The 125,088-nt window shown below is 49.2% G+C and overlaps 1 long non-coding RNA gene across 2 annotated transcripts; it reads left to right on the top strand.

Moving 5' to 3' along the window:
* The first annotated feature begins 3,865 nt into the window (after positions 1–3,865).
* On the top strand, positions 3,866–69,251 carry LOC131274567 (uncharacterized). Of its 2 annotated transcripts, none has more exons than XR_009181821.2 (2): positions 3,866–4,548; positions 68,010–69,251. It is a non-coding gene; the product is annotated as an uncharacterized lncRNA (long non-coding RNA). The 2 variants fall into 2 exon arrangements; XR_009181822.1 differs by lacking the exon at positions 3,866–4,548 and adding an exon at positions 30,233–30,771.
* The last annotated feature ends 55,837 nt before the right edge of the window (positions 69,252–125,088 follow it).

The following is a 125,088-nucleotide window of genomic DNA, read 5'->3' as shown; positions in this document are numbered from 1 at the left end:
CCTTGCCTGCCACCATCCACCGAGAATTGTGAAATTTATATCGACAGTCATCAGCTGCTATAATGTCCATCAGTAAAATATATTTGGCTTTTTTATCCAGCCCAGAACATCTTACTTTAAATGGGGGAAACATCCTCCTACAATCAGAGAAAAAAATGGAAAGAAAAAAAAAACCTCACTTAGAATTTTGGGTTCGATTTCCTATCCTAAACTATTTCAACCAAGTTTAAAATTTTTTTCTGTCGCAACTGATTATTCAGCTTATATTTTTCTGAGTAGGACCACGAGACACAAAAGTGTTTTCTTCTGCAAGAGAAGTCGTAGGTTCAATTTCTCGAAGCTTAAATGTCCCAAGATTCAAAACAAATGAATTGTGGCTTTGCATTTCTATTTCTCTACATTCTCTAGTCACTTATTTTAAAAATTATTTTCTCTATCTGACTTCACAGCTTTCCCCTCTTATATTATAAAAATTCTTTAAGCCCCGCAACTTTTGTGTGTCTGCTTCCAAACAGTTTGAAGTAGGATTTAGTGAAGTGGGGGGGGGGGGGGTCAGTCAAAGCTAGAATTCTCTACCACCCATTGATGAGAAAATGTTAAACTTATCAAGGAAATAAAATGCCAAGCGGTACCCCTCCCTGCTGCGGCAAAGTATTCCCGCTGCTAGCGAAATGAAACTGGACTTACAGTTGAATTCTCAGAACAAATTGTACAGATTGGGGTTTACTCCGGGGCCTAATAACCGATTTGCCCAGGGTCCTAACCATATCCCCTACTCCTCAGGCCAGTGCAAAATGACAAGATTTGGTGCTACCAAATTGCGTGTTTATTTCACAAAAGTGTTGGCATTCTGTACTCTCGACTTCAAAGGAAATGCTTTGCTGTAAAACAGACTAAATGTCTCCTAGGTTTGAGGCAGACTTCACGCCAAACTTTGGTCTCATTTAGCTTGTAAGGAGACAAGAAAGCTGAAGAGGGGTTTTTATTTTTGTCTTTTAAACATTGTGTCTTTATATAGGCTTCGATGCCATAGTTTTAAAAAAAAATCAGCATTTTAAAATGACTTGCCAAAGAGGGTTCTCTATTCCCGGCAGGTTTCAGGCAGGCAAGTGGAAACAGCATGTAAAATATGGCTTGTAATAATTCACACGTACAAAAGCAGTGTGTGTTCTCACTGCCTTCTTAGGACTGTAAACACAATCTAAATATTCAGAATTGCCTGCTGCACTCACCCTCCACTACGGACACGTGAAGCCATGTGGGCAAACAAACCAAAATGCCCTTGGATTTCTGTCTGTCCGTGGCAGTTGCCAGCTCAGGCCCCCCTCAGAGCCAGAGGAGAGGCTGAAGGGTGGAAGGATCGGGTCAGGCCTCCCACTGCCACACAAAAAGAAAAGGGCTGGGAGGTTTTCTCCGAGGAACAAAATAGAAAGAAAGAAACGCACGGCATCACAAAGAAATGAGGATGTTTCAGGAAGGCTTGAGCAGAGAACTTCCTACAAGAGGGTGGCTTTCCTTCTCCCTGTGCAGTCTGTGCTCCTCTGAACAATTCTCTGCAGTAGGGAACACAGGGTGCAGACGGCGGGCTGCAGGCGCCCAGGTAAGCTGGAAGTTCCTGCACTGGGGCCAGGACCCGGGACTCAATGTACACATGTCTAGGGGGATGAAGTTTTCATCCAAGCCGAAATAACTGGCAACCCGACTGTTCTCCGGAGGAAAGAAAAGAAACAAGGGGTAGGGGGGTGGGGGGAATCACCCATAGCTTCGGGGAGGGGTCCCACAGCCGCTGGCTTACCTTCCCGACTTGGTGATCACCATCTCCGTGCCCCGCTTGTGGAATTGATCCCAAAGCTCCTTCGCCTCGAGGTGGACCTTGGGGTCGTCCTCCACCTCTTCTTCGGGCTCCATGTCTTCAGAGGCCTCAGATGCGCCTGGGGCCCCAGGGACGAGAAAGGGATGCCGGTCTCGGCGGCCCCCACCAATTGATCCATGATCGGCTTGGCCAGCGCGCCGGGCAGCGAGAGCGCCGCCGCGCCGTTGGGAGGCAGCGTCAGCGCGGGGAAGAAGGGCGGCTGGTGGCCCAGCACCGCGCTCATGGCGAAGTCCGGCGCCCGGTGAGGTAGGAACGGATGGTAGGCCATGCTTGTCCCAGGAATGACCGGATCTCTCATGGAGAGGCTCATCCACTCCAGGCGGGGCGCAGGGCTCTAGCCGGGGGCAAGTCCGCAGCGGCCGGGGGCTTGCTTTCTTTTTCTTCTTTGATTATGTATTTTTAACAGCAGCACATAGTTGGGGGGGGGGGGGGGAGAGAAAAAAGCAAGAAAAACAAGAAGCAAAAAACAAGAGGAAATCACAACTAAAAGACCTGGGGGGGGGGGCGTCTTTCGGGAGGAGGAAAGCCGCTTGAAAAGAGGGCAAGGCTAGCAATCAGGAGACATGGTCGCGGGGGTGACTGTTCTTGTGCCCTGCAGTTTCAAAAAGCCGCTCCTGGAAGTCAGTTTCGGAAGCGACAAGAGCTAGCAGGGTCTCGCCTGGCGCCCGAGCCCCGCCGCTGAGCTCGAAACAGGCACCCCAAGCCCTTCGGCCCAGGAATCTCTCCCGGGAGCCCAGTCGCTTTGTTGCAAATGCGCGCAGCTCTCCTAGAAGACTTTTCCCCTTCGCCGCTGCTTCTCCTTCTCCCCCACCCCCTGTCTGTCCTCCTCGCCCTCTGAAGGCGGCTGCAGTTGTGCTAGACCCGGCTTGAATAGGGACTGCGAGAGGGGGAAAAAGCCTCTCCTTAAAAAAATAATAATAGACAAAAAAGCCCCTGGTTTCAGACCGCTGCCATCAGCGCTATCAAACTTGAACTGCAAACTAGCTTCCGTCCGCCCTCCTCCTTCCTCTGCCGGAGCCTCCGGAGGGTGTGTCGGTTTCAATCCGAATCTTGCTGAGCTCTTCTCCCCATGCCTCTCTTCCTTGTCCTAAAACGGGAGCGCACTCGCTTCCTAAAACTGCGTCCAGACGCGCAGGGGCAGGGAGGATTTAGGGGAGAAAAAATGGAAAGGAGGGAGAGCGAGCGAGAGAAGGAGCCGGAGAGGGAGCGCGAGGAGAGGGAGGGCGCGAGGGAGGGCGCGAGAGCCAGCGAGCGAGAGCTCCGCGCCACCCTCCTCCGCCTCGAGAATTCCCCGGGCGTCTGCTCGGCGGCTCTAGAAGGTCGGGCTGTGCTGTGGGCCGCGGGGAGCCGGGGGCCTCTTGATTGGCTCTTTGACGCTTTCGGACCAATTGTGTGGCTGCATAGGCGTGGTTTTCACAGGTCGAGTGCTGGGGGATAGAGCCGAGTTATAAAAAGAAGGTGTCGGAAACTGTAACGTCGCTCCGCCGCGCCGGTACTACTGCCCGTTCCGTGAATATGTCAACATGATCAGAGCGAGGGCGGGGGGCCACTGGGGAGCGCGCGCACCGAGTCGCCTCTAGGTGGCTTATCGGAGAGATCGCCGCGGCCCCAGAGCTCGCTAGCTCGCGCTCAGCCCCCGCATGAGCCGCCCCCAAGTCTCCAGCCTCGCCTGGAGGGAGGAGGCAGGGCCGGGGAGGAGGGAGGGAGGCCGCGAGCGAGTGAACCGGGCGGCGCAGGCGGAGAGAGCGCCCCGGCGCCGGGCAGGGGCGCTCGCCTCCCGCGCGCTCGCCTCGCCCGCCGCCGCGGCCGCTGCTCTCCACCGCTCTTCCTCCCCCAGCCCCCCGGGCGGGCGGCGGAGCCTCCCGCGAGCTTGCCCTTGGGCCGCGCGGCGCAACAAAAGCCGGCGGCCGCGGAGAGGCGAGCGCCAAGGCTCCAGGCTGGCGCGCGCTCGGGCCCCACGTGGAGTCAGGCTCCGCCCGGCCGCCGAGCCGGGGCTCCCGAGCTCGGCGCCGGGGTCCCCGGCATCTGGGCTCGCCGGCACACGGACACGCGGATGCCGGAGCTCTCGGCCCGCGCCGTTGGCGTGGGGACGCAGTGCCGTGCCCCTCCCGCAGCCGTGTGCGGAGACCCAAATACCCCCCCTCGCCTCTGTACGCGAACACACGCCAGCAGCCGAGTACCGGCCCACCCGCCGAAAAACACGTACACACCGCCCAGTATACGGCCTACGCGACCGTCCCCGGCCGCGCTCCCTCCCGGAGGCGGACTCGGGATTTTTTGGGAGACACCTTTACTGGCCCTTTAGCTCTCTTCTGCCATTTGGATGCGGGCTCCGGGACGCCACCTGGATTTGTGGGTGGGCGTCGAGGGGAGAGTGGAGGAGCTGTGGGACCAAGTGAGCGCAGGCGAGGGCCGAGGTTCTGGGCCTGTTCCCGCCAAGTCGCTGCCCCACACCTCGGCGGCCGGCTGGGGGCCCGAGCTGCCCCTAGGGGGTGGGCGAGCTGGTTGGGGGAGGTGCGCCCGCCTCGGATCTTCTCCAGGCATCGCACTTATCTCTCGGTGCCTCTGTTCTCTCTTCACCCGGGGATTTATCTCGCCCGAAGTCGGGGGCGAATTTGTAAAACAAACCGTGAAACACCCCCACCCCAGAAGCGGGGTGACCGGTTCCAGTTCAGGTAGGATGGGGGCCTCAGCGAGGGCAGAGGGGCGGTGGGGGGGGGGGGGGCGGCAGGGAACCCATCTTACTGATCAGATCTGTCGCCGCATTGCTAATTGTGTGGCTGCAGCTTCTTGCCCGGGCCGGAAGATTTCCCCCCAGCCCACACGGTTCTCACTTTGGGGGACAGTGAGTTGGGCGGTCCTGGCTTGGATGGGAGGAAGGAGCGAGGACAGTGGCCTTTTACCCTTTCCGGGCTGAGAGCTCTCTCGATTAGGGGGGAACGAAGGGCGGATTTCAGGGCCTAGGAATTAAGAAACCCTAAGGCTTCGGCAGTGTGTCTTGAGCAAGGCATGCTTCTCTCTTACATTTTGCCTGTGTACCCCCAAACGTTCTGCTCCGGGACTCCAAAGTGGGGCCAAGTGGAGGGCAAAAATGCAATTCCCTTGTACGCTAACCGCGCCGAGATAGGGGCGGAACTTGTGAGGCGACAAGCTTTTCCAGCCTTGCATTTTTGACGCACATGGTTAAGAGCGCTTGGCGCCAGGCCTGAGAAGTCCCCGAGGTCACCAGAGGGAAGAGCCGTGGGGCGCACTGGGTCTGGCCCGCCATCTCGCTCTCCTGCCTCTCCTTTTCGTTCTCTCTCCCCCCTGACGTCCTCTCTGCCGGTGGTTAAGAAGACAGAGAAAAGATCGCGGCGCTGGGGCCGCTTGGTGGAGACCAAGCCACCACGCCGCCGCCTTCCACGTCCCCTGTCTGGCCGGGTGCGGAGGCCAGGCTTTCCGCCGCCCCACAGCGACCCGGGGGTCACCGCAGGGTTTCACGAGACTCTGGAGGCCCACAGCACCCCCCGCCCCCCGCCTCGCCCCCTCCCGGGCCTGGGGCGGCGCCGCTGAGACCCCGGGAGCCGCTCCGGCGCTGCGCGGGCTGGCCTCGCCTGCGCTCGCCGCTCTGGGCCTCGCCGCTCCCAGCGGAAGGAAAGTGATTCCCCAGCCGCAGCGCGGCTGACCCCTCCTCACCCACTCGGAGCTCCCGGCGTCCAGAGGCCGGGGAGAGAGCCCTGTCCACCCCGGTTTTCGCCCTCGGGCCTTCGTTCCGCTTGCAGCTTGCAGATTTTACGTGTCCGGATCGCGACTCGCCTCTGGCGGGGGGAACGATCGGGAATGCGGCCCTGCACGCTGCCCCCCTCCCTCCATGGCCTGTCTCTGCCCAGAGCTCTAACTTAACCCCGGGGTCGCCCCAGGTCGCCCCCCCCCCCGTCACCCCCCACCCCCACTCTGGCGCGCCAGAGAGGAGGGCAGAGGAAAGTTTGCGGGGTTCTGAATCGAAAATGTCGACATCGTGCTAATGGTCTGCAAACTTCCGCCAATTATGAATGACCTCCCAGACTCGGCCCCAGGAGGCTCGTATTAGGCAGGGAGGCCGCGGTAATCTGGGATCAAAAGGGGCAAGGTGCGAACTCCTCTTTGTCTCTGCGTGGCCGCCGCGCCCCCCTCCCGGTGGGTGATAAACCCACTCTGGCGCCGGCCGTGCGCTGGGTGATTAATTTGCGAACAACCAAAAGGGGCCTGGTGGCCACCGCTTTCGGGTTAAACATTGGCCAGCGCGCTGCGAAGCCCTGTGCCAGGCCTGGCAGCCGCGAGAACCGCAGCTCCGCCGCGAGCTGGGCGCGGGGCTCTTCTTCTCTTTGCAGATCCTCCACCTTCTCTCCCCTCACGGCCCCCACCAAAGACTCAGGGGGGACGTTGGCTGTGTCTGCCCCCAAAGCGCGGGAGAAGGGGGCCAAATTCTGGATCGGGGCGCACCACGTGGAAATTCTGGTGTCCCTCAAATACTCTCCAGCTTCTGCAGAAAAAGAGTTTTCACTTAATTCTAGGCCTGCAGCATATATTCTAAATATATTTCATAATTTTAAAAAACTTCTCCAGATCAGCAACCTGGGCTGTGTTTAAGGGGAAAGAGTGGTGTGTGCCTGCGGGTCATAGCGTGGGGAAGGGGCAGAGGAGTGTCAGAAAAAAATTTCTACCTGCAAAAAAAAAAAAAATTAAATTAAACAAAAACAAAACCAAAGCCATCTCCTCAAGCCCGGATGAGAGAAGGTATCTTTCCAGAGAGACGCCCAGCCGCCTCTGCTACCATCCCACTATTCTCTTCGGCACAGCCTGCTTCAAACTATAAAGGGGACAAACCGACCCCTTTGTGACCGAATGGTGTTTATCTGAAGTTTACAGAAGGGGGGGTGGGGGGGGCAGGACGGTGGGGAGGCGGGGTCGTTTACTTTGGCAAGTTTGCTGTAAATATTCTCTTCAGCGTGTGTGAGGTCTGCAGAAGGGGCTATTACACGCTTATTCCCTCTTAAACTTTCACCCCCGCTCGCCGCCGAGCTTTTTTCGGGCAGAGGTGTCGCTAATTTGGGAACTCGGTTGACACAAGGGCATCCGTGTTTCTCCCGGGGCCTGGGGCCTCTTTAAGAAGTTTCCTACCGGGGTCGGTCAGTATATAAACTTTTACTGGGGAGGAGCTTTCTAGCAGCCGGGCAGTTAAGAAATGGCTGGCTGGGGTCACCGCCATCTGATCCTCTGAGAGCCACTCTCTGGCTATTGAGCGGCTTTGCAGCTAGGAGCCACCTTCAGTCTCCCATCCTCCTGCTCAGTTTCCCCGACTGGGGATTTGGCTTTCTCAAACGCTGAGGGCAGATGGTAGGGGAGCGGCTCCCTCTGGAGTTGCCTGCCTTACTTTTCAGGGTTCCTCTGGCAGAACGCTACCCCCACCCCAGGAACACGCGGGGCTGCGACAAACCCCGACTCCTACGCGTGGTAGGGGACTCCTGCACTGACCTGGGAGGCTGACTTCTTCTCCTGGACACTACCACTCCCCTCCCCGCCCCCAAGAAAAAAAAAGAAGAAAAGCTCGCTGTAAGAGCCGCTTCCTCTCAGGTCAGAAGTCTACTGGCCGGTCCCCCTTGGGGAGAGCGCTGGCTCTCCTCCGTCCACGGCAGGCACAAGCCTCTCGGTTGGACGGGTCAGGGCACCCACCTTTTGTTTCTTTTTCTATTTCTCCTTTTCCCGCCTCCCTTCCTGTCCCTCTCAGGATCCTGTGACTGTGGCTCTACGATCTTTCTTACCGTTTTCTTCTCCTTCCTCTTTCCTCCCATCTCTCCTTTTCTTAGTTCCTATTTCTCCTTGGCCATCCCTGTTTTACCTCCCAGTTTTTAATGTCTTATGTTCTCCTTTTTTGTTTTATTTACCTGCGTCTCTATTCCTTCTCACACCTCTTCTTCCCAATTTTCTCTGCCTTTCTTGATCTTCTCTGAATCCCCTCCTATCTTTCTGACCTGGTGCCTCTGCATTTCCCCCTTTCTCCCTCTTTCCTCTTTTCCAGGAAACCATGACAGGCTGGAGATCCTTCTCCCTGGGGCTCAAGCAAACACCTTCCCCTCACTTCCTTGGCCGGGAAGATCAAGTGTCCTGAGAGATACAAGAGGGCTGGGCCCATTTGTCTAGACTTAGCACCCACAAAGACACCCTGTCCCCAGAGTTGGCTCCCATCCCTCCTCCCAAAACTCAACTCTCTCTCACCCTCCCAAGGCAGGAGCCCAGGGTGAGGGGCTGCAAGTCAGACCCTAAAGCCCCAGTTCCTAGCTCCAGCAGCCCTGGGTTTTCCTGTAACACACGTTTCCCTGTCCTCTGACAGCCCTCTAAATTATTGATCAGGGCAATTCAGTGCAAGAGTCTGAAGCGTGCGTGAGAGAGAGAGAAGATTGTTAAAGTTGTCCAGCTTGGGGGAGCAGTATTTTTAGTACAGAGGCTCACTTTGGCGCCAGCTGGTTTATGCTGTTCCTGGAGCATCATCCGTTATACACTTAATCCTTGCTTAGCATACCTCCTTTTAATGTAAATATGTTTTTGGCAGAGGTGAAATGAAAAGATTTCCCCCTCTGCATTATTCTTATTAGCACTTACCTTTCATCAAAGCTGATCACCCTGCAAAATGGCAAATTTGTACACAGCCAATGATTTAGGTAAGTTGGAAGGGAAACGGAAGGAAGAATGAAGTGTGTGTGTGCGCGCGCCGTTTATACATCTGCTAAAGTTTTTTCCTTCTCTCTCAGGAAAAGGAACTAATTGTGGTTTCCAAATTTCAAGCCAATCTACATCTTCAATGGTCCCTTTGTGTGTGTGTTTTACCCGATTACTTGAGAGAGAGAGAAAGGCAATGGGCACCCCCTTAGTCCAGCAGAAATGAATTCACAGGGAAAGGGTCGGGAATTTTTCTTCTCGTCTTATCTGACCTAGAATCAGCAAGATACAGGCCAGAGCTGACTTTTGCCCCAGGCATTTTTGACCACCCAACCAATACCTTTCTTTCTTCAACATCCTCTTTCCTGATTTTCAGTTGAGACAGGTAAGGGTGGAAATGGTTCCTCAGCAACTGGTGTCAGGAATTTGGCTTGGGGGGGGTGGTGCAGAGAGGACAAAATGCTTAAAAAGGACGGAGGAGAAACATAGTCTATACACTCTCCAATCTCCAACTGCAAATTGAGGGTGACGTTTGGACAGGAGACCTTACATCCATGGTTTTCTGCTTTTTTATTCTCTCCATTATTATTGTTGTTGTTAAAAGTCAGGGGTGTGGGGCAGTGGACCCCGTGTGTGTGTGTGTGGGGGCAGGATAGACAGGACAGAAAGGTCTGGAAAGGAGAGGGCATGGCAAATTAGTGGCTGCTACTGTCAGGAAGGCTGACAGGCCAAAGAAAGATCAGATCCTCCAAATCTGCTGAACTAAGTGTCCCCTCCTAGCCACGGACACGTTTTCTCAATTTGAGCCCGATATCCATTACTATTTTCCGTACTGGGTTTCAATTAAAGAGGGTGAGAACGGAGAGTGGAGGCAGGAGATAAATGAAAGGGAGCAGTGGGCACAGGGGTTCCGCCCGTGCTTGTCTTCTCCCTGGCTTCCCTTTCCTCTTTGTAGTCTCTGTTCCCTGTTGTCATCCAGCTGGCCTGTGTTCTCAAAGGTGATTTTTTCATGCTTCTCAGATCCAGTTAAGGCAGGAGAGAGGGAAGGAGGCGACACTTTTGTGATCTTCTGATACTCCACGAAACCCCCCAGGAGATGTAGTTGTCCCTGGAATGACCAAGGCAACAGGGAGGGATTTGCCTTCCCTCTGTGGGCACAGGGAGCATGTGAAGGGTTCTAGGTTTTACTGTCGCACTGGAAACTGATAAAAATCCAGCCTCCCTTGCACACCCTGCTGGAAAATGCACCCCCGTCTCTGCAGCTTGGCTCTTGTGATTCCAGGACAGGAGAGTTGGGGCCGATTTCCCGTGCTTCTCTCGGACTGCCTGGCAGGCGTGGGGAATGGGACACTTGCTGCCAAGTGCTGGAGGCAGGTCCGGGATTTAGGATCCTGCCACTTAGCCACTGCCCTGCAGCCACGCACTCACTGGTCAAACTCGCTTCTCACACATTTGGAACCAAGCACCAGTTCCTCCACCCCCTCGGCCTTCTGTGATCACTGACCCTGCATCAGGGCCGCCTGTATAACTGGGCAGAGGGGTGGCTGCACCTCTGTGTCAATCTTAATTATCTGACAATCTGGATCACCTCCTTGCTCGCCCACCCCCCCCCCATGTCAGTAGAAGACACTAGAGTCCTCAAGAATGAATGTGTCTTTAAGTGACCTCCTCCCCAACTGGCTCATCCCTCCTCCAAATAATGCACAACAAAACCTGTATATTTGTAAAGCCCCAAATCTTGCAAAATACCCAGTTGCGGGGGGTGGGGGGGTGGGGCGGGGGACCTGGAACAATTGTTTCCTCTCTGAATCTGAGCTAGGGGCTTGGCTCCCAAGATCCCCGAAGTCCTTAAAAATACCCAGCTTGAGGTTTGAATACAGGAGAGCTAGGAAAGTTTTCCTTCTCTTTTCTTTCCTTTTTTAAAATTTTAATTTCTGTTTTAGAGGACTGAGAGAGAGGGAGGCAAAGAGACGCAGGTAGGTAGAAAGAAAGAGAATTGCTGGGAACTGGGGAAGCACCTTTTCTAGGCTCTGCTTTTGCTGATGCTCAGGCCCCCATTCATTTCATCTCCAGGCTTTCCCAGATCTGGGGGCCTGCCCTCGCAGTGCCCTTTCTGCTCTTCCCTAGGGAAGGAAAACTTGGGGCTCCAGAAGGAGCGGCAGCCAGGGCGCCCCGGAAGGCCCACTCCGCCGGGACGTCGCCTACCCTCCCTCCCCCTTACCCGGGTTCCAAATACGGAAGCTGGACGTGCCTTGGTGTGGGTCCAGGCCTCGCTCAGCGCCGGGCGGGACAAGGGCGCCTGCAGCCTCGGGTTACACTCGCCCCCGGGGGGAGGGGGGGAAGGGGCGGACGGTGCTCGGAGTTGGCCCCAAGCGACGCAGCGGCCCTGGCGGGGAGGAAACGAGCCTCAGGCCCGCCGGCCTGGCCCAGCCATGGGTGGCGACGAGATCCGGAAAGCCCGGGGCCCCGGGCTCTGCGGGCACCGACTCGCTGCGCTAGTTACCTGCCTTCTCTTCCCGCCACCGGCACGCGGCGGGCTTCGCCGGTGGGAACCGAGAAAGCGTGACCGACCCAGACCACTGAGCTCGGGTCGTTTTTTTCCTCTGAAACTTAACCCGAGATCGAAACTGGCTTCTTGGGCCCAGCAAGTCAGTCTGCAGCCCCTCATCTGTCCCCCAGAACGTCGGACTTGGCCTTTTGGCAGCATGGATTCGTGCCACCGCCCCCACTCCCCATCCTCTACGGTTGCAGGAGACAAATTGGGAGTGGATGGTGAAGACCTTGGGGTGGGGTAGAAATTACCAAAAATGAAAGAGAAATACAGCCCTTCTCTGTCTCCCCAGGTGATGGGAAAGTGACTGTAAGGAGGTGGCCTGCGGGGAGGGAATCAGAGGCGCCGGGAAGCGAGCTGAGCCAGGGGGAAATCTTCCTGGGAGCAGCAAGGAGGGTGGGGTGGGGGAACGGCCTCTGCTCCACCTCACCTTCCTGGCTGGGGTGCGTTTCTAGTGCTTTCTTAGCAGCGAAATCTACAAACAGCTCAGCTCGCTGCTGTCGTTTGAGGGGCTCGGGAGCTGCCTCCGGCTTGCAGTTGAGAACGCCCCCTTTCTACCCAGACCCAGAAGCCAAACGTGCAGGGGCTTGGGGGTGAGGAAGGGGTACGCTGCCTCCCACTTCTGACTCGAAGGGTTTATTTGCTTTTGGAATGGCTCCTTTTGTCTTCAGACGGGAAAATATTATTTCCCCACATGTCTGAGGTCTGGCATTCTGGTACCTCGAGCATGGCTTGGGGAGGGGGGGTTTGGCTCCTCTAATTACTTCTGGGTTGGGTGGGGGTGGGGCTGGGGATTCTCTCTTTTCAGCCCGGCCCTGCTGGGGTGCCGGGCACATTATTATTAAACCCAGACGCTCGGTCCAGGGGTTGGGGCCATGCGGAAAAGATTTACAATTAACCCAATTGGGGCTGAGTACAGCCATCCAAAGTTTGCAGGTGTAAATAATGCTTCGTGTTTTTTTTTTCTCTCCTTCCTAGCAACTTCATTTCATCACCATCCCCCTTTCCTATGGCTGTAGTCCTTTTGAGAAAAGGAAGGAGGAGGAAAGCGGGTGCAGCAGAGTTAGGAGGTTTCTATTAGACACGTTAAAATACGATGTTGCCTTCACCTTTAGGCTGGTGTATTAATGTGCATACAACTGCGGCAGCTTCTCTGTTTCATTTCTCTGTCAAGAATCCAAGAATTGTTGGAGTCAGTGAAAGACCTTTTTACTGTGGCTTATGATTTGGTGGGGAGGGGGGAAGAGTGGGACAGATTTCTATATAACAGGGATATTGGAATAGAATTATTATAAATTGTAGAGATCGGGTGAGGGAGGGATATGGAACAAAGGAAACTCCCCTTAGTTGGGATGGCAGGAGATTGTCCTAGCCTGAAACTTGAGGAGAGGTGGGCCTGGCTTTCTGGGGAAAGCAGAGCCACGGCCCTCTCTACAACTTCAATTTAGATCTTCCTAAGGTGTGATGAGCTTGCCCAGTCATGTATGGGTGCAACTTTGAGCCTATATTCCATTGCGTTATTTCAGTGCAAGAGAGTTTGCATGTATATTTCTAAAATGTTTTATGTGGTATAAGTGAGTATATATGGGCATTTCAAGTAGGTCAAAATACGAAATTAAATCTCAGACAAAAAATGCAATGCAATCACACCCGATGGGCAGACTCCCATTTGATCAATATAGACAGAGTGAAATTTGTTTTACAGCTACACAGTTACTCCATTTTTTTTCCCTCTGAGCAATAAAGTCTGTCTGTTACAAATTACCAGGGAATTGGAGAATATGCCCCCCCCCAACTGTTGTTCGGTGTTTTGAATCTCACAGTAACCCTCTCAATAATATATGTAATATGTGTGTACACAGGCACTTTTCCAAAAATTAGCGATAACATTCCGGGTGTATGAAGAGTGGCAGTTTTCTTCCTCTGCCTTTAGGATTCCGTGCAGCGCCAAGGAGGCCCATCACCGTGGGGACCGATACCCACCGAGAGCCCGGGTGGAAGCTTTCCAGCCTTCCTGGAAGCTTCTCGCACCTTCTCAGTGTGCGCGAGCTGGGGGTCGAGGCGCCTGGCTCCAACCAGGAGAAGGGCATAGGTGTCGTAGAAGGAAAGCAAGTTCCAGCCGGGGCTGAAACTCCCGAGCCGCCGCAGCGAAGCGTCCGGGCGGCGGTGGCTTAAGAACGTTCTCTCCTTTTCTTTTTTTGTCCTCCTTGCTTTATTCCCTGTCGAGGGCGCATGTAAATAAGGGGGGAGGGGGAATTGAACGCTCACTGACCCCGAATCGGTTTTAAGCTTTGCGGGGAGTACGTGGGAAGGCGTCGCAGCCGGAGGTGCCCTCGTTTCGGGGGTGGAGTGGGGGAAGAAGGGCCACCTTTCCGCTGGAAACCTCAGCGCCTGGCTTCGGCAGGGGCTCGCGGGGAAGGTACCCTGGTCGTGTCGCCGCTGGATGGCGCTCGGGGGAGCCGTGGCGGGCGGACTGTCATCTCCCGCGCGCCCCGGCGGCAGGGCCGGAGCGGATCTCGGCCGCTGCGCGCGGCGGGGCGAGGCCTCGGTGTTTGAACCTTCGCGGGGGCAGTTCCAGATGCACGAGGAGGTCGAAGCCGGTCCGGGAGGCTGGGACCGGAGAGGGAAAAGGGGGGCGCGCAGGTCTGGGTTCATCCAGAGTTAGCTCAATCTGGAAGTTGGCCCAGGAAGATCTGAGCGAGAACCCGGATGCGGAGGAAGCGAGTTCTCGGGGAGAACCGAGTCCTCCTTTCTTAGGTGCCAACTGCACGGCAAAGTGGTGTGTGCGCGCGCGTGTGTGTGTGTTGCGGAGGCGTGGGAGGGGAGTGAGCTGGCCAGCAGCGCCGCCAGCTAGGCGTGGAGATGCGCAAGGGTGTGCGCTTAGCGGAATCTCAGGGACTCCCGCCCCGATTTGCAGAGACCGGTTCGGTGCCTGCCCTACCCGACCACCCGGTGGAGATCCGAGTGACTGGCCTTCCCCGGAGGGCGACTCTGAATTGTCCCTGGAATTGGGAACCCCGGGGCCGGGGTACACTCCAATCCCACGGCCATCGTCCTTTAGGGACAGGGCACTGCGAATTGCCAGACCACCCATGGCCGCCCAGGGAAAGGGCCTCTTGCGTCTGGGACCTCAGATAAGCTGATCCGCAGCGGGAAGAGGAGCTGCGCGCTGCAATATCGCGAGGAAAGAATTCACCCAACACTTATTGAGCGCTTGCTACATACCAGGCAATACTAGACTTTACCATCTTGTCAAAAGCTACTTACAAACTTGGGGGAGAAAAAGGACAACCATAACCAAACGAAGTCAACAGGCTGGTGGTATGTGGGTGTGCCCGCGCTCTTAGATCTCCATCCATTTTGTAAGCTCTGACAAGGGCGGGACTCATTCTATCCCCAACTCCACCACAGTGCTTGGTAATGGGGGGGGGGGCGGTGCTCAGTAAATAATGGTTCAATATAGAAATGCACATCAACGAAGAAAGGGAGAGAAAGAGACTAAAAGGGACATGCTCCCTGCGTTTGATAAATAAACGACCATTCCCAAAGTACATTGAACACATACACACTCCAGTGTCAAACTTTGCTGCTCCCCCAAAACGGATTCTGATCTGTAAAATGAGACAGCGAAAATTAGACCCCCGTTCTAAAATGGTCATGGGAAGAGAAGTTTGGTATAATGGATAGAAACATCCATTAGGTCATTCCACAAATATTTATCGAGAGGCTTCTATGTGCCAGGTGCTTTGCTAAGCGCTGGCGACACGAGGACCAACGCGAGCGGGATCGCTGCCAGCTGCAGGCTAATTTTGTTCACTTTTTGTAAAAAACGTGACTTCTAACTCGCCATCTGAGTTGGTATAAATTGTTCCCATTTTAAAGATGAGGAAACTCGAGGCCCAGGAAGGATGCAATGGGGAGCGCTTAAGGTCAAGGTCTCAGCGCAAGAACTCGACCCGGCCCCAGCTTTCCGGGGCGCGGGAGAGAGGTGGGGGCGGGCTGGTTTCCCCGCCCGGGGCCCTGGAAACCCCGAAGGCGCTGCTGACCCAGGCAAGGTCACCGAGGGCGCCCGGCGGAGGCGAGAGCCGATTCTTGCGCTAAAGATGCCGCCAGCTCTGCTCGCCCGGGCTCGGCTCTTGGGGCCGCGAAGGAGGCTCTAACCTCTCTCGCCACTTTCGTCCACGCAGCACACCTCACCTAGCCTAGGGATGGGCAGCCTGCAGGACATATAGGTGGGAGCTCTCGCCCCAGTGCCTAGCCAAGAAGAAACAGCAAAGAGGCCTCCAACCGCCGCCCTCGCCCCCCGCCCCCAGGGGTTTACGTTCCTGTGCAGACCCCTCCCCCCCGGTAGGACCCCAGTGTCCAGCACAGTCTCCGGCGCATACCACGTGTGCATCAAATGCTTGTTGATTGACTGAACAGACTAATTCTTATTTGCTTTTTGTTTAAAAAAAAAAAATAGAACACAATTTAAAAAATGAAACGATCGAATAACGGGGAGTGGGGTGAGAAGCTCGTTTTCCCGACGCGGCGCGTGAGAGCGGCACCCGCTTTCTTCTAAACCCTGGGCTGGGGTCGTCCCGCGTGTCCTCCCGCAGCGGCTGGGCCACTTCCCACCAGCTTTGCAAAGACGGCCGTGCTGTCCTTCCGTCTATATTTCTGTCCTCGACTTTGTTCGGGTGATCGATGAAGGAGACCAGCCGGCCTACCGGGAGGTCAATGCAATCGATGCGGACCTCGCCAACCGCCCCGAACCCGAGAAATCGCCCACCTCGGCTTCAGGCGCTGGGTTCCACCCAACAAGTTTGGGGCTTTAGGCTTTCTCGTTCCTCGCGGCCCTTATCGAACTGGAGGCGGGGTGGGGTGGGAGGGGGGCCGAGCTTCCAGGTACCCCAGGCCGGGGAGCGCCCCCATCCCCACCCGGCCCTCGGCGCGCCAGCCTTCCGCGGGACCGACCCACTCTTCCAAGCCCGCGGGTGATTTCGTTCTTGCCCGCCCGGGCTTTTAGGATCAGGCAGCCCAGCACCGTGCGGTGGGTCCGCCCTCCTTAGACTGGGACTTCTCATCTACGAAATGGGTTTGTTAGGAAGTGAGGTTTAGGCGAGAGCCTTGTGAAATAATCACGAGGATGATACTGGCCAAAGAACTTTTCCATACGCCAGCGCATTAAATGCAAGAACCCGGGGAGGCAGGCTCCTTCTCAGGGATCTCTGCTCTCCGGATGAGAAAACTGCATCACCCAGAGAAGGATAAAGACTGGCCCCAGGCCTCACGGTTATGGGTTTGTCCAACTTCTACAGGCAGGGCACCGGGGGCCGGGCACACACGGGGGGCGCGCGGAAGCGAGCTGGTCCATTTCTTTACCCTTTAGGGGGAGCAATTCCATTCACCTTTCCTAGGCAGGTCTGGAAACCAACTTGGTGCTTCGGTCCCTTCCGGAACCAAATACAACGGGGGCGGGGGCAGGGTAGGGACTGCGTTGGACGGAGACTGACAAATCCTGCTCAAACTCTGGAAATCCAAAATCTTCAAGGCTATTTTTTTTTTCTTTGCATAAAGGAAGGAGGGGGGAAGTGTGTGTGTGTAGAATCAATATGGCCCAGACAGCCCTTTACGGAGGGGCTCCAGGCGGGCGCCTCGGCCTCTTGGCTGCCTCTCCGCCTCCCCTGGCGGATTAATTGGGCCCTGAAAGAAGGGGCGACGTGGCTTCCAGTTAATTAGTCAAGAAATGAATCAAGCTCCAGCGGCCTGGTAATGGCCCCTGGAGTGCGGGTTTCGTGCTGGCCAAATTCGTCAGTGGCGCGCTCCCCCGAGGACTAGCGCGGCGCCGCGGGAAAGCAGCCGGTTTGTCCCGCCGGTGCAATGCCCGGCGTCCTGCGCTCCGTGCCCGCGTCCTGCGCCGGGAGCCTGCAGGCTCTAGCTTTCGTTGCCTATTTCCCTTTCTCTGTCTCTCTCCACTCGCTTCTCCCTTCCCTCTCGGGTGCCGCCGTTCCCCAGTTCTGTGCCACTCTCCGAACTTTGGCACCGCTGCCTACCTGCCCGCGCCCCCTTCACCTCCTGCTGCGACCCTTTACAAATCCTTAGCTGCAAACGTCGCTGTCCCTACACCTCCAGCCTCGGTCAGGAAAGATCTGGGGCTGGGTGGTTTGCGGAGAACACTGGGAAGGTCTGGAGTCCTGCTTGGGGAGGCAGGGTGGAAAGTGCTGGCTTTGAGCCTGGCGACCCTCTGGTCTCCTTGGCCTCAGGCACCCCAGGATACTGAGGAGAACCTTCTGAGCTAAGGAGGTGCCATGAAAGCGCTTGGACACCGGTGACCTGTGTCCCCACGCCATAGGGATTTGGAGGTAAGGCGGCAAACTTTTAACACATGAGCGATTAATGGGCGCCTGCTGTGTTGCCCACCTTAGCCTTTTATCCCTCCTCAAGCACCTCCTTCAGGAATTCGACCTCAACTCAGGCACGGAAGATCCGGGAGTTTTCATCCAAAGCAGCTTTGTTAGCCAAGGAAGGTCTAGGCACACATCGCAGCAACTTATTTCAAGGTCACATGCTGGCTGCTCTCCGGAGCATTAAAGGGACGGGATTGGAAGCCCAGGGAAGTGGACAGCTATTCCATCGTCACGGAGCAAAGGGAGGCGAGGCCGAGGATTCCATCTTCCAGCTGTCCATTGGGTGCTCACTGGCCCCTGGGTCTCAGAGGGCCGCTGGACCAGGGGTCCTCCAACGCTTGGCCCGGAGTGGAGTGTTTAAGCCGGAAGAGGATTCTGGGCATCTCTGTCTCCTCTAGGAATCTCTCTGCTGTCTCTCTATCTCTGCTCCTGTTTGAGTCTCGTTCTCTCTCCCTCCCACCCCTCCTACAGTCTCTCTCTCCCCGCATGCCCACGGAATCTGGATGGGAAACTGAGGTCAGAAGCAACTCCCCTCGTCCTCCAATTATCCGGGTAGCTGTCCCACGGCTCGTGGCTTGAGGCCTCGTAGACATCCATCTGCCCACCGCCAGGATCCCTGCTGTATAAGCAAATCCAACCCAATGCCATGGCCACCCTGCTCTGCCACCGCCTGCCCCTCCCCCGGCCACGTCTATGCAGTCCAAGTAGAGACTCCAGCTGGTGATTCGGAGAATGCAGGCATTCCAAGCTGCAGCCCGAAACCGCGCTTTTTCTCTCTTTCTTTGCGGGCTTGACGGACTTTGGCTTAGTTCAAGGACTGGGGGTGCTTGCGCCGCCCTTGGCTGGGTTCCCGCCGCTCACAGAAGGCCCGGGACTGTAGTTTCCGCTTGCCACCTCCGAGCTTCCTGCACGCGCTTAGAGCCAACTGCTTTAGGCCTCAGTTTCCCGGCTCCTTTCTCGGGCAGAACGGTCGGAGAGGAGGCACGAGGAAAGGATTGGCTGGTGGTGGGACCGCAGTTGGTGTGTGTGGAGAGGGGGTGGGTGGAGGCAAGACCGGAACCAGGTTGCCTTCCTTCCAAAGCCACCTGCTTCTCAGCTCAGCCCTCTCAACACACTTTTACCACCTCCACCTGCAGATGAGGGGACGAAACACTGGCGATGTCACTTTCCACACTCGGAATGGGTTCCATCAACCTCCAGGGCCCCAGTCCTCCCTAAGAGGGACCCCCAGCCTGTTGGGGCTTCAGCTGGCAGTGCGAGTGTGCCTGGCTGCGTGTGCAGGTGATGACAGGTCTGGGCCTATCCAGCAGGTGCACACTCGTGTGTGGACAGGGCTGGCCAGGGGCTGCCCAGGGCCCTGTCCTTGTGTGATTGCCTGCCCCATTGTGATTGCTGTTGTACTGGTACATTTGCACATTTTCTACTGAACATTTGGAATTTAGGAGAGAGCCCTGGAGCCTTGGATGAGTCCATTAATCCCTTTAAGCCTCAGTTGCTTCCTCTGAAAAAAAGAAAATGGGGCTAAGAGAACATGCCACACAGGACCGCCTCCAAGAACAAACGAGGCTGTCTGTGCATATTGCTCACTTCTGGCACATAATAAGTGCTCATGAAGTGTTAGCTGTTTGGTCAAGTTAACTTTCCTGTGCCTTAGTTTCTTCACTTTTAAAATGGGATTAGGTAAATACATAGTCTTAGAAAACTGCCTCACAAATATTAAGCCCTTTCTCTGCTGCGATCACTCTCTTGCCCACTTCTGCTTCCAGTTCTGCCTGAAACTCCATTCCCTGCCCTTTTTCCAAGTTGATCCTGCAGTGAAATTTCTCGGCAAGCCTCCTACTCAAGGCCTAGGGCAACTGGGGCCCTCTGTCCCCAATCCCAGGATGTCACAACTGCAAGAGATCCTAGAGACAATATGCTCCCTTCCTGCAACTGCACTGGAGCTGGGATCCCAGCTGGGCTGGGACACCAGGAGTCCCGACTTTGAATCCAATGTCTTTCTACCATTCCCACTCTGAGGTTGCTGAAGAAAAAGTCCTGTGGAGAATAAAGGAATGCTGCGGAGTGCCTGGACACTCCCCTGGCTGAAGCCGCAGTGGTGATGGACCCTGCAAAAGAGGAGGCTGCACGTGGCCGGGCCAGAAGGGAGATCTGGCTCCCATAGCTCCCACGGCCTCCTGGTTCTCTGTCCATCTCTATGCGACTAATATCCCCGTTCTCAGGCCCAGCTGCAGCTGCCCAACTCCTAGTCAGCAGCAGGAGCCCCGACATCCCCATTCCCAGTCCTCTGGGACCCACCCTCAGGGCAAGAGCTGATTGCTCCTTCCCAGAGAGCGGGGGAAGGTAAGGAAGGTGAGTGGAAGGGAGAGATGCAGAGAGAAGGAAGAATGGACAGAGAGAGCAATATGGCACCTGGGGAGAAGAGAGGGAAAAGAAAAGCAGAGGAATAAAGACAGACCCTGAAAGATGGACAGGCACACTTACATATCCAGAGAAACTGGGAGAGGCGTGGAGGGAAGAATGGGTGAATTAGAGAGAGAGAGAGAATGACGGAGGGGGATGGACACAGCCACAGAGAGATACGGTCTAGGTGGGGTGGGTACTGATGGAGGGTGAGGGGACAAAGACACAAGCAGAGAACGAGGACCAGAGGCAGGGAAGAGACAGGGATGTAGACAGACAGAGGCAAGAGACCGAGAGAGAAAAAACTAGAGGCAGAAAAACAAACAAAACCAGACAGAAGAGGGGAGAAGCAGAAATGAGGAAGGCGCTTGGAAAGGGGATGGCCCGAAGGACACAAAAGGAAGCTGGGGCTGTGGACCGCCCCGCCAGACCTGGAGCATCCCAGCTGCGCTCCAGGGGCCGCCCACCTCATGTATTACTTAACATGCGTATAAAATGATCTAGCACAATATAAATGCCTCCATTAAATCATGATTGAGCTGCTCAGACCGACCAATTCCCGAAGTAGCCTCCAGCCCTCAGGGAATATGGTTTTCAAAACCATATAAAGCATCGGATACCAGCAATTTAGGAGATAAGTTATCATTCATTAGGGGTTTCCAGGGGCCCCCCTACAAGGCCTGGGGGTGGCGGGGAGAGCGTGGCTGAGGGCTTGCAGCTCGGTGGGAAAAAGACGCTGCACTTCTCCCTTTGCCAGTGGTGGCACAGTAGAGGCGCCCACCTCCCCGGGCTCGGTGTGCCCACCTCCCCTGGCTAGGCCGTTCGGACCCACAGGGGAAGCCCGGCTGTAGGGTCGGGGCAGCCAAGAGGAGCGAAGAGAATGCCCCCGGGGGCCTCAGGGCTCCCAGAGTGCACTTGGCCAGATGGAGTGGGGCTGCACAACTTCCTAGGAGCTCCTTGTGGAGGGTGAGGGGGCGGGGATGATGGCGAGTGTCCCTAGGAGTGGGGGAGCCAGGGGGAGAGGGAAGGGGAGGACTGGACACTAAGGCGAAGTCCCCCCTCCCAACTCATCACTCCACCTCTTTCAAATAGATCACAGTCATCCTCCCTCCTGCCCGCCCCCCAGGCTGCTGAGAAAGGTATTTTAAAAGGGACATTTTAATGGTAGCAAATAAAAGGATTTTCTTTTTCTTTCCTTTTTTTTTTGGTTGCAAAGGCTGGTGTTTGCTTTGCTTTAACAAACAGCTGATAGAGTTTGCTTTACAAGAGCACTAAAAAAAATTGTCCCCACAGGGCAGGCCGTGAGTTCCTCGGCTGTGAGCATGCCCGGCTGGGTGAACGTGTGTGCTTAGGCCTCCTGAGCCGGCTTGTGGTAATAAATGGGCCCTGCTTCAGGTGCAGAAAGCCGGGCGGGGGAGCGAGGAGGAATGCCTGGACAGATTTACACCTGTCCCTGCAGCTGCCATTGACAACACTTACAGCCTCCAGAAATGACCCTTGGTGCCGACTTGTCTGGAAGCCATCAGGGTGAGTTTTGAAGCAGGAATCCTCAAGTGGACCAGAGGGCGCGCTTGGCCCCCCGCCCCGCCTAACCCCCCCCCCCCACCCCTGCTGTCCTCCAGCGCTGTCCAGAGAAGCTTCTGGTGCCCACCCCCCTCTGCCCCCACATGCGGCCCTCTCCATTTCCTTGGTCGGGGCCACCGCTGTCTATGAGGATTGTGCCGGATGGTTGTCTGCTGCCCCCTGCCCCCCAGCCCCGGCCCCAGGAGTCTGTGGGATTCTTACCTCCACCCTCCAGCCAGTTCCTGCCCCCTGCCACCAGCCCCACCCCGTCCCGCTGGCCGGGCAGTTGAGTGACTGATAATATCCAGACGCCTCTGGAATCTCGCTTCCAGTCCTCCCGGCCTGGCTGCCTGGTCTGCAGAAGTGGGCGGGGGGTGGGGGCAGGCGTCCTGCCCTGAAACTTGTTGCCACCTCTCAGAGGCTGCTGAAAGCCCCACTCAGCTGGACCCTCAAGACTGGGGACCCTGGAGCCAGGGCACTCAAAAGGGATGTTTGACACCCATGCCGGGAACTTTGAGTCCCTGACTTTCTACCCCGGGTCCCATGGAAGTCTAGGAGGGTGGACAGGGGGCTAGGTCGCAGGCTGCCGGTTGCCAGAGGAGCAGTGAGCAGAGACCGCACACCCGGCCTGGGAAGGAGCAGGCCCTGGGCCTCGACCGCCTTCCTCGTAAAATGGGGGTGGGGGGGACGTTGATGTATCAGGTCCCACAGATACGACATTCATGTCTTATATTTTGGTGTCACCTTCACCGTTAGTTCCATAAGGTGTATTTAAAAAAAAAAAGATTTATTTATTCCCCCCTTGTGGCTTGTTCCTTTTGCTGTCTCTTCTCTGTGTCCATTCGCTGCACGCTCTTTTGGTATCTGCTTGTCTCTCCGAGGCGCATGGGTGATCAGCTCTCCACGGCGCATGGGTCAGCTTTGCCTTCACAAGGAGGCCCTGGGACACGGACCCAGAGCCTCCCATATGGTAGACGGGAGCCCACCTGATTGAGCCACAGCCGCTTCCTGTAATAACCAATGCACTTTTTTTTTGCCTTTATTTTTTTAATCTCACATTAAAAAAATATGAGGTCCCCCATATACCTCCACCCCCCTCACCCCACTCCTCCCCCCATGACAACAACCTCCTCCTCATCATGACATATTCATTGCACTTGGTGAATACATCTCTGAGCGCCGCTGCACCTCATGGTCAATGGTCCACACCACAGCCCACACTCTCCCACAGTCTACCCACCAACACACTTTTTAAAGACACTTAATTTGTTGAAAACGAAAACTTTATAGCTACTGTAAATCGAACACTTGTCTCACTTTCCGGAAATAAAAGGAACCTGTAAAACGATAAACTATGAAAACAAAGAAAAGTTGTATGGCCTGGAGCTGAGATCCGCTTTCTCTTTCCTAATAACGAAGGTCAGCAACTGTTAGAAAGGGATTGAAGACAAGTTAGCACTAAACTGACACTGAAGAAGAAAGGATTTTCTTTGTCTGATTTAATGCCACATTCACCTCCCACACTTATACCCCATCTGCTATTTGGGGGAACACAGGCCATGTGTTTTCCTGGAACCCTTTCAGCAAGAATGCAGTAACGTTACAGATTGGGTGTTCAGAATTAGGCTTTCTATTTATTTATTTATTTATTTATTTTTGTCTTTATTTTTTCAATATTACATTAAAAAAATATGAGGTCCGCATATACTCCCCAACCCCCTCGTCCCACTCCTCCCCCCATAACAACAATCTCCTCCATCATCATGAGACATTCACCGCACCTGGAGAATACATCTCTGAGCACTGCTGCACCTCATGGTCAATTGTCCACACCATAGCCCACACTCTCCCACATTCCACCCAGTAGGCCATGGGAGGACATACAGTGTCCTGTAACTGTCCCTGCAGCACCACCCAGGACAACTCCCAAGTCCCGAAAATGCCCCCACATCTCATCTCTTCCTCCCGCTCCCTACCCCCAGCAGCCACCATGGCCACTTTCTCCACACCAATGTCACGTTTTCTTCGATTACTAATCACAATAGTTCATGAATAGATTATCAGTAAGTCCACTCTCATCCATATTCTATTCCTCCATCCTGTGTACCTTAGAATGGTTGTGTCCACTCCATATCTACATCAAGAGGGGCTTAGATTCCACATGGATGTTGGATGGCAAGAATTAAGCTTTCTAGATACTGCTACTGTCTTAGTCGCAGAACCCTGGCTCGAGCCTTCTGCTGCGTTCTCCAGTCACCCCGGCAGAGCTTCATCATCTCTCTGTACCATGGACCGTGGCACCTGTGTCCGTGGAAACAGATATATGGCCCATGGGCCACAGCAGTCTGGTGGGGTCCATGGAAAGATACCTCCTCAGAATAATCTTTTTAAAAGACATAGGATTATATTTTTAAATAAAAGTAACATTAAGAATATTAAAGAAACCCACATTTGAAGTCTAGTAACATATAGGCTTTTTCACTAATGCATTAAATAAGTCTTGCGGTGGCTCGAATTATTGTAATTTTGAAGTTGCGATGGACGTAAACAGTATTTCAGGATCTGTTACACCAATAATGTGAAAGGAAAATACCTGTGATTTCTATGGGTGACAAAGTCACAGCTACTGCTAGTCCTGCTGTGGTTTGCTGCCTACAACCACAATGGAAGGAAATGCTAATTTCACTATGAATTTAGTGAACATAAAAGATAGGATTTTTTTTTCCATCCAAGTTCACAGACCCCTGAATTCTACCCATAGATCACAAATCCCCTGTTAGAAGGGTCTGTTAGAAGATACCAAGGTCGAAACCCCTGAATAGTGGAGGGGTTGACTTGGTCTCTAGCTTCCCGTAGGGACACAGAAAGATTCTCATGGGAAACAGGCGCCGCTTTAGAGGCTGGTGCAATCTGCTGATATACTACTGAGTCAGGTCAGATGGGTTTCACGGAAGAGGGAAACCATTCACTAAGCAACACTTCAAGGCCTATTTCCCAAGGGGTCCAGGGGGGAATGAGGCCTGGCTCCAGCCTGTCTTGGGTCAGAGAGGACTGGGGAGTGAGATTTCTTCTGAAAATGTTCATCCCTCCCACGCCAGCACGCCCACACTCCACCTCTGGGTAGCTTTGACAGATCCCCATCTCCCATCTCCCCACCCCTAAACATTTTGGCAGTTCCTTTACCCCAAAGGATGTGTGGACAAGATCACCTTAGCACTGGGTAATCCCTTCACAAAGATTAAGTCAGGGGCTGGCCTGTGATCTGCCCTCTTAGAACATGTAGTAAAAAAATCTGCTCCCGGAAGGGAAGTTGCAAAAGGCCCCAGAACAGCAGCACTCACTTTCCCTGGTGAAATGCAGCTCAAAGAACTGGGAGCTCCTGGGAAAGGTGTTTGAAGGCGGTTTAAGGAACAGCTAAAAATAAGAAGGCTGGAAACCATCAGAATACCCACAGGTAAATTGGGCAAAGCTTAAAGTTGAAAGTGGGTAACCTCAGTGGATTCTGGGGCTCCAGCAAAAGGAGAATAAAATCATTTACGGACTAGCTGCTTTGTGCAAGATCTATGCCATGTTCTTTGCTTGTGTTATCTAAAACACTGATAACCAGCTCCAGGACTCATTCATTCTTTCCCTCATTCATTCAAGAAATATTGATCGACTGCCTGCTGGTTCACCCATGATACTGAAAAGAATCAAATGCACAAAATCCCTGTCCTTAAGGAGCTTGCATTCTAGTGGGGGAGAGAAATATGAGGAACAAATTAAGCAGGTAAAATATATGTCTGATGGTGATGAGTGATATGGAAAAAAAAAGTAGGAATGGGAGAAAGGGGATATGGGATGGTGTGGTGGGGTCACTGAAAAGGTGACATTTCAGCCAAGACCTGAGAGAGGTGGGAGCTGATGATGTTGTCTGGGGAAGCTTGGAGAAGGCAGGTGCAAGAGACCTGGCTTTTACTGAATGCCTGCTATACGTTGAACTCAAGGTATACTCTCGCTATCCTCTGCCTTAATTATTCCAGCAATCTTAAAAGGTAGTTATTATTTTCTCCCTTATTTAATCATTGGGGAAGGTGAGGCCCAGAGAGGTTAAGTGACTTGCCCAAGTTCATCTGGAATAGTCTAAGGCAGAACTACAATTCAAACTTGGGACTCAATCTCTCTCTCTTCCACACCAGGCTGCCTCTGACACACCCCTGGGAAGAGAGAAGAAGGGAAGAGAGAGAAGGGTAATGGAGGAATGGCAGAAGAGGAAAGAGTAAAACTCCCCCTTACAAGCCATTAACTCCAACTTACAGCTAGAGAAAGTGAGTCCCAGAAAGGAAAAGTAATTGTCCACGGTTGCAAAGAAAAATAAATCCTCATAGCTAGGTGTCTTAGCTCAGGGCTCGCCCTTTGACCTTGAAGTTTTCTTGTCTTGACACCATATGACAAGCTACTTTGGTTCTCTGGGCCTCAGTCTCCTTATCTAGAAAATGGGACTAAATTATATCAAATCTCCTACAATTGCTGAAGAACAAGAAAGATAAGATCACTTATGAGAAACACTTATTCCAATGTGTGACAAAGAAAAGATGTCTAATAGATGTCTCCAGCCAACTTTTCCTTGGGAGCATTTGGCCCAGAATAGGAATTGAAGTATCTGGTGAATTTTGGGGTCTAGGCCAATGGTATAAAATATTAAAAAAAAAAAAAAAAAGAAAGATGTTAAACATAAAAAAGTCGAGAGAATGGTAGAATGAACTCCCATTTAACCATCACCTAGCTTCAACAATGATCAACTTAAGGCCAATCTTATTTCTTCTGCACCCCCAATGGATTGTTTTAATGCAAATCCAGATACCATATCATTACATCTGTAAATACTTCTGCATGTAGCTCTAAAAGAATAATTAAAAAAATAACCATAATACTGTTACCATGCACGCACCAAAAGATGACTGCATAATATTTTGAAATATCCAGTTAATAGGCAAACTTCCCCAATTGTCTCAAATATTATAATTATTTTATTATAGTTGATTTTTTCCTGTCAGAATGCAGACAAGGCTATTTGATTATTATGTCTCTTATATCCAACTCTTTATTTTTTTCCTCCTTGAAAAATGTGTAAATCGAAAGGAGAAATTTTAGGTTGTTGATATGTTACTAGAATAAAAATTTTTTTAAATGTCCAAGGAACTTTACAACATGGTGAACCCTAAGTTATACCATCAACTAAAGTTAATAGTGTACTTATAAAAGTGTGTTTTCATCAATTGTAATAAATGTACTACACCAATGCAAGATGGTAATAATAGGGCGGTAGGTGGGAACCTTGTTATTTTATGCTTGTTTTTTTTGATAAACCCATAACTTCTCTAATAAAAAAATTGTAAATCAAAGAAATGACATCATTCTGGATCTTGCCATTTGTATCACCATAGTGTCATTTATTATGTTTTTCTGTCCCCAGTATTTCCTGTAAACTAGTGGCTAGAAATAGGTGCTTGGTCAGATTCAGATTTGATTCTTTTGGTGCATCAGCTTTAGTGTGTCCTTCCGTCAGGAGGCTCACAGTATCGATTTCTATTCATTTTGTTTTGTTAGCAGCCACTGATAATGATTCTCTAGATGGATCCATTATTTCATTAGGAGTTGGCAAAATGGTGATATTTTACTTCTTTCATCCCTTCCTTTATTAGGTGGAATACTCTTTAATTTCTTGAGCTGACACTGCATCATTACAAACTAAGGTTTGAGTCGTCCCTGTCCAATATTGATATATTTGTGAATTTCTAAATTATTTACCTATTCTGTTGAATTACTACATGGCAGACATTAAAATGCATTAAAAATGGAAATTTTAGGGGAGTGGATGTGGCTCAAGCAGTTGAGTGTCTGCTTCCTACATGGGAGGTCCCAGTTTCATTTCCCAGTGCCTCCCCAAAACAAAAAAGAAACAGCAGGCACACAAATGAAAAAGCCAACTCAGGAGAGTCGATGTGGCTTAGTGGTTGAACACCAGTTTCCCACATACAAGGTCCCGGGTTCAATCCCTGGCCTTGGTACCTACAGAAAAAAAAAAGTGACATTTAAAAAGAAATATGCAGAGAAGTTATTTTTGTGTTCGGTGCCCAGTCTGTGCACAGTTCAGGAGTATGCCATCCCACTCGGGAGGCAACGTGCTCACAATCTCATTGGTGTCTCCATACATCTAAGGACTAGTCAGGACTCCCCTTGCAAACTCAATGAAACAGGAGACTTTTTGCGATTCTGTGCAAAAGTGTTCATCTGATTCCCACTATCCATTGGTTCTCGGAGAATGAAAGCATGGCTCTTCTGCAAAAGTTGGGCTGGTCTGGGGGTCCTATGTGTGCAAACTGGAAGCTGCATTAGGGAAGGGTGTGCTTCTTTTCTTTTCTTTTTCTCTTCAATTTGAAAATCTTAACTCTCTCAGAGCAAACGGGAGGCAGGTCGATCACTCAGCCGAGAGACTTTAAACAAACCACATTGCCCGCAGGTCTGCTTTGCAAAGGAGGGGATTTACTCTTCACCCCTAAGCCTGATGAGTGTTAACAGCAGAATTAAGGCTGGGGAATCTGGCAGGGGCTCTCCGAGGCTGCCTTGCTGCAGGGGAGGTGTGTCTGTGCCTCTGCTCAAAGGCATTAATCACTTGTTTATAGAGGGGGAAGAAAAAAGAAATACACAACACAAGGAAGAAAAGGTGGGCTCTTCAGTTTTGGGTTTCCTCCAAGGTGAAGTCCCCAAGTCCCCACTGGGGACGCTCGGCTTGCTTTTGTCCTAGGTTCCAGAACAATGTGGGTGGGGGGCCAAATAAAGTATTCATGCCAAAGATTGTATTTTTTTTAAAGGATTATATTTATTAGGAATTTATTTACATGGAATGTCTTTAAATGGTCACATTTAATGCTACAGTTAAGGTACTTCCCTCATTAAAAAGCGAGATTACGGGAGACAAAATGGTCACTCCAGAGGGAAATGGTGGCACATGGCAGCTCTGGGTGAACTTCAGCGTCTGGCCAGGTATTAGTCAGACACAAGCCATTTCTGCTTCGCCTCTATCAATAATAAATGCAGTGCCCCATCCGCTGGACCTCAAGACTTTTGCCTACACTGCAAGCAGATCTTGCTAGATGGACAAAAACTGCCAGGCTGAGCAAGTGTACTGAAAACACTGACATCTTGAAACCCTCAGCAATTTGGCCATGTGTTTAACAGCTTCGAGGTTCCAAGGGAAGCCTTCGTGTTCTTGTCTGGCAAGGAGAGCCACTTTATTGGGCCCATGACAGGGGACAGGACTTAAAATGAGCCTTCTATGATCCCTCCTGGTCAGTCAGCCTGATACCCTGCTGTCTCAAATCCATTTGCAACGGCTGTAAAAGGCTGTCAGCCCATGTGGGTAGTAAATCTTCCCCTTTCATTCATAAAGGCTGACAAGGGAGAAGCGGCTTGATTTTTCACCCCAGGCTTGCAAACTTGCAGTCCCGCGGTGCTGGCCTTTTGTTTCTTTATGTTCCACAATGCATGTTCCATTTTTTTCCACGTTTCTCCCCCATGGTGCAAACTTGAGTCCGATGTGTGGTTTTGTGACGATGGAAGAAAAAAGGTCAAATCGCCCAGCCCCTCTCTTCCTATGTCTTTGTGAAAAATGGTGAGATTTTTGCCGGCAAACAGGTTTTTCTGGCTGGTACCCGTAAGACGGATGTTTCCCTCGACTGAGGGAAGGTAGGGACGGGCAGCAATGTTTGCAAAGGAGGCTCAGTGATATTTGATGGACCCTGGGACCCAGAAAAAAAGGACCTATTTCGGAACCTGCCCTCTTAGGTTTAGTCACTTCTCCAAGGAGTCAAACGGTCCTAGAAAAATAGAGAATCAGCTGGGCTTATTAACTCGAGTGCTGTGATCAGGTGAGACAGGCAAACTGTCAGATAAGCTCGCTGTGGGTTTTCAGTGAAAATAACTTCCTGCAGACGCATCTATTCCAGTGCCTGGTACCTTGTCATCAGATGGGCCTGACGCTTCCTGCTCTCTCTCCGGAGGCCCTTGGATAAAATCCTTGGCCAACTGTAGAGTGCAGAATGTTTGGAAGCTACTGTTGTTATTACGGTAATTGGGGCAACAGAGGAGAAGCCTCTTGGGAGTGAAATTGAATGGACGTTTGCGAAAGATGCCGAAATCTTGCTGGAGAAGTGTGACTCTTCTGGAACTTGTGAGGTGAAGCCATATAATTGCCATCACTCCAGGAAGGATGTACAGTTACACTGTTCTTCACACGTGCGAAGATAAACCCTAGGGTGCCATATTCTCAGAGGAAGGACGGGGGGGGGGTGTAAATGTGGAGACACAAACACACACATTCACACCCATTCAAACATCTGTGGAGCGGAACGCTATAGGGCGTTTGGAATTTCTACACATCGTGCCCTTCTCCAGTCTGCACCAGTGCGGCCGGAGGATCATTTCAGAACCCACAGCTAACCATTCCTCACCACCACATTTATGTCTCTTCAGTAGCTCTCTGGTGACCTCAGGGGAAAGACCAAAATGTTAAAAGAGGCCTGCAAGGCCCCTGCAGGGTCTAGCCCGGCTCTCCTCCTGCTCAATTTGTCCCAGGTTGTTTTTGTCTGCTCTCACCTGCTAGGAGATTGAATTATCGACCCCAAGATGTCATGTCTTCATATCCATGTCCTTGGCCTTTTTATCTGGCAGCCCTTCTCACTGAAGGCTGAGGAACCTGCCTGACCTTTGACGTTGGTCATAGTCACGTGACCTGCGCCGGCCAATCCAACGTGGGCAGGAGCGAGGCCTGTTTTTCCATGGTGGCGCCAGGGACGAGGGTGGAAAGGAGACTCCCAGGCCGGCGCGTGGCATCCGTGTCTGGGTAGGAGCGGGGACGGACTGAGTCGGGCAGCCAAGGCTGTCGCAGGGGTGCCCAGGCCTCAGTGTTTTCCGGGGCTGTCATAGATACGCCGTCAGAGCCTCTGGCCTCCGGGGAAGTGAAGAGAGAGCCGCCCGCTGCGCAGTCCCGGGGCCAAGGCGGAAGAAATCTTGGAGACCAGTCAACAGGGGCTGGAGGATGAGTTGAGAGAAAAGAACTCTCAGAGGCTAGAAACTTGGCTTTGGGGCCCCAGGATCATGCCCACCTGGGGATCAAGTGGGACCCCACCTTGCTACCTGCGGCCGGGCCTTGCTACCTGGGTGCCGCGCAGGCCAGGTTTCAGCACCGCAGACGAGCAGCCCCGGGGCACCCAGAGCCAGCAGAGAGGACACCATGTGCTCGTTCCAGCAGGAGAACGATGGCAGCATCCTTGCTGGTAAATACTTTCTCATTTCTGTCCAAAAGGGCAATAAAAAGTTTTCATCGAAGTGTTAAAAAAAAAAAAGTAGGCAGAAAAGACAGCTGGCCGGTTCTGACCCCTGCCCATAAGAGGCGTCGTGTGTTTCTACTCTCTTAAGCCTCAACTTCTGCCAAGAGAAGCGCTTTCCCGATGTGGCCATTGTCCCTCCAACCTGGGTCCCAGAGTCAGCGCAGGGGGGACGGCACCGGGGGTAGGCGCTGACCCTGTCGGCCGCAGCTGCAGGCAGGACAGCCTTGCTGAGCCCAGCCAAGATCAGCCTGGAGACACACGAGACGTTTCTTAAGGGAGGCCACCGAGGTTTTGGGGTTGTTTTGCAGCAATAGCTGCACAATAGCGGACTCTGGAAGGATCCCCTGATCTTCTCCCATCACTCGGTCTTGCCATGCTTCCCCTGCCAGGGGACCCAGGATGGTTCCTGGGTGATCTTTGCCTCCTTATCACCTGGGTAACACCTGTTCATCTTTCAGATTGCAGTTCACAGCTTGAGAAGCATTCCCTGACCCCTCAGATTAGGTCTGAGCTCTCTATGATAAACCCTTTCAGCACCATGCCTCTCCTTGATGGCACTTCGCTGAGTTCTACCTTTGTGTGACCATTCAGTTGTTGTCTGCCTTCCTCTTTAAAGCACTACGAGGGCAGGAACCCTCTGTTTGGTTCATACCTGTATCCCTAGCATAGCACCTTGTCAGGCGCATTTCTGCTGGATGAATGGATGACTGAATAAGCGATTGAAGGGGCAGAGCACAATTTATCCAAGGTAGAAATATTACTAGTCAGAGCACATGGAGCTCAAGTCGTTGAGTATCTGTTCCTTATGTAGGAGGTCCAGGGTTTGGTCCCCGGTACCTCCTAAAAACCAACAAACAAAAAATACAACAACAAAAAACCCAACTCTCATTGGGGACCTGACCGTGGTGTAGAAGGAGCAACTGAAGACATGAAACAACACTGGTACCCAGGAGCATATCCAAGGGTGAATGGGTCCAGGTCCAAGAGGACGTAGTGTAAAGAAGAAAAGGTTGGGTTGTTGCATTCTTCATTCATTCATCAGGTATTTGTTGAGAGATGCCCATGTGCCAGGCCCCCCGAGTCGGCCACAGGTTCCTGGGGCAGGCTTCTAGAGTGAGCAGTCCTTGGGCTGAGCCTTGAAGATTCTGGAGTCAGAACATGGAAAGGCCTGCAGCTGTGGCTAAGCTAAGTGCTGTGTCTTGGGGGAGGGAATGATGAACTCTGTCTGGGGAGATGCAGGAAGACTTCTCCAGGGCTGAGGCTTTCGAGCTGGGTCTTACGGGTAAGTTAAGTTCAGCAGTTGGTGATGCAGGGGAAGTAACCAAGACAGGGACTAGCAGACACCATGATGGGGAGGGGCATGCCAATGTCTAAGGAGGGCCAATCGCTTGGTGGGGTGAACCTGGGAGGGTGAGTGTGTAAGATGCGTGGTTGGCAATCGGATTTGCAAATGAGGATTACTATTTTTTTTTTTTAAGATTTTATTTTTATTTATTTCTCTCCCCTTCCCTGACCCCCTGCCCCAGTTGTCTGTTCTCTGTGTCCATTTGCTGCGTGCTGTTCTTTTTGTCCGCTTCTGTTGTTGTCAGTAGCATGGGAATCTGAGTTTCTTGTTGTTGCATCATCTTGCTGCGTCAGCTCTCCGTGTGCGTGGCACCATCCTTGGGCAGGCTGCACTTTCTTTTGCGCTGGGTGGCTCTCCTTATGGGGTGCACTCCTTGCCCGTGGGGCTCCCCTATGTGGGGGACACCCCTGTGTGGCACGGCACTCCTTGTGTGCATCAGCACTGCGCATGGGCCAGCTCCACACGGGTCAAGGAGGCCCGGGGTTTGAACTGCGGACTTCCCATGTGGGAGACGGACGCCCTATCCACTGGGCCAAGTCTGCTTCCCATGGATTACTATTTATTGAGCAGGTACTGTGTTAAGCCCTTGAGATCCATTAACTTATTTCACCCTCATAGGCACCCAAGGAGGTTGGTACTGTTGGCACCCCATTTTACAGATCAGGAAACTGAAGCACAGAGAGGGTGAATAACTTACCCAAGGTCACAGAGTGGGGGAGGGACAGGGTCAGGATTTGAACTCAGCCCGCCTCACTCCAGTCTGCCATCACCTTCCTGGGGAGGCAGTGCTACCAGGGGCTTTGGGAGTGCTGGGCTTAGCTGTCAGGGTCAGGATATTGTCCTCAAGCCAGAGCAAATCACGGGTGGTTTTTTCCACAGTGGAGCGATGTGGCCAGTGGCGGAACTCGCAGGAGCTGAGTCTTTGACAGTAGCTTGGGGCATGTATTGGCTACGTTGAAGCAAAAGAAACGAGTTCTGGGAGTGATGAGTCAACCGAGTTGGAGGTGAATTTAACCAGCAGCCAAGGCTCTATTGAGAAGTTCTCAGAAGCAGGAGTGGAGAGATTGGCAGCTTGTGGGAGAAAACAAGAGGGGGAGAGAGATGCGCAGGAAAAGATAAGGAGGATCTAAGTAAATATTTTGATGGCGGGTTGGCGGGGGAGCCCAGTGATTTTTTTTTTTTTTTTTAATGCCCAGACCTCTGTGCAGGAGCTAATGGGGAAATACCTAACCCCGGGTTATGGAGTATGGGTGGGGAAAAAGTCAGATGGAAGAGATAGAGGTATCAAAAGGAAAGGCTAATGGAATGAAGCAGGAGACATTAAAAGGCAATAAATCTGGCAGCCTGGATGGTATTTACCCAGGAATTCTGCAGAGGATGGTTAACTCTTAGAACCCTGCCCACCTGGGGCTGGGGCAGAGGCTGAGTCCGGAGGGGTCCCCCTTCAGCCTTCCCTCACGGGTTTGGACCCCTTCTGAGAGTCAGTCCTGAGGGAGGTAGATTTCCAAGCTGGGAGGAGCCCAGGAAGTCTTTGGAGGCAGAAGGGAGCCCCGAATTGTGGGAGGTGGGGCTGGCAGAGGGGTTCCATCACCTCACTCACAGAGGAACATTCCTTGGAAGAGTTAATCAGCCCCTGGGGCGGGGAGAACCACAGGATATAATTTATTTACCTACTCCCTGACAGAATCCTTCCCAGAAGACTGTGGATGATAATTCTCTGTAATTATATTTCGAGTGAGGTTCTGATGACTCTTAGACGCGTGAGCTCAGCAGTGCTTCCAGCACACCTGAGAGAAAGGCCAGCCCTGCCTGCCACGTGGGGGAAACTGAGTCCCCTTCCATGGGAGAAGCACGCGAGGTTGGAAGGACTAGCGCCCGAATCTCAAACACTGAAAGGGAGGAGAGAAAGAGATTGGGTGTCGGGGCCTGGGTTCAATTCTCCTTCCACCTGTGCTCTCCGTGTGATCTGAGCAAAGTCACTCAACTCCTCTGGACCCCAGGTTCCTGATCTACAAAGGAAGAGAGTGGGGTGCAGTGGACTTGAAGGCTCTTGACTCAAGAGGCTTTCCATTTGGACATTTTACCTCCCGCTGAGTTACAGAGAAAGCCCCAGTTTGTTGAGTGACAACGAGTACAGATTTAGGTGAGATTCTAGATTGAACGTTGCTACCTTGTCCGTAGAAGACATTGTGGCGGACGCTTTGTGACTTTCAAAGGTGGGTCAGGCCAGGCTCAGGCTCTCCAGTGAACCAGAGGCAGCCAGGAGTGTGGCTAAGCCAGGATATCTGCCTGTGGCATACAGCAGTTTACCTGGGGGGAGAGCAGGGGAAGGAAAGTGATGAGTGTGGTAAATTTTAAAGATGGCTGTAAGAATTCCTCCCATGCTGCTTTGCGCCATGACTTTGCCTCTCTTCGTGTCGAGGGGCAGTCTCTTGGGGAGTATTAGAGGTGTGAGAGTTTTATTTTTGGAGCAGGGCTTGCAAATTGACTGTGGTGGTGAACGCCGAACTCTGGTTATACTGAGAGCCATTGACTGTATACTTTGAATGCATTGTATGGTGTGTGAATAAAACTATAAAACTGTTCATAAAAAGGGGTGGGGGAGCAGGCTCTTGAACCTGGGCTGGTCTTGTGCCTTGCTTTGACCAATAGGATGCAGCAAAGTGTCATTGTGTGACTTCAGGGGCTGGGCCTTCCAGGCCCTGCAGCTCCTGTTCCCACACTCGCAGGCCCAGGTGCTGTGCAAAGAAGCTCAAGTGACTGAGCTGGCCCGGGAGAGACAGGCCCCTGCCTTCAGGGCCCCTGCCTGCAGCATCCCTGCCAAGTCCCCAGGCGTTGGGGCGTGATTGCATCTTAGACCTGCTAGCTCCAGCCACCCTAGCCAAAACATGGTTATTGTAAGGCATTAAATTTGGGGTGGTTTGTCTCAGAGCAATCAATAACTGATACAATGGATAATTAAGATTTTTTTCTGGATTTGGGAATCTTGCTTTTTCTCTTTTTTTGGCACAAATACTGATGTCTTCTGCTCCTGATCTGGTTGGCTGGAGATTCTTATATATAAGCTCTGCCCTTTCGCCTGTGCGAGTTTCAACTTGCCTCAAGGAACGACATACCAGCTGTGAAAGTTCTTTGTGAACCATGAAGCAATCCTAAGGCGCTGATATGCCACTTGTTACAGTTTTTTCTTGTCTCCTTCCTTGTCGGGTTAAAGACAGGAATCTGGGGAAAGGAAAAAGGAAGTTAGAGAAGGAAAGAATAAGAGAGAAGAGAAGGGGAATACGAATTTACTGAGCATCCCCTCTCCATATACTATGTCGTCCATTCAACAATCCTATAGGTAGAAAGTATTCCCATTTTACAGGTGAGCAAATTGAGGCTCAGGAGGTAAGGAGCATGCATGAGGTCTTATGGCCAGGAAGTAGTAGAGCTGTTTCCAGACAGGTGCAAGGGTAGATACCCTGACCTGACCTATTGCTCCATCCTCCCTCCTTTCTTCTGCCAATGCCTCCCAATGGCTGAACCCAACCAGAAGCCAGAAGGCACGGGGCTGGTGATGTGGTCTGCAGGGGTCGATTCCCCGGGCACAGAGCAGGGCAGAGAAGGATGGAGAATGGATTCCTGTGCATCGGAGGGGGAGAGGGGTGGATTGGGCAGCAGAGACTTGTTCTGTGAGCTGGCTCTTACCTTCTTTGAGCCCCCAATTGGGAACATGTCCAGTGACCTTGACTCTGTTTTCTGCAAAGAAAGGGGACTCTTGAGTATGTTTCAGTAGGTGCACTGAGAATTTCCTGGAACCACAGGCGGGCTCACCAAGCCCTGTGCAAAACACTCTCTCCACCTGTCAGCGCCTGATAGGCTCAAGTGGGTTGCTGTGGCACTTGGAGAAGAATTTGGAGCGTGTGTCTCCCAGCCCCTCTCCAGCCCCTTATTCTCCTGAGTCTTGTTTTGAAGGTAGTGTTTATTGACTTAATCAATTAGTGTTTCTTATTTACTGGCTGTGTGACCTCAGGGATGTAATGTAACCTCTCTGGGTCTCTGTTTTCTCATCTGTAAAATGGAGGATTATAATGAGAATTAAATGAAAATATCTATATGTAGCATTTAGAACAGTGCCAGAGACCTATTAAGCACAAAAAATAACTGATAGTTCTTTTTCTTTTCCTTCATCACCTCCTCCCCTTCCTTCTCCTCCTCCTTCTGACATGGAGGACCTTGTATATCTTTCTGTCACAGAAGACAGACCTTGTGTATCAGAGAAAGAACAAGAAAGACATGGGGACCCTCCCATCAACCTGGAGACTCTCAAAATACAAAAATAATGGAATTTATAATTCACTGAATACTTTTTACGTGCCAGGCACTGCGATAGGCTTGTGGTACATTAGGTTTCTAGTTTCTGACCTTCAAGACAGCCTTGGACAATTGGTATTTTCATTCCCTCAGTGCTGATCAGGAAGTTGAGGCTCAAAGGTTTAGTTTGCTCAAGGCCACCCACCTCGTAGGGCTGAGAAGACGATGGTGGGGCCAGCCAAGATGGAAGCACAAGTCTCCATGAGCCCAGGCACTTTTTCTTTTTGCGGTAGCAAACCTTTACTGACCACTGACAATGTGCTAGATGGAAAGATACAAAAGGCAAGGGTGTTTGGGAGCCTGCTCTTAAGAATCTGAACGTTCCTGGGACAAGACAGTCGTTAGCACCCAGCCTTTTCCCGAAATTCCATGTGGCTAAGGTGAGTCTAGCTGGGTGGCAGAGGAACTAGGCAAGTGAAATCACAAACTGGGGAAATTTGGAGTGGGAGCTTGAACGAATCCCAGCTGGGAGTGCAGGAGAAAAGGGGTGGTCATTTCAATTACTCCTTAGACTCCAGACCTTCTTTTTAGAATCGTTCATTTTAAAAAATGTACGGAATTTTTCCAAAAGTGGCAATTTCATGGGAAGTCCGGCGTGGGGCTCTTTGGGGAAGACATGTCCATTGTGCGTTCTGGTTGTTGCAGTATCGTGGTTACATGCATTGTTCTATCTAGGTGAACACCAGAGCCAAGTTTGCAAGGAAAACAGCATGCAGAAATAAAGAAACACCAGCTAGGCTCTCCCAAGTCTCAGGTGGGGTTTCTCTGGCTGTCGCACGTGCTGTGTTTCCGGGCTGCTTATCTGGATCCTTGTCCTTCACATTCACACCCACAGGTGGTCTACAGCAGGCATCCAGCCTGTGTTTCTTGCCAAACATGAGTTCACTTTCTTACTTCCTTCCCCTCCTCTACCCCAGACAATCCTTTTATTAGGAAAATATGTCTGCTTTCCACAGACGATCTCATTATGCGAAGAGCAGGCAAGCCTCCTGGTACAGCAGTGTCTACAAGGTCCTAAGCGCATGTACAAACACACACACATGGACACATACACAAATCACTTCATCCTTGGGACATCTCTATAAAGGGAGTATCACAACCTCTGTGTTGCAGATGGGAAAAATAAGGCACTGAGAGGTTACATATCTTCCCTAAAGTCATACGTGCTAGTAAGGGTCAAAGCTGGACTTTTTTTTTTTTTTAACAACATTATACTTTTATCTAATATTATGCAGAAAACATTGTTGAATTTCCAGGAATTTTATACAATCTTTAAGTAGTCATATGAACATTTTACCCATACAGCTTCAACAGGTTAGAAAATTCCTTTTAATTTTATAACAGTTTCTAAACACTTCATTCAACTTATAACATATCAAATGAACTTAATTATGTTATTATTTTACTTTTCACTTTTACACCTTTACCATGATTACATTAATTAACAGGTGTTTTATTTTAGCAGTACAGGAAAAATTATTTTCTCCATTATTTTATGAAAACCTAAGCTTTCCAAAGGAATCAAGATTATTTTCTCCCTACCACCACTTTAATATGCAGATTGAGGTGGCCTCTGACAGGTTTTCCTGTTATGAAGTTACTTTTTGTTATCAGCATTAATTCAGTTTCTATTTAATCATCGCTTCCTGGAATTAAAGCTGGACTTTGCATGCCAGCAGATTGGTTCTAGATGCTGTGCTTTTAACCACGATGCTCTCCTACCTTTTATGGGGCTGATGAGTCCCTTTGGGGTTTCTGGAATGAGGACGTGATGAGCTCCAGCTCAGAGAGGTTTCTGGGGGCGGGCGCAGGGTTCTCTTCTCTCAGTGTCCATCCGAGGAACAGAATTCCATGTGCTAGGACAGAATTTCCTCCAGGTCTCACAGGCTCTGGGGCAACCTGGCCTCTTTTCTAGGGAACAGGAAGTGAGAGCTGAGACCTGCTTAGTGACGTGACGTCATGGACACTGGAGAGCCCTGGCTTTGCGGGTGGCGTGGTGATAGTAATCACTGGCCTCCTGGCAGGAGAGGGAGCAGGAGTGAGACAGCACATGGAAGGAGGTTGGCGCAGAGCTGCACACGGAAAAGGCATGTGCCAAAGGGTTCTGGTTAACATTGTGCATTGCTCCATGGTCTGTTAATTCCTAGGACAAGAAGCCAGATTCTGTGGTTTGGGGGTACTTGATTGAACTTGTTTTTTCAGGAGTGGGGAGGGGAAAAGGAATTGGGATTTGCAGAGCATTTCTTGCAAGTCAGGCATCTGGGAGGACTGGGCATATGTCACATCATAATCTTCACAAACTACCTTAGGGATCATGACATCTATTTTACTGACGAGGAGACTGTGGTCAGAAATGACCTTGCTCAAGACCCCCCAGCTGGTAAGTGGCAGAACTGGGCATCTTGTCATCTCTGTTGGCTGCTCTTATACTTAATTCCCTTCCCTTAGATATCACCAATTTTTCCCGGTTACTCTACAGCATCATTTCTTGTGGCGTACTAACATGTTCTAATATATCCAGAACTTTTTTTTTGAATCGAAGGATAATTTGTATACAATAAAATCCACCCTTTTTAGTGTACAGTTCTATGAGTTTTGATAAATGCAAAAAGTCGTGTCACCCCCTACCGCATTCAAGAGCTAGACCAAAAACTTCCTCTGTGTTCCTTTGGAGACAGTCCCCATCCTCCCACCCACAGCTCCGGGCAACCACTGATCAGTTTTCTGTTGTTTTATAGAATGTCATATAATCAATGAAATCTTCCAGCATGGAGCCGTTAGAGTCGGGCTTCTTTCATGCAGTGTAGTGCATTTGAATATTTCTAGTCTAAAAACAAAACAAAGGAAAACACCCTCTTCTAGCTAGTACCATATTTTCCCTTTCCTCTTTAGAGTGATGTTTCTTTATGAAGTTGTCTGGACATGCTGGCTCTACCTCCTCAGGCTCATTCACTCCATGCCCTTGAATCTGACTTTAGTCCCCAGCATGTTCCTGAAGTGGCAGACCAGAGTCACTAACGATGTGCTTGGGGTGCAAACCAATGGGCTGTTTTCAGTCTTCGCCTTAGTGCCTTCGTTCTGCCCTGTCGCCCTGCCCTGGGTGCCCGTGACCCTCTCCTCCTCCGCTTCCCCTACCACCTCTCTGGCCATCATGCTCATTTTCATTGCAGGCTCCTTGCCCTCCTTCATCTCTCAACCCTGGAGTTCCCCATGCTGGCCCCTCTTCTCATCAGTGTGTCCATATTATATGCTCTCATCAAGTCCTGCGACTTTACGTGACAGCTATTTGCTAACTGGGTATCTCCCATCGGTCTTCAGTTCGGAGCGCTGCACTTAGAAATTCAACAGCCCACCCAGACTCACCACGTGAGCTGACATTTCAGATATCCAACACCAAACTCTCAGCTCTCCTCTTTGGAGACCTCCTCCAGTTATGACAATTCTCAGTAAAGGACATCCAGTGTTCCTCTAGAGCTCAAGTCCCAGGTAGTAACTACTTCTTTCTTGCTTTCTACACCATAATCTACCTTTTATTAGATTTTGTCCAGCTTCTCTTTGAACTCTGCCCCTAATATATCTACTTTGCTCCAACTTCACAGCCACCTGCAGACTTCAGTAGTGTCTTGTGGTGTTTCCTCTCTCCTTTCCTATCCGTTCTCCAAACAGCAGTCACAGAAATTTTGGGACTATAAATTTAGGTCATGTTGTTTCCCTATGAAAACCCCTTCGATAACTTCCCAGTGTGCTTAAAGTAAAATCCAGACTCCTCCACATGGCCTGCGAGGCTTTCCATGACTTGCCCTTTGCTAAGCCCTTGCCCTTATCTCTCTTCCCTACAAACATAATGTTTTAGCCATCCTGTGCTTGCTTAATTTGGACCCCTATACATTGTATTAATTAGCTATTGGTTCATAACAAATTACTCCAAACATGGAGCTTGAAATAACAATAAGCATTTATTATCTCACACAGTCTCTGGAGTCAAGAATTTGAGGTGGCTTAGCTGAACAGGTCTGCTGCAAATCTCATGAGTTTGCGGCCAGAATGTAGGCTGTGGTTGTCTGAAGGCTCGTCTGGGGCTAGAGGCTTCCAACTGTCTGGCAAGTTGGTGCTGGCTCTTGGCTGGGGGCCTCAGTTCTCCGCATGTGGTCCTCTCCGTGGGCTGCTTGAGTGTCCTAATGACGTGGTGCTTCCCCAGTGATTCAAGAGAGAGCAAGGTAGAAGCTGTCATGGCTTTTGTGACTGAGACCTAGAAGTACCCTCCATTGGTTCTGCAGTATCCTGTTAGTTTTACTTTTTAAGATTAACTTTATTCATATTCACCCCACCTCGTTGCTTGTGGTTGCTGTCTGCTCTCTGTGTCCATTTGCTGTGTGCTTTCTGTGTCTGCTTGTCTTGTCTTCACAGGGCACTGCGAACCAAACCCAGGATCTCCCATGTGCAAGAGAGGCGCTCAATCACCAGAGCCACCTTAGCTCCCTGGTTTGTTGTGTCTCTCATTGTCTTTCCTCTTTGTGTCTCTTTTGTTGAATCATCTTGTTGCGTCAGCTCACTGTACCTAACCGCCGTGCCAGCTCGCCTTTTCCAAGAGTCACCAGGAACTGAACCCGTGACCTCCCGTGTAGTAGGTGGAAGCCCAATCGCTCGAGCCACATCCACTTCCCAGTCCTGTTAGTTTTGCAGGCTGGCCCTCTCCAGTGTGGGGGGACTACACATGGGTATGAATCATTGGGGACCATCTCGGAGACTGGCTCCCACACACGTACATACTTTCCCCTCTGCCTGGAACCCCCACCTTTGTTTGTCTTACTCATTCTTTACATCTCAGCTTAGAGCTCGTCTTGTAGAGACTGTCCTTTGCTGCCCAGTTTATTCAGGTCACAATTATTTATTGACCACCTATCACGTGCAGGTGCTCACTGTTCTAGGTGCTGGGACACAGCAGTGAACAAGATAGAGATTCGGTTGGAGTTATCTTCAAAACGTATTCACAACCCAACTACTTCCCACATCTCCCTTTACCCCTCCGGTTCCACCCTAACCTCATCACCTAGGTGGCTGCAGTAGCCTCTTAGCTGGTCAGCCTGCTCTAGACTATTTGCAACAATGGCCAGGGGGTCCTGTTAGCCCCTGGTAGGAGCACTAAGTCCCACCTCTCTTTTAAACCCTCCCATGGCTTCATCTCATTCTGTATCAATGCCAAACTCTTCAAATTGCTCTGGTCAGGCCCCTTACTTCCTCTCTGGCCTCGTTGCCTCCTCCTTCTCCTCCCCTGGTTCACTGACCTCCTTGCTGAACCTAGAACCTGCAGGCGTGCCCCCACCCCCGCCCCTTTGCATTAATTGCTTCCTCTGTCAGCAGTGCTCTTTCCCCAGACTCTGGGACTTATTCCCTCATATTACTCAAGTCATAGGTCACCTTCTCATTCAGACCTTTACTGAGTACTCCCCTCCAAACTGCAACCCTCTCCCTCCCCATTGTCCTTATCGTGCTCTTGTGTGTGTGTTTTACATAGTGCATCTTGCCTGTTCACAAGCCATTTTATTCCCTTATTTTTAAAAAAGATTTATTATTTATTTATTTCTCTCCCCTCTCCTCTCCCCCCCACCCCAGTTGTCTGTTCTCTGTGTCCATTTGCTGTGTGTTCTTCTGTGTCCATTTGCATTCTTGTCAGCGGCACTGGGAATCTGTGTCTCTCTTTGTTGCATCATCTTGCTGCGTCAGCTCTCCATGTGCGGCACCACTCCTGGGCAGGCTGGACTTTCTTTCATGCAGGGCGGCTCTCCTTACGGGGTGCACTTCTTGCATGTGGGGCTCCCCTACACAGGGGACACCCTTGTGTGGCACGGCACTCCTTGCATGCATCAGCACTGCGTGTGGGCCAGCTCATCACATGGGTCAGGAGGCCCTGGGTTTGAACCTTGGACTTATCATGTGGTAGGCGGATGCTCTATCCATTGAGCCAAATCCACTTCCCTAATTCCCTTAATTATTAGGTTTAGTTTTTATTATTACATTTTGCTTCTCATTAGAATGTAAGCTCCATGGGTATTTTTGTCTATTCCTCAGAACCTGGTCCTGTGCCTGGTACATAGTAGGTACTCAGAATAGTTGTGGAATAAATAAACAAATCAATGCCTGATTTTAAATTGGGTGCTCTTCTCATCATACCTCCATGTTTTTCTGAGGGCCACTTCCCATGTCTGTTTATTTGAGTGGATTAATTATAGCAGTCGACATCTTAGTCTCCCAGAGGGTCAAAGACAATAATGGATGAAAGCATCCTGTAAACACAGTGTTTTGCCAATGAACCTGGGGACCCTTGCCGTTGTTTCTGCTCCCCCAGGGAGAGCATTCCCCCTTTGCCTCTTGTTTGTCCTGTCCAGTATGTCTTGCTGGCTTGTTTACATATCCTTTCCCAAAGCTTTCCCCGTTCCGACCCGAGGGATGCCATGTAGCTGCTTCATCATTTATAATGGTGGCCGAATAATTGAATTGTTATTGGTTTGGAGGGGGTGGAGGGAGGAGGAGAGATTTTTGCTAAATTGTTTCACTTTGGATGATGTTCATCTCCTGCCCAGTTGTGATTTATTCCTGCTGTTGGCAGTCTTTCTTTCTGGAAATTAGTTCTTTTATTGCAATGGAAAGGGAAGTTGGTGGGTGGCGATGGGGGAGGAGGGTTCCTCTTGGACTTGAGGTTTAGATGAAGCATCGGTCTGGGGGTGGCTGGAGGGAGCAGGCAGTTTGGGTGCTGAAGATCTCCGAGTGTCCGGTCTGTGTTCCACACCTTCGTTTGAGCTGCACGGTGCTCTGACCTCCTGCACCCGGTGGCCCCTGGTCACCTGCCGTTTATGAGCTCGTTCACTGCCAGGGTCACCTCTGGAAGGTGCTCGTATCCACATGTGGAAGGTGGGAACATGGGGGCTTGGATCAGTTGAAGTCATTCTTCCCGTTTTCTACGCACCTGTAACAAAGCACCCAAAATTGAGTGGCCGAAGACCAACAGCCGTTTTCCTGTGCTCACAGATCCCGAGGGTCAGGAGTTTGGACAGGGCCCGGGGGGACGGCTGGTCTCTGCTCCTCGGGGCTCTGGTCCTCGGCCGGGCAGGCGTGGATGGTTAGGGGCTGCAGGCGTCTGAAGGCTGGCGTCTCTCACACGTCTGTCGTCGGGGCTGGGATGACTTGCCTGGCTCAGCTCAGGCAGCGATTGGAAACCTCGCCGTGCTCTCTGCGGCTGGAGGCTCCTCACATCACGACGGCTGGGCCCCAAGCAAAAGCATCTTGAGAGTGAGCACAGAGAACAAGTGTCCCGAGAGTCCCGGGCAGAAGCTGAGTGGTTTTTTTTGACCCAGCCTCAGAGTCAGGCAGCATCGTTTATGAGAGTCGAGTCCAGACCTAAAAGATGACCTTAGTACACCCAGCAGGGAAACAGCTAGAGAACGTCTGGAGGAAAAGTCCCCCCCAAAATGGGTGTGCATTGAAGAGGCCAACCTAGGGATGCCCCAGTCAAGGCCACTTTGGGAGATGGAAAGGATATATCTGTTAGGATTTTTTGGGAGGGGGCTGTAAGTAACAAACCCCAACTCAATGACCTTAATGAATAAAGATAATTTTTTTTTTCTCATAATGAGAACTACAAAAGGAAAGAGAGTTCATTGATTTAATGGCTCAAAAAGTCATCAAGGGTCCAGGTTCTTTGTCTTTCCCCTCTGCCATTCTCAGCATTAGCAGCTATCTTCTTAGAGTACCTCTCCTCATTGTCCTACAATGGCTACTGCTGTTCCAGGTATCACATCCACATACAATATTTACCAGAAGAAGAGGTCCAGTTTCTTCCTGTTTGACTCTTTAAAAGCAAGGAAACCTCCCCCAGAACCCTGATCACCAGCCCCCAACCCCTATCCTGCCTAGCAGTCCTCATGTTATTGGCCAGATGGCCATTTTTAAAGAATGCAATGTCAGGGTTAATGGTGTCACCACGACCGGTTTACTAATGAGGATTTACTCCCAAGTAATATGAGGGCAGAGTAGATGTACCCTGGTTTTTGATGGCAAGAAAGACAAGTGGTGGGAGAACGGGAGTTTGGGGTGGACAGTCTACATTGTTTGCTAGAAAAGATCTGTGGATGGAAGACCCCAAAGCTTCTGATAAGCTTCTGGCATTTGCAGTCAATATCCTCCACTGTGGGCCTAAGTTTGTTTTCCCTGCTATAAAATAATAATAAGTAACTATGCTTATTGAGGCTTGCTGTGTGTTACAAGCACTTTGCATCTATTAAAATTTTTTTTTAAAAGATATATTTTTTATTTATTTCTGTCCCCTTCCCCCCTGTTGTCTGCTCTCTGTGTCCATTCACTGTGTGTTCTTCTGTGTCTGCTGGTATTGTCAGCAGCACCGGGAATCTGTGTCTCTTTTTTGTTGTGTCATCTTGCTGCATCAGCTCTCCGTGTGTGCGTTGCCACTCCTGGGTGGGTTGCATTTTTTTTTGTGTGGGGTGGCTCTTCTTATGGGCACACTCCTTGCACGTGGGACTCCCCTACGTGGGGGACACCCCTGCGTGGCAGGGCACTTCTGGCGTGCATCAGCACTGTGCGTGGGCCAGCTCCACACGGGTCATGAGGCCCTGGGCTTGAATCTTGGACCTCCCATGTGGTAGGCGGACACTTTATCTGTTGAGCCAAATCTGCTTCCCTATTAAATATTTGATTCTCATAACTGAGGCTTAGAGAAGTTAAGTAACCAACCCAAAAGAGTTTGGCCAATAATGGCGGAGCCAGGATTTGAACCAAGGCAGTCTGTCTCTAGCTCGAAAGCTACACTTGTCTTGTTTGGGAATGAGATGAGCAAAGGACAGGAAAGAGAAAAAGGCCTGTCCAGTTGGGCAGAGGGAGAGGGAGCTGGGTATGGCTACGCATGGGGCTGGCCCCAGACAGGCACCGTTTATAGATGTGGAGGCTAGGCTCAGGGGGGTGGGTGTCATTCCTCCCTGGTCCTGTCTGGCCAAGAGGGACACACACACACATCTTTCTGAAATGGATGGGTAATTGTCTCCAGGCCAAGGAGACCTGGAGAATTAGGGCTTTCCAGACTGGACCAGGGGACACGGGAGGCAGACCTCACCCCCCGCACCCAGCCCCTGGCCACTCTCAGTTCCTTGCCAACTCTTCAGTCCAGGTTGCTCTCTTAGCCTGGGGCCGCAGCCTGCTGGAGCATGGGGTCACTTCCAGGGTCACTGGCTGGACAAGCAGTCAATTTCAGCAGAAAATTGACATGGAATAGGTGCTGGGACAAATCAGGAATCTGAAAGGTGACTCTGAGTTCTGGACTAGCCTGGTCTTTCCATCTGATTTTATAAATTGGGAACCTGAGTATGCTAGGAAGTAACATTTATTAAGCACTGTATACATTCCAGGCACAGTGGGAGGCATTTCCAAATGATTGTCATTTGTGATCCTTATAACCCTGAGGGCTCCAGAGGCGGGTTTACAAATTCCCATTTTACAGATGGAAAAGCTGAGTCTCAGAGTGGTTAAGGGGTTTGTTCAGGATCACACAGCTGGAAACTGGCCGAGTGGGTTAGGTTTTGGCGGCCATGCCCAGTCCTCTTTTCGCTTTAACCTTGAACCTTTGAGCTCTAAAGCCGGTGGAACGTTCCTCCGGAGGAACAGGTAGAAGAAACTGCATGGACCACCTCATGGCGGGTCCCCTCCCACCCGGGCTTTCGTTCGGAGAGGAGGGAGCTAGCTTCCTCCAACCCACGACCCACCCACCCACGCGGCCACCCACCCAAGGTGCCATTAAAGTTAATTGTTTTTACTGCCCATTTAACGTAGTCTTGTAAATCTTTTTACTACATGGCCTGGGAACACCGCCCTGAGTGCGGAATGGGGGGCTAAATACAGTTGGAAGACAGAACTCTCCCACCCCACAAGGACCTGGAAGGGGTAAGATGGGGCCGCCCTCGGCTTTCCCGGGGGCAGCCTCTTCCCTCGACCTGGAGCATCAGTCCCAGATCTGTCGCCAGGGACTGTTCTCCCAGGCAAGGCTGTGACTGTGTCCAGCGAGGCCACCATCCCCCGTCCACCTCCGCCGGTTGGATGCATCACCCCCCTTGACCCTCACTATGGAATCCTCCAGAATCTGAGATTCCTAAGCCCTGGTGCAAGGTTCTGGAGCCTTTGGAAAGATTGGGGGTGACTCCAGGGCAGAAAGTTTTGTACTACGGGGGCTCGGTCTCCTGCATCTGTGGAAACGCAGGCAGGCTGGTGGAAGCTGGAAGCAGCGCAGGGTGGGCATTGGGGTGGCGAGGTGCGGGGAGGCGCAGACTTTTCCTGACAGCGATCCTGCCCCTTCTCCACCATTACCTGCTGGGCAAGGACTTGGCCCAATGGATAGGGCATCCGCCTACCACATGGGAGGTCCGTGGTTCAAACCCCGGGCCTCCTTGACCCGTGTGGAGCTGGCCCACACGCAGTGCTTGCAAGGAGTGCCCTGCCATGAAGGGGTGTCCCTGCATAGGGGAGCCCCATGCGCAAGGAGTGCGCCCCGTAATGAGAGCAGCCCAGCGCGAAAGAAAGTGCAGCCTGCCCAGGAATGGCGCCGCACACACGGAGAGCTGACACAACAAGATGACGCAACAAAAAGAAACACAGATTCCTGGTGCTGCTAATAAAAATAGAAGTGGTCATAGAAGAACACACAGCGAATGGACACAGAGAGCAGATACTTGGGTGGGCGGGGGGAAGGGGAATGAAATAAAAAATTAAATCTAAAAAAAAAAAAAATCCCGCCCTGGGCTCGGGGAGAGGGAGCCAGCAGTTGCCGAGCCCCATCGCCGCTGACTTTGGCTGACCTTGGCTTCCATGTGCCTGGCCCAGGCCGACGTTCCCCAAATCTCCAACAATCTCAGTTCCTGGCGTCCGCCTTCTGAGCCTCCTTTTGGGCATCGGTAAAGTGGGGATAATGACTTCCCTTCCAAGGTTTTCACTTGCATACACATAGCTGCTCCTAAGGTGTGCCGTATAGCAGCTGGCACACACAAAACAGCTGCAAACAGTTGGCATCTTTAGCGTTAATTAAGCAAAATATTGTATGCCCAGCCTTGTGGTAGGAGCTGGAGACTTACAGAAAAATCGGGAGTGCCTGCCTCCAAGGGGAGTTTAGTCTAGTAGTATGTGTAATATTAGATGTTATGATGGAGGAACAGAGAGGGCATCAATGCAACAGATAGAGCAAGATTCTCAAATTGTATCCTAGGACCAGCAACATCAGCAAGGCCCTGGGTCCTGTTAGAAATGCACATTCCCCGGCCCCACCCCAGACATCCTGGATCGGGAACTCTGGGGCTGGGGCTCAGCAATGCGGTTTTGAGCGCGTTCTCCTGGAGATTCTGGTGCTAAGGGTCTAGAACCACTGAGATAGTGTAACAATGCAGATAGGCACAGGCTTTGGAGGGGAGAGTCATGGGTACGAATCCCCTAGCTCATAGTTGTAGGAAGCTCCGTTTGGTGGGGGAGGGAGAAGGGAGAGGGTGGGGAAATTAGCACCAGCAGAGTGAGGAAGAAGTCAAGGGGAATAACCAGCCCTCTCCCCATCTGGGTCAGATGCCAATTTTTCAGCAAGATGGACCTTTGAGATCGACCCAATTCGCAGTGGTCAGAAAGGGGTCTCAGAACAAGCCCAGTTTGAAAGGCATGATAAGCCCGGGGTGTGGGGCTGTCTCTTCTAGGCAGCATGCCTTTGGATGCACCCTAGATTTCTAAACCTCAGTGTCCCCAATTTTGTGGGGTTGCTTAGGCTCAAATGAGGTTAGAAATGGTACAAGCACCTTGGGGGCTGCAGAGTCCCAGGTTAAGGCCCATTTCTGTTATTACTCCCAGGTTAAGGCCCATTTCTGTTATTACTCCAGTTAGAGGTTTATAAAAAGTTTCTCTTTAATAGGGTTGAGCAAAGCCAGAGCTAGAGAAGTTTCATGCGGGCACTTCTGGGCGAGGGGCTGCCAGGATTCCCTAGCTGGTGTGATTTGACCTTGACCAAGAATAACTCCCTGTGGTGGTGGTGCCGGGCAGTGCAAGCTGGGCATGAAGTAAAAGTCCAGACTTTTCTCTCAGTGTCAGGAATTATCCAGTTAATAAAATGGGTGTTTTTAAAGCAAATGAGTTGTACAATGAGGGTGAGGGTCGGGGGGGCTTTGCTGGGGAAGCTGGGGACCCCCGCACGGACGCGGCCACATTCCCCTCGGTGTGCACTGAGTTTTCCCGCTTCCCTGCAGTGAACGGTGGTGTCGTCGAAGGGAGAATTGTGGGGTGAAGGGCTGTTTGAGTGGGGTTGTCTCCACCCCACTCTGGAGAGGGCAAGTGAGACCCGGTCTATCCCCCTGCCTCAAACCTTGAGATTTCCAAGTGCTGGTTTGCTTTAAACTCAGGCTCTGTGCGGCGGCCAATGAATGACCCAATGAACCCTCGATCCGCCTCTGCCTGCTGTTTAGGGCCCAGCTGTTACCGCGTCCTCATGACAGCGGGCTGGGACACCCTCCCTACCACCCCAGGCCCACTGCCCCTACCCTCTCCTTTCCAGAGGCCGAGGCACGAAGGAGGAAGCAGGGATGGAGCTCTAGACCTTCACATGGACCCGCCCGGGGTCATGGTCTCGCGCACTCCCTCCCCACCGTCGCCAGGCAGGAGGGCGTGAAGAGCGCATTTTACCAGCTTTTCCCATTTCCTTCCGGAGGCCTGTTTGTTCTCACTCCCCTCGCTTTTTAAAAGCAGCTTCGGAGCCCCTCTGCACGTTCTTCCCTCCATGTAATTTCGATTTGCTCCCTCCTCAGAGCGGCCTTTTCCCTCTTGTTTCCTGCCAAGCCGTTTGAAGGCTGCGCAAACATTCTCTCCTCTCGGTCTACACCCGCGAGGGGAGGTGGGGACAGTTACCTGGAGAGTTCTGGTGGGGTGGAGGGTCTCAGCAGATGCCTGCAAACCATCGCGAGGACCAGCGGGGGGAGGGCAGGCGAAACACCCCGGCCCCTGTGGCCCTTCTCGTGGATTGGGAAGGGGCGTGGGTGCAGGAACGGTCCCGAACCCTTCTTGGCAGGCTTGGGAAGGAAGGCAGTGGAGATACACAGGGTGAGGACTCCCCGTGGACTTCAGCGCTGCTCTCCTGTGCAGCACGGTTCTTTCCATGGATTGCCTCCTTTAGTTTTTTAGCTACTCTGTGGGGCATGGAAGTATTAGCCTCATTTTACATCTGAAGGAAATTGAGACAAGGCCTTGAGGTCAGTTTCTCAGCCACCCCTGTTGGGGTTCAATTCCAATTTTGAACAACAATTATCATTGCTCATGGCTTAATGTAGCATTACTCAATACTTATGACAAGTGCCCTTTATTAAGCACCTCCCATGTGCCAGGTTCTCTCTGGACCATCTACGCATTTATTTCTCACAAAATGTCTTTATGAATTACGTACTTTTATTATAATCGCCATTTGATAGATAGGAAAACCGAGGCACAGAGAGAAGTTGAGTAACTTGCCCGAAGGTTACACAGCTATGGGGACTGAGGATTTGAACCTGAAGCACCCCTAACCGCTGGTATTCATGTCTATTTTTCCCAGTTCTCTACTGAGTCACTTGAAAGAAACCCCAGGCCAACCAGCGCTGGGCTACATTTTCCTCCCCAAGGTCTCTTTGGGGACAAATAGGAAGATGGGGGGTGGGGAGGGGTTATGTAAGGCGGTGACTTCAAAGGTGGCCTCCCCTGGTGCGCAGCCTTGGCTCCGGGCAGCTAGCCTGGCATCAGCTGGCAGGCCAGGGCCATCCACCCTAATCTCCGGTCCCATTTCCTCTTAGTCCTAGTGCAGAGAAGGCAGCCAGGAGACTAAGGGCGGAACTGGGTGGGAGGATCCTGAAATTGAGGCTGGGGGGCAGAGATACATAGTGATAGTAAGAATAGGGGAGCAGCCAACTTTATTGAGCACTTACTATATGCTAAGCAACGTGCCCAGTTCTTTTCTTATGTCAGCAGGCCTGTAGGTTGGGACTTTCAATCATTCCCTTTAATAAGCACAGAGGGGCTAGGCCATTTGCTTAGAATCACACAACCAGGAAAGTGGTGGGTGCAGAAGTCCAGCTGGGTTGCCTGGCTTAGAGGAGAGGCGGTGCACAGCAGGGGCCAACTCCATTTAGTGTGGCACATTCTGGGGGAAGTGGTTGCTCATTGTCTGTGATACAAGCTGCCAGATAGAGCAGGACCAGCCTCTTGGTCTCTGTCCACAGGTGGGATTTAAGCCCCTCTGCAGGAGAAGCGGGTTATGACCCCCATCACTGGGCCTAAACCAGGGGAGTGGGGGTGCAGTGGGGAAGGGTTTGCCTGGGAGAGATCTGGCTTCACCTGTGGGTCTCCAAAAACAGGACTGAAAGCCCAGAAGGTTCGTGTGCCAAGGCCAGCACATGTGCCCACCCAGAGCAGCTTTGGGGAATGTGCACCAACTCCAGCCACACGACATGGCCTGGGGTACGCCCCCACCTAGCCCACCCACTCCCCTCGCCCCCTCATTTGTGCTCTTACTTAAGGGCTGTACTTTCAATCAAGCCTTTACAGTAAACCTGCTGTGTTTCAGTTGATAGTACGATGTTTGAGCTTCAGAGATGTGGTGACACCACTTACCCAAGGGAGAGTGATATAGACAGTCGGAGAAGGATGGAGAGGAGGGGAAGCCTGCGGTGAGGCCGTGAGAAGGACAGAGTGGAGGGGGAGCAAGTGGTGAGACCGTAAGGCAGAGGGAAAAAAGCCCCGTCTCCCCGACCTAGCTCTGGCCCTGGGCTGGGTCGTCCTTGATGTGATCCCAGATACCCCAAGCCAGAGTGCAAGGAAGAGGATTGTTCCTGCAATTACTGGTGTCATTTATGTTGGGAAAATATATCCAGAAATATTGTGACCAGATGGGCGCTTTGGGAGTGATTTATTCATATATTTCCATTTCTTGTGACTCCGTGGGAGAGCTGACCTTTTCATGATAGGAATCGCAGTCTTTTCATCCTCTGCTGTAGGGAAGGTAGGGAGCCCAGAAGACAGAGGCGCCCCGAGGTGGGAGCAACGTCCGCGGGACTCCTGTTGGAGCCAGGCAGCTCCTGGAGATGGCCAGGCACCTGGCTGGGCCCTGGGAGGCTGGGGGGGACAGTGGTGGATAAAACCTCGTCCCGATGAGTGGAGGGCTCGAGCGGTTGAGCCCCTGCCTCCCACACAGGACGTCCTGGGTTTGGTTCCCGGTGCCTTCTGAAAAAAAGAAAAACAAAAAATAAGCAAAACAGGCAAGGAAACCAATTCGGGGAGCTGATGCGCCTCAGTGGTCGCGCACAGGCTTCCTACATAGGAGGTCCCGGGTTCAGTCCCTGGTCCCCGGTGCCTCCAACAACACCTCATCCCTACACTGGAGTCGGAGGAGAGCTTGGGCATTATTTTACACCCGAGAAAGGGGCCAGGGCTGGGGCCACACGGGAGTCAGGGATGGGGCCTGGACCTCATGGTGGCTGTGACAGTGAACTTGCCCCTGCCGGGGCTGCGGGCTGCCAGCCGCACCTTCACCTTGTGCTGTGGGGGCGGAGTGCAGCGTGGAGGGCATCGTGGTGGCTTGGGGAGCCGCGTGGGGTGGCCCGGCTCTCACCTCTCCTGGGCTGCCACCTGCACCCACCCTGCCCGGGGCCGCACCCACCCTGCCCTGCGGCTCCCGGGGGAGGGGGGAGTGCGCGCAGTTTTCTACTTTAAGGGCTGGAGAGGGAGCCCAGATTGCCCCTTGTGGGGAGGAAGAAGGGAAAGCAGGGAGGGTGGTGTGGGGCTGGGGGTGGCAGTGGAGGGATGGGAGGGGGCCTGCACTGGGTCTGGCAGGGTTGCTGAGTGATGATCCCCAGGGCCCCAGGGGTGGGGCCAGCTGCGGGGAGACGCAGGGGGCCGGGAGAGCGGAGAGACCCAAGAGAGACCATCTCACACTGAAAAGAGCCCCGGCAGGGATTCAAATATAGGCAAAGAGGGAGCTGGAAAGAGACAACCACGGCAAAGAGACGGGGAGATGGAGAGACTCAGAGAGAGGTGGGAGACTCAAGAAGAGAGACAGAGAGAACCAGAGACAGACCAGAGGGAAGAGAAGGAAACACTAACCAGGAGAGGGGAGAGAAAGAGAGAGTAAACATGGAGAGAAAATAAAGACACAGAACTGATATAGACAGATTGTGGGAGAGACACACACACACACACACGCACAAACCCAGAGAAGAGAGCAGGGGCAAGCCAGTCGGGGAACAGTCGATGTGATTTGTAGCCGACAGTGGACAGAAGAACAAATCGATGCACATTCCTGTGGGCAGCAAGGATCCCAGCTTACCTCTGCCAGGTCCTTGGCCATCCTGCCCAACTCTGGGCTCCTGGCTTGGGTGGTGGAGGTGGGGGGACATCTACCATCAGGCTTGAGCCTACGGGCCTTCGGCCACGGTGTCTGAGGTTAGTTTCCTTTCCAGACAAAGTGGCTTTTATAGGGGGTTTTCACATACCCCTTTCCCCCAGCATACCCCATTGCCAGTAAAGCGGCCCCCTGCAGGGCGGGGTGCGGATCCAAGCGTGCCGGCCCGAGGCTGTCCCCAGTCAGGCAGGGTTTTGCTGGGCACCCGGAGAAGCACATGCCTGCCCGTGCACGCACGCCTGCAGAAGGTCACACCAGCTCCCCGGGGTTCCAGCATCTTCACCACATATGTGCGCCCACACCCTCGCACAGAGGCAAACGTACCAGGCGGAACACGCACTTGAGCCGCCGCCGAATGCAGCAGGCGCCGTGCTCACGCGTTCGCCACATGCTGAGCCTCTACCGCGTGCCGAGGGCTGGACTGAGCCTTGAAGGTGGAGAGCAAGACCAGAAGCCCAGGGGCGTCTCCCCTTCCCGCCTCGGGGCAGGGGCGCCAGTGAGGAGAGGGGACAGGGCCAGCCTGGGCAGGCTGCTGGGCGGTGAGCTTGGGGGCTATCCCTCAGCGCCCAGGAAACGGCGCCCAAGACGGGGTCTCTGCAGGCCAGGGGTCACCCTCTTGCCGTACCCACCTTAGTGCGGCCGAACCTGGAGTCGGTTTGGGGCCTCCCAGAGCCGGCCCCTTGGAGGACAGAGATCCTGTCGATTCATCGCTCCCCTACCCCACCATCGGGATGAAAAAGCAGAGGAGGGCTGGAAGCCCTGCCCTCCGTCGAGTCTCAGAACTGCCGTGCCTGTCACTCTCTCCGGGGATTCCTCTCCCCAGCAGGAATAGGAACCTGCCGGCCCCCCACCCCTAATTTGGGAACCCCACGCTCTTCCCCAAAGGGGATCCTGTGGGGAGGGGGGAAAGCCGTATGGTTTCTTTTGTACTTGCCCCAGCATCTCAGGCGGATGTGAGGGTAAGAACAACCCAGCCTTTCTGCTCCCTCCCCCAGCTGGTCCTTCTTGAGTTTCACTTCAAGCACCCTAATGATCCTAACAACAGCTAACATGTACCGAGTGTACAGCTCACACGGGGCACTGTGCTGAGTAAGTGCTCTGATGCAGACATCGCCTCAAGTAAGCCTCTAGCAACCCCGAAACATGGGTGCGATTATCACGAACCCCATCTTATGGAGGAAAAGACTACAGCCCCGGGAGGTGAAGGCATTTGCTCCAGACCAGACTGCAAGATTTCAAACCCAGGCCTGTAGATGCCAGATGCCATGCTTTTAAGTAACATTCATCCTTGCGGCAAATAATTTTTGTCTATCTCTGCAGCCACCAGAAATGGACAAGAGGAGGTGGTGGTGGTGGCGGGTGCAAGTGTGTGTGCGCGTGCATGGGTGCCGTGGGCCGTATGGACACCAGGAGCTGGCCAGGGGCTGCCCTGGGATTCAAACAGCAGAGGGCCAGGCCTGGGAGAACTTTCCAGGACAGCAGCCGTTTCCTCTGGCTGCAAAAGGGACCTTCCCCAAACCCACGAGCTTTTTAAACTCTGCTTTGGTCCTGCTGCCGTGCTGCAGAGTGGCCCCGGCTCTGCGCCCAGCCTGCCTGCCGTGTAACAAGATAGTTTATATTATACTGCTGAGCAGAAATAAAACTACTGAGTCAAACATTACAAACAGATGCCGCGGCCAGGGCCCAGAGCCCTGGGCCAGATGCTCTGTGGGCACTCGGGGAGGGGAGAAGCAGGGAGTCTGGTCCCTCCTCACCCCGCAGGTTGGCAGGGAGTGCCGCTAGAGTTGGAGGCTGCGAAGGGCTTTGGAAATGGAGCAGGGAGGAGGTCAAGGGAGAAAAGGACGGAGCTTTCCTTGCTCTCTTTCCCTTACTCTTTCCACATGCACACTCTTGCAGCTTGCACAGCCTTGCAGCTTGCCAGTTCCCCGTTTACAAGGGCCCTTCCTTCCACGCGGAGGTGAAGCCAAGAAATGGGTGGTTTTAGCCCCCCCTAGGGTTCCCATTAGTTCTAAGATGCCCCCAAATAAACACACGCTAAATGCCCTAAACCTCCTTTCAATGAGATTCTACCCATAAGCCCGTAAGAAAGTTCTGGAACTTCTATCCTCGCGTGGTTTCCCAGTTCATCTCTCCCAACCACCCCAGGGTCCTCCAGCTCATAGCCTGCAGCCAGCACGACTGCGTTTAAGCCCTGTTCTCTGTAAAGTCATGCCGCTACTTCCAAACCTTTAGTGGCTCCCCATTGCCCATGGTAGCTTCTCAGAGTGGTCATCAGAGTCACCGGGGATACTTGCAGAATGCAGATTCCAGGACCACACCACTGAGCTACCGGATACAACTCCTTGGGGCTGAGAATCTGCATTGTCAACAATGGATTCCGGGAGGCAAGGAATAATTTTTTTCCCTAAATGAGCTCATTGTAAAGTCATCAGGGTGATATGAAACTGAAAGTTGGTGCGACTTCATTCGGTTATTTGGCAAACATTTGGGACCCCTACTATGTGCTGGGCATGGTCCTGGATGCTGGGGTGCAGTGTGGACAAGGTCAGTAGAGCTCTGGCGGCCTTGGCCTGTGCAGGACGGAGAGCTGGATGATGGCTGGATGGTCCAGAAGTCATCGTGGGGAAGTAGAATAGCTGCAAGGAGGTGGGGCTGGTGCTCTAGCTGGAGGTATTCCTGTTAGCAAAGGCTCTGAGATGGGAATTGCAAGACAGGATTTCAAGCGGCCTACAGTTAATGCAGCAGCAGCACAGACTTTGGAAGCAGGCTTCCTGGAAGCCACCAGAGGTGCCTAGGGCACTCTGGGGATGTTTGTTGAATGAATGAATGAGGGTGGCAGAAGAAGAAGAGCGAGAAAGACAGACAATGTGGGGGGGGGGGGGGGCAGGAAAAAGAAAGAATAAGGAGATGGGAGAAGGAGGAAGAGGAGGAAAGAGACAGACCTATTGCGGAGTTCATAAATTCCAAAAGCTGTTGGCTCTTTTGAGTAGGAGTAAAAATTGTGTGTGTGTGTACAGGATAATGCCTTAGAAAATACGTAGAGTCTGTCCTTAAAAACCAAGGCATCATAAGAAGCCAGAAATGGCTCCTACCCCTTCCTTTTATTCAGTTCGCTGCTGGGAGAGAAGAAAGATGGGGATGGGGAGGCAGATAGGGGTTATAAGAAGCGGTGATGACAGTGGGGGCGGGGAGCCGAGCCGCTGGAGGCTGAGATCAGCGTGGATGGCCGCAGAGGCTGCTGGGAAGGGTGTGCGCACGGGCGCGTGCTCGCGCGTGTGTGCGGGTTACAGCGGAGACTTTCAGAGCAATCAAAATAACCCTGATGAACATTCTCTCCCACCCTCTCTCTCTCAGACCCATTTCCTCCCAGCCAAGGCCCGGGGCAGACACGCTTGACTGTAACCCTAAGAGGCAGAGGAAGCTTGGGCAATTATTTTTACGCTAAAAAAAAAAAAAATAGAAAAAGGCCCTTAAAGATGCGGGCGTGCTCTGGGCCGCGCGCGGCTGAGCTTGGCGAGGCTTGGCGGGACCCTTCCCCATCCCGTCTCTGGAGCGTTCCTTCTCCCCCACCCCCAGATGGTCTGGCCTCTATCTTCTGCCGACCTGTGACAGACAGGCCAGGCCAGGCCCCCCCAGGGACCGCCCCGCCCCCCCAGCCTGAGGCCTGTCCCCTCTGAAACTGATCCTGTGCCTTTGGATCTAATTTGTTTCTCTGTCTGCCCGGTTTGGGGGGGGTCTTGCCTGGAGATGTGGTGGTCACAGGTGACATCAATCATGTCTGCATCTTCGGAGGGATGAGGATAGGATATCAGAGAGGTGACCAAGCATTTGCCACATGATTCAAATCATCTCAGCATTGATTAATTGGGTTCATCCTGAGTTTCTGAATCATAACAACTGTTTTTCTCCTTCACCTAACGTCAACAGGCCCTTAAAGGGGAAGGATCCGTTTACCCAACGCATGTGGCGCATTAAGTCGATCAGCTCCTATTAAATGTTAAATGCTGGATGCGTTTTAGACAAACTCGATTTGCTCAAGATACTTTTCAAAGGTTCTGTGATGATTAGACATCTCTTTCCCCGCCTCGCCCCTTCCTCTCCAGCTTTTTTTCCTGGGACGTGTTTTGGCTGCAGCCTCTGACAGATGGGAAGAGGGAATGTGTGGGCTGATCGAGAGGGTCCTTTGGAGGGGGGGGGGGGGGATTTGGTGAGGGAGAGCCCCCACAGGCTGTTTAAAAGAGATACAGTTTTTGAAAAGTTTAATAAGGCAGAAAACAATCCCGGATGCCATATTTGCCTTTCGAAAGCTAAATATCCTGAAAGCCTCCTGCCCTTCAATGAAAGAAAAAGCATTTCCCAAGCCAAAAAAGCAGTTTTCTAGAGAAGAGAAATTGTTTCTGCCCTGGTATGGGTTCTGAGAACTTAATGACCAAGTAGGCATGGAAACAAAACCCAGTTCTAAGGAAAATCAGTAGGGTGAGGATGAGAGGAAAAAAAAAAAAATCAAAGCTAAGGCTAGTTTCCTCTTAACTGTCTTTCTTATACGTGAAAAGAGCTGCTTAGAGGTCTCCTTTCACCCTGGCTTCATGACCTTGGACAAGTCCTTGTAATTTTTCTGAATCTCAGCTTTCTGGGCTTTAATAATGGGACTGATAGCCTTTACCAGTCTACTAAGAAGTATAAACTAAGAAAAAAGAAGGTTAGTGAAATGGACCAGCAAATGCTGGGTCCTTGGTGGACCCTTGATGCGGGTGTGCATTTTGCAGGATGGGGAGGATGGTGGCTTTAGCAGGGAGCCCCTGGTCCTCCACGTGGGTGAGATGGGTGAGTTTGCTTGGTTCACAAATTTTCTAAATGTAGATGAGCTTCAAGGTTTGAACAAAGGGCTGTGTTTTTTTTTTTGGCTGTGGTAACTGTTGGAAAATATGCACATTTAAAGTCAATCTAGGGAAGCGGATGTGGTTCAACTGATAGAGCGTCCGCCTACCATATAGGAGGTTCAAGGTTCAAACCCAGGGCCTCCTGACCCATGTGGTGAGCTGGCCCATGCGCAGTGCTGCCATGCACAAGGAGTGCCCTGCCACACAGGGGTGTCCTCCATGTAGGGGAGCCCCACGTGCAAGGAGTGCGACCCACAAGGTGAGCTGCCCTGTGCAAAAGAAGCACAGACTGCCCAGGAGTTGTGCCGCACATGGAGAGCTGATGCAGCAAGATGAAACAACAAAAAGAGACACAGATTCCCGGTGCCTCCAAGAATGCAAGCAGACACAGAAGAACACACAGTAAATGGACACAAGAGAACAGACAATGGGGGAGAAGGGAAGGGGAAGAGAAAAAAAAAAGTGAATCTCCAAGTGTGGGCTTGGCAGCCCCCTGCAATGTTGGAATGGTGAATTGATTAGCAATCTGGAAGATTTTCAGGGAGAATGGAGATTGTTCACCTCCAGGTAGCAAACCTCCCCAAAATCCTCATCAGCAGTGTTTTCTATCCCGAGAAGAGCATGTTCAGATTTTTGAAATGACCTTGGTCCTCTATGAGCCCAGACTTCTTGTTGGTGATGGAAAAAAGGTAGATAGACAAGCCTGCGTTCCCTGGGCTGGCTCTGGGTGGGGGTAAGTCTCACCCTCCTGAGCCACGTTTTGTGGTGGCGGCTACTGCTAAGTTGTGCTGTGGAATGATAGTGCTTTCCTGGTGCCCTGGGACAGACCTGGGGAAAAGAGATGTAGAGACAAAGGTGGGGAAAGTGCAGAGAGAGAGCAAGAGACACAGGGTGGAGATATTCAGACACAGAGGGAAAAGCAGGAGAAAAAGAAGGTCAGGCACATAGGCGAGGACAGAAAGGAACGAGAGAGCAGGACAGAGAGAAAAAGCCAGAGGTCAAGAGTCTGAGATGGAATGAAAAAGGGAGCAGTCGAGGGAGAGGGAGAATGAATGAGAGTAATCCACACCTAGAAACACAGGGGCAGAGAGCAGGTCAGAAATGCTGCATAGCACTCTCAAGAGAAACAGAAACAAAGACATAGCCATAGAAGGGGAGAGAGGACAGAGAGAGAAGCAGAGCCCCCTTGGATGAGCAGGCTCGATGCTCTCACTGCCAGGTCCTGGCCACGGGGGTGCTCCGTCCTCAGCAGGTCGATGCATTTCCCCCGCTGTGAGCACCTCCAGGCTTCAAAGACCCTGCTAGCTTGACACTGCTGGGATATCACAAGTCAGACATCAGGGCTGCAGCGCAGGATCATGTGGGGGTGGGGTGGGGGACGGGGATGGTGGTGGAGAGGCTCAAAGGGGGCCAGGGCCCTGGTTTCATTGGCGGGACTCCCAGTGGGGCCCACAGGCCGGGATTCCTGGCTGAACCCCCAGGAAACATTCTGATGGACAGATAGAGAAACTGCGGCCACAGCCTGCCCCCTCCCTGGCTCCCCTGTCTGTTGAAATCAGAATCGGGTGTTGATGAATGCTAAGTTCAACTCGAGAGATAGCAGGGTGTGCTCTTGGGTCTCAGTTTTCTTGATGGTGGCATGAATATGCAGCACGAGCCCGTGCCCCCTTGCTCCGGGGGCAGAAGAACTTGCTGGTTTGGAGGGGTACAGGCTTGCGAGTAAATCAGTCCTCTTTCCCTGAACCCCAGTCCCCTCATTGTCAGAGAGGGAGGCTACGGATCTCTCACTGTCTGCATTGCTGTGGGCATTAAAGGGGCTCACAGATGCTAAGAGCCGAGCCAGGCCTGGCACATAGGAAGTGCTCGACGCATGGTGGCCGTGGGGTGCCTGGAAGACAGAAGCCAGACTGCTAACCTGGACAGAGGGTAACAGGCCATCGAGCTCCGGCAGAGAATTGAATTTGGTCTCAGCTGGAGAATTAGAACATTGTGATTAGAAACAAGAAGAGAGAAGGGACAAAACAACCTGTCTTCAAGTGCATGATGACAGAGCACAGACTCTGCTGGCAGCCCGAGGGGCTGGGGAAGGACAGGGCAGATCATATTAATAACAATAAATTATACCTGCTCCATGATTTATGGTTCCTGATGTGCTTTGCATTAGGTTATCTTATGGTACCGTGGTAAGGCCGTATTGTCCTGATTGTTGTTTGCCGCAGTCGTTCTAACGTCACCATGGCCGTGGCCATAGTAGCGTTAGCAATGCTGCTCTTCCTAGTTTCCAAATGGGAAGAACTGAGGCTCAGAGCGAGCAAGGGACTTGCCGGAGGAAAGAGTCGGAGGCAGGACTGAAATCCAGGCTTTGTGGTCTGGGATTTTTCTGGCTGCTCCCTTATCTCCTCTCAGAGACGTGCCCCCTTCCCACCCTGCCGCTTTGTGGTCATCCTCGTCTGGCCATCTTGGTCTCCTCCTCTCCACAACGGACCGCTCCGGCTCTCTCTTCCGGTCGGCCAAGGGGGCTCAAGGATCCTGCCAGTCTAATCCCAAGGCCTTTCGCCTGTATACCCAACCCCTCCATCCCCAGCCCCCCGCTGCCCCTCATGGGGGGCTCCCAGGGAGAGGAGGATTTCCACCAGGCAGCCGCCGGGGCATAGGGGTGACACAGATCTGGACTTGGACTTCCAGTCCCTACCCCCCCGCCTGGGCTGTGGGCTGGCCCCACTTCCCACTCTGAACCCAGCCGTCATCGCCCGGCGGGCCTTGCTCACCCCTCTCCTTCCCCCTCGCAGCCTTCTCCTTTCTGCTTAGACCTTCTCGAAGCCCAGAGCCCGCTCAGGACTGAGTCGATTCAGCGACCAGGTTAATTTAACATTCACAGAGCGAGCTATTTCAAGAATGTGCAGATTCAGTCTTGGAAATGGCAGAGAAGGAGACTGGCTTGGCTTCTGAGCAGGAGAGCTAGTAAGCTCCGCTCCCCCCATCCTCCGTTCTGCGATTTCCTTTGTCTCACTCCAAAATCCCCTTTTACATGATCTCGGAGGCTTCCTAATAAAACAGAACTGTAACTTTATCTAAGATGAGTGCAGCACATGTAGGATGGATAAGTTGTAATTAATAACAGAAAATAATGTTTCCCCCCTCCTGACCTTTCACCCCCATATAAGTGTCTTAAGTTTTATGACAGCTAAGCACAAAATTAGTGTGTGCATGCGTGCATGCGTGTGAGTGTGTGCGCGCCCACTTGTGTGTGTGTATGTGTGTGCGCGCATTCGGGCTGAGACTGCGTCTGTCTGGTAAGTATTCACCTAGCCCTGGCTGGAATTGGTTTATGTTTCTGGGTAGACTGGCCTCTCGCTGAACCCCGGCACTGCCTGAAACCGATCTGATTTCTTGAAGTGGAGATTCTGTCTTGAATCTCGAAATGCCCTGTATCTATTTACATGCAAAACTTTGGACAAGGCAGAAGCTGGACATAAAAAATAATAGAGGGCGGCTCATGCGTGCACACAAACACACGATCTTTTGGATTGTCCATTCCATTTCAGCGCCCCAGTGAATGGTGATGGTGGGGTACCAGTATTTATTTGCGCAATTCGCAGCAGGCAGGAGACTGAGGTCAGCATTTCATTGGTTTCTGTGCTGCCGGTCCTAGGAGAGTCTCATTATGGAAAATGCTCTCTTAGGCAGTAGCAGCTCTCCCCTCCATGTGCCTTCCCCAGTGATGGCATCCTCATTGCTCTTTATCTAGCACTTGTCCTAGAGGGGCAGGGGCTAGAGGAGCCAGGGGAGGGGTTGAGGGCAAGCCCCATCTATAAGTCTTCCCAGACTGTTGTCAGCCATTGGAATGAAGGACACTCGAACCAATCCTGTTTATCTTAATCGGTCCACAACTATGTTCATTTTAAGTAATACTATCTTACTTTAAAGGTCACTGGGCTGGCCCAAGGTATTGGCTTCTCGTGATTCATTACATCTGATGCTTGACTTTTTGAGAAGTCCACAGCACCAACCTCTGGGTTAATGGAAGCCACACCAATGGCAGAGCCAGTAGCTTTGAATCCTCCCCGGATGGGAGGCCTGGGCAGGGTGGGGCCAGCTGCCTCCTTTTGATCAGCAGCCGTGATGTGAACCAGAGGTCATGCATGTTTGGGGCCTGCATGTCAGCCCTACTAGACAGCAGCAACTGGGCCTGTGACACCGCCTGCCACCCCAAACCCTGTGAGCTTTGTTTTCCATGGCTGTCCCTCTCTGGGCTGACTTTTCCAGGACCCCAAGGGCATCAGAGGGACTTCTGGGGAAAGATCCAGAGCCTTAAATCATTCGAGAAGGCCCCCTTGACTACTCCCCTGGCCTTCCTCCTTCCATCCTTGGCCCCTTCTGGTGCAGAAAAATCAATTCCTGCTCCCCTGGGCGTTTCTGCTCACCGGTGATAGGTGACAGGCTGGATTCGGAGGGAAATCGCTTTCTCCCGGGGGAGCCATCGGGTTGTGGAGTTCTTTTACGGACTTGCTTGAACTCTGGAGGGCCCCCAAACTGACAACCACCCCTGTCTGCTCAACTGATCGTATGTTTTCCTGTCATTATGTCATCCCATCATCCTTCCACAAATGCCTTTGCCTGCCATAGTTTTATGGCTCTTCTTCCAAGAGGGCCTCCTTGGAGGGTGGGTCAGTGTGATTTATCTTGACGGAGAAGGAGAGGAGAATTTATCACGGGTATCAGAAGACGGGATTTCCCTCTTATCACCCCCTCTTTGCTTTTGGGTTTAAAGGCAACACCAACTGGTTGGATTACGAAGTTTAGGGAGCCCTTTAGGCTGCCAGCTTCATCAAATTGACAATGACCAGAAATGGAGGACTCAACTGTCTCCTAATTTCACATCCTTCTAGCTACTTAAAATCACAGCCCGACAGTCCTGGAGTTTGTTGCCAGGATAAGAAGATCTTGATTGGATTGAAATATTTCCCAATAGAGGCTTTGAAGCTTTGGCAAATACAATGAGTAGCTCAAAAAAAAAAAAAAAAAAAAAATTAAGCAAGTAATATATATTCATTATGGAAAAAGTAGTAAAGGCAGATAAGGAAAAAGAAAATAAAAATCACCTGTAATCTCATCTTAGAGAGTGAACCATTCATATTTTACCATCTATCTTTTTTAGTCTTATATGTGTGGTATATAAATTTTAAAAGAAAGTAAGATCATATTGCATATGCCGTTAATGATTTTTCAGCAAAAAGTATATATATATAGATATATATAGGAAACTATGTAAATAATCCAAAAAATAACAGCAACAAGAATAACAACAAAAGCCCCAAATTGCACCTACTGTTTACCTTCTGGTGAATGTCTTTCTAGATATTTCTTAACATATTGTTTGATTGCCTGCTTTAAAAAATCTTCACAATATAGATTGGTCTTTTCTGTGCCAATAAATTTGTCTCCACCCCATTATATCTTAGGAACTGAGTTGTATTCCATTGTAAGGATACAGTATAGTTTAAAGCATTCCCTGCAGTTGGACACCTAGATTGTTTCCAATTGTTCTTTTTTTTCCTTCTTTTTAGTATCGGGACTGGGGATTGAACCTCGGACCTTGTATGCGGGAAGCCAGCACTCAGCCACTGAGCCACAACAGCTCCCCTGAGTTGGCCTTTTCATTTGTTTGCTTGTTGTTTGCTTTTGTTTTCTTTTTTCATGAGGCACTGGGTACCGAACCTGGGACCTCCCTTGTGGGAAGCAGGCACTCAACACTGGAGCCACATCTGCTCCCCTCCAATTGTTCTTTTTTAAGATTTACTTTATTTATTTCTCCCCCCTCCCTCACTGTTTTGCACTTGCTGTCTGCTCTTTCTGTCTATTTGTTGTGTGCTTTCTGTGTCTGCTCATGTTCTTTTTTAGGAGGCACCAGGAACCGAACCGGGGACCACCCATGTGTGAGGGAGGTGCCCAATTGCTTAAGCCATGTCCACTCTGCTCCCTGATTATTGTGTCTCTCATTGTGTTTCCTCATCGCATCATCTCCTTGTGTCATCTAGTTGCCTCGTCTTACCATGCCAGCCCATTGCATCAGCTCACTGTCTTGTTCATCTTCTTTAGGGGGCACCAGAAACCAAACCCGGGACCTCCCATGTGGTAGGTGGAAACCCAACTGCTTGAGCCACATCCACTTCTCTCCAATTGTTCTTAAACATTTCTTCTCATGTCTTAGTCTTTGTGTTGCTAACACCCATCAGACAGGATCTGTGGCCCACCAGATCTCACCACCTGGCTGACAACTCCGTACAGCAAAACAGAAGTACTAATCAATTGAAAAGGCTTTTAGTTATGGAACGTCCAACTGACTGTTTTTCTTACATGATGGGTAGGCCAGAGGTAGACTGCTGCCTTGTTGACTCAGCTACTCTGTAGGTCATCAAGACGCTAGCTTTCTCTTGTATCACTTCCCCATCCTTTTGTCCTTTTATTCTTGGCTTGTCTTCTTCATGTTCAAAGATGGCTGCCTCAGTTCCAAGCATCGTATCTATGATTTAGACAAGAAGGAGAAAGAGGTGACACCAGAGAACTTTCCTCATGAGCCTGCTTCTTTTGTAAGAGAACTCTCCCCCACACCTTCCCGAAAGACCTCTGCTTACATTTCATGGGCCCTAGCTGTGGCACATGGCCAGTTCTAGCTGCTGAGGAGCCTGGGATGTTGATTATTTCATTTTTCAGACCCTTGAGTAGGAGGCAGCAAGGGAGAAAGGTGTAGGGAATGTGTGGATTGATATTGGATCAGCTGTCCAACGGTTTAGCCATCTAAAACATGCTTACCAAGAGCTAGGTCTGGCCTGGGGCATCCCTCCCCCCATTTACCCTGACTTGCTATACCTCTCTGGTCTACTACAACGAACAGTTCTTGCCCCAGAGTCTTTTCATGTTGGGTCTGGCTTCTTGGTTTTAGAGGCCCTTTTAGACTGCCCCACACTGGACTTGGCTTTTTATGCAGCTCTTCTCTTGTGGCAAGGTATTTTCTAGTTTATGAAGTGCTGGGTTATTAGAGGGATTTATTCATGTGAAAATAGATTCAATGCTGGGCTCTACCAGTTCAAGGGCCAGGAGCTCCTCCTCCTCAGAATTCCCAGCTCCCAGTGGAGAGCCTAGTGCAGTCTATGTTCATTAAGCCCAAGTAGGGGAGGAAAGTGAGGCATTTTTTAAGCCCTGGCTATTCCACAGGTCTAAGGGATGTAGGGCTAATAGAAAACAACCTGATCAAGATTCTCCCAGGTGCATTGCTCCAGTGGCTAAATCAAGATTTGGGTAACTCTTCTTGAGAGGAGATATTAATACTATATAGCATCAGCTTTCACATCTTCAAGAATTCTGCTTCATGACCAGGCATCATGGAATATCTTCAAGTTTGGACCACATTCCAGTTTCCCATGGGAAGAATTTCTCTGCCCTGCAGCCCCAAAGACCGTGCTATAGGTGATGTCTAAAATATGTGGGCTTGGAAAACGGACTTTGGCCCAGTGGTTAGGGCGTCCGTCTACCATATGGGAGGTCCGCGGTTCAAACCCCGGGCCTCCTCGACCCGTGTGGAGCTGGCCATGCGCAGTGCTGATGCGCGCAAGGAGTGCCGTGCCACGCAAGGGTGTCCCCCGCGTGGGGGAGCCCCCATGCGCAAAGAGTGCGCCCGTGAGGAAAGCCGCCCAGCGTGAAAAGAAAGTGCAGCCTGCCCAGGAATGGCGCCGCCCACACTTCCTGTGCCGCTGACGACAACAGAAGCGGACAAAGAAACAAAAGCAGACAAAGAAACAAGACGCAACAAATAGACACCAAGAACAGACAACCAGGGGAGGGGGGGGAAATTAAATAAATAAATAAATCTTTAAAAAAAAAAATAAAAAATAAAATATGTGGGCTTGGTCATGTTGGCTGTGAGTCTGCAGCTTAGGGTCAGATCTGGACTCATTACGATCATATCATGATTTAACTGACCTAAATGACTCCATGGTTCATACAGGATCAAAGTAGTTAAAGAAACCTATTCTCAGGAAGTGGACTTGGCCCAATGGATGGGGCGTCCGCCTACCACATGGGAGATCCACGGTCCAAACTCTGGGCCTCCTTGACCCGTGTGGAGCTGGCCCATGTGCAGTGCCGATGCGGGCAAGGAGTGCCCTGCCACGCAGGGGTGTCCCCCGCATAGGGGAGCCCCATGCAAGGAGTGCGCCCAGTAAGGAGAAGCTGCCCAGTGTGAAAGAAAGTGTAGCCTGCCCAAGAATGGTGCTGCACACACGGAGAGCTGACACAACAAGATGATGCAATAAAAAGAAATGCAGATTCCCGTGCCGCTGACAACAGAAGCAGACAAAGAACATGCCACAAATGGACACAGAAAACAGACAAGTGGGGGCAGGGGGAGAGAAATAAATAAATAATCTAAAAAAGAAAACCTATTCCCCAGTGTTTTTTGAATAAAACTGTATTTGGGAGGCTCAAGGGACAGTTTTTTTTTTGGGGAAAAAGTAGCTTTGTTTATAAAGAAGAAAATATGTAAAGGAATTGACGTTCTTTGGGAGACCCGGCTCTGAAAGAGGACGTTGTAACTAATTCTGGCTACTGTTGCTGGCTGCCAAATCGCAACTTAAAACAACTTGAGTAGTTTAAAGCAACTCGTGGGTTCTGTGGGACAGGAACTAGACCAGGACTCGGCAGGAATGGCTTGTCTCTGCCCCAGGAGTTTTGGGGGCTCATTTGGGGAGACTCCAGGAATGGTGGTGAGTTGATGTGTGTGGACCGGCACCATTGGAAGGCTCTTTCGCTGTGTCTGCAGGCTCTAGGCTGCTGTGACTTGAAGCCTCGGACTGCCAACCAGAGCCTCATCCCAACACGGCTGTCCCCGTGTAGTTAGACTTCCTAGGGGCTGCCCAGGGCTTCTGGGGCAAGGGTTCCAGCAGACAAGGTGGAACTGCACCTCCTTTTGTGACTCATCTTGGAAGTCCCACAGCATCATATAATTCTGCCACAGTCTAGTGGTTGAAGCAGTCATAAGCCCACCCAGATTTAAAGGGAAGAGGCACAGGTCCACCTATGGATGAGAGGAGGGCCAAAGAACTTTAAGACATTTTTGAAAATTGCCGAGGTAGACAGAATGGAACCCTGCTTTAGAGGCAGAAAAGTGAGGCCAGGAAGATCTGATGATCAGTCCAAGACCACACACAACATATGCGGTCAGGCCAGGATTTGAACCCAGAGTTAGGGACTAGAGAACCCCTGCAGTTAAAATTATGGTGCTTGTTGTATTAATAAAAATAAATGATCTATACAGTGGACTAAGCATGGCTCAAGCTATTTACTGAGGGGGAATTACTGAGCTCTTGTTGGTAGGGTGCAAGCTACTGGACCGTGCACGCAAGCAGTCACAGTGAAATCAGTTGAGTAAGTACTGTTGGCAGTATGTGGCGATTCAAAGTGCGGTCCCCCTGGTTTCGAGAGGTCAACACGTCCAGTCTTTGCCTTCAAGGAGAGCCTCTCATAAATTACAATGGACTCAGGAGTCAATGCATGCTTTTAAAACAATTTATTTATTTTTATTAGCGATGTTGTAGGTTTGCAGAAAAATTGTGCAGAAAATACAGAGTTCCCATATATACCCCCTCACACGCTCAGTTTTCTCATTATTAACACCTTGTGTTAGTATGGTACCTTTGGTACAATTGATGAAACAATATTATTATAATTATACAATTACCTATAGTTCATTGTATACATTAGGGATCCTGTTAGTTTTGTATAGTCCTGTGATTTTTTAAAAAAATTTTCTCTGGTAACATATATACAATCTAAAATTTCCCCTTTTAATCACGTTCTAATATATGCTGCAGTGGTGTTAATCATGTTCACAGTGTTGTGCCACCATCACCAAATTCCATTACCAAAATTTTTCCATCACCCCAAAAAGAAACGCTGTACCAATTAAGTATTAACTCCCCATTCCCCATACTCACTCTGGTCCCTGGTTACCTGCATTCTAGTTTCTGACTATGAATTTGCTTATTGTTATTGTTATTTTTTTTAACTTTATCCCCCTTTCCCCCTCCCCAAGATGACTCTCTCGTCTGCTTTGCTTGTGGTCTGCTCCTTGCCTGCTCATTGTCTGTTTCTTTTTTTTTTTTAGGAGGCACCAGAATTGAGCCCAGGACCTGCCATGTGGGAGGCGGGCACCCAACTGCCTGATCCACATCCACTCCCCTATTTTTTAACTTTATTTTTAAAGAAGTTTTAGATTACAGAAGAGTTAACATCGAAAATACAGGGGATTCCCATATACCCCACCCCTCCCCCTCTCACATTTTCCCCTATTAATAACATCTCAGAAAAGTGGATGTGGCTCAAGTAATTGGGCTCCTGTCTACCATATGGGAGGCCCCGGGTTTGATTCCTGGGGCGAGTTCGATTCCCAGGGCTTCCTGGTGAAGACAAGCTGGCCCATACCATGGAGAGCTGCCAGCCCACGCCGTGGAGAGCTGGCGCAGCAAGATGATGCAACAAAAGGGAGACAGAAGAGAGACAATGAGAGATACAGCCGACCAGAGAGATGAGGTGGCTCAGGCAACTGAGTGCCTACACCAGAGGTCTTGAGATCGGTTCCCAGTGCTTCCTAAGGAGAAAGACAAGAAGAAAAGACAAGCAGACATGGAAAGAACACACAGCGAATGGACGCAGAGAACAGACAGCTAGCGCAAACAACAAGGTGGGGGAGAATGTAAATGTGGTTAAAAAAAAGCCAATTTCCTTTAAAAAAAAACTTAAATGAGTGTAGTACATTTGTTACAATTGGTGAAAAAATATTGAAGCACTGCTACTAACCATGGTCTATAGTTTACATTATGTTTTATACTTAGCACTGTAAAAAATTTTATAGGTTTTGACACAATGTATAATGGTCTGTATCTGTCATTTCAAAATCATGCAGAATAATTCCAATGCCCTAAAAATGCCTTATGGGGAAGCGGACTTGGCCCAGTGGTTAGGGCGTCTGCCTACCACATGGGAGGTCCGTGGTTCAAACCCCCGCCTCCTTGACCCGTGTGCAGCTGGCCCACGCGCAGTGCTGATGCGCGCAAGGAGTGCCCTGCCACACAGGGGTATCCCTGTGTAAGGGAGCCCCGTGCAAGGAGTGCACCCCGTAAGGAGAGCCACCCAGCGCGAAAGTGCAGCCTGCCCAGGAACGGCGCTGCACACACAGAGAGCTGACACAACAAGGTGATGCAACAAAAAAGAAACACAGATTCCCGTGCTGCTGACAACAACAGAAGCAGACAAAGAAGAACACACAGCAAATGGACACAGAGTACAGACAACTGGGGCAGGGGGGAGAAGGGGAGAGAAATAAATAAATATTAAAAAAAAATAAAAATGCCTTAAGTTCCATCTATTCTTCCCTCCCCCTCTCCTGCTTATTCTAATTATTTCATATAAGTGAGATCATGTAATATTTACCCTTTTGTCTCTGGCTTTTTTTCACCCAGCATGTCTCAAGGCTAACCAATACTGACCCATTTTTCAGAACTTCATTTCTTTTTACATTCCATTGAATGTATATACCACATTTTAAAAATTCATTCATCTGTTGATTGATAATTGGGCTGCTTCATTTTTTTGGCTATTGTAATAATGCTGCTTTGAACATCAGTTTATGAATATCTGATCAAGTCCCTGCTTTCAATTCTTTTGGGTACATACCTAGAAGTGGGATGGCCAGGGCATATGATAATTCTATATTTAACTGTTTTTCACAGAGTCTGCACCATTGCACATTCCCGCCAACCATAAATGAGTGTTTCTATTTCTCCACATCCTCTCTAACACTTATTTCCAATTTTTAAAGTAGCCATTCCAGTGGTTGTGAAATGGTATCTCATTGCGGTTTCGATTAGCATTTCCCTAATGGCTAAAGATGTTGTGCTTATTGGTCATTTGTACATCTTCTTTGGAGAAATACCTATTCCAATCTTTTGCCCATTTTTAAATTGGGTTGTTAGTCATTTTGTTGTTGAATTGTCCAATCCCTGTTTTGAAGGCAACAGATGATTGCATTGCTGGCCCTTTTCAGTTTTCCAGGGACTGCTGTGTACAGTGTCTCCCTGACTTGAAGTAGATATTAAATCGTTCTCGCTGGTTGGATATATTCCCTCTCCTTTCCTGCATGATAACAGCTTACATTTATCTAGTGCTTGCAACTTGTCAAGCACAGGGCGGAGGCCATTACACAAGGACTAACTCGTTTAATCTTCACAACAACCCTGTGAAGGAAGTGATCAGTGTTCCCGTTTACCTGATGAGGAAATGGAAGCTGAGTAACTTGACCAAGGTGAAGATTTGCACTCACGCTTGTGGGGCTGACTCCAGAGCCTGTGCCTGTTAGAACTGCTGCCCCCTCACGTATAGGTACTTGTCATGACTCCTCAGATTGGCTAACGTGTGTTCCCAGGACACACTGAGCACATCCCTGTACCGTATCACACTGAAAGAACATTGACCCCCCTCAGGGTTTTTCAGCCTGGGCGCGTTGGCATTTGGGGATAGACAATTCTCTTTGTGGTGGGAGGTCCTGGGCGTTGTAGGATGTTTAGCAGCATCCTTGACGTCTACTCACTGGATACCAGTAGTACCACTACGCCCCATCCCAGAGCTGTGACGACAAAGATGACTCCAGACGTTGCACAGTGCACCCTGGAGGTCAGATCACCTCCATTTGAGAAGCACTGCTTGCCAGACTACTTGGATTCAAGTCTTGGCTCTGTCACTTAATAACCACATTTTTGGTCAAATTACTTGACTTAATTGAGCCTCAATTTCCTTATCTGCAAGTTGGGAGTAATAATACCTATACATAAGGTTATTTTGAGGATTGAATTGTTATCTATACAATCTATGAAACAGTGCCGGACAACTAATAAATGACCAGTGAGCTATTGTTCTTTACCTTTCTCTTGCCACTTGAAGGCAAGAAGCAGGTCTTCTTTTTCTCCTAACCCTTGGTGCCTAGCATTCACTGGCACTCAGAGAATGTTTGTTGAATGAACATATAACCTTTACATGCTGCAGGGGACGGTGTGGAAGGCAGACTTGCTTTCCGCAGGCAGATGGTAGACATCTAACCTATAGTCTAGTGCCTGAAGTTCCACCTCCCATCCTGTCCACAACTGTTTGTCCTTGGGAGAGTTAAAATGCAAAAAAATGCTCCAGGTCCTGTTTGGGTAATGCGTAGAAAATTCCATAGATGTACTTTCTGGTCCAAGTTGTCCCTCCCTGCCCCACCCCTGAACCACTGCAGACACACCAGCGAAAAGAGAAGGAAAACGTGAAAATTCCAAATGCAGCAGAGGATGATTCCACTGGTGTTTGGAAAGCACAATGTTCCAAAAAAAATTAAAACCTAATCTGGGTCCGGAAAAGGACATCGATGGCAGAGTACAGGGGATGTTAGCTCCTCTCTGGGGGCTACTACTTCAAGGGCTGTCATAGATGCTCCCCGCCCCCAGGATGAACCTTTTGGTATCTGGTAGGGGCCTCACACACAGAGACTGGGGTCCCTGGTAAAGGAGGGCACCCAGCGCTCTCTCTGTTTTTGTGCTTTTAACTCTTGGTATTTGTACATGCTGAAGAGGAGAGATCAGCCGAGTCTCCTTGGGGAAACCAGGGTCCTTATTTTTATTTATTTATTTTAATTTTTAGGAAATACTGGGGATTGAACCTGGGACCACTTACATGGGAAGCAGGAGCTCAACCACTGAACTACACCTGCTCCCCTTCAGGCTTCTTACATATGGGCAAGGTCCATTTACTTCCAGGAAAGAATGAGAGTGGTTCACGCATTCAACTCACAAATCTTTCATTTGGGGGATGTTTCTGTGTGCCAGGCGCTGGGCTAGGCAGTGGTTCTCAACAGAGATGATCTTACCCTCCGAGGACATTTGGCAATGACTGGAGACATCTTGAATGGTGCCAACTTGGGGGGAGGAGTGCTACTGGCAGATAGTGGACGGAGGCCAGTGCCGCTGCCGGACACCCTACAACGCACAGGAAGCCCCCCACCAACAGAGGATGGCCTAGCCTGGATGTCACAGGTACCGAGGTTGAGAAACCCTGGGATGTGTGGTGAACAAGACAGACGTGGTCCTGCCCTGGCCGAGGAACCTGGGCCTTCTTAACTAGTTCTTTAGGTCGCCAGACTTTGGCGAGGGGTCCCTTTAAGGAAAGCATTGCTCTTTCTTCTTCCCTCTCTCCAGGCCTGTGCACGGTGGGCCTGCTTTGTGGCTGGGCGAGGGCTGGTGAGTGTGTGCACGCACGTGTGCATCCAGAGACGTGGGGGTAGAAACTTGGACTTGGGCGGCTGTCTGTGTATGTCTGTGCCCGTCGGCATGGCTCTGTTAGTAAGAACTTCTCCGTCATTTCCTTCCCTTGCTTGCGGAAGAAGCCAGCTCAGCTTGCTCAGGCCCTCCAGAGGTGGAATTCGTCATCAGGCACGATTAGGCAATCACTAGGCATGACTCTTCTTTGCTCTCTTTTCTTCCTCGCCTCTGTTCGCCTTCCCCTCTCCACCCTCCCCACTGCCTCCCACCTTGGAGATAAAACGGGAGGTCAATAAACCCGCCGCTGAGTTGAAGCTTTGAACTTGGAGTTTAGTTTATGCTAACTCCCCTGTGCCTGCGCCAGGAAGCATTAAAATTTGTGCATTTCAGAGGAATCAAAGAAGAATCATGAATGACTGATCTAACCCAGGGTATACCCACCCTCAGCGCTGCTGATATCTGGGGCTGGGTGATTCTTTGTTGTAGGGCATCCCATGTGTTGTGGGATGTTGAGCAGCAACCTTGGCCTCTGCCTACTAGACGCAGCCCCAGTTGTGCCAACCAGAAGTGTCTCCAGACGTTGCCCAGTATCCCGTGGGGGTGCAAAATCGTCTCCAGTTGTGAACCACTGGACCGATCTGCAACTATACAGAACACCATGGGTGGATACTGCAAACTCAGGGTTGAACCGAAGCGCCGAATGCTAAAGCATCACACTGAACACCTCCATTTACAGAAGGCACAAAACAGGCTCTGCTGATCTACCCTGCGAGATGTCAGAACGCGGCTGCCCTTGAGAGGGGATGGGCTGGGGCACTACAGGGGCTTCTGGGGACTTCTGTACTTTTATCGGGTGCTGGGTACTCTTGTGATTTGTACACTTCTCTGTGTGTTTGTTACACCTTGAATCAAAAGTGTGTGTGTTGAGGGAGGAAACATATTAAATGAATATATTTGGGGAATCAGGGAAGGTTATTTAAAAAACATATTCCAAAACACAGGTTTCATCTTCTTTCCAAACCCTCGTCACGGAGAGTTTATGGATAACTTTATTAAAATGCTTCTTATAGAATCCCTCCAGCTCTTTCTAAAACAACAGGAACACTGAATCTTCTAAGGAATGATCAGATTGAGGAGACCCCATTGTCAGCCTCGACACCGACACACACTCCCTCGCACACAGACCCCAAACAGGGGTGTCACCAGGTCTTGGTTGAATCGAATTCCCTGCCCTTGTGTTCCCGGGGCAGCTCTACAAGAGAGGAGCAAGCTGTAAACGGCCACATGACATGGACCAACAAGCTGGCTCGAGACGTTTGAAAAGAAATGGCCCTTTTAATCATTGGGGTTGGGGGCGTACTCTACATGTGCTTCATCCGTGGAAAGAAAAAGCCTGGCCTCACACCCTTTTCCTGCAGCCTCCCCCCCCTGCCAGCCCCAGCCCCTTCACGGTCCCAGGACCTTGGGCTGTGATCCCCCTGGGGTTTCAGGGCTTTGAGAACAGCAACACAGCAAGGGAGCCGAAGGCAAAGACGACGGACGTGGCATTTTATCTTTTCTTTAATGTCCCCCTTTCAGGGAAACCCCAGGAAGGGTCTGGAAGCAAGCAGGGCGCAAGATGTGCATGAGAGACCCCCAGTGTTGGTCCCGGAGACCTCCTCGGGCACCAGCCTTTTGGGAAAAGCAGGGTGGAGGCTTGCTGCAGCCTCCCCAGCTGGTCAGCATTTACAAAGTGGGGCACATCTGCTCTTGACTGTTAGCATGGAGAAGGGGAGGGGCGAGGCGAGAAACCCCCCAAACGCCAGGATGGATCCCAGCTAGTGCCAAGAGAAAATTGCTGTTTGGCTGGAGCCACGGAGAAGTGCTTCGTGACGGAGCAGAGGCTTCATCAAAATGCCCCTTCCCGGCCGCTTCCCCTTGCATCTCCCTCCCCCTTCCTCTTTCTTTCTTTTTAAAACACTCCAGGTTCTAGCCAGCCTTGAGATTTATGACGTGTTTCGCTTTGCGAACACCCTGAGCTCGTATTTGGGTGATGAAGAGCTGAGAGGTCTGCAGACAGCCTGTTTGGTGGGAAAGGAGAGCAGAACGAATCCAGTCTATTTCCCGGTTGCTCTTTCATCCACGTACGTGAAGTCACAAATGTCCGCGGGTGTGTGGGAAGCTCAGAGCAGCCTCTGAAAACACGCAGCAACGTGCTCAAGGACAGCACTCCCCCGTGCACAGACGGAGGGGCAGCGCCTGCTGGCAGACGCGCACACAAGGCCCACCGGCATGCAGAGGACATTCAGGCTCACCCCTGACATATACAGCTGGAGGCAGATGCAAACCCGCTTCCAAACGTCAGACCCGGATGGGGCGTGTACCCGCCGTGGGCCCACGAACCTCCCAGCCGCCCCTCCGCAAAGCTGAAATGGAATGGGCTTGGCCGGACTCCTTCAATTCCCTCTTCTCACCTCAGTTCTCCTTGCAATCCAAATATCTTCCCAAATGCAGCCCTGGGACCCCAAACCAAACTCCATTCTGCTTCCTTCCTAAGACCGCCAGGCCCCTGACAAAGCAGAAACTCTCAGCAACAAGGTCTCACGCAGTTGTACGCACAGGCCTGGACCGAGACCGCGTGGACGCTGCTCTTTTTGCCTTCACAGCTGCTGCAGTGAACTTTCAGGAGAATCTGCACCTCAGGAGTGTTACCGGAGACCCTAGCAGAAAGTGAATGCAAAAGATAGATGACCCAAGGACTCATGAGGGATATGGCCTCTGACAATCAGGATGGAGAATTACATGGGGTCTCTCGGAGAGACAAAATAAAAACTGACCCCAGCAATCTACCCCCCTTTTCTCCCAAGATCTAATTACAGATGTCTTGACATTCTTTCTGCATAGAGTTTCCTTAAAAGATTTGCCAAGAAGAAACATTTGGAAACTGTGTTTTAGGTATAATCCCGTCTGGGAATCAACTGTTGCTCGCTCTGTCGTTAGATGACAAAACGCTTAATTATAACGACGGTGATGCATACCACATTTGGAAAACTGGATTCTTGACCCACACAATATACCCCATACTGACAATGGACTTTTGGCAAAACTTGCGCCTCTGATCTCACGTTAATTACTACACAAATATACTTACTGTGGGTTCTGGGTTTATGTGACCAAGTCCTCTTGACACATGGTCACAATAAAAACACGTTTTCCCCCTTGCCTTGCCCCTAAATTTTTTTTTGTCGAGATGCTGTTTTAAGGACATGAAAACTGTCTGATGAGTGTTCACCCTGCTTTTGTTCTTTTTCTTCTCTTTTATTAAAAAGCTTTTTAAACCAAGCATTCCTGGTTTGTAGTTCCCTTCTTTACTTTTGCTTTTATGCGGGCAGGAGAGACAGATTAGATTAAAGACCAAGGGACACCTCGTGAAATACATTCCATCCAGAGGCGATTTGGTTGATATAGGGTCAATTTGTGTGTGTGCGTGTGTGTGCTTTGTCTTGTGGCCTGCTGGTGGTCTTTTCATAAATACAGGGTTCTGGTTTCTAGGAATGCATTTGTTCCTTTAGCCTTTTCCCCTTCAGAAGTCTGCGGCCGCCGATTGTGGCCTGACTTTTAGGGGTCTGTGGTGCTGTGCCCAGCAGCAAATCTTCTTAACTCTTTAGCTTTCCACAATTTCTCAAAACTTTTTCAAAAAGTAGCAGGGGCTTCCTCCCAAAGTGCAGAAGGGAGAAACAGGTTGTTTCTGGGCCCCTCTCCCCACCAGCCCCCCAGGTTTGGCTGATGATGTCACAGAAGTAACCATAGCAACACTGTGACATCATAAGCAGAAAGGCTACTGACCTTGGCCTGGAATTCAAAGGGAAAACAGCCCATAAACTTCTAAAGCAAGCAGGAGATAAATATCCTTAGTCATAAAAGAACAAACGGAGTTGGGAGTGGGGGTGAGAGGCTGGAAAAAAAAATAGCAGAACTTTTCTTTTTTTTTTTTTAAAAGAAATACTGTAAAATGCACTGCCAAGTTTTCCAGGAAGTGCCAGTGGCCATTTTGATGATGTGAACTAGATCTTAAACAGAAAGAGGAAAGATGAGTGTGGCAAAGAAGGGTAGCTTACAATATGAGAAATAATCAGGTCAAGCTTTCCCCCAAACCATAATCTGTAAAATGGGGTGGCAGGGGTGAGGGAGGGGTGAATTGGAGCAAAACAAAACAATAAGCGAACAAATCCAATTCAAACAAAGTCTGGAGCTTACTTAAGGGTCGAATTGCACCCCTCCCCTCAAAGACACATTGAAGTCCTAACCCCCAGGACTTCAGAAGGTGACCTTATTCAGAAACAGGGTCGTTGCCGATGGAATGAAGACGAGGGCACACTGATGTAGGGTAGGCCCTAAATCCAGTATAGCTGGAGTCCTAAGAGGAGAAGAGACCCAGAGGCAAACCCAGGGCAGAATGGCACGTGGCAGAGGCAGCAACCGGAGTGATGTAGCTACAAGCCAAGGCACGCCGAGGAGCCTAGCGAACAGAAGCTGGGGGAGGCACGGAGAAATTCTTCCCCTGCAGGGTTTCAGAGGCTCATGGTCCTGCAGACACCATGATTTCAATCTTTTGGCCTCCAGAACTGTGAGGCAACTCATTTCTGTTGTTTGCAGCCACCTGGTTAGTGGTACTTTGTTACGGGGGCTGTAGGAAATGAAGACGGGGCTGTACCTACGTTGGTTTCTTCATTTTGACACATGTACCAAGTTAATGCCGGATGATACCATGAGGGGACACTGAAACTGGGTGAGGGGTGCTTGGGGCGCTCTGTACTATCTTCATAACTTTTCTGTCCACCTAAAATTATTTCGATATAAAAAGTTTATTAAAAACAAACAAACAAGAAGGGAGAGTGGGGCTCTGTGCTTCAGGATGAGTCCCGGAAAGTCTTCTGTGGCTTTTTTCTGGAAGTCCTACTTAACCCTGGATGGTGTGTCCTCCCATGTGCCCACAAAATGGATTTCAGCAGTGGTGACAGTGAGCAGGTGGCTGGCTGGACTCACAAGAAAGAGTCAGAAGACCCACTGTTGCTGACCTTGAGAAAAGCAAAGAAAAAGTGAAGGAAAATAAAGAAAGAAAAGAAAAGGTCTCCTGGGCCATCCTAAGGAAGTGCTTGTCCTCAGAGCCTTTCAGGCATTACCTGGCCCTAATTTCACATGAACACCTCTTTCTCTAGATTCCTGAAGTTTGGTTGACCACGTAGCAGGAGGAGATGACCAGCAGAGGCTAGGAGGGTTGAGGGGAACAGCTTTGAACTGGGAAGGGGAGAGGTGCTGGGATCTTGTGCCCACGATCTTACAAACTTGCCCGTGAGAGTGGGAAAGCCAGTGTTCTCCCCGGTCTCCCTTTCCTTGCCCGCCACATGGGCTGTTGGAAAGCAGATCACGCATGCAAGCAGACTTCATGTCAGGTGCTAGTTTGGATTGACTGGTAGAGACGGGTGGGCACCTGTGCTGAAAAGCATTCTGAGCCTGGGATCAGTGAGGAGGAGTGCTGTGATCCATTAGCAATGTCTGTCATGGATGTGGGAGGGGAAAGTGGTATTTGCCCTTCTAGGCCCCTGGACACTTGGGCCTGGCCTCTCTGGGGCCTGCTGGTCCAGACAAATGTGCTGCCACCAACAGCAGACAGAAAACAGTCCCTGGGGTTAGCCAGTCATGGCATCCAATCCCCCAGTTTCCTCGTGCTTGTATGGTCCATGACAGTTGACAAATATTAACCACAGTGTGCCAAGCCCTGAGCATACACTCTGTCATCTGGAATTCGTAGTCTGGTGGAGGAAACTGACAAGTTAAAAAGCAGCAAAAATGCACCGCGGCCAGTGCTCGGACTGCAGTTAGAAGGAGTGTTCTGTGAGCACTGAGAAGGGGGACCTGACCCGCATCTGTGGGGCAGGCTAGGGAGACTTCCTGGAAGAAGTGGCACCTAAGCTGAATTCTAAAGGAGGAGTAGGGATTATCCCAGGGAAGGGAGCAGGGAGCAGCGGGGATGGATGAGGCTGAGCTAAGGTCATACAGGGCCTGGTCAGCCTGGTTGGGGACTTTAGGCTTTATTCTGAGGTTAATGGGAAGCTGTTGAGGAATTTTAAGTAAGGGAGTCTCATTAACAAAATAATATTTTTCTGGCTCCAGAGGTAGATTTGGGAAGGAGCAAGACTGAAGACCATTTTTTGAATACAAGCCAGAAATGATGACTGCTTGTACTAGAAAATGCTAGTGGGGCAGAGGGAAGCGACCACTGAGAGCTGTTCAGGGGATTGAGTGGATAACGGGGGGCGGGTGCCAGGTCCTTAACTTCCTGAACCTCAGTTTTCACATCTGTGTGAAGTCATTTGCCTTGACAGTCATTCTGGGGTTTAAATGAGACGATATGTGCACAAATGCTTAGCATGGTTCCTGGTACACTGTAGGTGCTCAATCAGTGCTAACCGTAACCAGTGCTTTCCAAGAATCCAGGGATCCAGCCAGAGACCAAAAGATCCATTTAACAAATGGGGACGCCGAGGCCCAGAGAGGGGCGATGGATTGATCCGCACCACACAGCAAGTTAGTGGCAGAACCGTGATTCAAACCCGTTGTCCCCGCGATTCCCAGCGGGGGCCCTCCCTTCTCTCCGCTTCTCCAGTCAGTTCCCTTTTAATTGAATTCGCTGATGTCAGAGCAAGATTAAGTCCTCTAAGAAGAGAGCTGCTCTCAGCCATTGACAGCTGCGTTGGCGCCAAGCTGTGGGAGCAGGTGCGGAAAGGAGGGGAGGGGGCTGGGGAAGAGGACCGAGGGCGCTGGGGTGGGCGGTTGCCTCACAGGTTTTCTCAGTCACCTTAGCCAGTGACGTGGTTTCCCGAGTGTGCGCGTCAGCGCTCGGAGACGTCCAGCCAGAAGGCAAAGCCTTTGTTCTCCACGGGGACCTTGAGGAATGAGTCAGCCGAGAGAAGAGAAGCGGTCAGGTCATCTACAGAGGAGAGCCTGCCCTGGCTCCGAGGGAGGCAAGGCAAAAAGCAACAACAACATGGCAGCAAAAACCACCGCAGAAAACGCCATCACCGGCTGCCTCCCCCTGGTCCAAGCCACCGTCCTCTCCCACCTGCTGACCCAGCTGCCTCCTGACCCCACCCTGGACCCCACCTCCACCAGCCTCTGCTTTGCTCTTTTTTTGTTTGTTTGATTCCGTAGTCCACTTTATTGAGGTGCAATTTACATGCAAGAAAATACAACCATTTCAGGGAGCTGTTGAAGCTCAGTGATTGAGTGCCTGCTTCGCATGTATGAGGTCCCGGGTTCAAGCTCTGGTACCTCCTGAAAAAAACAAAACCAAAAACAAAAAATCCCAGAAAAACAAAACAAAATACCCATTTCAAGGGGAAAGTGCAATGAGTTCTGATGAATGTATATACACCCTTGCAACCGCCAATACAACCAAGGAACAAAAACATTTTTATTAACCCCAAAAGGTTCTGTCCTACCCCTTCCCAGTCAGCTGCCCTCCTCTGCCTGCACAGGTCTGGTCCTGGCAGCCGTTGGCCTGCACTCTGTCACTGGAGATGAGCTGGATCACTTTTTGAATGTCATGTAAATGGGATCATACAATACATACACTTTTGTGTCTGACTTTTTTGCTCAGCATCATGCTTTTGAGATCCAGTCACATTGTTGCATGAATCAATAATAGTTTGTTCCTTTTTATTGATGAATAGCATTTGTTGTATGGAAGTACTATAGAATATCCATTTACCTGTTTTGTTTTGTTTTTTAAATTTTATTTATTTCTCCCCCCCCCCTCCCAGTTGTCTGTTCTCTGTGTCTATTTGCTGCATGTTCTTCTTTCTCTGCTACTGTTGTCAGCGGCACAGGGATCTGTGTTTCTTTTTGTTGCGTCATCTTGTTGTGTCAGCTCTCCGTGTGTGCGGAGCCATTCTTGGGCAGGCCGAACTTTCTTTCCCGCTGGGTGGCTCTCCTTATGGGGCGCATTTCTTGTGCGCATCAGCACTGTGCATGGACCAGCTCCACACAGGTCAAGGAGGCCCAGGGTTTGAACCGTGGCCCTCCCATGTGGTATACGGACGCCCTAACCACTGGGCCAAGTCCACTTCCCTCCATTTACCTGTTGATGGCCATTTGGGGTATTTCCAGTTTTTGGCTATCATGAATAATGCTGATATGAATATTCAAGTATAAGTCTTTGTGGACAGATGATTTTTTTCTTGGGTAATATCTAAGAATCGAAATGCAGAGATGTGTGGGAAACATATGTTTATCTTCTTAATCCAATATATAAGATAAAACTAAAAGAGCTAAAACTATACAAATTCTAGAAGAAAACAGTAGAAAATCATTGTGACTTTGAGCTGGGCAAAGATTTCTTAGGACACAAAAAGCATAAGCCATAAAATACTTAAAAAATGGTAAGTTGGACTTTATCACAATTAAAAACCTCTGCTCTGAAAGACCCTGTTAAGAAAATGAAAAAGCAAGTCAGAATCTGGGAGAAAATATTTGAAAATCATATGTCTGATAAAAGACACACATCCAGAATGCAAAAATGCCTACAACTCACGAATACAAAGACAAACAATCCAATTAGAAACTGGTAGAAGAATAGGAAGTGGATGTGGCTCAACTGATAGAGCATCCACCTACCATATGGAGGGTCCAGGGTTCAAACCCAGGGCCTCCTGACCTGTGTGATGAGCTGGCCCACACGCATAGCTGCCATGTACAAGGAGTGCCGTGCCACGCAGGGGCAGCCCTGCATAGGGGTACCCCACATGCAAGGAGTGTGCCCTGTAAGGAGAGCCACCCTGTGTGAAAAAAGTGCAGCCTGCCCAGGAGTGGCGCTGCACACACGGAGAGCTGACACAGCAAGATGACACAACAAAAAAGAGATGCAGTTTCCCAGTGCCACTGGATAATGCAAGCAGACACAAAAGAACACAGCGAATGGACACAGAAAGCAGACAATGGGGGGAGGGAGGAGGGGGAAAGAAAGAAATAAAATAAATCTTAAAAAAAAATACTGGTAGAAGATTTTGACATTTAACAAAAGAAGATATGTTAGTGGTCAAAAAGCACTCAACATCAATAGCCATCAGGAAATTTAAGCCATAACAAGACAATACTCACCAGAATGGCTAAAGTAACAAAGACTGAGTCTTCCAAGTGTTGACAAGGATGTGGAATGCTTCTATACTGCTGGTGAGAATGTAAAATGGTACAGCCACTTTGGTAGAGTTTGACAGTTTCTTAAGAACAGCTTGCTCTTTTAAAAACATGAAAAACATGAAAGCCATTCTTAAAATTCTCCATAGTTTCCCATGGCCTTAAAATAAAATCCATGAGGAGTGGATATGGCTCCAGTGGTAGAGCGCCTGCTTCCCATATGGGAGGTCCTGAGTTCGGTCCCTGGTGCCTCCTAAGAAAAAAACAAAAACAAAGAACAAACAAACAAAAGAACTAGTTCAGGGGAGTTGATGTGGCTCAGTGGTTGAGCTCTGGCTTCCTACATATGAAGTCCTGGGTTCAATCCCCGGTCCCGGTCCCGCAAAAAATAAAAATAAAAATAAAAAAAATAAAAATAAAAATAAAAATAAAAAAAATAAAAATAAAATAAATAAAATAAAATCCAGACCCCACACCATTGCCTACAAAGCCCTCTCTGATCTGGGTTCTGCCAGTCTCTACCCTAGTTCATGCCCCTGCAGCCACACTGGCCTTTTTCTCCTGACCTTTGAACCCAGCGAGCCCCTTTGCTGTCCCTCTGCCTGGATGTGCTTTCCCAGCCCTTTGATTGGTGTCCTGTTATGAAGCCTCTCCTCAAATGTCTTCTCCGTAAAAAGTCCTTTGCTGACCACCCTATCAGCAGTCCCTCTGCCTCACCATTCCCTATGCCTGTGCTGTTTTATTAACCTCTGAAAATCTTGTATGTATTGGCTTACTATGTGCCTTTGCTTTCCCCACTCTCCCAACGAGAAAGAAAACTAGATGGCAGGGACCAGGTTTCTCCGTTCGGCAGCTCCTGATGCTTTGTAAGAACTTAAAGTGCTGTGTGCCTGAATCTCCCTCGGGAGTAGGGAAAAAGGCACGAGTCTGCAGCAGAGCTGGAATTTGAACCCAGCTCTCTGGCTCTAAAGACGCAGCTCTGTTCCTTCTCAAAGCTCACAGTCAAGGTGGGGCTAAATTCCTGTGAGCAAGACCTTGATTCCAATCTCAGGGATCTGGCCCCTTCAGGCAAGTCAAAAATGGGAGCATTCCAGTCTGGAGGAGGCGGAGCTGGGCTTCTGCGGGAGCGCTTGAGGGCAGCCCGGGACTGTTGCAAGGCCCCTGCTCCGGCTCTTTCCCCGCTCCTCCGAAGTCTGGCAGGGAAACCCCAGGTATTTCTTGACACTCTCCTCCATTGTCCACACAGAGGGAAAGGTCCTGGGGAGGACACAGGACAGAGGAGGAATAAAGGGGCTCCTTTTGCTGGTTAAAGTTGTCCGGAGTTGAGCTGGACCCAGGGCCCACCCTAGTTTAGTTCCCTAGGCGACAGGTCTGGGGATGAGACAGAAAGGGCAGGATTTTACTCAACTTCGGTGCAGCCTTTTGGAGCAAAGACCTTTGCCAAAAGGTGGAGGTAGAAAGCAAGCGGTGTGTGGGTGTTTGAGGGGCTGGGGACAGCTGGCTCGCCATCTGCCCCTTACTAGCTTGTGACCTTGGGTGAAGGCTTTTCCTTCTCTAAGCCTCAGTTTTCTCATCTGGAAAATGGGGATGATGATACTAACAGCCGAATTGCCGTGTTCTTAAGTTTTTAAAATGAGGACATACATGCTATTTAACCTGATGTCTAGCAATTAGTAGGTGCTTAACAATTGAGTGGCAATTATGATGATTCCACCATCTAGAACCTCAGCGAGGTTAGCCAAGGGGTCAGAGCTGGAAGAGGGCTCGTGTGGGGAGTTGCCATCAGTTAACTGTATGCCGCCAGGGAGTCTCCAGAAATCCAAATCCAAGCTTCGGAGCCGCAGACCCCACCTTGAGACCCCCATCTGATGTGAGCATTCCCGGCGTGCTCTTGGGGTGGAGGGAAGAGCTAAAGACCATCAAGGCCCAGTGGAAGTGCCAAGTACTGCATCTTACGAATCAGGGGCCTGTTCTTCCATTTCATAACAGACTTTGGGCACGTTTCTGAGCCTCTCAGGTGACCTCAGGGATCTCAGTTAACCCCTCCCTCCCACGATTGTGGAGATGGCAAAATGACAGGGGCGTAGACAGGCCCGAGGGTGGGCGGCACCAGCCAGTGCCGTCCCTGGGCACGGGAAGCTGGGGTTTCTGAAGTTGTCCCTTTGGCTCTAGAATAGAAAGGCTCCCAGGTCTGTCTGTCTTTCTTTTTCTTTCTTTCCCCCTTTCCTTTTCATTAGAGAAGTTGTGGACTTTGAAACAATCATATATAAAATACATGATTCCCATATACCACCACCACTGACACTTTGTGTGTGGGTGGAACATTTGTTACAATTGAAGGTAGCATGTTTTTATCATTGTACAATTAACTAAATTTCATGGTTTAACTTAGGCTCCACTGTGTAGTGTAGTAACATTGAGTAAAAAAAATTTTTTTTATTCTGTTACCATATATACAATCGAAACTTTCCCCTTTAGTCATATTCGGATATATATTTCAGTGCTCTTGATTGCGTTCACAGTGTTATGCTACTATTACCATGACCTATTGCCAAAACACTTCCTTCATTCCACAACACTGTACATTTTAAGCCTTAACTTCCTCTTTCCTCCCCCCACCCAGTCCCCTGGTAACCTATATTTTAGATTATGACTCTATAAGTTTGCTTACTCTAATTCTCTCAAAACAGTGAGATCATACAACATCTGTTCTTTTGTGTCTGGCTTATTTCACTCAACATATCTTCAAGGTTCATCCATGTTGTCTCATGTATCAGGATTTCATTCCTTTTTATGGCTGAATAATATTCCATTCTAAGTATATATCACAATCTATTTATCCATACATCAGTTGTTGGACACTTGGGTTGCTTCCATCTTTTGGGGATTGTGAATAATGCTGCTACGAACTTTGGTGTGAAAATATCTGTTTGAGTCTCTGCTTTCCATTCTTTGGAGTATACACCTAGTAGTGAGATTGTCAGATCATACGGTGATTCTTTTTTTTTTTAAGATTTATTTATTTACTTATTTTTCCCCCTTCCCCTCCTTCCGCCCTGCTATTTTTGCTGTGTTGTCCTCTCTTCTCATTTTCTCTCCTCTAGGACTCACTCCTGGAGACTCCTGATATGGGAGAGGTTTCCTATCAATTGCACCACCTCAGTTCCTGGTTTCTGCTGTGCTTCACCTTGACTCTTACCTTGTTTCTCTTCTGTTGCATCATCATCTTGCTGCGTGTCTCACTTGCGCAGGCACTGGCTCACTGTGCGGCACTGGATCACCACATGGACACTTGTGCTCAGCACGCGAGCACGCATGCTCACCACACGACCACTCATGTGGGCACTGGTTCGCTGCACAGGCATGCTTTCTCTTCTTCTTTTTCACCAGGAGACCCCAGGGATCAAACCCAGATCCTCCCATATGGTAGGTGGAAGCTCTATCACTTGATACATCTGCTTCTCTCATATGATAATTTTATACTTAGCTTTCTAAAGAACCACCAAACTGTCATCCACAGTGGCTGCACCATTTTACATTGTCCCCAGCAGTGATTGAGTGTTCCTATTTCTTAGCATCCTCTCCAATACTTATTATTTTCCTTTTCTTTTTTTTTTAATAGCAGCCATTCTAATGGGTGTGAAATGGTGTCTCATTGTGGTTTTAATTTGCACTTCCCTGATGACTAATGATGTTGAACATCCCTTCATGTGCTTTCTGGCCATTTTTATATCTTCTTTGGAGAGATGTCTGCTCAAGTCTTTTGCTCATTTATTAATTGCATTGTTTGGCCTTTTGTTATTAAGTTGAAGGATTTCTTTGTGTATTCTGGATATTAATCCTTTATCAGATATGTAATTTCCAAAATTTATCTCCCATTGTGTAGGATATCATTTTACTTTCATGATAGTCCTTTGAGGCACAAAAGTTTTTAATTCTGATGAGGTCCACTTTATTATTTTTTTTGTTGCTTGTGCTTTGGGTGTAAAGTCTAGGAAACTATTGCCTTACATAGGTCCTAAAGATTGAAGATGCTTTTCTATGTTTTCTTAAGGAGTTTGATAGTTCTAGTTTTTATGTAGAGGTCTTCGATCCATTATGAGATGATTTTTATATATGGTGTGAGGTAAGGGTTCTTCTTTTTTGCAAATGGAGATACAATTTTCCCAGCATGATTTGTTGAAGAGCCGATTCTTTCCCAAATGAACGGTCTTTGCTCCTTGTCAAAAATCAGTTGGCCATAAATATGAATGTCGATTGCTGAACTCACCATTCTATTTATTTGGTCTATATGTCTGTCCTTGTGCCAGTACCATGCTGTTCTGATATTATGGCTTTGTAATTTTATTGTTGTTGTTTTTTGAGGAGGTCCTGGGGATTGAACCCAGGACCTCCCACACAGGCAGCAGATACTCAACCCCTGAGTTACACCCAATCCCCTGTAATAAGTTTTTTTTTATGTATATAATTTCCCTTTATTTGTTACACAAAAGGAGACATACTATATATTCTTTTTGCACAGTTTTATAACTTAACAATATACCCTGGAAATCACTCCGTACCAAATTTCTCCTAATCCTGTTTTATTACTGTATCGTACTCCATTGTATAACTCTACCATAATTTTTAAAAAAGATTTATTTATTTTATTTATTTCTCTCCCCTTCCCTGCCCCCCCAGTTGTCTGCTCTCTGTGTCCATTCATCTGTGTTTCTTTTCGTTGTGTCATCTTGTTGTGTCAGCTCTCTGTGTGGGTGGCGCCATTCCTGGGCAGGCTGTACTATCTTTTGCACTGGGCGGCTCTCCTTACGGGGTGCACTCCTTGCGCGTGGGGCTCCCCTACACAGGGGACACCCCTGCATGGCAGGGTACTCCTTGCGTGCATCAGCACTGCGCATGGGCCAGCTCCACTCAGGAAGTGTGAGTCCTCCAACTTCATTCTTTTTTTTCAAGATGGCTTTAGCTATTCAAGGCTACTTACTCTTCTATATAATTTCATATTCCACACAATCCATCCAAACTGTACTTTCAGTGGGTTTTGATATACTTCCATATAAATCTGATGATTGACTTTTTCATTTCTAAAAAGAAGGTTGTTGGAGTTTTGATTGGGATTGCATTGAAATCATAAATTGCTTTGGGTAGTATTGACATCTGAATGATATTTAGTCTTCCAACCCATGAACAGGGAATATCCTTACGTTTATTTAGGTCTTCTTTAATACTCCCAGGCATATTAAGCACATCAGACATGCCCTGACTTGCAGATATCGTTTTCAATCCAGGAAGTCCTTGATTAGGAGGGAGTTCAGGGAAAACAAAACACTTGTTTGTTTTTTTTAACTATCTAAACTAATGCAAATTTCCTCCCCAGCCTAGGGAGTAGGACAGGAACCCATGACTTTATTGAGCTTCTAAGGACCTCACACACCCTTTATCTCATCTGCTTGTCACAAAAGCCGGAGGATAGGCGGGGATATGCTAACGACCTCAAGATAATGAGAGATCAGTTGTTGACTTCAAAGATGCAGCATTGGGCTTGGGGGATGGAGGGGAAAGCATCACAACAACCTTACAAGCATTGAGGTCCATTGGTCAGGGAAACTGATGGGCCTTGGGTATTCTCCACATCTCCCGAGATAACCAGTTGCTAAGTGGAAAAAGGAAAGTCAAGTCAAACCCATCAGTGATAACTGGGAGGGAAATAGGAAATTTAACATTTATTGAGCTCCAACTATAAGCCAAGGGGCTTGTGAGGTAGGATTTGTGATACCCATTTGATAGATGAGGAAATGGAGGCTTAGAGCAATTAAGTATTTTGCCCGGGGTCCACCCAGCGATTAAGATAAGAAAGAAGGGATTGGTTCCTTCTATTATACAGTGCATTTCCTTTTACTCTCAACTTAACTATCTCCTATTAAGCACTTATTATGTGTTAATATTGGGGGGCTCCACCCACCTCTCTAACCCCGTTTACATCTCTAATTACTGCATTCTCTGTTTTCTGGGCTCCAGCCACCCCATTTCTTTCCATCTCCTCTTTGCCTTTGCTTAGGCCATAACCTACATCCTACTCAACTCCTGTTTATCCTTCAGATTTGCACATCCAAGAAACTCTCCCTGATCCCAGAAAAATTCAGGCCCTTGCCTCTACCCTTCTATATGTATCTGTCTTGCCCATGGCTGGATCCCCAGCACCCAGCCCAGAGCAGGAACTCAGTAAATATTGGTCAGAGGGGTAGGGATGTTCCTCAGAAGACCCCAGCCCCAGTGTCCATGAGCATGTAGGCACAGAGCAAGACAGAAGAGCCCGGAGAGGTGGGAGCCTCAAAGATGCCCTAGAGAGAGCCTTTCTCATGCATGTGTCCCAGACAGTCAGATTCCAGGCAAAGGTGAAGGGCCAGACATTTTCCAGGGTTCAGGCCATGAAGCCAATATGTATTTTGTATGCCATGTGTTTATGTTTTTCCCTTTGAAGGCTGCCTGGGAAAGGCTAACAGTCATGGAAGTAACAAACACATTGTCTTCTCTTCTCTTGCCAAAAGCAATCTTTAATCACCCCACCAAGTAATGGGCTCAGAATAGCATAATGGAAACAAAGTACTTAAAATACTTTCTTGGGTGGATAAACACAGCAGAAGAAAAAAAGAAATATCTCACACACCCAGCCCCATCCTTTTCACTGTACACACAGCTAGGAGATGTGGAGGGAAGAAAAGAAATCTTTCTCAATCAGGTAATTGCAGCTAACCGGAGCACATATTTTGAAATCGTGACTTGGTGGCGCATTCCCCCTTGAATGATGTCAGTTTGCTGGCTTTCCCCCCTTTTACCCTGCCACCAAGTGACAAGAAGTGGGTCTGACACACAGTTCATCGGTACAGGAGGTGGGAGCCTGCAAAGGGTCTTTGAGCAGGGTCTTGCTTTCTCAAATCTCTTTAGAAGTCAGATCACTGCGGGGCAGGGAATGGGTGGTGATATGTGAGGCCCTTGAGAATCTTGGTGTTTCACTTGTGTTCAAAGGAGGAGAATCCTTGTTGATGCCCACTTTAGGTAAAGTCAAAACCAGAAAGCAAGCAACAAAGCCCTGGGTTGTAGAATCTAGGATGCAGGCTCTGAGGGGTGATGAAGAGTTCAGTACAAGAGAAAATAGCTGTTTATGCCACGGTGATAGACAATTAAAATGACCGTCTCCTCTGAGTAGCCTTCCTGGATTTCCTCTGCCGGCACTCATCTCTCCCTACCATGAGATGAACAAGACAAGAAGCAGGAGCTTCTACCACCTAAGAACTGTCCTACCTTGGCCAAGTTATTTCTTTGTGCTGAACTTTAGTTTTCCTATCTGTCACGTGGACAGAAAAAGATCTCGTTTGTGTTACAGAATTCATGGTCAGTTCCTCACTCAGACCATTCAACTCAGGCAGCCAAGCAGTCCAGATTACACAGCCTTGTCTAGATCTCAGAGTGGGAGGGAGCAGGGGAGAAATGTGGGCATGGAATTGGCATTTATTTCCTGGCCTGTTATGACTTGGGCGTTGTGCTAGACCTTTTTACACACATTGTGTTCCTTACAATAATAGCGTTTTCAGGCAGGTATAACTATCTCCACTTTTCAGGTGGGGAAACTGAGGTTCAGCATGTTCAAGTAACTTGTCCGAGGTCATACAGTAAGTGGGGTTCTGCCAGGGCAGGGAACAGGACACACATCTCACCTCCTCATTTCCTAGTGCCTGGTACAATGTCTGGCACGTGGTAGCTGCCCCCACCTCTCTAATGCCAATTCCCTGGTCAGTCATCTATGAACGACTGCAAATGTTTTTGATATTTTCCCTCTATATTCAACCGGGTTATAAGATACAGACTTGTTAAGCTTGGAGAAAACTAACACTTCTGAATACTTATATGAATATTGCATAATGGGCACTTAGGTTCCAAGATAAGAAGTGTGATATGCTCATTAAGAGTGAAAACACAAACAAGATGTTCAGTGAAGGGGTTGGGGTCATCTTTGATGCCAAAACGTGATTCATGAGCATGGAATATAAAATAGAAGAGCTGACGGACTTGGAAGCCCAGTAATGCTGGTCAACCTCCTCCACTGTAGCTAGGACAGGGAGACCACGCCTAACTGGAAGCTTGATACTTGAGAGTCTGGTGCACCCAAACCTACTGGTCCCTAGGTCTTCACAGCTGCAGCTAGGGCAGCGCTGGGGACGTGCACACCCTGTTCTTTCCCATTGTCTCATTTTTCTAGATCCTTCCTGCCCTGTGGCGAGACGGAAAGAGTCTGGGTTTTAGAGCCGGAAGGACTGGACTGGACTCTCGCAGCCCTGCAACTCCCATGAATACTTTAAACTTTCTAAGCTATGTTTTCTCTCGATTGTAAAAATAGTAATAGGCTTCTTGTGGGGATTAAATGAGATAATGGAAGTGAAAGGTTTAGTACAGTGCCAGACATTTACCAAGTGCTCTTGGGAGTGTCAGTATCACACTCGTTCATTCATTTGTTTATTAAACGCATGCTTATTGAGTGTTGGCGTCTTCTAGGGCTATTCTGGTGTTGGCAAGGAACAAAGCAAAGTCTCTACATCCAGGTGAGGGGCAATAGGCTATAAGCAGCCCTGAAGACCTTAAATGAAGCAGGCAGGGGTTGCAGAGTGATGGGACAACGTGCCATTTTACAAAGAGTGGCCAGGAGGTGACCTTGGAGCAGAGACCCGAACAAGTCAGGGGGTCCGGCTTGGGGTGGCCATCTGGAGGAAGAATGTTCCTTTCAGAGCAAATAGCAAGTGCAAAGGCCCGAGGCTGGAGTTGGCATGTTTGAAGCAGATGGAGGAGACTATTGGGGTGAGAGGAAGACATAGGAGAAGAGGAGAGAGTTGGGGGCAGGGAGAGGAGCAGATCATGTAGATCTTGTGGATTTGCATCTGAATAAAAGGGGAAGCTATTTTGAGGAAGGAGAGACATGTCTCCCTGAGATGGCCCCCATTTTATTATGAAAAATTTCAAGCACACAGAAAAGTGGACTTACTCAGCAAACATCCATATACCCACCAAATAACACTCTTATATTTGCTTTATCACATACGTCCACTTATTCATCCCTCCATCCATCAGTTCATCTTAATGTTTTCTTGCATTTCAAAGCAAGCTGCAGATACCAGTTACCTTATCCCTATCCTGGAATACTTCAGTATGCGTATCACCAATGCATATCACAGATTACAGTTTAAGGTTTGTTTGTTTTTTCAGAGAAAATTTACACACGGTGAAATGCACAAATCTTAAGTATGTCATTCTTGGAGTTTTGAGAAAGGCAAACACCTGTGCAACCCAAACCCATATCTAGCGAATGTTAGCATCACTCAACAAAGTTCTCTCTAGCCCTCTCTGAGACCATTTCTCCCTTCCTCCACTGTTCTGATTTTTCTTACCCTGCTTATTTCAGAACTTCATACAAATGGAATCATACAGTATGTAGTCTTTTGCATTCTTTGGCATAATGCATTTGCTTATATTTACTTATATCAGTAGTTCTTTACTTTCTATTGCAAGAGGTATTTCTTTATATGTCTATCAACCTTTTTTTCCTGTCGATGGCCACCTAAAAGTATCTCTCTGGCTGCAGGGTGGAGAAGAGGTTGTCTTGAGAGCAACAGACCAGCTGGGAGGCTGCTGAAATTGTTCAAGCAAGAGATAATCTGGCTGCATTGTTTTGACCTCAGTCTTGAGGAGTAACTCTTTAGGTCCATTATCTCAGTTAACTAACATTTTTCTTTAGTGGCTTAGAAAACTCCTTTCCCCTGGAGATAACCACTCCTTTTTTAAGGAAAGACAAGATTGTTATGCTTTTCTTTCATATGCAATCATGTTAGTCACTTGGGTCAAAGGTTTTCCAAATCTTCTCAGCTATCGGTTTGCAAAGAGGCATCTTTGTAAATGGACTCTATCAGCTAAGGTACCCTGTTGGGAGATGAATACCAGAAGCTTCTAAAGGAGCTGTTTCAAAGGGGAAACACCAATTGTGAGATTAAAAGCTCTAAGGCACCAATGATCAGAAGACTGGATTTGGGATGGGGTTGCTGGGAAGTTCTAATAATAACAGCTTATGTTTTTGAATATTTATTATAAGTCAGACTCTGTTCAGCACATTCCATACATTTCCTTAAGGATGCATGGATTATGATCATCTCTTTTATAGAGAGGAGAGCAGGGATTTGAAGCCTCAACCACGATGGCTATACCAATTCCCTTTCTATTAAAAAAGATGGATGGAATAGCGGTAATTGAGCAAATTAATTTTCTTTTCTTCTCAACAAAGTTGCTCCATATTTGTTGATCTCTTTTCTGAAGTCGCCATAGAAAAGGACACCATTCTAATGGCAGTATATGCCCAAATTGGGGCTCTTGGAAAGAATGACCAACTCATCCTGGTCTGCCCAGGACTTTCTGTGTCCAAACAGGTGGAAGTCCCAGGCAAACTGGGACAAATCGGTCATCCTACTCATGGGGGATTGTCAATGTTCATGTAAAATCTTTCCATTTGTGATGTGGATTGAGTGGTGAGCCTCTGTTGACCCCAGGATGCTGAATTTACCCAACACCAGTTCTCCTTCACTTCCTGCCCTACCGGCCTTAAGGTCAATCCGTTTTGAGAAGACCCATTGGAAGAGCACCTGTAGCCGCTTGGATAGTTGGCGGGCTGTCCTCTGAGGATATGCTGACAAATACGTGTCCCTTTACCAAGAGAGTAGGGAACCATTCAATTCAGTGTTAACTCAAAGTTTTGGGATCCTGGAATTATTTTTTCTCTCTCTTTAGGTAGAATAACATCTCTTTAACCAGCCTGATTTTCCTGACTCTGCGCCATGAGCTCGTTTAGGCCCCATTCTTTATTTGGTTTAGAGCATTGGCTTGCTAAGTGCTTCGGAGCCTTCACAATCTCATCTGCTCATTCTGCTCACCTACTAAGTAGATCATTAAAGAGAACCATAAATGCATCCAGTCTCCACCTGCTGCTAATGAAGACCCTAAATATTGTAACAACACTCAGGCAGTCTGGTTTCAGAGCCTGCTAAATGAAGCACAATGCATGAGGGGTTTGGCGTCCAACAGCACAATGAAAATATTTCAGTATATTTTAGCAGGCCCTTGTGTTAAACTAAAACTCGGCAGTGTAGTGTACACCAATCCGACTAGGATGCAGTTTCTTTTTAGGTGCTCACCTTGCCTTTCTTTCCTTAATGCATGAACTGTCCCTTTCTAATCCTGCTTTTTGAATCCATTTTGGAGTTGTTGACTTGTGACTCTTCTCTGCCCCCTGTCTGGGTCTGGGCTACCTCTCTCTTGCACTGGATTTCCACAGGAACCTCCTAATTGGTGGCCAGCTGTTTCCACTCTTGCCCCACTCTGTCCACTCTCCCTCCCACAGTTTGAGTGATCTGAAATGCAAACCTGATCTTCATTCTCCTGCTCAAAGCCCTTCCATGTCCCCCAAGTGAGCACAGGATAACTTTCAGGTTATTCAAGATCTGGTCTCAGTCTCCCTCTCCAGACTCATCTCTTGCCACTGCCTTGGAAAGAATTTTAATGAGTGCTTCCATGAACTTTTCTTGGAATTTAATTGATGTAAATTCCTCTGACTTGGTTTCAGAAGTTCCACTCTTGAACATCCCATCCATTTTTTGGCATACTTCTTTGGGCTCTGCCAAGATTTCAGTGCCTGTCAAGGAGTTAAGGGTGTTAATGACATCACCAGTTTTTGCTCTCTTTCTCATTTTTTTGAGGCTGGTACCTTAGCGTTATTATGGAAGATAGGAAAGAGCACTGCACCTTGAGGTAATTGGGTAAGGCAAACTGGGCACCAGCATGGAGAAGTTCCATCAATAAAGCCAGCTACAAACCTCCTGATGATGCTGTCTTCTATTAGCTGGGCTCTTCCAATGTCAGTGGAAATTCCAGGAACCAGCTTACATCTAAAAACCATTATAGACTACACTTTTGGGCCAGACTCTCTGGGTCTTTGATATCACTACTGGTCCAAGGAGGCGTCCAAATCTACCCCGACAATTCTGCCATCCTTCCATCCATTGACCATAGATTTCTGCTGTTCCTGCCCACCACTGGCCAATGCCAGTTTGACCACATTCCACTCAGTACACCAAATTACAGCCTTCCTCTGCCTAACTGGTCTTGGCCTCCGCCACTGGCCAGTGAAAAGGGAGTAGAAATGGGCTCTGTTGGGGAAGCCAGTATTCAGGTCAGAATCCGAGGGCCTGGTTGTAGACCTTATGCCCCATCCTGGGTCCCTGTGGGGCCATGGGGAGCTTTACTATGAACCTTTCAGGCTGGGAAGCTGAGGTCCCATCCAGTCATCCTGGGAGGAAGAAGGACATAAAGGGAAAACAGGAGCAAATCCCACAAAGGCTGCTTCCAAAACAAAATGCCTCGGAGGGGAAAAAAAAAAAAAAAAAGAAAACAAACAGGAACAAAGCCGACGGCAACCTCCGCCCACACTGTCACTGAGCAGAAACTCAATTTTGCTTGGAGATGTACCATAGTTTTTGACAGATGTGCTACGTATCCTGTCATTAGGCCTGAAAGAGACATCTCAATGTGAGTGGGAAAACTACAATTTCAATATTCTCTTTCCTCCTTCAAGCCGTCTGCGTGTTTTCCACTACACTGGCCTCTGGTGGCTCGTAGTTAAATATAAATGAACCCTACAAATCCTCCCCCTCCTCTATTTCATTGTTTGGGCTTGACTGGCCTAAATGTGTGTGTGTGTGTGTGTGTGTATTTCATCTCTGCAAGGAAAAACTGGCAAAGTAACAAATAAGGAAGAAAGAGATTGGGAGAAAGGTAAGAAGCCCCCTTTGGGACCCAATAATTAGGGTATTTATGGGGATTGAGGACTGAGACTTTTTCAAAGTAACAATGGCTGTTGCACCTTTCCCCTTCTAATGTGACAGATACTATGTTTGTATTATTTCCAAATTTTATAACCCTGTGAGCTGATACTAGTTTTCTCTCCACTTTAGAGACTCCCCTTTGCTCAAGGTCTGGAAGGTGGCGGTGGCAGGCTTCGAACCCAAGTATGTCTGGGCGTTGAACTATGGCTCTAGGCCACCTTGTGCCAAGCAGGACCTGTGTAGTGGCACCTACAGTTTTTTCCTGCTCAGGTCCCCTTTCTGTGTAAGCTCACCCCAATTTCGATTTTGGAAACCACTCCTCCTCTACCCCGTGTCCATGTAATTGGAGTGAGGCTGACCCAAGAGGCAGGCATGTGGTCCAGGCCTGGCCAATCAGAACATTCCAACTCCCGACCACAGTGATTGGTCCAGGGATGGCCATGTGACCAAAGCTGGGACTAAGAGATTCACTCCTGAGACTCTTACTCAGGGAGGGAAGGGGGGATCTTTGGGTGGGTTGGTGGTAAGTGGATGGAAGGGAACTTCCTAGGGTGGGGTGGGTGAGCAGTGACTTACCTCTGGATGGCCCCTGTGAATTCCTGCCAGCACTGGGCCTTTAAAAGGTCTGGGGTGGATCAAGGTCTATGAACCATCCGGGTTGTTTTGTTTTGTTTTCCTTAACGTTACAAATGACCAAGACCCCACTAAAACCAGCTTTAGAGATGAAAGCTATTTAATGACTTAAGAAACCCAAATGTCCGACAATGTAGAGATGGTTGTAGGCACTCCAGGAACTCAAAATATGTCCCCAGAATTCGCTCTTTCCTTCTCTCATCTGTCCATCTCTTCCCCTATGGGTCTCTTCCTTTCATCCCGAAAAAGGAACAGGGAAAACGTGCTCTCAGCTGTAGTGGATACTGAGGAGAGGTCCTCGTTCTCCCTGGTGCTGGGAGTTGGCGGATTTCAGCTGAAACTGTCGCCAGGAATTGCCCTCTGCTGAGGAGCGCTCCCTTTCCCCAGGCTACATGCCCTTTCCCCTGCGGGCAGCATCTTCCGGGAGGGAGAGGCGAGAGGTCCAAGGCCAGCCCCTCTGAAGGGCTCTGTTGGCTCCAAAGCTCCCTCTGAGACTAGTCAAGGTCCCTGAGCCACTGCAGTGCAACCCTCCTTCTCCCTCTGTCCAAACCTGCTTCTCTCACTCATTCCCCAAAGTTAATCCTGAGAACACTTTCCAGCAAGTCTCCCCCTCAGGCAATCTGCACAGGCTCTACCCCTGAGCTACACCCCCTCTCTCAGGGAAGCTAACTCTCCTTAAAGACCTCAGCGGGAAACAAGGGATTCTTTCTCCCAGTGTCTCCGGAAGGTCTCTGGTTGGCCCAACATAAGCCATACTCTTTTCTCTGGCCCAAGCACTAAGTGGGGTGGAGGGGGGATGTGAGAGGGGAACTGCTGGTTTGATAGCCCCGCCAGGACCCAGAGAATGGGGGGAGGCGCAGAATCCCAAAGGAAGGGACTCAGCTGACACAGTGGCAGATGCTCAGTCCAGTGAACGGTTTGTGGGCTCTGCTTGCCACGGAGCATCCTGAGGTGGAAGGAGCACGACATCAAGAGTTCACTGTCCTAAATGAGTTTATATGGCTATGAGTCTCCAAAAAGAGCCAGAGGTTATCAGAGGGGTTGCCCTTATGCATACCTGAGCAGAGTCCCAGAGACAGATAAAGTGTAGATATAACCCCGGGTATTGGTTCTTCTGAGGGCTACAGAGACCCACAGGTTCTATGGTTATGGCAGCTGGAGTTCAGTGCCATGTCAGTTGGCCCTTCTTTGGAGTTTGTGTTTCTGTGTGATGGAGTTGGACTCAGATGTGATCTTTGTTCACAAGACCCTCTGTTACTTTTATCGGAACTGTAGTTGGTGTTGGGGTTTAATGTATACCCAGGGGACCTGAATCTCTGGACTGACCATGTGATAGCCAGGCCCTGAGCCTCAACAGACTTACATTCCCTACACTCTGGTTTATGGGATTTACCCCACTCAGCTAACATGGAGGTGAAGAAGGTCAACCACCACACCATGGAGCCAAGAGTGCCTACAACTGAAACCAGGAGGATTGCATCCAGCATCCATGTGGAATCTAAGCTCCCTCTTGATATAGATGTGGAATGGACACAACCATTCTAAGGTCCACAGGATGGAGGAATAAAGTGTGGATTAGAGTGAACTTACAGATATTCTATTCATGAACTATTGTGATTAGTCATCGAAGAAAATGTGGCATTGGTGTGGAAAAAGTGGCCATGGTGGCTGCTGGGGGTAGGGAGTGGGAGGAAGAGATGTGATGTGGGGGCATTTTCAGGGGTTGGAGTTGTCCTGGGTGGTGCTGCAGGGACAGTTACCGGACATTGTATGTCCTCCTCTGGCCCACTGGGTGGACTGGGGGAGAGTGTGGGCTATGGTGTGGACCATTGACCATGAGGTGCAGCGGTGCTCAGAGATGGATTCACCAAATGCAATGAATGTCTCATGATGATGGAGGAGGTTGTTGTTATGGGGGGAGGAGTGGGGTGAGGGGGGTGGGGGTATATGGGGACCTCATATTTTTTGAATGAAACATTAAAAAATCAAATGAAGACAAAAAATAATAATAATTTAAAACAAAAGAGTTCACTGTCCTCTATTCCTGTAATTCTGTGGCCTTTGGCAGTCCTTGTCCTTGCAACTCTGCTGTTATTCATCTGGGTGGCTCAGTCACCCCCTTGACGGGGCTCCCTGGGGATGTTGCCTGTAGCTCAATTCCCAGGGGCCAGTAGAGGGTCCGGCACAGAGTGGGTGTTCAGAAATGGTTGTCAAATAGGTGGGGACAGAGGAGTCCTAGAACCAGTCCCAGTTCTTCCCTCAGTGTATCGGGAAATTCATATCCCTAGTAATTAGACCAGTTGACTGCTTCCGTGCTCTCCAAAATGGTTAGGTATTAATACGAGGTGGGAGATTTATGTTAAGTCTTGGAATGGGAAATTTCAAACACATCTAAGAGCAGAGAGAATAGTGAAAAATGAACCTCCACGTATGCCAATACTTATCAGTTGGGCTAATCTTGTTATATTCATTCCTCCACTATGTTTTTTCTTCCTTCTGCTAGGTTCTTTTGAAGCAAATTCCAGACATGAAAACATTTCACCCATAAATACTTCAGTATGTAAATTAGACATGGGACTTTTTGCTTTTTTACATAATTACATTACTATTATCATACTTAAAATGAATATTTCCTTGAGATCATTAAATATCATCAAATGTCTAGCCATTATACAAATTTTCCCTGTTATGTATATGTATTTATCTTTTTTTTTTTATTAGAGAAGTTGTGGGTTTACAGAACAATCACACATAATACAGTTGGTTTGTTTAAATCAGTATCCACAAATAAAAATAATAAGATAACAACAAGAAAAATCGGTCTCCACATAAACTCCATACATTGCCTTTGGTTGGGTCTCTTAAGTTTCTTTTACTCTTGATATTTCTGTTTTTTCTATATACTCTCTCTCCTTTATATATTCCCTCTTCCTCTTTATTTATTTTTTCTTCCACTTTATTTGTTCCACAAATTGTATCACTTATTCTAAATAATTTTGATGTGGGAGATTAAAAAATACATATTCTTGGGTCATAACCTATTCTTTTTTTTTAAAATAACAAATCAATTTTATTGATATATATTAATAAAGCATGAATCCATACAAAGTACACAATCAGTGGTATTTGGTATAATCACACAATTGTGCATTCATCACTTCAATCATTATAACAGCGTTTTTCATTATTTCAATAATAATAATAAAAATAAACAAGAAACAAACAAAAAACTTGTCACCTTTCAATCTCCTTATGCTTACCCTGCTGTACACAGCTGCTATTCTGTTTTCATCTCTCTAGTTAGTTTTTTTTTAAAGATTTATTTTTTATTTATTTCTCTTCCCTTCCCCGTCCACCCCCAGTTGTCTGCTCTCTGTGTCTACTCGCTGTGTGTTCTTCTATGTCCGCTTGTATTCTTTTTAAAAAAATTAATTAATTTTTAATGTTACATTAAAAAATATGAGGTCCCCATATACCCCCACCCCCTCACCCCATTCTTCCCATAACAACAACCTCCTCCATCATCATGGGACATTCATTGCACTTGGTGAATACATCTCTGAGCACTGCTGCACCACATGGTCAATGGTCCACATTACAGTTTACACTCTCCCCCAGTCCACCCAGTGGGCCATGGGAGGACATATAATGCCCAGTAACTGTCCCTGCATTACCACCCAGGACACCTCCAAGTCCTGAAAATGCCCCCACATCACATCTCTTCTTCTCATTCCCACCCTCAGCAGCTACCATGTCCACTTTCTCCATCTCAGTGTTACATTTACATCCACTACTAACCACATTAGTTCCTGAATAGAGTATCAGTAAGTCCACTCTAATCCATACTCTGTTCCTCCATTCTGTGGACCCTGGGATGGTTATGTCCGCTCCACCTCTGTATCGAGAGGGTGCTTAGATTCCACTTGGATAATGAGCGCAATTCTCTTGCTTTCAGTTGTAGGCACTCTTGGCTCCCTGGTGTGGTGGTTGACCTTTTTCACCTCCCTGTTGGCTGGCTGGGGTAAGTCCAATAAACCAGAGGGTAGGAGTTGCAAATCTGTTGAGGCTCAGGGCCTGGCTATCACATGGATAGTCCAGAGATTCAGGTCTCCTGAATACACACTAAACCCCAGCACCAACCACAGATCCGGTAAAAGTGACAGGAGAGGCTTGTGAACAACGATCACATCAGAGTCCAACTCCATCATACTCAGGAACACAAACTCCAAAGTAGGGCCAACTGACATGGCACTGAAGTCCATCTGCCATGACCATAGCACCTGTGGGTCTCTGTAGCCCTCAGAAGAACCAATACCTGGGGTTGTATCTACTTTATCTGTCTCTGGGACTCTGCTCAGGTGTGCATAAGGGCAACCCCTCTGATAACCTCCTGGCTCTTTTTTGGAGACTCATAGCCATATAAACTCATTTGTCCTTTCCATTTCCCCCTTTTACTCAGGGTCAAAAAGCATTTTTCATTCCTGATATTACATGTAGGCTGAGATATTCTGCTGGGTATAACCTATTCTTACCGAATCAGAATTTTCAGAGCTGAGGTCCAGGAAGCTCTATTGTTTTCACCAAAGGTGTCTCCAGCTAAACCTGATCCTCTTTTAGGGTACTTCCTGAGCTGGCATTTGCCCATTTTTCCTGACAAAATCTCCTGTCCCCCTGCCTAGTGTCTACAAATACCTTTCGGGTATGTTCCATGACATCTCACTTTACTAGTCTTTGTTGAATATTGTTTCAGTAATAATAAACAGACGTACTATGTTCTGAGTACCACCTACCAGCCACCATGGTAGGACTTTCACACACATATCTTTTTTTCATTTGAGTTGCCCAAGAACCCAAAAGTGGTATTAATTCTATTAAGAGGCCTAGCCATATGATATTGCCAATGTATCTGATATTTTTTTTACCTCTAAAATTTGCAATTTCATGGGTTTTGGCCTCATATTATCCCCATTTGTTCAGATAAAGAAATCTAGGCTTAGACCTATTCAGTAGTATAGTGGATGAAAGAAAGCACTAAGCCCAATTAAATTATCCCAGGCCCCAGGAAAAGTCCTAGATGGGAATTAGAGCTGATTGCCAGCCTCTGCTTTGCTCCTACCTTGCCGGTGAGTTTGACTGGATGGCTTCCTATATCACTTAGACACTTAGAGATCTCTGATTGCAAGCAACAGAAAGCTACTTTGGCTAACTAACACAAAGAAGGCGTTTATAAAATAAAAGAACCAGGTGTCTGGGAAACATGAACCTGGGAAGCTGGGTAGCAGGAATTCATGGACTCAGCTGAGGACATGAATGAGCTTCGAACCTTCAGTGCTTGCTTCAGATGCAAAATCCTAGGAGCGAGAATCTGATTGGCTGAGCTTGGGTCATGTACCCATTCTTTGATTGGCAGCGCCATTACCGCTATATCCAATAAGGGACGTTTGTTTCCTCAAAGCACCATTGAGAAGCTCTTACCCCAATAGGGAGTATTGATGTAGGGTAGGTAAAAAATACAGTTGCTCTGCCCTTCACATCTTTACAGGTTGCTTTTTTTTTTTTTTTTTTTTTGCAGCTTGCTTTTTTTTCCTATAACCTGAGTGGTTGGACCATAGCCCTTTTGGGTCTACTACTTAGAGATTTTTTTTTTTTTTTAAGGAGGTACTGGCGATTGAACCTAGGACCTCGTACATGGGAAGCAAGTGCTCAAGCACTGAGCTCCCCAATGAGAGCTGTTTTTTTCGTGTTATTATTATTATTATTTATTTATTTCTTCCCCCCTCATTGTTTGTGCTTGCTGTCTGCTTGTCTCTTTAATTTTTTAGGAGGCACTGGGAACTGTACCTGGGGCCTCCCATATGGGAGGAAGGTATGTAATCGCTTGAACCACCACCTCCCTGTTTGTTGTATCTCTTGTTTGCATCATTTCACTGTGTCATCTTGTTGCATCAGCTTGCTGTGCAGCGTTTTGCGTCAGCTCACTGTCTTGCTCATCTTCCTAATGAGGCACTGAGAACTGAACCTAGCACCTCCCATGTGGTCGGCGGGAACCTGGCTGCTTGAGCCACATCCACGTCCCTCATTTGTTGTTGTTGTTTTTTTTTTTTTGGTGCCGTGACTCGGATCCTCATTTATTTTTTTAAATTTTCTTTCTAGGAGGTACCGGGGATCGAACCCTCATACATGGGAAGCAGGCATTCAACTACTTGAGCTTCATCTGCTTCCCGACTTAAAGATTTTGATTTGACCAGGCCTGAAATAGCTTGGGGAAAAAACCCCACATTTATGAAACCAGGATCTTTGCCTTATTCTGTGGAAGAGGCAAATGGTGGTGACATATTTCCCCCCAATCAACCACCTCCCTGGCTGGCAGAGAGTGTGGGCAGGGAGAGCCTGGTTCTCACGTTTATGGGCTGCATTTAGGTGGGTATCTCTGAACCCACAAAATGGGGATACCCTTCTCCAAGAGCGATGGTGGGGTTTAAGAAAAAAAGAAAACATTTTGGCACTTTATCGAGTGCTCATTATGTATGTGCTGCTAGGCTAAGAGCATGGCCCCTCTGATTCAATTACATCTCCCAAATACTTAAGAGGTGCTGCTGCTATTATAGCCAGTACCCAGCACACAGCAGGGGCTTAATAAATGCTCCTTTTCTTCCCTTTGCCTCAGGGAAGGGCATGGTCTCCTGAACCATCTCTCCCTCCTGGTCTCCTGCTCCCAGCCCTGCCAGCCCCACTGCACTGATGAAATTTTGAAGCCTATAGCTGGTGTTGAAGGCAGAAAGTTTCAGGTATATCAATGTCCCCCTCCCTCTCTCTTCTGGTAGCCAGTCCAGACACAAGGCCAAGAAATCGCACGTGAGCTCAGACACAGGGAGGGAAATTCAAAATTCTGGTGTGAGGAAGGTTCTGGAATCTCTCAGATAATATATATGGGGGATTCTTATGCTCCCAACCCCCTTTCCTTTTCAAAAGTGCTGGGAAAACTGGGCTATGATCAATGTGTTTGAAACAGGCCAGCTGTGGGCTGCCCAGCTGACAAAGGGCCACAGCTGGACCAAGAACAGTGGCTGTCTTCCTTCCAGCTGCAAACGAAGGGGTCAACACCTTGTGGGGAAAGAAAAATATCCAGGCATCAGCTGGTGGAAGTGGTCCTGGAGTTCATAATAACTGAAAGGAAGGCAAGGTGTCTTTATTGTTTTAATTGGCAGCTGTCTATGTTTTTAAAATTTTAGAGTTAGGAGATTGTAACCCAGGCACGTGTGAGTGTGTGTGTATTTGTGAGAGAGGGAAGGTGGAAGAGGGGTGAGCACCGTGGGTCTGTGAATGTGAGAAGGGAAGACTGTAGGAGGAGAAGAGAGGCTGTGTGCGTGCTGGGCAGGATGAAAGGAGGGACTCAGCCACCTTCTGTGAGCAGGAATGAAAATGTTGCAGGGAAGAGAAGAAAAACCTTCCTAGTGAGTCTGTACAAGTATATACGAGAAGGATGGGTGCAAGGGCAGGAAACGGCCCGGATGATGGTGAGGGGACCCCGCTTGCGGTACACGAGAGGGCGGGGGACAGACCCTCAGCCAGCCTGGAATTGGCAGTGGCACCAGCGGCTCCCTCCTGCCTGTCCAGAAATAGTTTCCGGGAACCGTGGTGCGCTCCCCGCCCGGCTCTCGGGCCAGCGGGGAGATAAAGCTGCCCACGTCGCTTGTCTTGGCCGCCTCTCAGCGGACCCTGCTGACAGGCCGCTTTGATCTCAGGTTATCAAGGCTAACCCCGTATCCCGGGCAGTTCTGCCAGCTCCCGCCCGCAGCTCACCTCTGCTGAAAGGGCATTTCATAAGGTCGCTGCTGGGAGGGGCCTCCGGGTCGTCCCGGAGCGGGCAGTCGTACTCCCTGCCGGCCAGGCCTTGGATCTTGGGTGCTTGATGCAATAGTGAGGGCGTCACTTTTATTCTCAGAGCTGTGAGGAAAAGTGGGCCCAGCCGGGGAAAAAGAAGCTTTTTGAAGTGGCGCCCTACAAAATGGCACCCACCGAACGGCCTTGGAGCTTTGTGTGTTCTTATCCTCGCTGCTTGGGCCTTCACACTCCAGATGATGAGTGGAGAAAGGAAAGAAAACAGGACTGGCAGCCAGAAAGCTTCCTTTCTTGTCTTAAAACTGTTGCTGACTCATGGGGGGACCTTGGGCAAATCCAATTTCTCTTTGGAACTCATTTTCCATCCCCCTTCTTGTAAAGCCAAAGTGTTTATGTAAGTATGGAAACCTCTCTTCCAGCATAATCATGTGCAAAAAAAAAAATCCAGCATAGAAAGCAGATCAAAGGAGAGCTGGATTGGTTGAAGGAGACGTGAAGACCTGGTACCCCAATATTCAAGTTTGTCTTTGATCTCTGTTTTGGTTAGTTATCCATACCACCCCATATTTCAGTGGCTTAAAATAACAAACATTTATCAACTCGCACGATTCCGGGGGTTTAACTGGGCTGTTCTGCTCCAAGCAATGTCAATTTGGGCTGCAGACAAATGGATTGGGCTTGAATGTCCAAGTTGGTACACTCCCCTGCCTGGCACTTGGTGCTGGCATCATTCGGGGGCTCTGTGGGGTCACAACCAGGGCACCTCTCCATGGGACTTGGAAGCATGGTGGTTCAGTTCTGAGAGGAATCTACCCAAGAGGGAAGAAGTGGAAGCTTCCAGTCTTCTTGAGGGCTAGGCCAAGGACAGGCACAACGTGGCTTCCACAGCTTTCTCTTGGTTAAGCAAAAGGCCAACCCTTCTTAAGGGAGAAGATATAAACTTCATTTCCTACTGGGGAGAAGGACAAAGAATTGTCATTTTTGAGGGGAGAGAGAGGAAGAAGTAAAGCATGATTACCAATTTTTTTACTCTGGCTGTTGGGTGGTGACAAAATAATATTTTAAAAGTCAATGCACAGCCCACCAGTTTATTCATAGGAGAATCAGAGCATTTGTGTCCATCTTTAATTCACCACAGCCTCTGTCGTGGACCCTGTGGAACTCCAAAGAACTTACCACAGAGTGTGAATGCTATTTTATTTTTTTAAGATTTATTTTATTCATTTCTCTCTCCTTCCCCTCCTTTCCCCCGTTGTCTACTCTACTGTGTATTCTTCTGTGTCTGCTTGTATTCTTGTCAGTGGCACTGGGAAGCTGTGTCTCTTTTCGTTGTGTCATCCTGCAGCATCAGCTCTCTGTGTGTGCGGCACCACTCCTGGGCAGGCTGCATGTTTTTTGCACAGGGTGGCTCTCCATATGGGGCGCACTTCTTGCACGTGGGATTCCCCTACGTGGGGACACCCCTGCATGGCATGGCACTCCTTGTGCACATCAGCACTGCGCATGGGCCAGCTCACCACACAGGTCAGGAGGCCCTGGGTTTGAACCCTGGACCTCCCATGTAGTAGGCAGACGCTCTATCATTTGAGCCAAATCCACTTCCCTGAATGCTATTTTTTTAGTATCCTTTCTCCTCTGGCACACCACAAGGCTCTTCTCACTGGCAGAATAACAAGACTTAAAAGAAACAAGGACACTGATTTATTGTGGGATCTGGGAGAGAGATGAAAGCAGTGACCCCAGACACAGTTTGAGCTTACATGTCCACATGCCCACTGGTTGAGAGGATGTAGCTGTGTAGGCAGGTGGTAATTTTCAAAGATAGTCACACCAGGATCTCTCATCCCCCTTGCCACTCTCCATGGGATTCTCTCCGCTTGAATCTGGGGGGACTTGTGACTGTTTTGACCAATAGAATATGGCAGAGGCGATGCTGAGTGGATCCTGAGACTGGGGTGTAAAAGGCCATGCAGCCTCTGTCATTTTACCTCCTGCGTGGAGTCCTGAGCTGCCATGTATGAAATCTGACTGCCCCAGGGCCACCGTGCTGTAAAGGAGCCCAGGCCACCAGTCTTCAATTCATTCCAACTCTGGTATCAGAGGTGTGAGTCAAAAAATCTCCAGATGATTCTAGACTTTAGCCATCAAGACAACTCCAGTTTTTGGTCTTCCCAGCTGAGATCCATAATATTATAGAGCAGAAAAAAAAAAAAAATCTGTCCCCACTGTGGCCTTTTCTAAATTCCTGAATCACAGAGTCCATGAACAAAATAAAAAGGTAGTTGTGGTAGGCCACAAGTTTTGGGTAATTTGTTACACAGCTCTAGTGACTGCAACAGGTGGTCACAGTGAAAGAACAAAGACACGGGCATCAGACCTCTCTGGGTTCAAGCCCAGTTCTCCCATTTAACGTCTTAATCAGTTCTATTTATATTTCTGAGCTGGAGGTTTCTAGTGAGAAACATGGGGTTTGATTGAGAGGACATCTGTGAAGTTCCTGACATCATAGCCAGTTCTTGATACAGGCCTTTTCTCTCTACGCTCCCTTCCCAAATTACTCTGTGCCATAATGCCCCTGAGATTTTGGGGAAAAAGTCTGAGTTCCTGAATTCTGTGGGAAGCCCCTGGGTCCCAGGAACCAGATCCTTATTTCATGCCTACTTGGAAGACGGAATGCGTTTCTTTGGCAAGTTCTATGTTTGGAGCCGCTTCCCCGTGCAGACTTTCAAGACAATTTAGTCTGAGCTAACCTTGGTTTCTTGTTACCAAAGAGAAATGAGGCTCCTACAGAGGCCTTGCAGAACGCCTCCGACATCAAACGGCAACTACACTACTGCGTCCCGAAGAGCTGAGTGTAAATAAATCAAAACCATACCCGCTGCCTTTCCCTGTAAGTACACACACGTAATTTCATTACAGTCGGAATGAAGTGCTTCAGGCAAAACGTGTTTGGGGCTTGGCTGAACCCAGAATGCTCTTGGAAGATCTGGGTCTGTTGGGCCGACTGAGGAGGGGGCCCGGTTTGCCTTTGCCCCTCCACTCTGCACCCCTGGGTGATCTGTAGGCATGAGACTGGCACGAGGGCATTTGGTGTGAGAAGTTCAGAGACTCACAGAGGTATGTGTTGAGAGTCACTGGCAGCTTTGAAGATCTTTCAGATCTTGGATGCCCTTTGAGAATTGGGCAATAGCGCCATGGGCCCTCCTCCCCAGTAACTACATTTGCACATACCCTTCAAATATCTGCAGGATTGTAGCCTGAGGTCTCCCTAGAGCTCATGTTAAGATCTTGTGTACAGAAAGAACTGGAACATTTTTACAATGGTTAAAGAATAATCACACGGTAACAGGAATAACAGTAATAAAATCTAATGTGTTTTAAGCACACGGCCTGAGGCACTGTCCAAAGTACTTGCATTTATCATGCACTTTTTTTTTAAAGATTTATTTTATTTATTTCTCTCCCCTTTCCCCCTGTGCCTGCTCTCTGTGTCCATTCGCTGCATGTTCTTCTGTGTCCGCTTACACTGTGAGGCGGCGCTGGGAAACTGCATCTCTTTTTGCTGTGTCATCTTGTTGTGTCAGCTCTCTGTGTGTGTGGCACCACTTCTGGGCGGGCTGCACTTTTTTCATGTGGGGCAGATCTCCTTGCGGGGCGCACTCCTTGTGCGTGGGGCTCCCCTACGCGGGGGTGCCCCTGCGAGGCATGGCACTCCTTGCGCGTGGCAGTGCTGCACATGGGCCAGCTTACCACATGGGTCAGGAGGTCCTGGGTATCGAACCTTGGGCCCTCCACATGGTAGGTGGATGCTCTATCAGTTGAGCCACATCCATTTCCTTATCATATACTTTTATCTTGACAGCAATCTCGTGAGGTAGGGACTGTTAATATCCCCCATTTTATAGATGAGGAAATTGAGACTCAAAGAGGCTACAAAACTTACCCTAGGCCAATGATGAAGCTGGGATTTAAACCCACATCTGTCTGACTTGAGGGTCCCCTTTCTGAAAAACTGAAATTTGCAGCTTCCATTATGATATCAAAGGTGTTTTTGACAACTGTGAGTTGATAATTGATACATTGATTATTGAGATAACCATGATGCCATAAATCAATTCATTGACAATAATTGGGCACCTCTTACAGAGTAGGTACCTGCATTAGACCCTGGGGTGCAGTGATGAAGAGGAGTTGGTACCTGTCTTCAAAGAGCTGGAAGTCTACATGGGGAGACAAAGATGTACTAAATCAAGTTATTTTAGTTGCAAGCAATAGAAACTCAGATCCAACCAGCTTAAGTCCTGCTGTGGATTGAATTGCTGACCCCCAAAAGATATGTTCAAGTCCTAATACCTGGTATCTGTGAAAATGATTTTATTTGGAAAAGGTCTTTGTGGATGTAATTAGTTAAGATGAAGTTATCCTGGATTAGAGTGGCCCTAATTCAATGTGACTCATGTCCTTATACGAAGAGGAAAATTTGGACACAGATGGGAGAAGGCTATGAGAAGATGGAGGCAGACATTGGAGTTATGCTGCCACACACCAATGAATGCCAAGGCTTGTTGGCAACCAGCAGAAGTTAGAGAGGCATGGAACAGATTCCCGCTTGGAGCTCCTGAGAAGGATCCAAACCTGTGGCTCCTTGATTTTGGACTTCTCTCCTCCAGAACTGTGATAGAGTAAATTGCTGTTGTTCTAAGTCCCCTAATTTGTTTTTAATTTGTTCCAGCAGCCCTAGGAAAATCATGAGAGTGTCAGAAAAGTAATTTAACTGTTTACATACCTTGTCAGGGGAGCTGAGTATCTTGCAGAATGGAAGGAAGAAAGTTAGGAATCCAGACCTAGGACTGAAAGCGGGATTCATTGCCACCTGATCTCTTCTTCTCCTCTCTCTCTCTTTCATTTGCTTCTATCTGGATTACTGTCTCCCGCTCCCACTGCAGACACCACCCATGTGGTGGGAGAAGTGACCTCCAGCATCTCCAGACAGTTCCTTGATTCAGCATCAATATATGAATCCCAGGGAAGGACTCTGGTTGGCCCCATTTTGGTCCTAGAATCTTCTTTGCCCAATCACTGTAATAGTTTGGAGTTCTCTGATCAGCAAGACCTAAGGAATATGCCCAACTTATTGAGTAAAGGGGGCAGGAGAAATGGGATGAAAAAGATTTTACCTATCGCAGCCTACTACAGAAATAATCATTACTATCTTAATCAAGGTTTCTTGGTTGTAAGAAACAAAACTCCCCCACAAACTGGCTCAAGCGAGACGAGGGGTCATTGGCGGGGATTAGACTGGGAATTCGAAGGTCAGGATTAGCTCCTACTTTCCCTGCCTCCTCAGGGTCATCTGGCTTCTCTGTGTACAACCTGAGTGTACATTGACCAGAGCCTCTGTGCTTCAATTCCTGAGAGAAATTTCAGGATTCTGGGAGAATCAGGTTGGGGTGTAGGGTCATTCCCATTCTAACAGCTCTGGGAGGTGAAGCGGGGCCACCCAGCACTAATGAATCTGAAAACACCCCTTCCCCAAGATTGTTGGTGATGAGGGTGTGGTCAGGTTAGGACTCCTAAGAGAATAACGATAGGAGTATCTTTAAGAAATGGAGCATGGAAGGAGAAGAGTAACATTGGAGGACTGGAAAAACAGTTCTTTCAGGAGACAACTTTTGGGTCGGGTTTTGATGGATGAAGAAGCCTCTTCCGGAAGTCGGTGAATTAATGTTACCTAGTAGTAACAAACAGACCTTAACAACTCAGCAGCTAAACCCAGCAAGGTTAGCTTCTTGCTGACCCTGCAAGTCAATTACAGGTAGATAGGGCCCTGCTCTTCACACGTGCCTAGAGACTCAGTCTGGCTCAAGTGCCACGTGGTCTCCTGGGACACCGTGATGGGAGGAGAGCGAGCCCAGAGGGTCTTTTTCCATTGCTTCAACCTGAAGCTGACACACATCCCTTCTACCCACAGCTCACTGGGTAGAACTTGTTAGATGGCCCATCAACTTCAAGGGGACTGAGAAATGAGGGGAGTAAATGAAAAATTGGGGGAGCATTCCTGTCTCTACCACAGTACCTACACAGTGAGATCGTGTGAGGTCAAGGCCGTGGCTCTCTGCTCCCCAGGGAACATTTGGCACTGCCTGGAGACATTTTTGATCATCACAGTTGGGGGTTCTACAAACATCTAGTAGGTAGAAGTCAGGGTTGCTGTTTTAGATACCCTGTACCGCACAGGACAGCCCTGCACAACACAGAATGGTAAAAATGTTCATCGTCCTGAGGCTGAGAACTCTTGGGTCAAGGGAACATCCCGGACAAAGGGAGAATCCTGAAACAATGTGGTGGGTTTGGAGACAGGACGACAGAGCGCCGTCCTTAAGAGGTTTGAACTCTGGAATCTGTCAATCACGGCTTGTATCCGCCTCCTTCACTCTCTAGCAGCGTGACCTCTGCAAGTTGCTTGATCTCTGGGACTCAGCTACTGAGAAGATAGCACAGCCGGCCCCTTCGAAGTTCTCAGTTGCGGCAGCTGTTAAGATGGCTTGCACTCAGTTTAGGGTGTCTGAGAACAAACAAGACGAGGGGCCATCATGGTGGACGTGACTGGAGAGGCTGGCAAAGGCAGAACTTTGTCTGGGGATAGGGACTCTTCTTTAATACTGTGTGTGTGAACTCACTGTTTTTCTTTTTCAATTGAGGTGAAATTCACGTAACATACAGTTAACTATTTTTTTTTTAAAGATTTATTTTATTTATTTATTTCTCTCCCCTTTTCCCCCGCACCCTGGTTGTCTGTTCTCTGTGTTTATTTGCTGTGTCTTCTTTGTCTGCTTCTATTGTTGTCAGTGGCACAGGAGTCTGTGTTTCTTTTTGTTGCGTCATCTTGTTGTGTCAGCTCTCCATGTGTGCGGCGCCATTCCTGGGCAGGCTGCACTTTCTTTCATGCTGGGCGACTCTCCTTACGGAGTACATTCCTTGCACGTGGGGCTCCCCTATACTGGGGACACCCCTGCGTGGCAGGGCACTCCTTGCGTGCATCAGCACTGCACATGGGCCAGCTCCACACGGGTCAAGGAGGCCCGGGGTTTGAACCGCGGACCTCCCAGGTGGTAGATAGACGCCCTAACCACTGGGCCAAGTCCGCCGCCCACAGTTAACTATTTTAAAGTGTACAATTCTGTGGTATTTAGTGCATTCATGATGTTGTGCAACTACCACCTCTGTCTAGTTGCAAAACTTTTTCATCATCCTGGAAGAACACCCCATATCCATTAAGTAGTCACTCCCCATTCCCCCTTTCCCAGGCCCTTGCCAACCCCTGATCTGCTTTCTGTCTCTACAGATTTGCCTATCCCAGATATTTCATTTAAAGGAACTAAACAGCACGTGCCTTTGGCATCTGGATTCTCTCCCGTGGCATAATACTTTTGAGGTTCATCCATGTTGTAGCATGTCAGACCTTCATTCTTTTTTTTTTAAGGTTTATTTATTTTTATCTACGTATTTCTCCTTCCGCCACCTTGTTGTTTGTATTCGCTGTCTGCTTGTCTTCTTTTTTTTTTCTTTTAGGAGGCACCGGGACCTGACTTGGGGCTTCCTTTGTGGGAGGAAGGAGCCTAACTGCTTGAGTCACCTCCACTCCATTCTTTTTTGGGACTGAATAATATTCGATTGTGTGGCTAGACCACATTTTGTTGATCCACTCATTGGTTGATGGACACCTAAGTTTTTTCCCCTTTTGGCAATTGTGAATAGCGCTGCTGTGAACATGTGTACAAGTTTCTGTGTGAACATGTATTTTCATTTCCTTTGGGTACCTACAGAGGAGGGGAATTGCTGAGTTGGGTGGTAAATCTGTGTTTAACTTTTTGTGGAACTGTCTTGACTGTTTTCCCCAGTGGCTGCCCTACATTTCCCTCTCACATTCTTTTAGGTCCTTACTCTGGAACCTGCTCACTCCGTCTTCACCAAATCTGTGAGGCTGGTTACTAGTATTAGTCTTATTTTACAGTTAAGGAAACAGAGGCACAGGCATACTTGGTAAGCAACTTGCCAAGATGGTACCGCTAGTAAAATATAGAGCCTGGAAAATGGGACCCACAGGAGAGTTTTGAGGAGAGAAACAGAATGATCTGGTTTAATTTCTCCTTTCTCATGCCTGCTTTCTCCCCTAATATTTTCAAGCACTAATTCTGGGTGAGGGATGGTGGGGTTAGGTATATAGGAATTTAAAAAATATAACATTTAATGAAGTATAGCATTCATATATGAATATATATAAAAATAAATGTATATAGTACAAGTTGTGAACTTACAAAACAAACATGCTTCACATTATATAAGGCCCCATACATCACCCACCACCACCACCTTGCATTGTTGTGAAACATTTGTAAGAAATAATAAAGGAGCATCGTCAAAATATTACTACCAACTATAGCTGATACCTGCCATTTGGTGTATTTTTCCTCCAACCCACCAGGTTATTAGCATTCTGTATTAGTATTAAGTATTTGTTACAGTTCATGAGCCAACATTCTCATATTTGTCCTGTTAACCACAGTCCATCTTCACCACTGGATTCCCTGTGTTTTACAGTCCCATGCTTTGTACAGTTCACTCAAAGCGTACGCTCAGTAGCTCTCATTTGCATCACAGAGCTGTGCTGTCATCCTCTCAGTCAATTTTAGAACGTTTTCGTTACTCCAGAAGGAAAAACCCTCTACCCCGCTGTTGCTGTCCCTTTTAATTGATATATCTTCTTTGCCATTGCTGCAAAAATATTACAATATTACTGTTAACAATCGTCCATAAGTTGTATTAGTTGTAATTTTCCCGTGTATCTCCATTTTCTTAACACTTTGTGAAAGAAGAAGTTCTTTTACTTATACTATTAACCACAATCTCCATCCGAGGTCGGTAGGAATTTGAGACTAGGAAGGAGCCATGTTGCCACTCCTGGAAGCGTTTCATTCTCCCTCGTGTGATTGGAAATGGACCCACAGGAGGTATGTGGGCTGGGCTCATGTGCCAGCTGAATGTGCAGAAAATCTACTTTCTTGCTAAGTTGCTGGGCTGCTTGACAAGGCTGGGAAAGAACCCAGGGCCCGAGGCGCAGCCTGGTCCGGGCCAGCTCGTTCAGATGGCAATGGCAGTGACGTCCACTGCCTGTTTGTAGTTTCCCCATCAGGAGCCCTGCAGTGTTGGGACACATCTCAGCTGTGTGGATTTTTGGACGTGGTGGCAGAGAGTATGCAGAGACCTGGATTCCTTCTATTTTCTCTTGGTCCTAGGTGCAGGTGCATGGGGCTGGGACAGTAGGTTCCTCCTTTGAATATTTATACCCCTGTCAAGACAGACATGGTCTCTGCCCTTGGGGTCCACGGGGTCCAGGAAAGAAAGCAGACTGGCCAGTCCTCAATAACATTGTTCACCCACAGGCATTTATTGAGCACCTACGGTGTGCTTGCATTGTGTTAAATCCTGGGGAGTCAGCAATGAACAAGGCTGACAAAGTCCCTGTCAACTTCTCTCCTTGCAAGAGAGATGGACGGGGGCCATAGATACAAAGAGCTATGGGAGGGGAAGCAGACGTGACTCAAGCAATTGGGCTTCCGCCTACCGCACGGGAGGTCCCGGGTTCAGTTTCCGGTGCTTCGTGGAGAAGGTAAGCTGGCGTGGCAGGCAGGTGCCGCAAGCTGATGCAACAAAATGATGCACAAAAGAGACACAAAGAGGAAAGACAATGAAAGACACAACAAACCAGGGAGCAGAGGTGGCTCAGGTTATTGAGTGACTCTCTTCTACATGGGAGGTCCCAGGTTCGATTTCTGGTGCCTCCTAAGGAGAAGACGAGCAGACACAGAGAGCACACAGCAAATGGACACAGAGAGCAGAGAGCAGACAGCAACTGCAAAACAATGAGGCGGGGGTGGATAAATAAATAAAAATAAATCTTAAAAAAAAAAAAGAGTTATGGGACATGTTGGTGGTAGTAAGAACTCCAGAAAAAAGCAGTCAAAGATGACAGAGAGTGAAGGAAGATGATGGCTTGGATCAGGCATAGGCAAGGGCCCTCAAAGATGTTCACATCCTCCCCCTGGAAACTGGGAACATTTTAGGTTACATAGCAAAAGGGATTTTGCAGATGTGATTAAGGACCTTGAGATGGGGCGATTATCCTGGATTACCTGGGTGGGTCCAATGTAATCACAAGGGTTCTTAGACGAGTCAGAGAAGGAGGTGTGATGATGGAAACAGAGGTTAGAAGACAGAGGGAGAGTGATCTGGAGATGCTACACTGCTGGCTTGGAAGGTGGAGGAAGGGGTCACGAGCCAAGGAAAGCAGGCGGCCTCTGGAAGCTGGAAAAGGCCATGGGATGGATTTTCCCCTGGAGCCTCCAGGAGGAGCACAGCCCCAGAGCACTCTGATGTTACCTCAGTAAGACTCAACCTCAGCGAGTCAGATTTCTGACCTCCAGGACTGTTGGATAATAAATTATGTTGTTTAAAGCCACCGTTGTGGTAATCTATTGTGTCATGAATGGGAAACCAACACAGACCTGCCTGAGATGAAGGCCTGGAGACTTGCCGAGGGCTCCCAGGAGAGCACGTGCAATTGAAAGGCGGTCACTGGGCAAGACCTCCTGGAAGAAGAAATAATTGGGTTGATTCGTCAAGGGCTGAAATAAGAGCCTGGGCTCTTGAGTCCAGTTGCTCTGGGTTCGGATCCCAGCTCTGCCACTTATAAGTGGGATGGCTTTGGAACTTCCCACACCTTAGCTTCCTGATTGGTTAAAAAGGGCGAACAATGGTACCTGGTGGCGTGTTTGTGAGCTCATCCATGTAAAATCCTTAGGTGTTCAGTTCACATGAGGTATGATGATGGCGATGGTGGTGGTGGTGGTGGCGGTGATTTTGATGTCAGAGTCCACCAAGTAGAGAAATGTGGGAGGGCACCTCGGGGACAGAGACTGGCAAGGGAGGAGGCCAGGAGGTGTGGTAGAGCACAGGCCATTTGGTCCGTTCCTCATTCCACGATTAACTGGACTGGGATGCCTCTGCAGCCTTCCCTCCCCTCTCTCCTCACTGGGTGGTGATACCAGGGTCTGGGCTGCCCTCACCCAACTTCCCCGGGAGAGTGGTCTCTGGCCAGTGGGGGGATTGTTAGACCAGCTCTGAGCTGCCCATTCAGCTGCAAATCGGTCCCTTGAGGCATGGGCAAGTGTGCGGATGATCTACTGCAACCCAGCCCTGCCCGGCCCTGCAAGCGGAAAGGGGGTTCAGCCAAACACTCTCTGTATTCATAAGGTGGCCGCCCACCCCATGCCAAGCTCTGCCAGCCCCTAAGTGATAACTGTGGCCCTGCTCACCTGGCGGGCAGTCTGGGTTCTGACAAAGGCCAGACAACTGTTTGCAAACGTATTTGTCTGAATCTGTCTTTTGGCCCTTTCATAGCTTGGGTTTCTCTAGGCAAATACTGTGTTTGGATACTTGGTTTCTTGGCAGAGCATGTAAATGCCCATTTTGAGAGGCACCCTTGTGGTGGGCAGAGGAGTCAGGACCAGACTCTGGCCTCTCTGATGGAGTGGGGAGAGCAAAGAGAACAGGTGCATCTACAAATCTAAGGGCATCTAAGAGGTCGGTTAAGCAGAGGCAGCTGCAAGGTGGCTTACAGTCCAGCTACACACTGTGGTCCTGGGACCAGCAGCATGGGCAGACGAGGAGCACGTTAGAAACGCAGAGCTCAACCCTGCCCCAGATCTCCTGACCCAGAGCCTACAAGACCCCCAGGGGACTCACAGACACATACTTTTACATATGAGCAGCCCTGGTTTAGACCAGTGGATGGCAAACTTTGATGCCCATTAGAAACCCCTAAGGAGCTTTAAAGAGTACTGATGCTCAGATCCCACCCCAGAGATTCTGAGTTCATTGGGCTGAGATGGGGTCTTAACATTGGTACCCTTTAAAAAGCTCTAATTTTACTTAGAGCTATTGTTCTTATCTTTCCTGTGCTTCACAATCACTTGGAGAAAAATACACATTCCTGGGCCCCGCCAGCGGTGGACTGGTAAACGTTTAGCAACCAGCTCTCTGGGGTAGCCAAATTTGGTGATGTGACTATTTCCACCGTGGCTCTCGTGATGCGGGGCAAGCTGGCCCCAGTTCTCTACTCGCCCCACTCTCAGGTTTCTGATTCAGTAGGTCTGGGGTAGGGCCCGAGAATTTGCATTTCTAACGAGTTCCCAGGTAATGCTGATGCTGAGCCCTGGGTTCTCCACTCCACTTTGGGAACCACTGGGTTAGCTGAAAAGTTGGAAACAGGTGGCAGGTTGAGGGCTACTTCTAATCAACTGATAGTAGCTACACTGAGGGCTGTGCTGAGTAGGAGTCCGAGGTTGTACTTCAGAACGGGCTCGATGAGGAAAGTGCTGGATTTGATTACCCATGTTTACTACATGCATAAATTTCAGGCACTTGCTATCCCTGGACTTTCTGAGTGTCACTTTGTGGTTCCTTTAGGAAAAGCAGAGAGAAGGAGAGAGGTCTTCGATGGAGTTGCATTTCATAAGGACAGAGGGGAGTTAGGATGGGAGATTTGGTGTGGGAAGGACATTGCAACTCAAAAACGGAGTGCCTGTGTCTAGCTGAGAAAGCAGACAAAGACCACAAGCTCTGAGAGCAATTTTAGAGCAGCTCCCTCGTTTTCGGGAGACAAAGGCTCAAAGAAGGGAGGCGTTCTGCTTAGACACACACTTTTGTCTGGATTCACGCGGGCTGATGCTCCCACGTCTTGAAAGAAAATGACCCAGGCTTTCAAACACAGCGGCCGAGGAGCTAGGAAGGAACTGAGGAGGCATTCCAGGAGCAGGGAGCTGGAAAAAAAGAAGGGAGGGACTCCGGAGGAGGGGCCGTGAAGATAAGAAACTCTGATGTCAGTCTGCCAATTTCCTCGGCTTCCTCAGGCCCAGGCTGTGTATAAACTGTATGCAAATGTGTTTACTTTACATTTTATTTCAATCGGAGTCACTCAGCTGTCAGGAGCTATATCAACATGTCAGTCTGGTTGAACAAACAAGCGTTTTGAGTGGAACTATTTCGGATAAACAGACATGATGTTATGACATATCAAAACTCTCCGAACATGGAAAGGGGGTAAAGAGGGTGGAGAGGGGGGGAGGGGCAAAGCCACAGAAAGCAGATCCATTTACCCCCGGCCCATGCACTGTGTGGTCAGCTGAAAGCAAAATAGATTTTTTAAAAATTACTTGTGCTGGGGGGGTGGAAGGTGGAGGGGCGACTTCCTCATCTGTAGCGTTAATGCATTTTGTCAGCTGAAGAGCCAGCCTGCTTGGCGGGTTACCACGCACATTTCTTGCCGGTGTCCCTGCTGATTCCGCGGGAGGAAATCAGGCAGGAAAAGAAAAGAAAAACCCACCCGGATTAACTTAATTAGCAATGGGGAGACCAGTTGCTTTGCTAAGTCTGACAGTCTGCTCCAAAGTTGTCCTCCTTTCTGCTCCTCATTTGAGCCCTTTGCAAAACGCACCGAGGGGAGGTGCAAAGAGACGCCCTAGTTTTTGGTCAGGGATGGGGGTAGGGCGGGTGTGGGCAGGAGCCGGCCACCCCCCAATCTATATTTTCACATTTAATTTTTGGAGTGAGTAGTACTGTGGCCTGGTTCAATAATCAAAAGTATCAGAAGTGTTTGGAAAAAGGTTTTCTTCTCTTCCCCAATCCACCCATCTCTCCATCCCCCACCCCCTCAAACACACACGCACCCGTTTGTTGAGTTATGCCTGCTTTTCGTTCCCAGGTCATAGTTTGATGGACTATGTTTAAAAGAGAATCCACGTTTTCCTGAAAATAATAGTTGCTGCTTATCAAGCACTTTCTCTGTGCCACCTCCTGTGGACAAACACCGCGGCAATCCACAACTGTCACTATACACGGTGGGCATTTTCGCCGCACGTTAGGGGTGAGGAGGCTAAGGCTGAGAGAGAGACAGACGTTAATCTCTGTTGCTTAAGGTTTGATTTGCTAATGGTCGTTTTTCCCTAGCGTATGTTAAAAGAACACATTGGGTGGCCCGGCCCCAAAGTCTGTGTTCTTTCTCCTACAGCAAACACGTGCTTCAATTTAGGGGGAGAGGGTGGATGGAAAGGTGACTTGGAGTAGCGGGGACTCGTCAGCCAACTCAGCCAGGCTGAACTTGTCCAACCCCACAATGAATTTGCCCAGAAAAGAACCACGTGCTTGTCCAAATGTGGGACTTGGCAGCTGCCTCTGTGGTGTGCTTGGAAGGATGCTGGCAAGTCCCCCTCGGCCCCCAAATGTCTCCCCCACCACCTGTCACACGGCCTCAAATTCCACCCTTCGAGAGGTATGACCCTGCGCTTCAATTAAGACTCTTTTTGGGCACAGTGAAAGTGTAGACCCTTCCCCCAGAGAGGTTACACCTACGCTCTTTCCCTGAAGTCCCTGCCAGCAGAGAAGCTAGCTGAGGGTTTGGACTTGGAAGGTCACAGCGTAAGGGTCATGGGAGGCAAGGGGGAGCGGGCGAGGGGAGGTGAGCAAGGAAGTGCGCAGGCGAGCGCTGGAGCCAAGGGTGTGGATTAACAACAGTGCAGAGTGGGGGGCTGCTTGGAGACAAAATTCTGTGAGTTTCCCAGGGGGGGGGCCTCAAGGCCCCACCTGTCTCACTGCCAACCCAACTGGACTGCTTTAGGCTGGAACCCTGATGGAGGGGAGGCCAAACTTGTCATGGGGCCGTAGAATGTCCCAGCTGCCACTCCGCGGGCCCCGAACTTCGGGGTGTCACGTTCCTTCTTAGCCCTTTTTTCCATGATTACACCACCTGGAGGATTATTCTCTTAAGATTTTCCTCCAAACTGACTTGCTTTAGAAAAAAGAAACGTCTATTTTAAGGCGAGCAGGCAAGAGTTTTCCTCACTAATAAAGGACACAGACAAATTCAAGCCCTCTAGCTTTTGTGTGACCAACACAAGAACTTCTTTTTCAACCACAAGAACAAAAATAGAACAAAATTCATAAACACATGCTTGAATATCTGTTGCTTAAGGTTTGATTTGTTAATGGTAGCTTTTCCCTAGCACATGTTAAAAGAACACATTATATTAAATAAAAATTAATGTTCATTGAGATACTACCCAAAATCATACGATAGGAGTCACGTGTTGCTTGGGCCTTCAAAGTTATTTTTGGAGAAACTGATGTCTAGAGAGAGAAAATGTGAGCAGGGTACAGCTGGCTGGGTGCAGGGGGAGGCCTGAGATGACTTCTCTTTCCTTTCTGTGCCTTACTACTCCCCAACTATGAAATAAAATAATGGCATTACGTTGGGCTGAGTTAGAGCCTAGGGATAAGGGCCTCGGTGTGGATCTGAAGTCCCCGGCAATTTTGCATATGTGTGCAAGAATGTGTTTTTCAGATTATTGGGAAAGGGTGAGCAGCATTGGAAAAGATGGTCCCCAAGGCCCTTCTGGGGTCCCTTCAGCTTTATTTTGCTCCGATTTTTGATTCCTGGTTCAGGATTCTGCACTGAAACAGACTTGTCTTCCTTCCTGCCTTGTTTACTTTGCGTTAATTAGTCTCCTGGAAGTGGGCTGGCACAAAGGACACAATCAGAAAGACTTTTTTTTTTTTAAGATTTATTTATTTACTTATTCCCCCTCCTGGTTTTCTGTTTTCTTTTTTTTTTCACTTGCTGTCTGTTTTCTGTGTCCATTTACTATGTGTTCTTCTGTGTCTGCTTGTCTACTCTTTAGGCAGAATCAGAAAACGATCCTGGGACCTTCTGGAGTGGGAGAGAGGTTCTCAATCTCTTGTGCCACCTCAGCTGTCTGGTCTGCTGCTTGTCTTATTCTCTCTCCTCCGTGTCTCTTTTTGTTGCATCATCTTGCTGTGCCAGTTCTCCACGTGGGCCAGCACTCCTGCATGGGCCAGCACACTGTGCGGGTCAGTGCTCTGTGTGGACAAGCACTCCGCGTGGGCTAGCTCACCACACAGGCCGGTTGCCTTCACCAGGAGGCCCTGGGAATCAAACTCTGGACCTCCTATATGGTTGACGGGAGCCCAATCGCTTGCGCCACATCTGCTTCCCAATCAGGACTTTGATCCCAATAGCAGTAGAAAGATGGGAGTGCTGGAGGCCAGGGGATTACCTGGAGAAGGAGACAACCAGTTGAGTCTTGAAGTTTCCATAGGAATCAGATAGGCCAAGGGGTAGGGAATGGTGTTTCTGAGCTAGGAGGCGGTGCTTCCCAGCCTCTTTTGGCAGGGCTGGAGCTGGCTGGAGCCACCTTTCCTTCCTTTGGCGGCTCAGAAATTCTAGGGCACAAGTGTTTGGACAGATTGTCTCCTCCGCCCACCCACTCGTCATGTGGCAGATGCGGGCCATTACTTGGGTTGCTGTGGGAAGTGGTGGCTGGGGCCCAGGGCACGTCCGAGGATCACTTAGGGCCCCGAGAAAGTGGGGGCCCCCACAGAGGGTCTGCCATCACCCACTCCAGAGGCAGGTGTTTTGCAAGCTTCCCACATAGGCCTGCCAAAATTGTCCTCCCGCTATGCGGCACGCACGCAGGCATGCCATTTCATCCCCTGGGGGCCCCCTCTCTGGGAGCAGCTGGCCAGGACGCAGAGGCATCTGTGGGGGTAAGAGGGATGGGGTCTGGGGCCCTGGAGGCCCTGGTTGACCCACAGCCCTTAGCCCCGTGCTTCTGAGGCTTGCATTTGGCACCTTCTTGGTAAAGGATGAGCAAGATCTGGTTTCATGGTGAGTTTGGAGGAACAAAGCCATGTAGTGCTTTGTGGAATCCCTGGCACCACAAACAGTCATATCATTACCATATTATTTATGATGCCTCCTGAGTCTGGTCTCATGTTAGGCCTTTGGATGGGACACCACGGACCAGTGGTAGTTCTCTGCGATTGGGCCAGGCCTTGTTTGGGAAGCCATTCATAGCTTTTTGTGCTGTGTGCGCATGTGTGTGTGTTTGTGCATGTGTATTGCTCTAGCAGTGTAAAATTTCACGTGGGATATTGCTTTATTACTGCAGACCCTGTTTTGAAAATAAAAAGTTTAGTTGTACAATTAGTACAGTTCATAACACATCTTATAAAAAATTAAAGCTATGCAAATAAGGCTAAAGTCCCTTTGGCCACCTCCTCTAATCCACTCCCTCCACCCCTAATGATAAGCTGCTTAACAGTTTATCAATTTAGAATGTACCTTTATATATATATACACACACAAACACATATGCATAGCCATATGTATATATACACATTTGAAATAGCTGTTTTGAAAAAATATATATGTATAGTCTGTTCTGCTATAATGCGTTCTTAAAAACCACTGTGCTAGGCAAAATTACTTTAACACAAACCACAGGGCTTCTGGGAAGGACGAGGTTTAGGACACAACATTCAAAAACTTCACCGGTAACAACTTAAAAGTGGTAGGAACCTAATGAAAAGGGTAGCCAGTTTCACATGTGAGCTGGCCAAGAAATACATAAATACTTCAGTAAATATGGCGCTTTACCTTGAAAAAGCTGTAAAGTTTGCATGTGGAAGTGAGGTGAGAAGGGTTGCAGCTCGTGCGTCACTGTGAAGTGGTGAGAAGAGACGTGGGCGTAGCTCCGAGCACACACGAGGACTCGGGGTAGCTGGCACTGTGGTGCGTGCATTCTGTATCTTTCTATGTGCCTCCGTTCAGCTGGGGGCAGTTTTTTGCCTTCACCTGTGTTTTTTGTGGATGAAATCATACAGAAGCACACACGAAATTTGATTATGTGCGAATTGTTCCCCAACATATCAGTCATATTGGAACAAATTTACCCTTTCAAAACAAATATTATTAGAATTGACTGTACACACATATATCCATAGAAAATATATGGTCCTCTTTTGTTACATGTGTGCTAATTGTTTTGCACAAACTGACTGATACCATATGGATAAGCCTGCAAACTTTTTCTTTTCCAGCTTAACAATATTCCTAAGAGACCTTTCTTAGGTATATCAGTAATATACCTCTGTCCCATTTTCTCTGCTGCGTCGCATTCCATTGAATGGATACACCCCCAGTGATTAGCCATTCCCCTATGAATGGACGTGTATGTGGTTTCCTCTTGTCCCTGGTCACAAACCAAGCTGCAAGTAAGCACTCTTTTGTGTGTCTCCTTCTGTACACATGTGGCACACTCACTGGCTAGACTCCTAAAGTGGCCTCACTGGGTCCATTTTGAAAGCTCTGGCTACAGGGGCACCCCATTTCATGGCTCTGTGGGAATTCCTGGCTGGCCTTATGGGAGTTGGTGGGGGTGGCAGAGTGTGGACTAAGTGACGAGACAACTTCAAGTGTTTTTTGAGTTGTTTGACCTTGCGCGTCCAGCAAATGGGAATGTAAGTACTTCCTCCCCAAAGAGCTGCCCAGAGACCCCAAAAGGACAGACTAAGTGAAGAGGTTTCACTAATTGCAAAGTACTGGGCTAGTATTTCTCGGTACTTTTATCGCTTTTCACTGACCCCCCATTTTCCTTCTTCCTGTATCCGTCTTGGCTCTCCGTAAGACCCCACTTGCTTCTTTTTAATTTCTGTGACCAATATTTTCCTAAAGATGACACAGAACACCTGGTGGAGAAGACTTTTCCCCGTGTATTTGGAAATTTATTAATTCAAAAGCGAGTTGTGGGAAAGTTTGACATCAGGACGTCGTGGAATTTGGGCTGGACAGCCAGCTTCTAGAGTTCTGCTCCTGCGGGACGGGCCTTGGCGCTGGTGCAAGGGCCCCAGCGGCACAGCGGAGGAGTTTGGCGTCTCACATCCCAAGTTCCAAGGCCTGGCCCAACACCTCCTGTGGTGTGAGCTTGGGCAGGTTCTATGTCTTTTTGAGCCTCAGTTTCCTGAGGAAGGTAAGAGTAACTGAAATCCCAAGAGTTCTTGGATTTGGGCTGATGATTGAATCAGGTCACACAGGTAATGAGCCTAATTCCTGGCTTGGCCCACTGTAGGTTCTTAATAAACAGGTGTTGTTATCGTGTGAAATTGACCGTATGATCCATTAGGCTCTGCTCAGGTTTATCTGGCATCCAGTTCCTGCAAATGGGGCTGTCACATAGAGTGTGAACAGCATGGCTTGCTGGGATCCAGAGCTGAGGAATGGTGGCGAGACTGGAAAGTTCCCCAGGGACGAGATCGTCATCCACGTTTCTCTTCCAGCTGCCACTTTAGATGGAAAGTTTCCAGGCCCCTTCCTGTTCATCCCCTGCCCCATTCCAGGGCCCAGGCCATGCCCCGGCGTTCTCGGGAGTGACCCATTTTCAGCCCTGGCCGGTGCCAGCCTGCCCCGGGGGGCTGCCAGTTGCATCGTGCATGGTAGTAAAGGGATTGAGGCCATAGAGCAGATGGCAGTCACTTTCGGTTGAGATCTGACAGGCTGTTTCTGAACCAGTGACCTGGAGGTAAAGGCGTGTGCATCACCCCTCTCCCCATTCGGCCCATAACCCTGGGACTTTGCGCTTTCCAACGTCCAGGCTTCACCCTAGGGGACCAGAACGTCCTTTCAAGCTTCTTGGGCTCCCCCGAGCAGGAAGGGCACCTGCATTCCCGTGGGCAGCAGCCCCTGCTCAGGCCCCTGCTGCTCCTGTGCCTTTTGCAGGGAACTCAAAGCGCCTTGGTCTCTTCAGTTTGCTAATCTGATGCTATCCTTGGGGATTATCAGTAATCCCATTTTATGGGTGGGGAAATGGAGGTGGGAGGAGGACAGCCTAGGGACCCACAGTGCCCAAAGGGATTTTTGTGGCCTCATTGAAACACATTGGTGAGTGGGCGGGAACATGGCACTGTTAACTGGGTTAAATCGAGTTAAAAATGCTACTCTTGAATTTACCTTTGAGAAGCAGAAGTGTTCTTCTACCTTGTAATATCATAGCACTGTGGCTTTTTAGATCAGGTTTGCAGAACTCTTGGAGAATCTGGTAACATACACAGGCAAAATTTCCCATTTTAAGCACTTTCGTGTATACGATTCAGTGATACTACAGTCACAATATTGTGCTACCATCATCACCATTATTATCAAAACATTTTCTTCATCCCAAACAGAAACTCTGCACCCCTTAAGTAATGACTCCCCGTCTCCCCTTTCACTGTTTCCACTTCCTCCTCACCCCACTCCCTGGTAATTTGTAATCCATTTTCTGTCTCTAGGAATTTGCATATTTCTAGCTATTTCATATCAGAGGAATCACACAATATTTATCCTTCTGTGTCTGGCTTATTTCATTCAGCACGATCTTGTAGCATGTATCAAAACTTCATTCCTTTTGTTTATTTATCCATCTGTTGATGGATGCTTGGGTTGTTTCCACCTTTTGGCTATTGTAAAAAATGCTGCTATGAATATTTGTGTACAGATATCTGAGTCGTTTTTCGATTCTTTTGGGTATTTACCTAGATGAAAGTGGGCTTGCCAGGTCATACGGTAATTCTATGCTGAACTTCTACAGGAACTACCAGCCTGTTTTCCACAGTGGCTGCACCATTTTACATCTCTACCTTCAACCTTGCCAACATGTGTTATTTTTCCTTGTTTTAATAGTAGCCATCATAATAGGTGTGAAGTGGCATCTTGATGTGGTTTTACTTCGCATTTTCCTAACAACCAGTGATGTCAAGCAACTTCATGTGCTCACTCTCTTGGAAAATCTGAAGAAGGCTAGGTACTCTCTGCACACAGATCACACATACATGTCTTACTCTTGGTTGCATCCCCAGGAACTAAATCTGCACTGGGTACATTGTGAGTGCTTAATAAATATAAATTTCTAAAATAAATATTTGTTGAACGAATGAATTGTTGAAGCCCTGGTTGAGTACCTCTAGGATAATTCAATTAAAAGAGAAAGAGAAAGAAGTGTTTTCTCATGTCCTTAATCTTAAGGATGTTAGTTGTTTCCATTCTACAGATGGGGAAACTGAGGCACAATTCTCAAGAATTGGGAGATCCTATGTAAACTCCCAGGTACTGTGACTCTAAATATAAGTTATGTTTCCAGTAGTCATGGCCTCCTTGGGACAAGTGATGGTACATATGTGGTTGAGCAAAATCAAAGCTGGAAGACAAACCCCAGAATTTCCTTAATCTCTACAAAGATTCACCTTCTTTCCAGCCCTTGCCCACTCTTAAATGCCATCCAGTCCATTCAAGGTCTGTAAAACCCTCTCTCACTCTGTGATGTCTCTCCATCTGATAGAAACTAGAACTTCCTAAGAGCAACAGTGGAGATGAATTCAACAGAGAGCATGAGGGAAAGAAGGAACAGGCTATGGTCCCTGGATGGTGGTTTGCTCTTTCCTTTCTTCACCTCATCTGCCACTCAAGAAATCTTGACTGGTCAGGAAACCATGTATAAGGAAAAGTCCAGAAGGTGTAGAATGTTCTGGAAGGACTTGGCACCAGAAGGTCTAGGTTTGAATCTATTTCTGTCACTCCCCAGTTGCCAGGGCCTCAGCCTCTTCACCTGTAGAAAGGGGCAATAGCAGTGAGCGCTCAGGGTTGTTGCTACAACATGTATTAGATATGTGTGTGAGAATTGATTGGCACATAGTAGGGCATGACTCCTGCTAGTCCAAGAGGAATCTGATTGGTGGACAGGAGCTGGGGCCATTTGGGGCTCTGACCATGAGATCTTCTTCAGGGTGCAGTGGAGGGTATTTTTACAAGCCAGCCTCCTAGTGAAGGCCGAGCAAGCTGGTAATTGGAGGGCTAATGACAGTGCTGATTAATGACAGTGCTAATTAATCACAGGCACTTTCATGTCGGGGAGTCCCCAGGTCTCCTCCAGCTCTGGCTAAACCCCAGACCTGAGCCACCTCTGCCCTAATAACGTGCCTTCCTTTATAGATGACCTTTCATCCTGGCATCAGGCAGACTTTAATAATCATCTCTGCCCCCATGCCACCCCAGCCTGCGATTCAGCGTTCACATTGTTAACCTTGATATTTTCTGCCCTAGGGGAAGAACTGTGGCACCAAAGGAGAACTTGTCCCAGGCTCTGGCCTCCTGAGCCACATCTAGAGTCTCCACATCAACTTCTTCAGATGCTCAGGCTGCTGCCCTGTCCGGTAGGTGCCCTCCTAGGAAGCAAAAGCGCCTTATATTAGGCAGCCAGATTATGCTTTCACCACAGGGCAGAGCTGAGACTTTTTTAATTTTGGAGGTTGAAATAGCTTATTTAGCTGCTCATCTGATGATTGGCCTTCTTCCCCCAGTAAGTTATAAACTCTAAGAAATCAAGGACCTTCA

This window comes from Dasypus novemcinctus, chromosome 19, assembly GCF_030445035.2.
Source record: "Dasypus novemcinctus isolate mDasNov1 chromosome 19, mDasNov1.1.hap2, whole genome shotgun sequence".
NCBI lineage: Eukaryota > Metazoa > Chordata > Mammalia > Cingulata > Dasypodidae > Dasypus > Dasypus novemcinctus.
This window is presented reverse-complemented; position numbering and strand designations above follow the sequence as displayed.